This window comes from Brachionichthys hirsutus, chromosome 7, assembly GCF_040956055.1.
Source record: "Brachionichthys hirsutus isolate HB-005 chromosome 7, CSIRO-AGI_Bhir_v1, whole genome shotgun sequence".
NCBI lineage: Eukaryota > Metazoa > Chordata > Actinopteri > Lophiiformes > Brachionichthyidae > Brachionichthys > Brachionichthys hirsutus.
Window position 1 is genome coordinate 13,472,512 of NC_090903.1, and position 118,655 is coordinate 13,591,166.

A 118,655-nucleotide genomic window follows, 5' to 3' on the forward strand; every position below is an offset into this window, starting at 1 on the left:
CCCAGAAGGAGCAACAAGGCCTGCCTTTCCCTGCACCTCCACCGGTTGTCGTGTGAATTACATGCGTGTGTATTTATACAAGCAAACATAATGGGTAATTACTCTAAGGTAACATAATGCCACAAAGTACGCGTGTGTCCACACACACACACACACACACACATACACGCAGGCAGGTGACGCGCTTCCTCACACACCTGCCCGGACACAAGATCATCCAATTACATGTGGCCTTTCTCCCTCAACGCGGTCCTGGGGGGCTGAAGATGGGAGCGATAGAGGAGGAGGAGGATGAGGAGGCTGCCCCGAGCCAGACCCAGCTGGGATTCAAGAAACAGGAGTCATCGCCTGTTCTTCCTGAGAAGTTAATCCCCGTCCCAGCAGATATGATCCTGCTCCGTAGGAAACTATCTGCATGAATGGAAGCCGGTGAACCTTCTGGGGATCCGGAACGCGCGATTGGATTCCATACGGAAAGACGAGCCCTGTTTTTGATGCTCAACCAAAGCAGGGCCGGCGATCTGAAACGCATTTCAGGTTGCACCTCTGTGTAGTGTGTGTGTGTCAGGCTGAAGCGTGCGCACAAACACACCTGTGTGCACGCCTGCTTGCTATACGTTCGCAGATTGCACGCCTATTGAAGCGCAGTCCGGGCCTGTGCTACGGCTGAGCGCTGAAGTATTCATAACGGATGGCATGCTGCTTGTTGTTGTTGTTGTTGTTGCACATGCAGCTCCGTCTGTGGCTTAAGCTGCAATGCTTTGACTCGCAGCATTAATGCCCATCCCAGGGCCGAACCGGACGAGTCATGCACCACATAATAGCGTTTACAACAACTCCTAATTCCGCTGTTTCTTGTTTTACGTTTAGAAATACACACGTTTAACTGTGTGTGAGTGTGTGTGTGTGTGTGTGTGTGTCGCCCCAGCATCTGTGAAGGGGTCCCGGTCTTTGGGTGGTCTCACACACTCATCCATATGATATGACCCCCCCTCTCCTGCTGCTGCTCTTTGTTAAGGTTAAGTTAACACTTTTCTAGAGCGTCGACCTTTTGTTTTAAATCTTAAACAAATCCTGGTTCAGACATGTTTGTTTATCAAATAAAATGTGCAGTCGGTCTAAATTGTATTTTTTTTATTCCTATTTATATAATGCATATTTCACTCTTTCGGCACGATCCAACATTAGCAAATTTAGATCGAATTTAATTCCCTGCACGTCTCAGATTCTGAGTTTGGTATCAGCCACAATGGTAATAAATTCAGATGTGTGTGAGGTCAGGCGCTGGGAGCGGGTTTGTGGAAGAGATCCCAGCAGCCTGCAGCGCCGCCGTGTTGAGCTGCGACGCCGTAGTAATAATTAGCCACTGATTGAAAACTGCTTCACTCGTCCATAAAGCCGAGAGTCTCTGGTCTTGATGTGTGAGGCGGTAACACATGCTGGAATAGAGCACACAGACGAACCACCGCATTTCTTCAAACATCCTTTTATTGTGTATTTTCCTTCATTTAATCATTCCCGTAAGTATAAAAAATTGCCGTTATTATCTTTGACAATTATGTGTAATTGTTGCCATGGCTTACGATCGGAGTTACGCAGTGTGTGCGCGTCCTTCACGTGTTTAACTGAGCGCGCATGTGTGTCTGTGGGGCGACATTTCTGCATGCATTAGCATATGGTCGAGTCTGCGTTGAGAGGAAGAGGAAGACACTTTTTTTAAAGCTCCGCCCCCCCCGGCCCCTGCATTGATGACCCCTCTGTACAGTATTAAAGCCTTCTGTCATCATCAATCGCTGTCAAGGAAAGTCCAGTCGGGTCAAATTCCTGCCAAAGTGCTTTTAGCCAACGTTTCCCAGAGAGCGACGCGATGACGGATAAAAACAAAAACCCAAACGAGTCTCGCCGTCCCCGGCGCACCGCGTGCTAACCCAAGTGAACCCAGACACTTCGTAAAAAAAAAAAACAAAGACTGCCCGAGCGGGCCGCAGCCACCATTTCTCATCGGTTGTTTTGACTCCGTCAGAACCCAAATGGAACCGTGCTCTTGGCGTCGTGGTTAGTGCTGCAGCGCCGCAGGCGATTCCAAACATGGCTCCGCACCAAGTCTGCCGCTGCGCTGCGGAGTATCATCAAATTCCCAGTGACACTTCCCCTTCCCACTTGAAATGCAGAGATTAGAAGAGGCTCGGAAAGCCTGCCGAGTAATACACTTCAGCATACTTTTAATACTCGAGTATTTTCACTACATACTCCGAGAAATACTATTACTCCGCTGTATTTGTCTGGTGGATTTAATTACATTTTTCTATTCATACCATACATAATTGAATCATGCATTTTAAAACTCCATTACAGAATCCTTGGGAGCGATAGCACTGCTGAGAGGCTAATATTTCATGAGCGCCGGCGCTCCGCGCTAATGATGGCGTCCCTTTACAGCGGAAAGGCCTCTGGTCGCGTTAGCGTAGCCACAACGTAGACTCTCCTCTGCTGTGTGGATGAGCCCGTAAGAAGAAAGACTCCAACTCTTAACTTGCTACCGGTGAATCCCAGTAAACATTCCTTCCAGCCCAAACCCAGGGAACAGATGTTGCTCATTCTGGATCACCGAGTCATGCCGCTTTCAGCCCAAATAGCTCACGCACAATTACTCTGCCGGGGATCTGTGTGCGTTGCCACATCGCTGCAGCCCCCCCCCCCCCCCTCTGTTTTCTTAATAATTAGCTTGTGTTTTCACAAGAGGGTCGTGTGTGTGTGTGTGGGGAAGCTTTCAAGGCTACTTAATCTACACTCCCTGCTCTGTCTCCCATCCTCTTTCAGCCTCGGCCTTTGTTTATCTCCTCTCTCTCTCTCTCTCCAGTCCTATACCTTTTCTTTTTCTCCTCCTCTCTCCCATCGCCCACGGTCTGCATGATGAATGGATGAGATTGTAGGTGTTTTGCAGCTGCTCCTATTTGATGTGAGGAGCAAAGTCAAATGATGCAACATGGCACCATTTTTTATTTTTTTTCCTCTCCTCTTCTGGAATGTTGGTGAATTTTAGAGCGCCGGTCGTGGTGAGTGTTGCGTGACTTAACGGCGAGGCACGGGTCCTTTCACGTTGTAAACGTTAATATCGAGTACGCCGGAGGCACGGCTCCAGCAGTGACATCAAACATCTGTTTGACCGAAAACGTCAAAGTGTTTTCAGATTTTATTCTGCGACAGCTTGAAATAACAAACAAAAAAAAGTGAGATTTAAATTCACAAAAATGAAAAATTGTACTGTGCTAGCGGGATCCAAGTCCACCGCTAAACACATTCATCCAATTTTTTTAACGCTTTATCCGTAACCGCGGCGCCCATCCCAGCAGTATACAGGTGAGAGGCCGGGGTTACACCCTGGACAAGCCGCCAGTTCATGGACAAATTTTAGAGGAACCTTCTCGCTGTGAGGCAACAGCGCCACCCACTGCACCACCACGCTGCCCCTGTCGAGCACGCTTCCGCTGTAAACACGTCAGTCAGTACAGGAAGTGTTTGTCCAGCGGTCGATTTGCTCAGTGCCGCTCAATTTTATTGATTTTTCCCACCGGCTCAGCCTCGATCACCTTGACCCTTGACGGTGTCTGTTCACCTGTCCTGTGAGAACCGAGGACATTCGTCTGATAAGGAACACACACACCAGGATAAAGGGACAGTCACTTCAATGCCTGTTCAGAATCACCTTTTTCTGCAGAGCAGCAATCTATTGACTGACACACACACACACACACACACACGCTGAAACCTGGACGTCTTCAAAACATCCATCAGCAATCATCAGACGGCCTTAAAGTCGTCTTCCTGCCGTGTTCTCCTGCTAATCTTCACTGTCACAGTAATTACTCTGAGACAAGAAGCCAAGTGTGATTCATAACGATGCTCAAAATGTCTATGAGTTGTGTTGTTTTTTTTTACCCCACGCTGCCAGGGTGAGGTTTCCTGTTTCTACTTGAGCCATCGGTAATAAAAAGGTTTGGACCCACAGCACTGGGAAGGCAACGCTGTGCAAACTGGGTCACAAGTCTCTCAAAGACTCTCAAAGACTCTCCAAGACTCTCAAAGACTCTCCACAAAGTCTCTCAAAGTCTCTCCAAGTCTCTCCAAGTCTCTCAAAGACTCTCCAAGACATGCCTTCATTGGCGCTGCTGGAGGCAAAGTACTACTACTTGTAGCAGCATTCACACACAAACACACACACACTCACATTGCCGATGATGCTATGGGAAATGGGGTCACACCTGCGGTGGGTGGCAGAGGTGATAAATTATGTTGCTTTAAACTTTGGAGGCCGTCTTTTTTGGGCGCCGCTGTTTACCCTCCATTGAAGTATAACGGGAGCCTTTGAAGGCCGGAGCGCCGAGGAGCCGAGGAGCCGAGGAGCCGGGGCTGTCCTCGTGCCGCCGTTGCCATCGCAGCAACAACTCATTGCGTGTTACTCGTGTGCTGAGTGCACGAGGCGGAAACCTCATGCTGGTCAGTCTTGGCCTGCCTGAGAAGCCTTTTGACAGTGCACGCTGCGTCACGCAGCAGAGCTGCCTTTTGTGCAGGTTTGGAGGAGTGATCAGTGGATCCTCTTGTGGCTCCGCTCTTATCAGATGAGGCTGCATATCTGGCTGCTCCTTCTCATTTGTTTCGCAAGCCCGAAGTGATAAAGCGATGTGAGGATGACGGTCGAGACCGCAGCTGTCTCGCTCCCAAGCCTTGTAATCTCTCTGCCTCACATAATCCTCATGCACACATGAATGGGCGTTCACAAAAAACGAAGTGAAAGCACACCTCCAGCACAGCCAGGTATTCACAGGCAGCGCACCCTGGCACACGTGCACAATTACACGGCTATGCAACATGGCCACGTGCACAGAAAAAGATGCCAATTGATGCTAATCCAAGCATGCAGTGCGTGTTAAAGCGCGATTAGCCCATACTGCATGCAGCAAACCGTGCATTTAATATCCAGATTCTGTCACAGGTAGTCGCCGAACATTTTAAATGTTTAATAGGCGTGAATCCAAGTTAGATTAGATTAGTTCATTTCGGCGTCTCTTTTACAGTCGAGGAAAACGTTTCCCATTCGAAACAAGGTGGCTTCCTCCTATCCCTCCTCTTTGAAATCGAGTCCGTCAGGTAAACAACCCCAGAGAGGACAGAAAAAGGAAAAAGCAGCAACCACAACAAATGGGTTGAGATGAAAACCTTCACAGTGCAAAGCATTGAGGCTGTCATTCATCACGGCGCGGCGGCGTACCGTGGGGCTTCCACAGCAATTACTTCCGCCATTAAACTCCCTGTGTTTTTGTAATTTTCCTGCACGATAAGGGCAATTACTGGCAAAGTGAGGACTAATCTCCGATCTGCTCTGTGGTGAGAGGGAAGGCAAACCTCAGCTCTCCACAAGCCGGCGAGAGAAAGTGTACCGCTGTGTTAGACTGCCTCCTCGTGGCTCTTAAGGGGCGGGGAGGGGAGGGCTGCTGATTGGATCGATGGATGAATGAAGAGCTGTTTAAAATCAGCTTTTGCAGAATTGTTTTCATGCAAAAAGGTAATTTCTACTGTGTGATGGTTGTGGCAATTTGCATGCCTTACACACACACTGCATACAACACAGGCGAGTTAGCTCGTGTCTGCAAATAAGTGGTCCTAAGAAGTAGAACTTAATGCTTCGGTTGTCTGCAAAAAGTCAAACGGCTCCTCGTTATTGGCTCATTTTAATCTTTCTAATCCCTTCTATTAGCCAGCAGCGTTTCCGCTGTGCAGCAGTTTGGGCTGAAAGTATCTGCAACAACGCTTACAGAGGATGCAAGTATTTCTTAGCAGAGTATATAATGTGTTCATGTTCCTGGAGTCCAGTCATGTACAGAATATGGACGCAGCTCTTTCTTTGTTTTTACTGTCGACGGCTACATCATTCACATCATCGGAAAAGCAGAGGCCCTTCATCGCTTTACAGTACCCGGCGCTACCGTTAGCCTCAGGCGCTCACATCGAGGCCCGCAGCCTTCCATCCCACACTAGCTGTAAAGCTCGGCTCTGAGTTTAAGAGAGAGCAGAGATGAGAGGGGTTATTGATGTGCCATAAACCCTCTTATTTTATTTGAGGAAGGGCGAGAACTCGGTGTGCAGAGGCGAGGAGGTGCTGCATGGAGCTGCTGGCTTCCAGCGATCCGCTGCGTCTCTTTTCAGGGGAAACTAAGGTGACGTTGTGTTTTTCTGCTCACTCTGGGAGTCCTGCTGATCTGCAACATGCAAAGGATTTCATATCAGATCAATCTTTAACCTTAGATGCACCGTGAACACACTCCAACAGTCATCATGGCAATTCAACTGTGGCGACGCTTCATGCTCCTCCACCTTCATCTCCCATAGACCCGCCTCTTCCTGCAAAGGTGTGTGTGTGTGTGTGTGTGTGTGTGTGTGTGTGTACGCACAGGTACGTAGAACTAAACATGCATTCAGCAGCCTTGTCCACGCATGCATGAGTAACTCCTTCACACACACAGCAGTTCTTGGGGTGATCATTTATCACCGGGTGCAGAATTTATAGTCATGTTCTCCATGCTGGAAGCTCGGACCCAACGCATTCCTCTGGAGATTTATGTCCAAACAGCTGCGGCCTCGTCCGCCTCTGTTAGGACCTGGAAGACAACGCCGTCCTGCGAGTTATGAGGGGGATCCAATCCATTACACACCTCCAGTCAACGTTTGAATGTGCTTATATGCACGTGTGAGCCATTTTCCCTGTGTGTCTTTTTACGTCCGGTTTTCCTGCTTTCACCGTGTGCCTGTGTGTGTGTGTGTGTGTGTGTGTGTGCGTGTGTGTAAAGGATTCAGGGATGGTTTTGTGTTCAGCTTTTTGATGGCTGGACGGTCATCCTTCAGCTTTATGCATCGGAAGCCCAGAGATTAAAGGGTTAAAGCCCTGATTTCACACCGCAGTCGTGTGAACAGTGAGGTTCACACCAGGGGCGAACGTCAGGCCACAGAAACAGGTGAGGTCTGGGAGCTGGGAGGAAGAAGCCCCCGATAATAGTAATGGTTCATAGTAAGGATGACCATTTCAGCCTGGCTGATCATTGGATCCAATACTCAGCAGTTTATCCAATCAAAGGAATGAAAACAGAATGAGATTAAAATGCATGTTTATAATGGTATAGGTTTAAACTATGAAGAAATAACCAGAGTCTGTACAGCAACTAGTAACAAAAGTAGTTCTCTCCTAAATGCTGATTTTAAGTATTTATACTGGAAATGTAAATAATCAAAGTACAAATACCTCAAAACTGTACTTTAGTGCTGGTTAAAATCGTCTGGTTACCTAACTACTAACTACCAATGTCAGTTTCTGCATTAAAGAACTCATCGTCGATCCTACAACTATCAAAGAGCCATCAAAAGCAGTTTCCTTCCGACACAGTGAATCTGTGAGTCTCTCTCAGGGATTCAAACCTATAACCCCCCCCCCGAAAAACTTTATTCTCTAAAAGGATTATTTCCCGTGCTCCGCTTGAACGGAGAGACGGGAATAATATTTATATCATGTTTAATATAATTCTGAAAGGCAGGAATGATTTATCTGATCGTTTAGCTTGTCGATCAGTTGTCGGTTGATTGAGATTTTTGTTCTACGTTACCCATCCTGGAGGTCGGAGCTTCACTCACCTGCTGACTCCTGAACATTTGTCCTGCTGCCGGGATGAAGTTCCCGCCGAGTCAGGGAGAACAAATAAAGCCGCCGTTTCCATCAGGGAAGCTCGTTTCAACACTTCATCTTTTCCCGCAGCGCAGGCTGGAAATGGTTTAAAAACGTCGAACAATCCGTCCTTCGGGTTTGTAAATCATAAGGCGCCACCCAGACGCAGGATGAGCTGCTATGATTTAGCTGCTGCCTTTTCTTCCCCCCCCCTGACGGACGCCATTATGCTCCACTTTTTCCAGTTTGTTAGGCAAACATCAGATGTCAGAGGGAAAGGTGAAGCTGAAAGCAAAGCACGCTGGATCGTAAAGCTGTGAACACCGGATGAACGTTATCAGCTCTCGCCGTAGCTTCGTGCCGCTTTGTGTCTCGCATCATAAAACAAGAAGGTTGACGCTTAAGATTCTATTGCAGAACTTTTAAGTTGACATGGACAAAAAACAACAACAACTGGAACATCTGCTGCTCACTTGTAATTGTAATCTTATTTTGAAGTTATTTTAAAAGTCACTTTTGTGTTGCTGCCACAAACAAACTTTGTATTTCTAAGATGAAACATCAGCTGGGCTCATTTTACTTTCTTATATTTTGTTGATCGGTGACTACTAATAAACTAAATACTGAGAAACCATGACAACCGATGACGTTCAGATCCGTTCAAACTCCGGGATGTTGCAGGATTTTAATCCCAGGTAAGAAAAAAAGCAATTTTTGAGTTTCTGTGCATTCAGAATTCAAACCCCAGCAGCTATCTGAAAGCGATGTTCATCATCGGTTTAGCTCACTTTGGCAATTTGCATCAGATTTTTTCCAGATGTTTTGTGTTGGTGGGGGTTCAGCGCACCTCATCCATTTTCGGGGGGTCTTTGGGCTGCTGCCTTTCCCTCTGTGTAATCTAAACTTCCTCACCACGAGCTGCTGAAAAACGGCATAAATAAACAACCCCAGGGGCGAACCGGGGTTTGGAGCTTGTTATGTCCGTAAGAGTTTGTTTGTTCAAATCTGCTCAAGCGGTGGCATCTAGAGGCAAACTCGGGAGGAGGATACCGATGATGATGATGATGATGAGGAGGAGGGTTGCGGGGAAGAAATCCATATTTTTCCAATATGCGCACCGGGCCGTTCATCAGGCAGAGTTTGGCGCGCGTCTTTGAAAAGTTAGAATCAGCTCGGTGGAAAAGGGAAAAAAAGGTCGGCTAAACAAATGTCATCTCTGGATGCGACGGCAGGGGAGACGAGAAAAGAAAAGCTGATTATAAAAATGGGAAAAGCCACATTCCCGGGAATATAATTCACCGCCTCAGTGTTTCCAGAGCTTGATTAGAGGGACGCATTAAGATTACGATCATTCAGAGGGGATTGCGAAAGGGAAGCGATACGCGCGCTTTTATCAAATGTGGCATCGACTTTTAGAAGAGGACGTCTCGTTAACTGCGTGCGCTCAAACCGAGGAGCCACGCCGTCTGACCCACGGACAGGCCGCTCCAAACCGCTGCCGCGAATGAAGCGTTCCGGACCGAGCGGCGAATCACTCGCTAGCGGGTTAGCATACCAGAGAAACAGCGGCGCGAAAGCTCCAACCAAGGATTCTCTAGGGTACCTTTGATTCTTTTGACTGTGGGAGGTCAAGGTCACCAGGAAGGGAGATGGACAAATGTTTATTTTTGATTCAGTCAATCCTTAAATACATCACATCAATCCGTTTTTAAAAAGCTGCATGTCTAAAAACATGCGAGATGCAAACTAATAACTCGATTCACAGAATCCTTTACGAAATACAAAGACATGAACGTTCCTCGTGTGTGTAAAACAATGAGGGCGTACGATTATACACGAGCTTCCTCGTTGCCCTGCGAGCGTAACTCGTATCCTCCTCAGCAGCGATCACACCGTTCACGCCCTCCCTTACTTCGGCTTCGGCAGCTTGCGTCGTGGAGCATCGCGCGTTTTCTCCGCTGCTTTCTTGGACGCAACCTTCGTTCTAGACTTTTTCTCATCCGGTTCATAGAGAGCGTTCCTGACGAAGCGTGCAGCCGCCCCCTTATCCAGACGAGCGGCTTTCTTCTTGTCGCCGATCTCTTTGACCTTGTTCATGTACGTCCTGATTCTCTCCTGCAGATCAGAGCGGCTGAAGTGAAGTCACACGAGTAGAAAACGAGCTCAACTCAAAAAGCGAGAGAGAGACACACGCACACACACGTACCAGTTCCTGTTTGATTCCATGTTCTCTGGGATTCACTCCTCGGGTAACCAAGTACACTGGAAACAACAACGGGGTGTCTGGTTTAATACGAGTTAATTATCCTGTTAGCTGTTTGGATCGCTGTGTTGTAACACTAGTACAGAGTGATAGTGGATCAGAATAGGGTGCTTCATGTTTACTGTGTTTTTGGATTGGTAATGAGACGTGAATGAAACAAAAACTTGTGCAAGGATAAAGTCCTTTTGGCCTCTCGGTTCATTTATCACATAAGATGCGTGTGAAACTGTGTTCAGGAGCCGTTACAGAGCGATTAGAGTCAGAACCATCATGTTACAAAACACTCGGACTTCCTGCATCATGTACTACTAATAATAATAATAATACAACACTGATTGTGAATCCATAAAAACTTACTCCAGAATAATGAATTAAGTGTGTAGGCAGACATCAGATCCAGCTTGGCTTGTTCCAAAGGGTCCAGCTGTTTGATAGACCAGGTTAATTAAATTAGTACACACATCTTGTTCCGGGTTATGACGACATTTCCAACACGAAGCTGAACAGAAGTGAAAATGCTCGCTTTGTTGACAAATCCTGAACACGGTTGTGATAAATATCTCCAGCCTACTTTTTGCTCGAGCTCATTCCTGGGCATCGAGATCAACTTTTCCAACATGGCTGTGACAGCAGAGACCGAGAGGTCGAAGCCCCGGAGCTGGTCGTCGATCTCGTCGGGGAAGTCCTCTTTACTCCCGTTCGCGGCCATTCTCCTCTGCAGTTAGCTAGGAGAGTTATCACAAGCTAAATGTACGAGCAAAAACATGCGAACATTGCGGTTGTATAAGCCCAAAATAAAGGAGAACACTTTAAATCCATTAAGCAGCACTTATTACCGGTATGGGGTCAATAATCCTCGGTCGAAATCAATTTTGAATAAACAAAGCAAAGCTTTTCTGTTGCAGAGACAGCTAGCTAATGGGCAAACGTCTCGCGCCAGCCCTCAGGAAGTGACGTCAAATCTTATTCTTCTCCTCTGCCCTCTATTGCCGCCTACCGTTGGGAATAGCAAAGTACACGTGAAATGCTTTAATTCCGTCACACATTTAAGCATTAAAAAGTCACCGCTGGCTTATTTGCTTTGTTTTGATTTGCTTGGATTGTACTCTTTGAAAGTTTGAACCTTTATTTTTGTGTCTTATTAGCCGATAAGAATAAAATTAATACAATCACTAACAAAAGAATCGCAGTGTACCGGGATGCCAGACATCCCGGTTATATGAACTGGCGGCTGGTCCAGGGTGTAACCCCGCCTCTCGCCCGTTGACTGCCGGGATAGGCTCCAGCACGACCTCCGACCCGGTAACGGACAAAGCGCTTCATGAATGAACGAACTATTAAGATCGTTCCTCTCACGCTCATTTGCAGCAACCCAAAGCACATCTTCTCGAGGCCTTACATCGAGATGCTGGTTCGGAGGTCAAAGGTTGACCCACTCAGCGGCTCTCCTCTCAGGGACGATTGGAAGGTTGACGAGCCGGACCTGGATGAGAAGATGTCGGCCGCGCCGGTCAAGTGTTTCTTCGCTTACCGAGGTGAAGCGTCGAGCCTTCGCTCCTCCTCTTGAATCAAGATACTCTAAGAAATACTTCTACTAGCGGAAATACTTCTACTAGCGTTAATCTGCGAGTCATTTACCTCACTGGAGTCTGAGGAGTCGGTGTTTGTGTGTCGCGCTTCAGAGAGACGCTCTTTGTTTCCCCTTTGACTTTTAGAAATCAAGCCTCTCAGACTGGATAGAGAACGCTCCTGTTTTTATTTTCAGAACATAAGACATCGCAGTAAAACAAGCAATACACAAATGTTCACCAGAACCCGGGTGTTTAAGGGAGAATGAGAAGCATTAAACCTGAATGTCCAGTTATTCCACTCATTGAGACTCATTTCTTCACCCAGTTGGAGCCTTATCGCTTAAACAGACACATTTTTAAGGGATGGGATGAAAGACGGCAACGCCATCAAATGACTTCCAAGTCGTTTAAACATCTGAACCGATTCAGCCTCGTAAAGAGGCGGCGATTCGGACCCGAGCCGCGCCGCAGCAGCCGCGTCTCGTTGCGCGGCGGGCTCGCTCGGATCTCCTTAGCCCGCCTACTTTTTCACACCAGGTTAAGTTTGGTGACGATGAGCACGCGGACCGACTGGTCAAACCCCGAGCACACGCACAGGCCCTGCTTTTCGGCGCTCCAGTCCAGGCTGGCGATTGGCTGAGTGGACAGAGTGACGTTCTGTAAGAGGTTGACGGCGCCAGCGACGCCCACGTCCGTGTCGCCCGAGTCCTTCTTGCTCCTCATATCGGGATACTCGCTGCAAGCGACAGGAAATTTGCAGATGTTCAGGAAGTTAGCCTCCGTGATGCTAATTCTGTAGCTTGAGATACTGGCACCGTTAAGAATGACTCACTATTTCCACAGATGGACGTTTCCTCCTCCCCCCGCAGTCATGAAGATGTCCCTGTTCTGAGGCAAATGCCTCACCTGCCAGACTGTCGACTTGTGAGCCTAAAACAAAAATGCAGGAATCATTTTCGTAAAGAAAACAAATCGAGACGTGGAAGAAAATCAAATCTACCGCTGAGGTTCGAATAATCGGACCTTCCTGCTCGGTGGGTTTTGTCGGGTTTGTGTTTTCTTACACACTTACAGGCCCCTCTAACCCTCTGCATGCGTTGTTCCATCCTTTTCCAGTCTGGCATCCAGAAACAATGAGATTTGTGGAAAAGATGATAAAATCCAAACTACATAATACTGGCACCCCCCCCCCCCCCCCCCCCTGTAAAAACAGCTGCTTTTACACCACAGGAGAGTAAAAAGCGTCCCGTCCAGCCCGCTCCACTCCGGCCAGTTACCTTTTCAGAAACGGAGGCGAATCCCTTGGTGGGGTGCTGCGTCCTCACGTCGAACACGTGGAACTTCCCCTCCAGCGATGTGGCCACCAGCTTGTTCATGTTGATGTCTTTCCTGTCAAACTCCACGCAGCACACCTGGACGTGACGCGAGACGGATGAGACAGGACCGGCCGTCACATCCCTCCCGCTATGGCGTTCAGTCGTGTCGATGCCCTCACCCCATTTTTAATGTTGGTTTCCCAGCGCAGAGACATATTCCTCAGGTCGAAAAGTTTCACGTCCCCGTTGTCGTAGCCCGCGCACACACAGCGGTCCTGGTCGTTGAAGGAGTGACCTGTTAGGAGGAGGAGGAGGAGGAGGAGGAGGAGGAGGAGGAACGCTCATTTTATGACCTCGGACACGGTTTTAAGACGCATCCAGTGGCGCACGGCCCTCGTACCAAAGGCGACAGTCCAGCAGTCCCTCTTCATCTCGCCTTCCACGGGCTCCATGTTCGCCACAGGCGAGTCCTTCTGTCTGGGATCCCACACCTTTACCGTCCCTGTAACGCACGCGCTCATTTTGATGCCGCAGCCAACGCGACGCATCAAATCCCTCAATGCCGACTCGAGCTTTTTACCGTCTCTGCTTCCAGTGACGATCTCAGGCGCACCGTCGCCAATCCCCAGGCCGCCCACGCCGTCAATACTGTTCACAATCTCTTTGTGGGCCTTTACGGCGTACACGGGAACTTCAGGCATCTCCAGATTCCTGTAAAAAAAAAAAAGACTCAAACTCAACTCAACAAATTTAAAACATGCATTGGGTTTATTTATGGGGGTGCAGCTCTCACGTACCATATGTTGAGATTTCCATCAAAATCGCCAGTTGCTATGTGTCTCTGTCGAAGAGAGGTGGCTCCAAACGTTCCACACTTTATGGGCTTGGGTTTCTCTACCTGAAACAAACAAACAACAAAAAAAAAAAAACAGCGGTTTAAACGCTTCTTAACATGAGTGAAATAATAATAGAAAACGTTTATGACAAGTAGAAAGACTAATAAAGTCATTGATAACGTCTCTTCACCAATACGTCCATATAAATGGCACAACAACAAAAAAACTCTATGATGACAAGCAGGGTCGCCCTCGTGCTCTCTGTTGCTATGGAAACACGAAAACAGACTGGTCCAGAAATCCCAAGCGGGTTAACTGTTGTCGGAAAAACGTTTCGCAAATGGTTTTAACCCAAGAGGCAGCAGGAATAAACGGATCGACCTCCTTGATGAGCTGAACCTCTCCGTGCTGCATCTCGTAGATCTGCATCACTCCCGTTCCGCGGGCGAAGTTCCCCAGGCAGACAAACTTCGCACTGCAGGGAATCCATTTTGTGTCGAAGACGGTGTAGTTTAAGCTCTTCTGGATGTACGCAATGATCTGGGGCTTCGATAGAGGCGATGACATCATTGCTATTTGGGAGAAAATGTGTAAAAAAAAAAACACAACAACAAAAAAGCCCGTCAAGTCAGGTGGCTGCTTAAACAAATGACGTTGATTCGCTGCACTCCCACCGAAGCGCTCTGTGGCTGTCCAAATAAGCGCCTGATTAAATGTTGACATTTCAAGTAAATAAATCACGTGTTTTCGAGGCACATTAAATATTTGTTGGTATTAATTTACTTTTAGACAATTTTATCCATATAGAAATACACTTTTAGAATTTTTAACACGAGTGTTCATTATTTTATTTATACAGGCGTCGACGACGCGGCTTCTTGGGTCCTTTACGCTGCACGAGGATACCCTCATGCCCGTCGGTCGTCGTCCAGCTGAGTTTTGACGTTTTTAAAGTAGTTTTAAGGATGGATACTGACCAAACTGCAGTCGCTGCTGCCGTCGCTGTCACGGAGAGCACAAATGACGCAGATTCTTTCACGAAGGTGAAGTCTAAGAAGACGCAGAAACGGAAACGTGAGCAACACGGAGCGGACATGGAGACCGAAGAGCCGATGGCGAGTAAGCGGCCTCAGTTTCCACCAATATCTGGAGCAAAATTAAAGGTGAGCGTTTCAGAATCAGTTTGTTATATTTGTCTTCTTTGTGAATTTTCACGTGACGTTGCGCAGTTAAATAGTCTTGTCGTGTGTTATATTTCACGCTGTGAACACACACACACAACACACGTTGTGCACCATTTTTCCTGTGATTTTCTTTACTCCGGCCTTTAGTTTTGTTTTCCATGAAGACATTGTGATAATAACTTGTAAAATAGATTTGATTTTTTGTTTTCCATTCGTTTCAGGGCCCCGATGAGATGCGCAAAATTGCCGTCCCGGCTCACAGGTACACCCCCCTGAAGGAAAACTGGCTGAAAATCTTCACCCCGATTGTAGAAAACCTGCAGCTCCAAGTTAGGTTCAACCTCAAAACAAGAAATGTTGAAATCAAAGTAAGTCGTACCCTTACCACTGTTTGCACTGGTGCTTTTTTTTTTTTGCGACCCAAAGTGAGTCTGACTTTTTCTTTCTTTCTTTCAGACGTGTAAAGAAACACAAGACATCAGTTCCCTCACGAGAGCGTCAGATTTTGTGAGAGCTTTTATTCTAGGATTCCAGGTTGAGGTAAGTAAATATTTGGAAGGTTTTTAGTCTGTTGTAGAATAAGAAATCCCAGTTAATTCTGATGAACATGGTATTTACTTCTGGATAAACTGAGATCGGATTGTTGATCTTCTAATCCTACACGTCTGTTTCTCTCTAGGACGCTCTCGCTCTTATCAGACTAGATGAGCTTTTCTTAGAAAGTTTTGACGTCACTGACGGTAAGACGACCCAGGCGCTTTAATTCTCTTAAATGTTTTTATTATTCAAACGTGACTTTTGTCCTTTTGATGTGAACTCGTGAGTATATTTTAGCTGTGATTCCGTGTTGTCTCTCATGGCAGTGAAGCCTCTGAAGGGAGATCACCTGTCCAGAGCCATCGGGAGGATAGCAGGGAAGGGAGGGAAAACCAAATTCACCATTGAGAATGTCACCAAGACTCGCATTGTGCTTGCAGACACGTGAGTGCTCACTATTCCTACAGCGGCATGAATCGATGGCGAGAGATTTAACCCTTTCTTCTGCTTCTCAATAGGAAGGTTCACATATTGGGCTCCTTCCAGAATATTAAGATGTCCCGGACAGCGATATGCAACTTGATCTTAGGTGAAGCGGATTTGACTCTATTTGATTTGGCACCAGAAATGTCGCTCGAATGCTTGACGTCGTGTTTGGAGCAGCGCTCTTTGAATCCACATTTTTTTAAACAAAGCCCTTTTGCTCCAACAGGAAGTCCCCCTTCAAAGGTCTACGGCAACATCAGGGCGGTGGCCAGCCGGACCGCGGAGAGATTCTGATGTTCGATTGGCTAGCTGCGTTTTCATCTTTGATCCGATCAGGGGAAGGCGAACAAACCGTCGGCGTTGCTCTGCACGCCTGGTTTATGTAAAGTAATCTATTACATGTTAATTCATGAACACTCACAGAAACTGTATGCAGCTGAATAAAGCTTCAGTATAACTTTACGTTCCGTTTGGTTTTCTCCGAATGAGGTTTTGAGAAATTGTCAGATGGTCCCTTTTACTTTGAACATTTCAACATTTATTTCAATCTTATTAATTTTTCATACAGTATCAAGTTTCCAACAGTCCCACAGCATAAGACGCAGCATGCAGAAAAATAAAAAGGTTCTCAAACTCAAATGTTCTCACATCCCACGCAAACGTAAAAAAAGAAATCCCAAAGTCCCTCAGAGGAAAAAGAAGCACTTACAAACTAAAGTGCGGTCTGAGTGCCAGAACCGCATTAAACAAATACCTCTGTACAAAAAAAGAGAAATATTTATTCTTCTTCCCTTTAAGATGAGTATAATGTGTGGCAGTTTGAGACGGGACCAGATATGCAGCTTGAACTGGAATAGAAGCGTCTCCTCTGACCCGAGTCAAATAGAAAGACTTGCATGTAGTTCAGTTCATTTGGATTACCTCTCATAATGTGTACATGTACCAAAGTTTGGCAACATCCATACTGTATACCATTAAATTCTTACATATATTAACGTCACCATCCATGTGTAAACAAGAGGATTATTTCAAAAAAATGTATCTACATGCACAACAGACAAAATAAAAATACTTCCATGTCATGCAAGCGCAGGGAGGCCCAAGCCGTGCCGAGCTTTGGGATCGCCTCTCCGACTGAGAACTCCCCATCAAACCGGCAGTCAAAGCGAATCAAGCTTCCCCAGACAATTCTTTTCCCCTCCCTGTCCGTACTGGTGGGTGGGAGGGGAAAAAATGAGATGATTGTGATTGGACAAGCCAACATCTGAAATGTACACTTTAAAAAAACAACACTACAATATACAGTCTGTCCCGCTGCACACCAATCATGCCAACATGTTGGGATTCCAGGCGCTGGTGGTGTAAAGAAAGAACAAAACCCTGTCCGAGCTGTTCTCAGTTAGAGAAGACGAGCGTCGGTTACTGAATATACACGTCGGTAAAAAAAGCGCTGCCTGCAGATAAGTCTCTTACATCGCTGCGTGGTCACACATACGTCTCTAACTAGTTCTGAGTTCTTCAAGCCTGCCTCACCTTTAAAAAAAAAAATGAAATACGGCTTGAAATGCGAGTGAATTCAGTCCAGTCGTCGGTGCGTGCAGAGCTGGAACAGAGCTGCAGGCAGTTAAACGGTTAATCGAGGGGAAATAATGGATCCGTTTGCAGCCGCAAAATATTTAGGAACGACTTTTCTTGGCATTAATCCGACTTTTGAATGAATGTTTAACCGCTGTGTGAGTTAAAGTAGTGTGATGTTTCAGTTTGCACCTACTGCACTAGAACTCACAAGACAGAGAGGATGATGGGTAATAACTCGGACGGGTTTGTGGATGTTTTCTGGTTGGCACTTCACACCTTACTTTCTAGCTGTACTGTTAGTCAAGTGTTGGGATACAATACAGTTCTGCTGCGTAGATATACTTGTATTTTTCTTATATACCGGTGTATATATATATATATATAAAAGACTAGAACAAAAAAATAAATATCAAAAATAACAATCAACATAAGAAAGGATGAAATATGAGCAAGCCAACCCGCCTCTCGGCCGACTCCCATTCCTCCCTTTTCTTCCCCCCCTCAGCTGAAAATGGGAGATGCTCTCGAGTGACACAGATGTCCTTCAGTCTCTTAAAGCGCTACGGCCGGCGCTATCGAGAGGATTTGCAGCTCAATAACGCTTCAAAGTCGGCTTCGGAAGGCAGGTGGGAGGGGTTTTTTTTCCAAAGAAAAAAAAATAGGCTTAAAAATAGAGAGAATTCTTCCATCAAGTTACACACAGAGCGATTTGCCAGACGACTTGAGCAGATCTTCAGAGATGGTGGAGAAAAGCGGGTGGAGCGCTCACACGTCCACCACCATCTTCTTGTGTATATCGAGACCGCCGACCACCTGGGGACAAAGAGGAGAGGGATTGTGAGGATGACGTCTTTCAACAGGACAACAGGATTTTTTTGACCATAACATGCCGCATCAGCAAAAAGGAAAAAGGAAAAAGCCCCTGAAAGCTGAGACTTACTGCACAGAACTCTTCAAAGGATATCCGGCCGTCCCCGTCCTTGTCTGCGTTGATAATGGTTTTGTCCACGATCTGCTGGAGCTGCGTGTCCTTCAGGTTGCTGCCGACCATCATCTTCAGCACCTGGAAGAGCTCGCCGTTGGAGATGTAGCCGTCCTTGTCCATGTCATAGATCCTGAAAGCGACTGCGGCGCCAGAAGAGGAGCGGAACAGTCGAGTACAAAGAAAGCAATAAGCCCTTTTCAAACAGGCTCTTTGTCTAATTTCACGAATTATCTGTTTAAAGCGGGGGGGGCTCAGGGGATAGGCTGTTTTCCGTATCACGCCCCCCCCCGGAAGGCGACAGCTCAGACACTCAGACAGCATTTAACCAAAATGGATGGAAACACATTGTGTTCGCTCGGTTTCTAAGTATTTCTGTCAAAAACGGTGGAATTAGCGTCACTGCAACGTGACAGGAGTCAGAACACAACTGAATACCAGCACCACTGAACTCTATGGACTCTGTTCTCGTCAAGCACGGTAAGAATTAATTCTTATTATTTTATAGTTTTTGTGTCCATTATGCGTAAATTATTACCATACTTTCATGACTCTTGTAATTATACAGCTTATAAGTGTGATCGGCTGGAACTATTTCTGATTATATGACAATAGTTTACCAAAGAAAATGTTAATAGAACTTACTAAATATATCTTTATAGTTTACACTCTGGTCTATAGCGACGCAGAGTAATACAAACATCCCACCGATAAACTCGAAGTCAGCTGCTAATAATTAGCTAATTAGTCGATTAAACGTAACGTTTTAATCCACACAGTTAATCCACGGAGGTTTGAGTTGATGTTGAAAGTGTCGTTATTCGTGGGTGACAAATTTGTTTCAAACCAAAAGTTAACAAATGCTTTCAGTGACTTGGGAGGCTAACGCTAGCCTCGAGCTAGCTGTAGCCTTTAGCTGTAAACACCGACGCTAGCCTCGAGCTAGCTGCAGCCTTTAACTGTAAACACCGACGCTAGCCTCGAGCTAGCTGCAGCCTTTAGCTGTAAACACCGACGCTAGCCTCGAGCTAGCTGCAGCCTTTAGCTGTAAACACCGACGCTAGCCTCGAGCTAGCTGCAGCCTTTAACTGTAAACACCAACGCTAGCCTCGAGCTAGCTGCAGCCTTTAGCTGTAAACACCGACGCTAGCCTCGAGCTAGCTGCAGCCTTTAGCTGTAAACACCGACGCTAGCCTCGAGCTAGCTGCAGCCTTTAGCTGTAAACACCGATAGATCGTTGACCTACTTACCGTCATCGTAGCGTTAGTGTGTTAGTGATTCTCTGTTACTTTAGTAGTTGTTCATTACTGCATAGATGACGGGCTTGTACGTATTTATGTTCTTCATTTCACCTTTTTAACGGATTCTACTGGTCGTGTGTTCTTCTACACAGCTTGTCGGTTTAGGGAAGTGAATAAACCGGACACCTCCTTCCAGTCGTTCGGGGTTACCAGTCGCCATGGTTACACAAGCCGTGACTACAATGTTTCATCATCTGCGATTAATCTTTTTTTTGCCTTTGTGCCACATCCGAACCAAAGCACAGCGGGTTTGTCTGAGGAAGCGAACGTAAACAGATGCACGTGGAGCCAAGAGATGACGTGTAGCGTCATGATTGGTCCCCTAAGTCATGTGGGCCAAATAGGGCAGCTCTACTTACATCGAAGCTTCTGCTCCTTGTCCCCCTTGACGCTGAACTGTGAGACTCCCTCTATGAATTCTGGGAGATGGGAGAACAACAATCAGTGCTGAGGGTTCTCCAGATCTCTGTGTAGCAACGGACCGAGGCCCGAATGAAGCCGTAAACAACCAGGCGTCGGAGTTTATGACGAACCTTTGAAGTCCACCTCTCCGTTCCCGTCCGTGTCGAATATGTCGATGACCCTCTGCACCAGCGGGTTCTGCTGGAGCTCCGGCAGCGACATGAACTCCTCCACGCTGAGCGAGCCGGAGTTATCGAGGTCGAGTTTCTTAAATCTCTTCCCGAGCCTCTTAATCTCATCCGCGTCGACTGAACAGAGACAAAGGGAGGGAGAAGATCCGGATGAGGCGTTAATGTTTGGCCCGACGTCACTGTGGAGAAAACAAACTGCAACGTGGGAAGATGCTGTCCTGACGGCAAAACTTTAACCCGGCGCAGCCGTGAAGGGGAGAAAAAAAACCCAAGAGAAATCGGGAAAAGAAAGAAAAGAAAGAATCCCATGCAGCACGATAGAACGACAGCTACATGGTCAGCAGTCACAGCACCTCCAGCCTGCAGCTCAAAGCTGAGCACTCCCAGTGACACCAGTACATTCTGTTCTGGTATTCTCCAGAGGGACCTAAAACTAAGGTAAACATTCAAATAAAGCAGACTCTCGCACCCTGACGGCGACGGCTGTCAACCTGTCATAGTAAAAAAAAAAAGCTAAAAGTAACCGATGATATCTGAGGAGAAGGAAAGAGGAGGAAGAGGAGGACAGAGAGAGAAAAACCTTCCTCAAACTCACAGCCTTTGCTGTCAACTGGTGTTTTTTTTAGCGGAGGGAGTCCGGATCCGAAACCAGCCTGACCGGTTTGCTGAACAACAGGTGGGGGGGTAATCCCGAGGCGATAATAGAGACGGTTATTAACTACTATATAAGCTCATTCACACCTGATCCCATTGGCCAACCGCTCACTGCCACCGCACCTGATTACCTCTGCTATCTATTAACCTTAGCTCACAGCTAGCAGCCAGAGGAACGGCGTGCCGGGTTTGAGACAAAAATTCAGTTCAGTCTGGTTCTGATCAGGTTTAGTGGCGTCGGTGAGGGTTAGGGTTAGGGAGACTGACGTGAGCTAGAACCACGCACTGAACCGGATACAGGAAGTGTAGAGTCACAGGATTAGAACGCAACACTTTGGATTTAAGCATTGTGTGTGTTTACTTTCTACAGCAGCCATTAACTGCAGATCTCCTGCACAGATTTATCTCAATTTACACTCAAATATGAATTTCCCGTCTCTATTTCCATCTCTCCGGTTTAAATATAGATTACAATGGGATGAAACCTGAAAACTCTTTGTTTCTGCTGATCAAAGGCTCCTCCTCCCAGCCTCCGCTTGCAGATGAGGAGGAGAGAGAACTCCAACATGTGGACGGTATGTTTGATGCACACACAGCAGCGGCGCAGGTTACGGACGGACGCATCCACCGACGAGATTCGTTCAAATGAAACGGTTCTGATCCGTCTGCGCTGTCAGACGCTCCTCACGCTGCTATGCTAATGAGAGGCTCCGAGGGAGACCCAATGTAACTGTGAGATGATTATGATCATCTCCACAGCAGAACAAAATACACACACACACACAATTTCAGAAGCGCTGCATGCACCCTCAACTGTGTTACTAGGCAACCGGAACCCATTAGCCCCTAAAGTAGCCCACTCACACACACACACACACACACAAACACAAACACACGAGTGTGTCTTTACAGCCTGCCATGCACAGCCTCCTGCAGTTTACAGTAGCTACAGGCTAGCTGAAGCTAACCGCAAGCAGCTAACAGCAGCACAGCTGTGTGAACAGAACACCTGCTAAGTGCACCTGGCTTCCCCCCCCCCCCACGCTGGTGTTGCACTAGCAAACACAATGTTCCCTAAATGGCATTAACGGGTTTGTCCTCTTTAGCATGCTCAGCGCTCAGATGGTACGGCATGAACCCGCGGCGGCGGGGGGGGGGCGGGACGATGAAACGGAGCAAATGTTTGGCGTGTTACTGATAATGACATCCCAGACGCGTCGCTGTTTAAAGCTCCCCAAACACAAGATAAAAGTGAGAGGTGGGGTAAACACGAGAAGGTTACAGCTTGGTTATTACACGAGTCGACACCGTGTAAGGGGGACGCCAGCGCATTCGGAGTACCCCCAGATACGCCCTCTGATAATGAGAGGAAAAACCTCTCGGACTGTGTTCCGGATTTCATGATTAGTCGGAAGGCTTCCTTCTTGGATACAAGCATTGTTTCGTTGTCCTTCCTATTTTGAATGGCTGGAAAAAAGCAGCTTATCGTGAACAAGGATATTCTCGCATCTTATTCCAGGTACAACCGACCCGGGGAACCAACGGGAGAGAAGGGCTCTGTGACCTGGAACCTTTCCTGAGTCTTCGGTACCGATATCCAGCCACAGCCAGAACACAACGCAAACAAACAACAAGTGTACACGCTCCACCACTGTGGAACACAGAGAGAAACACAATGAGATCACGAGGAGCCATCGAACGGCGGCGCAACGTATCACCTCCCCAAGGCTATAGCAACACGGAGGTCATTTTAAAAGAAGCTCACGCTGTCTCGTCGCTTTAAAACTGAGCTCAGCGCATTAGACTGATGGCGCACAGCCCGCCTGAACAGACCGGACCGACGGCGAAGCAACACAGCAGACAGACGGTTTGTGTATTTATAGAAACGGCGTCATTAGAAAACCCCCCACTCGCCCTCAGGGAAACCCCTAGCAACAAGAAACTCCAGAGAGTCACCCACCAGTATTTTTGGGCTGCGTATCTCTGCAAGCATGATGCATGGAGACGTTTATGGATGTGTGATCAGAAGACATGGAAATCCTGAAAAATTACGAGGACTATTCCTTCGCAGCCTATTCCCGTCTGCCTGAGCATTTGATGAGCCGAATAGCTGCTCCGTCAAAGAAAGAAGGAGAAGGAGAAGAAGAAGAAGAAGAAACAGGAAATCGAATAGAAGCAGGACAACAAGAGATGAAGACAGTGTCAGACTGGTGGAAAAGGAGAGAAGAGAGGCTGGAAATAGCATCGGCTGACATGAGGGTCCTTGATGGGTTCATGCATCGTTCACATCCAACCCCCCCCCCCCCCCCCCCTGTGATTCCGTAATCCTGAGGGAGGAATGCCCGGAAGGCCTGGCAAGCCGAGGCCAGGCTGAGCTGCGATATCACCTCAAACATCAAGATCATTCTATACTCGTCTGGACGCTTTATCAGGTAGATTTGGAAACGTTCGTCACGTCCTCGGCTCTGCTCCTCCTGAGAGCTCCGAGCCGTCTACCGGGCGGACATCTTGGAAAAACGTAACCAATAATATGATCACCATTCGATGGTGAGATGAAAATAACTGCGGTTCGTCGTTGGAAAGAAAAACCTCCGTTTATTGGGAAACTTGCCTGGTTCAATTTCATCACCGTTTAAAAAGCCGCACAGAAGGAAACCCTTTCCTGAATAAGTAGAGCAAGCCAAGACTGAAAATACTCACAATGCGAGCACATCTCCAGCGGGTAGCTGGCTTCATTTCCCTGGAGGAAGAGAGAAACAGAGCCCACGGTTAGAAAGGAAAGACATTCACTGTTCTCCATCCAAAAGCAGAGAGCACAACCTCCAGGAAGTTCTCTTTGAATGACGCTTCATCGGAAGATATGGACTCAAAATAAAATGAAATGATAAATAAATAAATGAAAAGACAGTTGATCGTTTAAAGGGAGGTTAAATGAACACAACACCCCGTCTTCCGGGCGAGTTTGTTTTGACAAATAAAATCACGTGATCTAATTCCACGAGTTCATATAAAGCATTTCAATATCCTGATGTGGATCGATATGTTTTTGTGCAAACTACAATCTTTAGAGAGCTAAACAAAAGGTTTTGGTGTGATGCTCTTCAAAGTAAGAAGAACTGTGGGCATGAATTCCTGCGACTTCCAGTAGAAAACACTCCACAAACCAGGACCAAGCAGCCTGCTTTACGTCTTCAGTGTTCACGTCGTTACAGATAATAAAGATAACGATGCTCGCTGTACAGCCCGACCTTGGTAGAAAACGTGAGCAGCAACTTAGCCACCCATTGGTTGATCGCCGCGACTTACCTCAGAGAGGTTGTCGTATTTTAAGGCGTGAGGGAAAGAGGCAACGCCGGATTAGCCAGGAGAGGGACTTAGCATTTCGACACCCTATTAAAAGAGCGGCCGCTGCAGGGCCGATCGGGTTGACGCATACGCGGTTTCCCTTTATAAACGACAGACCGCCTGTGGCTGGGAAGTGACGGCTTGAATTCAGTCGTAGTTCAGCGGTGACTGAACGAATGGATCAGATGCACCGTCAGCAACATCACACGAGTTGCGTAGATTGTTCCTCCCTCCAGGAAACCTCCCCGGGATTTTGGATTCAGGGGTCAAAGTGGTTTCCTCAGCAGGGGTTTTACCCGGCGAAAAACGGGCATGACTGTCAGAGCATACTAACTTATGATCGAAGGTTTGATTTTGGCAAACGCCGGCTGACGTGAAGCAGCAGAAGATTAGAGATTCACGGCTGTGGCTTGAGGTCGAGTTCATTCGCACTGCGGTACTTAAGGTGTCGCTGGGGCGTCCTCCAAATGCAGTCAGTGCATGTTGCCGTAGCGGCGGGGCGGGGCGGGGCGGGGCGGCTCGCCACAGATGAATGGGCGTGTGGGGAAACCCCGCTTGCATCTCCTTCCTGCTTTGCTTGCATGCTTGATTAGCTCAGCCATCACAACACGCCCCTGCTCCGTACAAAAGGCCTGCCACACAGCCGAATGTTCCAACATTCCAAAGTCATGGCGGGGCGGGGCGGGGCGGGGCGCAGCGCGAAGCGGAAGCTTTCAGGTCGGCGGCAAAGATCAAGTTCGCCCCTCCGTTTCTCAACCCGACTTCATCAGGAAGGCAAAATGCAAGCGGATACACGGCTGATGCAGTATTACGTATAATAACTTGGTAATTACAAGGACGCTAGACTGGTGACAGTCATTCATTTCCTTTTCGTGAGCGTTGCAGTTTAGCTCAATCAAATAAATATTGAAAGAGGACATTTCTCTCAGGGTGGTATTTCTTTAGAATACAGGGTCCAGCAGAAAAGGTCCAGGGAAATCAGGACATAACGGAGCCAAGCAAAACTATTCGATCGAACCGATTCACCGCTCTATCAACTTATTCGACAGACAAACCAGCTAGCAAGGAAAATATAATCGTGCTATTTTAGTGAAAAGATACCTTAAAGTTGAGGATTCCCATGTTATTTATTTATGCATTATATTTATTAATAACATACGTACCATTGTAATTACAACTGTGTACAATTCATGACTTGGCACACACACACACACACACACACACACACCTCAATGATGTTTCTGCACGTCTTATGTTATTCCTGAGCCCATTCCTCAGAGTTCGGTCCTCCAGATCTGTAATATTCCTGGGTTTGTTTGCCACAACCAAAATCTGAACAATGATTAAAATATATATATTTTTTAAATCACTAAAAAGTAGAATTTTAAATTAAAGTAAACATCTGCAGTATCTTCCCAACTGCTTTTGTATGATTTTTGTACTGGAAAAAAATATATTTTTAATTAGCATATTTTGCCAATAGCCTCGGATATCGAACAATTCTACTTCCTACTTTGAGTCGGTTGCCCAATTAATGAGGGCAGCGCGAGCCAGTCCCGTGGCCTGTAATGACAAGCCCCTATTAGAAGCCGCAAATAGACGCGCAAACGCCGCCGCGGCCTGTCGGTTGGAGCCCCGGAGCTGAAAGGAGAGAGTGTTGAGACTGTCAACATCTAACGCAGGACCGACGAGCCACGGACGCGTGGGGGGGGGGGGGGGGGCAGAAAACTCATTGACAGGCCCCTGTCGTGAATAAGAGTCCCTACCGGAGGCTACTTAGGGGGGGGCAATGCTATATCTGGGCCACGGGGCTTCAGGCTACTGTCAGCCCCCCCCCCCGGGGCGTTGCACGGGGAGCGAGGCGAGGCGAGGCGGGGCGGGGGGGACGCGCTTCCTCCACGGAGCGCGCATTGACACTCACACACACACAGCCTAGCGAAACGCCACCGTGTTCGATATGTTCAACAGCAGGCCGTCTTACCATCTTGCCGACCGGACGGTGAAATCCAGGCGAGCTGGTCGGAGAAGAGGCGGGAGTCGGGAGGCCGCCGGAGGGATACGAAAAAACGTCTCGGCGGTGCTCGCTGGGGGTTCACTGTGACTTTCTACCGAGATACAGGCACTGTCCTCCCCCCTCTGTCTCTCTCTCTCTCTCTACCGAAGCTTTCACCGCAGTGGCGAAGGGAGGGAGACCCGCTGGGAGGGGGACAGAAAGCGGAGCAGGAGGGAGGTGCGGCTATACTGTACATCCGGGTACTTTCTGTCTAAATCTTTTTATTTATGTATCCACCTCTCCGGTAGGTTTGTGCTTGGCCTCCCCCTATCGGCCGTATGGCTGTACTGCAGGGAATTACCACTGGCCGGAAAACCCCGAAGCTCACTGGCAGATGGACTTCACTTTATAGTCATCTCTGACACGACTCGTAAATCTGTTAATCAATAGCTCACAAGTGTTTTAGGCAGACAAGTAAATACATGCTTACAAATAATTTGCAAATCTCTGAATTTGGTATTTAGTGATATTTAGTGTTTTTTCAGTGTGGTGAATAACTAGTTGTAACAACACTAAATGATTTTCATAAGGGAGATACCATACCACACATATATATATATATATATATGTACATATATATGTACTTGATATGATACGGTTTTCTTTATAAGATTCATTTCCTGAAGTAATTGCTTAAATTGTCACTACATTAGTTAAATGAATACATTTTGCACACAAACAGATTTTCCATTTTACTGTTGAAATTTACTGTTATTACAAACAACACTTTTTACCAAACATATTATTCTTGTTCAATTCAATATGTTGATTCCTACAAAAATACACACAATTATCAGAAAACAACTCGCACAGTTCACTGTAAAAAAAAATACTATTTATTTAATTATTATAATTTACTAAGAAAAATAAAAAAAAATAAAAAATTGACATGTGTAATTTGATAGGTCTGAATAGTCCAAACACATGGTTCATCTTCATTACAAAAAAATATTCATGGCTAAATCCTTTAGAAGAGGTAGATAAAACAAACGTCACAAACTGCACAAACTGTTACTCAAACACACAGAGTTCAACCCAGAACACTACGGGTCCCTTACGATCCGAGTTCAACGAGGTCAGATGTGATTTCAGGATTTATTCATGCTGATGAAGAAGAGGTGGGCGTGTTCTTCCTTTTCTTGTGCTTTCAGTATGAACAAATGATGCCGCTAAACAGGATGAATATTTGGATCTGCTCATCTGCTAGACAAACATCTCCTTGTTGACCCACATGAGCGTGCGCGTGTCGTTGGGCTTGCATTCGTACTCGATGCTGTTGAAGCTGCTTCCCCACTGGCAGCGGTCCCTCTTGTTGTAGTTGTAGTATTTCACCTGCCACACCGTCTCAAACATTCCCAGCTCCGTGAACTGAGGGAGAAGAACATGCCCGGATGATGAGCACAGCATCTCTGAGATGCCCTGCATAGTCGACGATGTGGAAACACAGAAATGGTGTTTTGAATTGAGTCGTTTCCTTCCCAAACCCCTTGTTTGTAATTTTATTTAGAATTTACCTGTATATTTAATTTTTCTTCTTCTTGTGTTTATTTTTGTATTTAAGTATTTTCCTTCTCAGTCTTTCCTTCCTTTTGAACTTATTGGTGATTTTATATTACTCACTGTTAGATTTCCTTCTATTTTGACCTCGGAAAATGTGAATGTTTTGTATAATGTGTGAGTGTGAGATCTATTCAGTGAGTTTGTACTGGTGAGTTTTGTTAATAAAGTATTTAAAAAAATTTAGTTGTTTCCTGTTTTATTTTGAAAAGTCTCATTCTCGTGTGTTTTTGCTTTTGTACGCTTCCTGTCATGTGATCGACCTAATTAGCCCAGCTGTCCCTGTTTACCTGTTTGAATCGATTGGGTCTGTTGCGCTTTTCAAAAATTATCTTCTGTGGTGTGACATCACTGCAAAAATAAACAGGCGTCACTTATATCTCCTGCTTCTGACTGTGGATGGAGGGAACTGTCGTCTGTGGTTTGCAGGTGAACGTGACGTCGTTGTTCACACCTGTATGGCGATTTGCACCGGTTGCCTCTCTCCGCTCTTGGTGGGCGTCACCCCTTCTGTGTCGTACCGGCCGGTGTAAACCACCGACTGCGGGTCTTTAGACTGCTGCTCCAGGGGGAACGTCAGCCCGCCCACACTCATCGAACTGAATCAGGTACACAACGGGCGGGAGAGAGTCAGAACAAATGTCTATGAATGAAACAGAAATATATATAATAAAATAAAAATAAAACCCACATGTAGTTTAAGACTTACTGCATGATTTACCCAATATTTCTATATTTAGAACACGCATCCTGCCATAGATCAGTTTAATTACGTTTGATCATTTTTGTAGTTCTACATTTGCAGTAGAACTACAAATGTGTTTCCAATTCATTTCATCCAGTGAGTCACGTGTGACCTATTTTTACGCTAGAGTGCTTTTTATTTTTTTATTTTTTTTGTTTACATTAATCTAACAACACTGCTAAATTGGATCAACACAATTTGTTACACAATCATGAGCAGATAAAGCACAATACCCAAACCAGAAGTACTGTTAATTATGGTGCTTTCAGGGATTCCTTTATAAAATCCGAACTTCCACCTCTGTGTTTGAAAATGGGATTTGTGGCACAAAGCAGAGTACCGATGCGGGAGAGCTCGTTTTGAATTTAGAAATCACAAACCGTCACATTTTCCTTTCACTTTTGATCAGCAGTCGGCTGGTGATGTCTATATTTCCGACTAGGGTTTAAACGCAATATTAAATTCTACGTTTATGTCCTCGGAACATGAATGGAATTATTATCGATCCTTGCGAGAAATGAGACTCATCCTCAGTTTATGTTTAAAACAAATAATTTGGATATATAGTCACGGTGAGCGGGAAAACGACGCCAAATGAATTACTAACTAATTTAAAAAAAAAAACCCAATATTCCAAAGATGACCGAGATCAGATCGATTGGTCGTTACCTGGAAGGATCCATATATAATTTGTGAATTGTGATCTTTGTAGCCTTTTATTACAGGATGAGGGTATCTGTCGTATAACATTAGATTAGTTTAATTATAGTGCGGATTAATTCACGCCTGTGACAAAAGAGAAAACCTTACATGGCCTCGAACGCTCCTGGTTTAATGACCACATCGATTTTGTACTTGGACCCGGTCAGCAGCTTGATGGTCCGGGTCCGTCCGAACCGGGCTCCGTCGGATTTGAAGCACACCGCGGTGTGGTTGGGGAGAATCTTCAGGGATATCGCAATCTTGACGATTTGAGGCACGTTGGCCATGTTCCATGTATCTGATATCTCACCGAGCAACGGGATTGTCGGGACGAGTTGTCTCGGGTGTCCACCGGCTGCGTTACGCACAGGCACAGCGCAGAGCTGCGCCCTGTAATCCCATATAATCTACAGGGATCTAATCCCAACCTCTCTCTCTCTCGCTTCTTTTTTTCTTTTTTTCGTTTCTTCGTTGTCTTTTCATCAAGATAAATCCAAAATTTAAGAATGGATTACCATGAAATCTGGTTTTGTGCCAGAATACCGCAATAAAATTTGGCGTGTATCTAAAGAAAGTGGATTGTGTTATGATCTTTTGAAATTTCCCAGAGATAAATTCATGGGTCTGTGGGATTGTTAGTCGGTTAATGTTACGCTATTACACAAATGTCGCCTCGTTGTAATATAAGCACAGCACATGATGGCGCTGCTGCCTTATTTTTGTGTATAAAGTTTGATTTCAACAATGACACAAAAAAATAATAAAAATTGTCTTCTGCCAAAATGTGTCCAAAGTCTACAGCCTAACATGCCATGTCATGATTAAAAAAATTGTTAGACACGCTTTACATTATAAATAAATTATATTATATGATGTTTGGAGCAGTATGCACGGAGGACCAGTTGTCCTCTGTAATACCTAACATGACCATCAGAGGTCAGGCTTTGGTCACGCAGAAAAAAAACTGTTCATTTATTGGTCGGGTAATTACGTCATGCTGACCTCATCGGAAGCTTTTAATAATTGAGGTGAAAATTAGAAAAGATTCAAGAGAAGTTTGCAAAACTACTTAATTTCAGGACCGCGGGCCAAAATGGGAGGAAGGGAAAATAAATTTCTTAACAGTTGGGGGTGTTAAGGTGAATATTTCCTTTATTTATTCACACTGGTCATCGGGTTGATATGTAGTCTAATAAAGTTTGATAAGCATAGCCATGCAAAAATGAACATTTTGAGACTGAACAGACCATAATGTAGTAACGAATGCTAAACTGTCATGGTTATTCTTCCACAAATTAAGTGATCGCTTTTAAATCAGGTAAATGATAATTGTTTTGAAGTATTCCCAATATTCTTTTTCTTCATTTTCACATCTTATTCCTTCAAAGTAAAGAGAGTGTTTCGAAGGGCAATCGTATGTGTGGAAGATTAACGCTACACGTTGGCCTTGGTATAATCTGCAGCAGACAGTTACAGTAATTTTAGACGGCAGGAATTTTCCTCGCTTGCGTAAAATCTGCGTCATCGGCTCATTGATATCTTACAACGCTTCTTATCTCAAGGTTTATTTATTGAGAAGCTGACATAGACTGGTCAACCGAGAACACCCATGAATCTGGTGGCGCTGAGAGAGTGAGGGAGGGAGAGAGAGAGATAGAGATACAGTTCATGCTAACTTCACAAACCAAACAATACTTTATATTTTGAACATTTATATCCCCTCCCTGAGCTGCCACCTTATCGTGGTGGAGGGGTTTGCGTGTCCCAATGATCCTAGGAGCTCAGTTTGTCGGGGGCTATATGCCCCTGGTAGGATCACCCACGACAAACAGGTCCTAGGGGAGGGACCAGACAAAGGGTAGCTCACATAACCCCTCATGATGAATAAAATAATTTGGTCTGGGCTTTCCTAATTTATAATAATGACAAGACGAACGGGCGGTGGCGCGTCATCTCAGCACGCCAGAGTGAAAAGGAGATGTGATTCTTTTTAGCTGGAGTGCAAACGGAAGAAGAAACGGTGCAGACATTGCTGCACTGGCAGAGAAGTGTGACGCCATTCTGCAGCACCCACATTCTGGTGAATGTGTTGAATTCAAGTCCATAATGAGGCTAAAGCTTAAATATGGGTCAATCAGCACCTTTTTATTCAGTTTATAGCAAAATATTCAACATAAATACTTGTGATAATAAACTATAAAATACTATCATATATACATAAAAATGTATAATACTCCTCATCATCCACAGTTAACACCTTTCCTCTTCCGTATACTTGTTTAGAAAAAACATTTTGTACTTACCTTGCTTGTTAATTTTATGTTTTATTTGTTGATTTTATCTCTTGTTTTTATGGGGTTTTTTTTATACTATTGTGCGGTTTGTTTGTCCAAGTGACACCAGTGGTGAGGGATGCCGTCAAGCTGGAGGAGTCCTATCAGGCCTTTTTGGCCTGTTGGACTCTGGACCACCATCCGGCGTCTCAGGAGGGGGAAGCAGTGCACGGTCAAAACTGTGTATGGTGGGGATGGTGCACTGCTGACCTCGACTCGAGACGTCGTAGATCGGTGGAGGGACTGCATTGACGACCTCCTCAATCCCACCGACATGCCTTCCAGTGAGGAAGCAGGGCCGGGGGACTCGTGGGTGAGGCTCCTCTATCTCTGGGGCTGAGGTTGCCGAGGTAGTTAAAAAGCTCCTCCGTGGCGAGGCCTCAGGGCGGCTGAAATGAGCTTCCTCTGTAGGGTGGGCTGGGCTCTCCCTCAGAGATAGGGTGAGAAGCTCAGTCATCCGGGAGGAGCTCAGAGTAGAGCCGCTGCTCCTTCGCATTGAGAGGAGCCAGAATAAGAAGAGCATAGCTCCACTGGGTTGGAACTTGGTTCGGAAGTGGAGGGTCACTGGTTCAAGTCGCAGCCCAGACAAGAATGTGTCTTGCCCTGGAGGTATAAAGGTCCTTCTCCAACTGTTGGAGAGGGACCTTTCTACCACCAGGGCACTGCTTGCATGTTCTTAGAAGTCCGGATGACCGACCTTAAATATGCAGAATAGCTTGCACAGAGATCTGTGGAAGCGGACAAACGAGCTGGGCTTTTTTGCTAGACTTTTCATCACGGCCTCGATGATCATTTCGAAGACCATGGTCCTGTTATCCAGCAGGTTGTGCCGGATTCTCTGCTGGTTGCCCATCCTTTGAAGCAACGTCTTGCGGACAGCCTTGCCGATCTTTTTTACCATGCGCCGGTTCATCTTCAGACTGATGTTGGCAGCTTGGATTGTGGTGGCAAGCATCTTGGTCAGCAACTCAACGATGACCAAGATGTTTTCCATTTCAAAAACGGTGCCCTTGTAGAGCTCTGTAAGAACGCTTGTCACGATCCACTGACACTGCCTTTCCAAGTTCTCTGGTAGTGGTAGTTCTGCTGCAGGTTGCTGTCCGTCGCTGGTGGTGTCTTTGAAGACGGCCCTCTCATCGGTGGTGAAAGCTGATTGTAAGCCCACCGGTGCCAAAGTCTCTCCTTCCATGATGGGGCAGGTCTCCGATGGAGCTTGAAGACTAACCGTTGCTTTCTTGATCCTTTTTATTGCACTGCTCACGAGGTCCTTCTTTTCCTGCTCTCTTTGAGCCTGTGTGTTGAGCCAGCCCCCCAGCTTCTTGGTGAACGTCTCCACTTCACCGATGATAACCTGCTTGATGCCCATCTCTGCTACGTCTTGTGACAGATGGTTGCGCACCATACAAGACAGCCGTCTGACGATATCTGACTGAGAATCACTACTGGTGAAGTTCTCTGCTATGTTTGGATAAAAGCAGAAGTGTTTAGTGTCCCCAGTCTTTTTAGCATCCCGGACTATTTCCTTAACCATATATTCCACTCCTTCAATTAAAGAAGTCAGTGGTTGATGAATTTCCGATGACAGTTTGAGGTGAAACTCTTCCTTGATTTTTTCCACAATGTGAAGGGTTGACTCCTTCACATATGTGTGGACAACAAAGGTCTTGAGATTGGCTGCCACCTTCTCCCAAACGTGGCTTTCCTGGATCCGCCCCAACTCGATGATGGCAAGGATCTCTGTGGCTACCATCTCCGTGTTCACGGAGGGGATCCTTTGAATGTATCTCAACTCCTCTGCTGGTATTTCAATCGTACTTCTCTGACAGACGTATTTTGCCAACTTGTCCAGAATATCTTTGATGGATATGATGACTGCAGGCAAGATGGTGTTCGGAGGACAGACACTTCCTGTTTCCTCTTCAGATGAAGTCACAGGTGTTGTAATTGACTCCTGGACTTTTGCTGTTTTCTCAGCGGACACATCAGATGATGAGCTGATCAGGATCGTGTCCTCGATGCTCTGTTGTGTTGAATTCATCCTTCAAGTTTTCTGAGAGAACAGTTGCTTGTTCTTGTTTCTCTATATATTAAATGTATATTATATATATATTTAAATATATATATGTAACACTTCAAGTCAATAGATCAAAGGAAGAACAATAACATTGATCAAAGGCCTGGTCACATGGCAACAATTACAGCAAAGACAGGGTCACATGATCGCCATTAGATCAAAGAGATGGTCACATGACCACATGTCCGCTACACACTGCATTTTCTGTACAATGACATCCACAACGGTTATGGGATCGCCTGTACCTGAAACCATCATATTATGGTGTAAGATCCAAACTGCCAAGTATAATAAATTATTTGTTGATAAAAGTACTTATACCAGGGATAAGATGTGCTCGTGTACTGCTGTGGTTCCTTTGGTAGCACAAAAACAGGATAAAAAAACACAGACCGTGGGAATACGACAGCGAACGTATCGTTCTTCAAATTGTCTGTTAGTGTGAGTGGGCTGGGGTGTGTGCGTGTGCGTGTGCGTGTGCGTGTGTGAGTGAGAGAGAGAGGGGGAGAGAGAGCGCGCTCGCCCCCCCACCAATTGTCTCCATGGATCCACTCCTTCATAACCCAACTCTTCCCCAGGCTTTCGCAGAGTGTCCACGCCGGACTGAAACTCTCCTCCAGCGGCCGCATGATGCCGACGTGCCGGCAGATCCGAGCCTGAACTCTTCTGCCGGTCTCCCGCTCCGCTGCGCTGATGACGCCATGCCGAGAAATCACACCGGCGACGAGAGCGGCGGCACCGGGCTCTGGCTGAAGACTTCGCCGGGACGCCGGGTGCGGGAACACCCGCTGAGAGATGTGGAGTCTGGGCGGAGGAAGATGAACAACGCGCCGCGGGTCGGGGACAGTCTGCTGTCTCCCGCCGCTGCAGGTGCTTCGGGGGCGGAGAGGAAGCAGGGCGCCCGCCTCAGCCTGCTGGGGAAGCCGCTGAGCTACAGCGCGCAGAGCGGCCGCAGGAACGCGCGCTACCGGCGGCTCCAGAACTACCTCTACAACGTGCTGGAGCGACCGCGGGAGTGGGCGTTCGTCTACCACGCCTTTGTGTGAGTAGTTGTGTATTTGGCCGTTGACGCAGCGGACACGGGAAAATATACTTTGGTCTGTTTTAGAAGTTTCTTAGTGTGAGTTAAAAAAAAAAAAAAAGTTACAGCAAACATTCAAAATAGGGAATATTTATTTCAGGGGCATGAAAGAAGTGAAAACAGGATTTTAGCTGAAATCTCTTGTTTGTTGATCAATCAGCCCAGACTGCTCAGTCACTATTTTGGTGTGTTGCAGGCAGATCATTACACACACCTACACACAGCTGTGTGTGTGTGTGTGTGTGTGTGTGTGTGTGTAGACTAGAATGTGATCACCTGTTGCACCAGACACAACCTGCAGAAAACAGGAAGCAGCCTCAGTCAGAATTTAATGACTGCAGGTGTGTGCATGTAGGTGTGTGTGTGTGTGTGTGTGTGTGTGTGAAGGTATTTATAGATGCACAATGAATACACACAGTGACCTGTAGAATCAGTCAGCTGAAGTCTTGTATTAAAGTCTAACACCTGTGATATTTATAAAACACTGCATCTCCAGCAGATGTGAGGTGACAAGCTGTCGAGTCTTATTTAAGTTTTATTTAATTATCTTATCTTGTTTCCACTTCTCCAACTGGAAGCAACCGTCGGCCGATCACAGCTCGGTATTTGTCCTGTGAAGCGGCCCCTTGATGCTTTTCATTCGCCACCCGCACGGCGTTATCTTGTCCGAGGTCACGCCTTCAGAGGTATAAGCTGGTCGGCGGGCGGTTCCTTCCTGCGCCGCACATCCATCGCCTTGCTAGTCGGACCAGTGTGGGCAGCTGCAGGTGTGTTTCAGAGCAAAGCGCAACCCGATCGGTGTCTGAAGCATGTCTGCGCAAGGAATGCTGGTGTCTAAGTGAAGAACAGGATCTGTGTTAACACAGCTGTGGCTACGGGGTGCACGCAACCTGCCTTTCTTTCTCACTCCCGATGAAACGTTACACCCCATCTCGTCTTGTTGGACGAGACGCGCGGTGAGGAAGTGGAGCTGTGAGAGGAGGGACCGCCAAGCCGGATGTTGACGTTTCATTTGCTCAGGCGGAACAGCTGAGGTCGCCGGGGTTAAGTTTTTACATCTGCTCCCGACCACGGTCGAAATGCTGAACCGAGATTAAAAAAAAAAAAAAAAGGAGACCTAAAGTGAGATGTGAGAAATTATCTCACGCCGAGGCCAAATTGGAATGAAGCAAGAATCTGTGTTTTTGTGAGCTTTGGCAAAAAAAAAAAGAACACGCCTCAGACAGGAATAGCAGATGTGCACCACGTCTTCTGTCCACATGGCGGGTTTCATTTATGCTTTCTCTGAAAATGCCTCCACATGGTGCAACAAAGTCTACTCTTTAAGCATTGATGGATTAAAGTTGTAGTTGTGTGTTCTCCCCCCCCCCCCCCCCTTTTTGTTTTCTGCAAGTTATTCAATAAGCAATGACAGACATGATGTAAAGATGGCAGGCGTTTGAGTGGGGGGGGCGGTTTGAGTGGGGCGGGGGGGTGAGTGGGGAGGTTTTCATCTGTCCTGATTGCAAACGAGAGCTAATTGGTGCTTCTACGCTTCTACGAGTGTGACATTTCACTGAATGGATCGCTGTAGTGGTCACCCCCCCATCAGCTCACACAATCATTGGCACATGATTGTGCCGTTTGTTCAGAAACTTGCATGTACTCACAAACACACACACACTGTCTGCAGCAGCAGCAGCGAGCACGCCACCGGAGTCTATCCCAGCTGACTTTGGGCGGGGGCGGTTCATCGCAGGGCCACACAGATGAAGACAAACAACTATTCACACTTTACGGTCAATTTAGAGTCAATTCGCCTCGACTGCATGGTTTTTTTTTTTGGTGGTGGGAGGAAACCGGAGGACTCGGAGAGAACTTCCGCAGACACGGGGGAGAGCGTGCAAACTCCACGCAGATGCGTCCTCGGCTGGGTTTGAACCCCGGATCTCTCAGTGAATGTGGTTGAGTCAAAGTAAAGTTGTTGTCGTCATTTTACTCTTATTTCATTTATTAGATCAGATCAAATTGATCTGCTCATCTAATCAATCCGATCTGATCCAATTTAGTTATTTTCGAAGCAGTTCTGCTGACTGTGCATTTCAGGAAGACATCCGACATGGAATGCATTCTGATCTGCACATTTATTTTCAACCCCCCCCCCCTGGAATCAATCTCTTCCTGAATACAATTGGGGGTGAGCAAAGCTCAATTGGAAGGTTGGTCGCTTCATCAACAGGCGCATCGGCGACTGCAGGCTAGCTAACATTAGCGGTAGCTCCTTCCTTCAGGCTATTGAAGGCATCACTCTTTGCCTTTTGGATCGCCGTGCACGCGTCCAGATAGATGAATCTAAATCGCGTGGCGGCTGACGAGAGCCCGGTGCTGATGAGCTTTAACGCGTGAGGATTGACCGGTTCCCGCGTTAATCTCAACTAGTTCGGGGTCCGGTTGTCATCTGTCGTCCCAGGAGCTTGATAGCCGCGGCCTTATGGATTGCTTCCCGCGGAGGAGAGCGGCGGTTTGCTCCAAATATCAATCGCTGATTTTGGGCTCTGATTTGCATATCATTAATGTCGAGACCGTTCCGCAGATACAGTTGCTGCTCTTCGATTAATCTGGTTTCTGTAATGCTGCTCTCAGAGATTATTCTCTTATTATGCAAAAGGTAGTCAAATGCACTTAGAACTGAAGAACATCAAAGAGATCTGAACAGACTGCACTTTGTCTCCTGAGAATGAGGCGACGTTCGAGACACCTGAGCGCATAAAACAGCCTCCGTGTTTAGTTTCGGCGCGACTTCCAGGTATGGCTGGCAGTGGTGCCCAACGGAAAATGCTAAGGACCCCATCGGTTAGGGATGCGTGTGTGTGTGTGTGTGTGTGTGTGTGTGTGTATAAATACTGTCATGATATGTTCCGGTGTTTCCATGAATCGGGACAGAGTGAGTACCCCAATAAATGCTGTGTGTGTGTGTGTGTGTGTGTGTGTGTGTGTGATGATGATGATGCCGTTACTGCAGATTGTGAGACAGCACAGGCGTCCCGCTGTGGACTTCGGTCTCCGGGACGGTAAGTTGGCACAATGTGATCCCGGGCTAAAAAGAAAGCAGGATGGAGCGGAAGCAACGAGACGGGATTTGCAAACACACCGTGAGAGGCATAAATGTAATGTGCACACGCGTGTGTGTAAGTTTAATTTCTGTGTAAGAACTATTAATACTTGATACACAAAAATCCCACAGCCCTTGAATGCACAGCCCAGCATTTCAGCCTCTAGTCTGTGGCCCCTGAGAACCCCTCATGCATCTAGATATAGCCACGATTACCGGCTGGATAGCGGTGTAGCTCGGCCACGCGGGATTAGAACATGAATGTTTCAGTAAATATTGTCAATAATTGATCTTGTTTACTCCACATTTTCGCCCCGTGGCAGAACAACACCGCCAGGCCTCCCGGAAGGGAGGCCGAACAACGTACGGGCAGGAGTGTGCTCCATTTGACATGTTGTGTTTTGTGGAATATCATTTGTCATCCCAACGGAATAATTGGAATTACAGTGACAGTATTACTGTTTTACGCCCCGGTCTGCCGTTTTAATTGGCTCAGTCGCTCTTCCTTGATGTAAACACACGCGGTGGCACGAGGTCAAAATCACACAGTTGATTGCAATTTTATTCATCTGTCAAAAAATAAAATAGTCCAGATCGTCAGTATTCGGAATTAGCAGCATTTTTTAGTTTTTAATGGCGAAAAAGGTTTGCAATTTGAAGACCTCACCGCTGGCGCTTTGTTGCTGAACCTGTCGTGAATCGATGCTCATCGATTTCCCTCTGAGGATGGATCTGCTGTTGCCATGGCGACAGATCGTGGCTGTAGCCTTTGAACTTCTCTGGCTGAGGAATCCTGCAGACGTTGTCACGAGTTTAATGAAACTGCCCGAGAAGCCGCTTTTAAAATCTCAATGAAATGCTCTTATTATGTGCTTTTTTGTTGCTGTTGTCGTTGACTCAGAGGCTAAGCTTTATTATCCTCTGCTCTGCCCTCTAAATGGGAAAACAACAAAACAAACAAGTTCTGCAGCACATTTCAAAACTGTAGCGTCACACGTGGGCTGCCACATTGTTCATGAACTCATGCATTGTTTCAAAGCACAATCCCTTTTACTCCCTTGACTCCACCAGAAGAGCAAAAAGAGCAAAAAGCAGCACTGTGTCAAAGCCCTTCTTTATTGTGTAATGATGCTTCTGGCTCTTTTTTTATACGCAGCTGTGTATGCGTGGCTGATTTAAATTCATGTTGACAATGCAGCCCACACTTTTGTAAACCTACACTGTTGCATTGTCCTCCTGAAAGATGAGTTCTTCCTCATTGCGTTTTTCACCAACCGATTTATTCATGCAAACACAAGTGGTTATTAAGTACAGGAAGCCAAATCTGTGCAGAGTTTTGGCGTTGAGGCCCCTCCCCTCCCCCCCGCAGCATGGCAGCCATTGGGGTTATTCTTGTTGAGTAGGAGCAATGGGACATTAATTGCCCCCACACCCTGGGTTTAATGATGCTCTGGAGGTGGATGCCCTGTGTGGAGCATTGCGACCTGTAGGGCAGCGGTGGGTGGAGCAGCATCTCCGCGCCGCGTTGGTTTTAAGCTGAACTGTGCGGCGCTGCAGGCGAAGGAGAAGCCAAAGAGCAAGGTGAGCGGCGATTGTTCGGTCACACTTTAAATGGAGTGCATGAGAATAGAAATGAAGATGTGCATTTTTAATGACAGAGCTCAGATGTATTCATAGCCACACTGTCAAAATGACCTGGTGCCTTCAGCAGAATGGAGAGCAGTGATATCAGGAGGAAGCGACGCCGCAAAAAGAACCGGCCGTTGAATCCAGCATCCAAAGCCCGGACCAGAGCGCAAGTGACTCACGTTGCACACGTTTTAAAAATCCCTGTGCATAAAAACAATCTTTGCAGCGCAGACTGTGTGCATGCGTGTGTGTGTGTGTGTGCGTGCGTGCAGGCACTGGGCCCAGTTCATTGACGGGAGTCAGTCTAATGAAGAGTGAGAGTCTATTTTCTCTAAGTAAGCCTTCTCCCAGGCCTGCAGCCAATAGAGTAACCGCACTTTGGATGTGTGTGTGTGTCTGTCTCTGTGTGTGTGTGTGTGTGTGTTGTCGGGGTTTACATAGATAAGGCTATGCGTAGCAGGGCCCTTCTTTGTTTACCCTATGGCGGCTTGACGTTTACTCATCCCATCCCCTGGAGGTCTGTGCGGTTGAATTTCTTCTTCTTTGAATCAGCAGCTAAGCCCCACCTGCTGCTACTTTCAGCTTCCGCTTGTGGGCGGCACTCATAATGCATCGTCCAAACATCGCGCCCAAGTCCCGCCTTCCTGAACGAGGTCGGGGGGGAATAGTGATCAAACTGTACACGATCGCAGTTGCTCACGGTTCGATGAAAAGAATGTCGTTTTTATGAAAACGACTTGGATTGTTTAGCAGGAAACAGCATTAAATGCTCAGATGTTTAAACACAAGTATTAAAATAAGAATCACTGCGTAATTGTAGCTTTATGTACCTGTGTGTGTGTGTGTGTTGCCGTAGGGATGTTGTGAGAGCAGAGATGGGTGGTATCTATGAGTCTACTCTATCCTGTACACTCGCTAAATGTCACCTCTATCCAATTATGCATGAAGCTGTTTGTAACGGGATAAAAGACGTTACCCTAAATGTGTGTGTGTGTGTGTGTGTGTGTGTGCATATGTGCGTGTGCGTGCATTTTTTTGTCGTCTATTAAAATGGGTCATTGTTTATGACATTGTGGGGCCACACAGAGACAAATGACCATTTACGCACACGCTCAAACACTACGGACAATTTGACGTGATCAATTCACCTAAATTGCATGTTTTTGGAGGTGAGAGGAAACCGGAGAAAACCCACGCTGAAACGGGGAGACCATGCAACCTCTGCACAGATAGGATTCGAACCCGGCACCTTCTTGGTGTGAGGCTATCCGCTACGCCCCCGTCAGGTCAGAGCTGCACAGCTCCAGCTAAGGATCGCTGCAGCAAGCAGCACAACGGTGATTAGCGGTTGTCAGCTAATCTGATGACGCTGCCCCGTGTATTTTTAGAGCTCCCTACTAATACAGGCCATATTTTATAAATGGAGCGTCTTCATATTTAATGCATTATGGCTATAATCGGCCACATCCTGCAGAGAGGTGAGAGGAAATGAGCGTCGTGTTTGCGTATGAACTGTGTCAGAGACTGCAGCTCCTCGGCCACGACAGCCAAGCGACAAACGTGTTTTCTCCCTTCTGTTTCCTGACCTTGTTAAGTAAAGAAAGGCGGCGCGGAGGAGGGTACGACTACGTGACAGGAGGCCAGGAGATGACTTACAGCCAAAGTAACAAAGCCACATAAAAGACATCAAGACGTGCGTCTGACAGAATAGCGACTCTGCGTCTGGTCCAGATCGCATCGTTTATCAAAGTATGGTAGAGGGATTCCTAAATATATCTGAAGAAGCGACGTTCAAGAGCCCAACATAATGAACGATGATGAATCGCACCTGCTCCGCAGCCATCTGCTCATGCATGGGAAAGCTTTATTTACATACACAGATGCCCCGAGAATGTCAAGTATGATCAGGAACATCAGTCGTAATGGTTTTAATGCGAGAACTAAAATTGTCAGGATTCTAAAACATTAAAAATGAAAATGAAAAACACTCTGGCAACGTTTCTGAGTAGACACTTAAGTTTTACCGACGGTTTTATATCTCACGTGGTGTTGTATAATTTTTACACTATTTTCATTGATAACGCTGGGGGATGTTTTCGCTATCAAAATAGGAATTCATTCTGATTGACCTTCCTATTGCAAGCGTCACCAAAAAATGTATTCCATAAATTAAATAAAACAAACAAAACTTGTTAAAAAAAAAACCCTGTGGATGTGTTATATATGCTGAATATTCGAGGTAACAAGGTGCCAACAGCACATCCACGGTCCCATCCAAGAGGCCAGATGACTTTTGAAATTAGCGGATGTGATGGGGGGTTAAGTCTGAGCTATGAATGAGGTGAAGTTCAGCAGAGAAGATAAAGTAGAAAGTAGCTCAACTTCTACTTCCTCAACCAAAATGAGGTCAAAACTACAGTCCAGGTTCCAACCTGAGCATCTAGCCAGGAGGTCTGCAAAGATGAACCTCAGTCCGGTTTTCTTCCAGGCTCCCTCATGAAGCAAACTTCACTGTATGTGATGGCAGGAAGGAAATACAAAGACCTTCAGCCTCATATTCTGGATGGTGGAACACAGATTGTGGAACACAGTGTTCACATAATTCACAGTGACAAAATGCAATCGGTATTTGAGAGTTCGTGCTCATTTTTATTTATGAGACTTCATTGGAAAAATATGGTAGAGGATGGACGTCTCACCATAACCGTTACCACAACAGTGACACAGATGTTTCCTAGCGCAGTGACAAGGCTCAGTGCAGCCTTTAGACAAGCCGTGTGTGTGTATGTGTGATGCAGTCGGTGGTTCTTGTGTGTCATTTCATAATGGCTTTTTCAGAGTCCTCATGCCAGAGATGATGAAGAGCAGAACAATCACAAAAGAGTGTTGAGAGGTATTATAAGAAATAAGAAAAGCATTTTTTTCCCATCAATCTTCAACTTGCTGAACAATATTTCCTGTTCCAAGAAATATGCTTTTAACTCGATGGAGCTGGCAGCCTCTGTGCGTATGAAGTAGCTTTTTCCATTGTGAATCACTTTTATTATTCCCAATTAAGAAAAGCATTCAGCCTAATAAGGCTAAGCTAAAAATAAATAAATAAATACACAGTTGTGCAGACATGCAGCTGGTCCGTAATCTCATTGTCCCGATGGTGGATGAGAGAGGAAACGTCAGTCGGGATGGGGGGCATTTTGGATGTTCTCTCCTTGTAAATATACAATTAGTTGGCATTAACAAATACATAATCCTGTGCAGATGATCAGAGGTTATATCACAGAGCAATCTGCCACCGTCCGGCAGAGAAAGCAGGAATAATTGTGTCACGATTCAGATTGTAAAACGGAACTTGATCAAAATGAGAAATGCGGTTTTGATCACAGAAATAAGGAGCAGGATCGGTGATTGATTTCACTTTGCCCCTGCTGTCAGAGGAGAGAAATGAAACTTCCACAGGCGTCTGCTGTGCAGGCGATAAATCGAGTGGCGACGCCGGCAGCGCAGTGTTTATTTCCTTTTTCATAGATCTTTCGTTGCTTCGTTTCTCCGGAAAGACTCACGTAAGGCACATTTTCTGTCTTTGGTTGTTGCATCGCTGGATCTTTTCCCGGTTTTATTGTCGAACTCTGGAATATTGTTTGAACTTTATGAAACCCTCCCAAAAAAAGAACACACCAAAAGTGTCATTATGGGGAATTATATGAAAATGTAACTGACAGGTGTGAGAATATCAAATGAACTCCTCATCGTTACAAAATCCAGACTTGAAAACAGTGCTTAAAAAAAAGATCTGAAAAGTGATCATTCTGAAAATCAAATGAAAATATAAACATAATTTAAACACATGAAATATATTCAAAATGCCACAGTCAATTAAAAATGTTATCCTATTTATTCGATTATAAATATGTCACTTGTTCCCCCCCAAATTCCCCCCGCACTCAAATTTATAATATATTGTACTAAAGTCTACAAGTTGTTATAATTATATGTCTTTCCATTGGACAGAAAAAACGCTGTCCCTCTCTGTCACCCCTATCCATGTCTCGCCCGTTTCCATGGTGATGCCCGGTCCCTTAAAAGCACAGGCGCTCCTCTTGAACTAAGAGCTTCAAATAATTTGATTACCATTTGATTGAGTTAAGAGTTTCGGCTAATTCAGGTTGTTCAATACGTTTTTTCCCATCTTATGTTCAGCCAGTTCGTTTCACGGTTTGGTCTTTCAGCGATGTTTTGTCTCCGCGTTATGTCGTGACATCTGCTTTTCATTTTACAAACCTTTTAATAAACCCGTTTGTTTCCACAACCAGCATGTACCGTAGCTGTTTTTCCATCGCTAGCTCCATAGCAGCAAGTCGTTCATCGACCGCTTCCCTCTTCACATTAGCGTCTGAACGCGCGACAACCACCAGTCCTGAGCCACCGAGTCAATGAATACAGTCGTAACGGAAATCGCTTCAGAGGAAAGAGGATTTCTGGCTGGAATCTATTGATCTCTGCCTCGTTTGAGCTGCAGGCGCCAAATACGGCCGCACTTTTCAACAGCGCGATTGATTGGAGGAAGCAGCCCCTAGACAAAAGCTATTTTTCCGCTGTCTCCAGACGCAGGCTTGTTGGCTGAAGAAATACCAAACATGACAACCATTAAAGTTCATTCAGCTCTGTGCGGCGCGATAAACCGCTCTGTTAGCGCCGCCTAACTCCAAGACTTGAGCTGGTTTTTAACGATGCTAAAGTTGACTTCACACCATTCATTTAATTTGCTATAATGCAGACTAATCAATACTGTGATTATAGGCTCTTGGCATATGCATTCAGTGAATCTAGTATTGACGGTGCTTTCATTCAGATCTTTAGCAGCTGTAATCGCCGCCATTGGTTTGTTTGTTTGACTGTTAGCAAGATAACTCAAAAAGCTACAGATGGATCTTGATGAAATTTTCAGGAAATGTTGGGAATGTTACCGGGAACAGGTGATTACATTTTGGTGGTGATGCAGAAGAGATCCTGGATTCTCGGTCGCTTTGAAATGTTCGTCAACATTGCAGTCAACGGAGCTTCAAAATTATTTCCTTAATTTCTCGGTTGATTTTTGACCGATGTTTATGTTCATATTTATGATTGAGACAATCATGTCGGGTTCGGATCTCTATCTTACTTCCAGATTTCAGTCTAGTTCTAACTGTGCTCACCATGAAGCGTATTGGCATGCTAACATAGGCTAATTAGCATCAAATGCTAGAGGGGGACATTCACCTTTGACCCGTATTTCATGGCAGCAGTTGTAAGACAAATTTCCTGGTGTCACAAGACTGTAAACTGTCGGCTGTCATCATTCACTGGCTCTACAGTGAATAATTCACAAATTAGAAAAGACGGAGAACATGATTAATGTTTGAAAATTGATTTTGGATAACAGTGTGTTGTTTACTGATAAGGAAACAGAACCGCGGTCTCGTTCCCATGGCGCTAGAAAGCTCGCGATCTTATCTGATGTGGAGACGCTGATATTTGAAGATGAGTCGTTGAGATGAGGCTGAGCTTCTTCAGATGACGATTCCCTGTCAGGTGAAAATGATCAGGTCAAATCTCCCCCACATCCATCTGATCGGACTCTCTCGCTCACGTCTCGTGTCCTGAGGCACCGCAAAAGCTTATTGGGGATTCATCCATCATCTGTTCCGCTTTGTGTAAAGCAAATCATGCTGGCCCAGCACCGGAGGGGTTAAAAAAAAACACGCGGACACCGGGAGAACATACAAACGGCCACAAAGATAGGATTCAAACTGCTGTGAGGCAACAGCGCTAACCACTACACCACTATTATTGACGAAAATCCCACCAAATAAACGACACAATTCCACTAGCTCTCGCATCCTATTGGTTGCAGTGAGTCACATGACCTTGCAGGGGGGGTGCGTCTACAGATTCCAGCAACATTGAAGTGACATTTCTACACTATTTCATCGCAAAGAATAGCAAAAACATGCCTTAGCGACGGAGAAGTCAGATGATTCACTTTTGTCATTTGAGGCCAAATGGAGGAATAAATGACAGATAATGATGAGCTAAATGAGGACTTAGTCTGCATGGATGTCAGCTGCTGAAAGGGGTGGAACAGCTCATCTGTGATTCTCGAGGCCTGAGTCATCCTTGCTGCCACTTTCTGAGTTCTGATTCTGCATATGAAATCAGCCGGAGAACGAAATCCTGTCCTCACACCAACCCAGCCTGTCGATGTCTGTTTTTTTATTCTGGAAGCTCACACCACGCCGACCTCGACGCGTCTAAGGCTGCCATTCCTGTTCAGCCCATAAACGTACCACGTATCCACACTGAAGCTGCCATTTGCCATCTCCGAGTCAAACCGTGTGGGTTGGTGCCGGGACGCCGGAAGTGTGTCCTCAGATCGTTCTATCGCGTTCAGATTCGGATGCATTATTTATTATTTCATTTCGATAAGCGGCCGTGGTGTCTCTAGATATTCAACATGCTAGGGTGTGTTTGCACGTCAGTTATTTATTCCAGATAAAATGTCTATCTGTAAATGCCCGGTTGGCTTCTTTTTGGGGATGATTAAGAATTAGTCTATTTAAGGAGCGTGTTCATCCTTGTAGCCGCGACTTTTGGTGCCGAGATTGACGAAAGCAGTTATAGATTTAGAATAGATTTAGATGGTGGTGATCGTCAGATGGACCTTTTTGACCTCCTGCCTGTCATTAAATTAAGTCCGAACTCGTCCTCAGCTGCCGCGAACCTCTCTGGCCTTCATAATCGATTTTCTAAAAGTTAATTACGTGTTTCACATCTGCTCCGTCTTGCAGCCTCCTCATGGCCTGCGCAGCATTAACCGCAGCCATCTCTCTAAGCTAATACCCGCTGAATTCTAGCGTCCTGCTTTTGTAATTATGAGATACCGGCACAAACATGACAGCTGCGGGCGAATCGGGCTCAAACGCGCAGATCGTTTCCGTCCTCCTCATGCTGTAATGGCCTGATCTAAATGAGAACTGCGTGGATCGTGATTCTCATATTTTGACCTGCAGCCCTGCAGTCTTTTAGTATGTTATTCACAAACATGCTCACTTATGATGCTAAGAAACCTCTTCTTGTTTGCAGCTGACACACAGCCACATTCACATAATCACAGAACTCAAATATTATATTTGGACCTAGAGGGTCCAAATGGGACACAGCCTTCATAATATCTGTTGTAATCCACAAGAGCTTTATAAAGACTGTGAGTCAGTCCTGATGTTGAATAATTACACCCTGGTTTAATCACTTGTAGTCCAGTAAACAGCATTGACTCACAATTACAGATTTGCAGTTTATCTGCCTGACATAACAGCCGACCAGTACGGGTTGTGCTTTCACGAATGTCAATGCAGCCTGCGCTCCGTCACTGTGACAGTTTGTGTTCTCCGAAGACGCTGCTGGCTGGTCATCCTGGTGTTTGCAGTAGTAAAGAAATTGTCACGGACCAAGGCAGGAAAAAAACCCAAACGCACGACAGTAGGGTGGGAATCCAAAACCCGAGCTTTATTCTTTGTTACCGGGTAGTCAGTCCAGGACCGGAGTGGCGTCCCGTGTGCCTCGCACCCTTTCGGGGTTAAAGTTGTGTTTCACCAAAACAGAGAGAGAAAATCAAATCAAAGGAAGCATACAGATGATCTGAAGTACACAGAAGTGTCTTTGGGTTTCCATCTTTGGCCCTGAAGGGGAGAAGAGAGTGACGGAAAAGTGGAGAGATGGATGGGAGACGGTGAGAGGAAAGAAACGAGGGATACAGTCTCGCAGAGTGGAGGTTGGTGTCTCTGTCCAGGCTCACTAAACCTCTTCTAATCCCACCAGGATTATGGATGTTTAGAGATGTTTCAGACATGAGCAAGCGATGCCAGACTCCAGCCGTGACCTTTGACTCATTCATTCAGCTGTGTTTGGGCCTGGGAGCCGGGAGCGGTTTGTCTTGGTGTGGGTACATGTGTGCGAGTCCTGCATTTTTAATCCGACTGAATGTCTTTTTAAATTGCTGCTGTGTGTGTGTGTGTGTGTGTGTTGTGTTTTGTACTCTGGAAGTATTAGTGTTCTTCCAGTGTGCGCTCATACACTTCCTTGTCTCTCTCTCTCCCTCTCTCTCTCGCTCTGTGTGTTTAGATGTCCTAATTTAATAGCTTTTGAAATTTTGAATGATATTCCAGGAGGCGAAGGAGCCCTTATTTCACTAAGTAGTGTGTGTATATAAATATACATAGTATATAAAAACCTGTGAGGAGGGCTCCGCATCCTGAGTCCAGGATGAGGAGCAGGGGGCGTAAGGACGGAGCTAGCAGCTCCTTCACGTCGTAAGGAGCTTGCTGGGGAGATTTGAGCCTTCAAGAAGCCTCCTTTCATCCATTTTCGGGCAATGTTCTCGTCGGGGGGGCGTCCAGCGTAGACGCAGAAAATAATACCCAGTCTGGGAATTCCTGGGAATCATCCAGGAGGAGCTGGGACGTGCTGGTGGGGAGGGTGAGATCGCCGCCGCTACCGCTACAGCTACAGCTAGCACCACATATGTGGAAGAAGATGTCCTCTGCAGTCTCGTTCAAAAAGCTGGAATCCAAAGTAGTCTAATCAAAGGCGGTAAAAGTACACACAGTCTTTACTCAAGAAGAGGTAAGAAAATACTGATAAAAGTTTAAAAGTTTGTGTCAATTAGGAAATACCTGCCCCCCCCCCCCCCCACACACACACACACACGGAATCGGTGAGCTTTGAGTTCAGCGCTTATTATCAGTACAATAAATGATAGATTGAAAAATCAGTAATTATGTCGTCTGAGCATCAGGACATTGTCTCTGTGAAAGACGCGTGTTAGCGCCATTATGCTTGCCTCAAAGCGCCATCATACAACCGCTGAAATCTGGAATTGATTGGAGCAAAAAAAGAAAGGAAAGGTCAAAAATTACATTTAAATCCAATTGGCCTTGTTTACGCGTAATTGGACGGAGTGCGGCGGGCCTCTCTGCGCTCTGTAATTTACTGACGTGAATAGCATTTTTTAATAGAAACACGCCGGCTGCTCCACATCACATCAGCGCTAGTCATTCCTGTTGGGTACCGGAGCGCACGCCTTATGAGCACTCGGTATTCCATTTATCAAGAGCTTCCAGCACATAAAGTGCAAGTTTGCAAAGGTCATATCGGCGGGTAACGGAGCACAAGGATGGCACTTCTGTCCGTCCAGTTCCACAAATATCATTCTATCAGTTTGCAGGAATGACCGGGCTTCCTCCCTCTGCTCTCCGTCAGGGAACCGCCCTGATTCCTCTCCTCGGTAGAAATGGATTCAGTGAAGGACTGAAAAGAGAAGTCAGACTGAACCTCAGCGCTGTGGCCTGGAATCCGTTTTCATTCATTCATTCATTCATTCATTCAGGCAGGAGGCAGCCTGAGAAGGTCCAAGTTTCTAAGTTGTCCTTTAATCCCTGTAAGATTTGATTTATTTATTTATTTATTTTGCTGAAGCACAATTTTAAAGACTTGCACTATAATCACTGAACACTATGATGTAATTATTCCTCTTTTCATTGTCAGAATGAACCACAATGGTGTGGCGTCGTACCGGCAGCAATCTGGCGCCAGATGTGAAGTCGTACTTCTCTGTCGAGGGCACAGTGGGCCATTCTTGTCCAGCTGTGAAAAAGTAAAACACTTCCTGAAACCGAGACGTGAAAGGATTTGTAGCTTGTGTGCCATACTCTCCATTTTGTCATGACCCACTTGCATTTATCCCCTCTAATTTGTCCCCATGGCAACCATGACCAAACCTGACACCGAATTACAAGTACCTTAGAAGCGCTACGCATGCTGACAAAAAAAAAAAAAAAAAAAATGCAGTGGAGTTATTATTTAGCACCTCAGTGACAAGTTGAGCGACTCAACCATTCGATCTGAAACCAGCACTGAGAAACCGAGCGCAGATTTGACCGGATTTTAACCTGGCTCCCCCTGAAGCTCCTTCGTGTTTGTATTTCTCCCAGGCATTACCCCCCCCCCCCCCCTGCTTCACCCTTTCTAGCCATTAAGGCTGGTAAATGGGGCCACGACCCCAACCAAGCAAGCCCTTTAACGGCTGCTCCCCCAGGCAGGGGGCCTCTCTTCCTGGGGCTCTGACATTTGCCGAGCTGTGTGCTCCATAGACTTCCACGTCATCCTGCCGGTGATGGCTCCACCATGAACGCTGGTGAAGTGGGAATACGTTCCAGATGCTGCAAGGACAACGATGGACACACACACACACACACGCACGCACACACACACACACACTGAACTAGTGGGCCTCTGGGAAGAGGCGCGTTGAGTCTGCATGGAGAAGAAGGTTCAAGGGTCAAAGGCCACATGAGATTGTCTGGTCGTTACTCAAGTACAGACATCATTGTGTGTGTGTGTGTGTACAAAGGGAATGTAGGGCAGTTAAAAAGGGAAGGTGTATCCTTTACACCACCACACCCTCCCTGTTACATACAGTGAGTGGGAAGAGACCGATACCCTTCTGCACTAATACATCTGAAGCAGCTGTTCAGATGCTCTTTAGTAAGCTTTAGGAGGTCGGGAGGGAACGGGTGGTTATAACATGTTTATTACATAGGAGGTAAAACAGCAATGCAGAAGACTGCTGCTGACATTTCTTTCAGAATAGTTGTTTAAAAAAAAAAATCAGTTTCTGCAACTTTCTTCTGTGGATTTTTCTGCGTAACTTCTGCGGTTTAGCGTTTGTGAGATGGACGAGCTGGTTCTGCATAAAACAGAGAAAACACACCATCACAAGTTCTGGCGTAGAATTAGCATAACGAAAGACTACCAGGCATAGACTGTTGGTAACAACGGACATTTGTCTCGAGGATAAAAGCTAAAGGGCTCTCAGTTTGTGGGAATGTTTGTTGTTTCAATCGTTGCCAGTGAATATATCTTGTGTTTTGAAGTGGCCACTCCGACTTCCTGAATGAAGCCCATTCAGATAAAAACTAGGGAGGTTAGCTGAGGATCCTTGAGGTGGATTTTTGCAAAGAAAATGTGAGAACATAAGAGTGTTTAGACCAAGCTCTTCTTTGGTTCATTCATGTACATTAACCTTGAAATGATCCCGTCTGGAAACGCAATCCTGGAATTTAAATGCAGAAAAAGCAATATTTCAGTGTTGAAATGAGTAAAACCAACCAGAGCTTTGTTTCATTTGTATTTTTATTTTTTATCCTGAGTGTTTCCAACAATGCTCAATGTGAAAAAAGGGTGCCTTTCATTTGAACGCTTGCACGCTAGAAGTTCCTGGAAACAGAGAGTTTGGGGAAAAAAGTCACAAAACATAAAGCAAATAAAACTTTAAACGTTGCCTCTTTGGTGAACATTTCAGGCTGAGTCACGGCAGCGAGATTTTCACTGCCATCGGTGGTTGTTTAACGATAAAGACGAGAGCTCCTATGAAGCCGCGCTGCCCATGCTGCACCTCTATGGAGCCCTGGTCCGCCCGGAATCTGACCTCCGGCGTTCCGGTTTGACGTTAGAAGAAGTTGCTTTTCCGTCTTTTGCATTTTTGGTTCTTATTTATTGCTGATTCTATTTAATTTTGTTCATTTTTGAGTTATTTCTCCCCCCAAAAAAATCTGCTTTTTGTAACCAATTTTGCAGATTGTAAAGCCTTCAAAGGCCCATTTTCAATTTTTGAGTTTGGGCTATAAATGACTCTTTACTCGCCACGGCAAGACTGTAAAACATTTTTACGCTGCTGCACGGCCGCCGTTGGTATCGTTGTGTACTGGATGTGTGTTTGTGTGTGCTTTAGACCAGTGTAAATTGTGTGTAACCCAGACACCGTCGTGTTGACCACAGCCTGTGAGGCTGTCCAGACCACAGACATGCAACTCACAGACATCACTGCAGGACACACACACGTGTGTGTATGTGTGTGTGTGTGTGTGTCTGTTCCATCAAGACATGAAACACAGCTACAGTAGTAAGCCAGACACTTATATTCCATTACGTAGTTCTCTTTTCCGCAACAAGGCTGCAGACGCTGACAATCACATTGTGCTCTGTAGATTAGTCGTCTCCAAGGGGACGGTGGTTAAATTGACTTTACTTTAAGGAATTTGCTGACATTTTATTCCAGAAAAAACTGTGATGACTAACAAAATGTTTTAAAAAAGCAACATTTCATTTATTTGGGATGTGGCTCTGAGGGTCTGATCCAGAACAGACGTTCACGCAGAGTCAAGTTCATTCAGACCCAGGTATAGGGTGGACTCGGTTTGCGTAGTCTGGTAAATTACAACAGCATCCGAACGCACCAAAAAGTCACGGCGAGGCTAAAAAAAAAAAAAAAGGAAAAGAGTCAATGCTTGAAATGATTGGGTGAGTTGAGGCTGTCCCTTTTATTTTGGCGGGGTGTGTTCTGAGACATTTCACTTAATCTTATAGAGACTCTTGAAACCGTATAGCCTACGGATATCAAGGGGTATCAAAATAAAGCCATAAAAGCTGACTTCAGGACGATGTTGACGATGCCCATGGGCAAGGCACTGATCCGGCATGAACCTCTTCAGCTCTAGCTGCAGGAATTAAGAGACACATTTATTTGCTGCTCTCTCTCCCGCTGCTGCTCGACCAATAGGTGAGTGCCTTTCACGGTTTGCACTGTTGATTTGCACGCAAAACACACACACTAACACAACCCAACACACAAATGCAGCAAAATATGATCCTTAATGCTAAAGATGATCCAATTAGTGCTTTTTGTGAAGCTTTGCGAAGTCGCTGGATCTCGGATGCTTCTTTCCTCTCGGCCTCAAGTGTGTGACGTGCGATTAAGCTTGCGTGCGCATTTGCTCTTTGTGCGTGTGTTTGTGTATGCGATGGTTTGATCTTGTGTTGGAGTGCGTAAAGAGATTTTCCATCCATTAAGATGGCCGCACTCCCAGACACACGCAACACAAAACGAAATATCTTTTCTTCTCTGTCTCTTTCTTCTTCTGGCAACCTCAAAGAACACTGTCGTGGTCCAAGTCCTGTTATCAATAAAGTTATTTCAGCCAAAAGTACCGCGCTCAATGATGGTTCTGTTTTTCTCCCAGTCAGAGACTCGTGACACGGAGATTGTGTCCATGGAGACATAAAGACAGATCTTAAATGATGAAGATGAGCCAAAGGGATTCCTGTGTGCTCCGCTGAAAGCCTCCGGTCAAAGGTCACCTTTCAGGTGAACGCTAGCTGAGGTGCTTCTATTCTTTAGCCACCGCCCCTAAGTCCTGCACAGTTTCAGGACCATTTAGGGAAACGAAGCATATCCCGCAGATCTATCGCTCATTTTGTCCGACTCAACCTGAAACAGCTCCGAGCTTTTTGCACTCCTCAGCGCAAACCTCCCGTTCTGGCAAACGCTTGGCAGTGGGCTGCACGTCGGTCAGATTTTGTGAGCGATCAGGAACTGCTAATCGGACCCAGTGGCTGCCGGGACGATGGAAAGTCCATCCGAGAATTGTTAAGACTTCAGTTTCGCTTTCAAAAGCAGCCGTAACTCTCGTGGTCAATAGACGGTGAGAAATGACTGAACTGGATCCCGTGTCTGTTTATAACCCGCATAAAGAGAAGAAGTCAATCGTAAGATAATACCTGTAACGGTCGAGAATGAGGGAATGGAAACAAACCAGTGTTCAATTATGACACAACAGAGACACACACATCCCCGCCGCACACGGTCACGCGGCCACACAGGAGGTAATGTGAAAAGGAGCTGCACAAGCTATCACGACGTCCTGAGGTCCTGCACGCACACGCACACACACACACACACACACACACACACACACGCTCCTGGCTGTAGTCTTGTCAGTGTCCGACAGCTGGGGACAGCTTTAAGTCAAAGACGCCAGATTAAAAGCATGTGGCCACAAGCCTCGTCCCTGCTTCTGTGTGTTTGAGCTGGAGTGTATCTTGAGTGATACACGCACACACACGCACACACACACACACACACACACACACACAGAGGCCGTTTGTCATTTTGCTAATCCTCAAAAGTCCGAATGAGCATGTCGAGGTCGCCGTGTGTCCCGAGTAGCTCTAAAGCTGCACGCTACAGCAACATTTATAGGTTGTTAGTAGCATTTTCATTTACAGCGTTATCAATTCTAACAATCTCTCTTGCCATTCCACAGACCTTGCTCACAAATCACACGCAATTAGGTGGGGGGAGGGTGGGGGGGGGGGGCAGGAAGTGCAGAAAAAGAGTAACGGCAAAAAAAGAAAGCAGCGAAGCGCTGATGGAAATAGATGCAGCGCGGCGGCGGTTGGTGCTAATCAAGACAGACTGGCATGTAATCAGCTGCAATAATGTTTGGGCTGCGACGGGGCCCGGTGGGACGGGCTCGGGAGCTGTGTGTGTGTGTGTGTGTGTGGTAGGATCCAAAGCAAAGCAGCGTTAAACTCCTTCCAGCTGCACTGACCAACAACAAGCAAACAGGAACCAAATGTCAAAGCTACTGTGTCTGAGAAAACATCCGGCTGCGGCAGCAAACGATGAGGATGTGAGGCTCTTCGTCAGATGAGCACGCTGCCGTTCCCTAAATGCCAATATCAATCTCATCAATACCAGAGAGTTATGATTGGGCAACTTCAAGACGCTATTGAAGCTGCGGCGCAAGCGGAAGCTCAACAATGGCAACAAAAGCAAAAACAAAAAAGGAAAAATGAAAATGGAAAAAGTCGTGGCTTTTGTGTAATTGGTGCAAAACATGCCGGCTCCTGCGGCCTTGATATTTTCAAGGTAACTTTCATGCTTCTGAATTAATCTGAATAGATAAAGTGTCTCAGTGAACCCTTTAAAAATGAATAAGGCTCGCATCTCACTGATAATGAGCACGTATCACACACACACACACACACACACACACACACACACTGTACTCAAACACCGGCTCATTGTCTGCAAATCATTTCCAATCAAATATCAAAGACGGTTCTGAAGGTTCCTGTGGATCCGGTTAAATGGGTGACCCCCCCCCCTCCCCCCCCATCAGCAGCCATTTGTCCCTATTGATGGTTATCCATCTTATCTGGAGGCAATCAGCTTGGCTGATTAGAACATTCCCAGAATTCCTTTTCTAGCTGCTGGAATGTTATTAAAAATTTGGCTCTAACTGCACACGTTCTCTTTCTTTTTTTGCCTTCAGTTGTGTTTTCGAGGTCGTTTGAATCTTCGTCGTCACGTGATAATAAGATCAACCGGCCTGTGATCAAAGCAGATGTGCACCGTCCATTCTTCAAACGATAATCCCTCTTTTTTTCCGATATTCAGGACACTAAGGATCAGTGATGCAGTGTTCCTCCACCTCTACTCCTCGTCAGCTCCTATTCCTCACATCACTGTATCCATGATAGATAGATAGTAAGTAAAGGAGGATGCAGGAATTCCTTTGCTGTGTGGAGTTAAATTGAAGACATGTGAAAAAGCACATTTAAAACGCTGATTGATCAGATTTGAGGTTGTGTCGTGAAACGGTGTGTTTCCTGCCACAGGAGATTTTTTTTTTTCCATGGCTTTCTCAAAGACCAACATTTTTGGAATCTTTTCTTTTGATTCATTCAGGAAAAGGAGATAAATTAGAGAGAGAGGAGGAAATAATGAAAAAATAGGAAGAGCTGATTTCCATCGAGCCCACAGAACATTCCCACCAGACTGTAAGTGGGAGAAGGTCTCCCCCTCCCCCTCCCCCTCCCCCTCTCCCTCCCCCTCCCCCTCTCAAGGCTGCTTTAATTCCTGACTGGTCTCTCGGATTTTAACGTTTTTGACTTACAAAATCATTAACTAAACATGTAACAGTAAGCTAATTATATCTAACATATTATTTGTTTTAATTGTGTGGTACTCCTGAGAGTTCCTAATTAAGACGAAATCAAATGACAAAAAAAGAAAAAAAAAACACTGATGCCATTCCTCCGATTAAAATCACAGCGTGTTTAGTGTTGTCGGAAGCGGGGAATTCATCGGAAGCATTCCTCAAACATCATTAGCTGGAAATTAGATTGCGAAGACGCCGCTGTAGCGAGCGCCCTCCAGGCCCGCCCGTTGATTCGTGTGTTCCTCGTCTTACAGAAAAGAGTTTCAAAACGCCTCTTGACGTGTGTCTGGTACCCGGAGCGTCAATAAAGACCAGTCGAACTCCCGGATCCTTCCTAGTGAACCTCCTTTTCTGTACCTCCGTAAAAAAGAAACCCGCCCATAAACAGTGCTGAGTTAGCATCCGTAGCCGCCGGCGAGCAGCTTTCCCTTTAGAAAGTTAATTACCCTTGATAATTCTGGAAAACGATGCGTTCAAGAAAATATTTGTCTTGTGAAACACGTAAAAATAGCAAATCAAAGTCAGCGTAAACATGTTTTTTTCCCCCCAGAATTCGGGTAAGAAGCGAGAATAGACTCGAGTCTTGATCGAACTTTAATTAGCTGCGCAGGCGTTGCACTCGTTCAATCACGGCGCCCTTTGGATTGTTCTTCCGGGGAAGCACTAATGAGGTTTTGCAGCTGAGTGGATTTAATCAAGGCTAAGCCCAGCGGAGGCCGGAAACGCAAACGTTTAGTGCTCTCTCTGTCAAAATGCACCCCATCCTGCTGGCTCGGCTAAACGGAAGGAGGAGAGCGTGCCGCCACGCGGTCTGCTGTCAGCTAGAGCAGTTCAAGTCTTTCATCTGCAGCGACTCTAATTCACTCGGCCGGAGCGAGTTGGACTTGGACGAGATTGCGTTTACACTCGCTTTGAATTCTCCGAAATCAAATGGTAAATGCATTTAATAAGGAGTTCAAGGAAAAAAAGAGTCAATCCCTTCCTCGCTCCCGCGCTCTCCTTGCATCAAATATTCATTTTTAATTTCGAGTCATTTTTACTCTTGTGTGTTCGCCCTCTGCCTCGCTGCACTCGTCAAGAGAAGCGCTGAGACGGGTGCCGATGCACAGTGTGTGTGTGTGTGTGTGCGTGTGCGTGTGCGTGTGCGTGTGTGTGTGTGTGTGTGTGGGCGGCTTGCACGAACTGTGTTAGCTGTTGGCTTTTAACAGTATGTCAGTCTGTGTCTAGTTAGTGAGAAAACACACACACACACACACACACACACACACTAAAAGCTTTCCGACTCTTCTCACACCCGTCATCCATCCTCTGTGCATCCCACATCATGGAAAATTGGCGTCTGTCCGGCTCTTTCTTTCTCGTCGTACCCTTCTTCCAAACTTTACTATCTCTCTCCCTCTCTCTCTCTCTCTCTCTCTCTCTCTCCCTCTCTGGGATCACATGACTCAGATGTGGGATAAGAAAACAAACAGCTGCTTCTGAAGCCGGTATAGGAGTCATCCTCAGAGATGTCCTCTCCTCTCTCTCTCTCTCTCTCTCTCACTCTCGCTTTCTCTCGCTCTCTCTCTCTCTCTCTCTGCTGCTCTATAAAGTTGTTTTTTGTGTGATACTTCTCATCCACAAACTATTCCATTTTTAAAAAATATTTAAATGTTATTCTAGATTGCAGCCACGCTCCTCTCCTTGTAATGTTCTGATCCTGATCCTGATCCTGATCCATAGCTTATTTTACAGCTGACTGGAGGGTGAGCGCGGCTAGCTTGTTAGCCTTGTTTCACCTCAGATGCCATAACCTTTGACATTTCACTTCCGTCCCGCGGCTGTGTCCATACAGACGTGTGGACGCATGCGCCCGTTGATGGACAGACACCGTCCATCCACGTCCGTATCGGGAACGTAAACGGGCCTTCAGGCCGAGTCGACGCCCCAAATGACAACCCAGTAAAGTAAATCCTTAATGGAAACATCATTAATAAAGCCCGGACCCTTCATGCTGCACATCTCTGCTCTTCTGAAGCCCCCTCTGAGAAGCTAATTGAATCCCCCCCCCCCACCCGACCTCCTGCATGCCAACCGGTCTCGGTGAACCCGCTGATTTCGCCTCTTCTTTCGACGCGTAGAAACCTTTCAGACGTGAGCGGGGAGCGCTAACCCGAGCAGAGCTGTGTCCCTGGCCCGGCTCTGTTTGGTCAAGTAGTTGCTTAGAAATAAAAGCATGTGTTTTATCGCTGCCATCATCGACTGAGATACTGCACTCCAGCGGATAAACACGAGGATGAACTAATAGCCCGCTGGCAAGGAGCGGACACGGCTCTGTGCGTCTTTCTCACTCCCTCGCTCCCTCTCGTCTTGCCTTTTTCTCCTCTCTCCCCATCATCTCTTTATCTGCCAGCGATTGCTTTTTTTTTTTTCTTTTTTTTTTTTAACCCTCCTTGTCGCATCGCTGAACAAGTCAGCGCTAACATGCGCACGCAAATGCAACGGGTAATCCGCACATTGGCGCTAAAGTCCTTAGAGATCAATCTCCATTCCTCATCCCTTTCTTTATCTCTTTTTCTTTATTTCCTGATGAACAGATTTGCCGCTTTCATCTCTCCTCCGACTACGTTCAGTCACTTCCGATGGAAAGTAACTGAGTACATCTCCAAAGTATTTTTTTTATTTTACTTTCGTCCAGTAGGAGGAGAAATAAATCAATCAATCAATCAATCAATAGTTTAGATTTAATTCATTTTAGGACATTTATCTTGCATCTACAGACTAATGTTTAATTTTTCTGTATGGGGTTCTGTAGATTGTATTACACTACAGCATATAAAGTAATAATAACATTCCAATAATTTATTGATATATAAATATGGAACTTTGAAAGGGATTTTGCTCAAACTGTAATATCCTAAAGCATATTTTGCTCTTAACTGGTTTGACTTTTTACTGGTATTTTTACAGCTTTGTTTACGAAAGCGAAACGACGTGACCGCCGCTCATTTTGGTTTGTGCCGCTGCCGCTCCGCTCCTCTTTTCCATGACCCTCCTTTTTGTGTGTCTCCCGCTGTTTCTTTTATTCTTGGCCTGCTGGCATTACGAGCCGCGTATTCATCCTCTTGTTCAAAGCCACTTCCCAAAACTGTCTGTCTTCGCTTTCTCTTTTTCTCTTTCAGTCTTTCGCTCCGTGTTTCCGTTCCCTCCCCTCGTCGTGATTGAAAGGGTATGCATGGTTGGCACACCAAGAAAGAAGGAAATAGATAATGATACCAGACTGCATTGTGTGGAAAACCCTGACCTCTCGCATACCCGATCTGTCTGTCTCTCGCTGACTCACACACACACACACACACACACACACAGAGGAGAACATGTGCACCCTTTTATAGTTTTCCTACTTTTTTTTATTTTATCATAAGCATACTTGTTCATCTTTACATGTGCATGCTAAACGCTTTCGCAATAGACAAACCTCCGTTTTTGGGAACTTTGTGATTGCACAAGCAAAACTTTTGCTTTCTTTCTTCCAGTTATTCCAGTTCGTGCAAAATCGCGAAACTTTATACAAAGCCCACTATGACAAACTCAATTTTCTCTGATGCGGTAGCTTCAGATCAACAGTTGGTGATGCTAGTTGGGTACCACAGCCCTAACCTCAGACGGTGGAAACCAAAATATGTCCGTTTGGTTGACGTGTTCATCAGAGGACGGGAGCGGTCTAATCATCCTCACGCAGATTCTCTTCAGTTGAGAGGAGGCATCACATTTCATCTTTGGAACTCGCGTGGTTTTCTTTGAAAAGATCAAGGTTCGCCAGGAAATATCTGAATATGGTTTGCAAACGCTAAAATCCACAAATAAAGAAGCACGGGCAGCCTTCTCTTAGGCGTTCGTTTCCGCCTTCAGAATTGATCATATGATGAACAAATGAATGGTTGCAGCACATAGTGTAAGGATAAAACTCATTTCCACGGCAGAAACTCCTTCAGACATCGTCTTCATTGTTACGGGCAAACTCCGGCCCGGGGGCCATATGCGGCCCCTTGGGTTTTATAATCCAGCCCACCAAATTATATCATTAAATGAAATGTCATTATAATGAAGCCTCATTCATTTGACCTTTTCCCTGTAGTGCTACCTGTAAAAGGCCAAATCCTTTCATGTAATGGCTTTTACATGTCATTTATATTAGTTCACACAAACACTCCATCCATCTGTTCCTGGCCCGGCCCCTCTGACAAATTTTAGAACCCATCGTGGCTCGCGAATCGAAACCTTTGTCCCCTGCTCCCACAGATTTGCTTTGTCAGCTTTAAAGTGTGAGCGCATTGAGAGGTTATTTAAGGAGGATCGGCGGTTGTGTACACAAAACCCAAAAACCAAACTTTTCTACAACTGTGCTATTTATCAACCGGCTTTCTGTGATGTGTGTGTGTGTGTGTGTAAAGAACTCTTAGCGAAGGAGGCAGCATGCAGTACAGATGCGGGCTGCATGTTAAGAGCCTATCAGGCCTTCTCTGTTGTAACTCAACCGCAGGTAGACACGCTATTCCTGCAAGCACGCAGACACAACTCCCTTTTTTACATTCCTCGTGGGTCCCAAGCAAAATAATCAAACGCCATCATTCATACAGGAAAGTGGAAAGAAAGACAAAGTGATGGTTGAAAGATTCCAGAAAGAGAAGGAAAGGCCGAGGAGAGACGGAAGAAAGAAAGGTAGAGGGAAAGAATCAAATGATTAAAGGCAAAGTGGGATAGAGGGCAAGGCTTTTTCTTGGACCAGAAAGGGAAGGGTACTTTTGGTCAGTCAATACACCATTAAAATTGTCAACCGGTTTGATCCAAAACATCACAAAACCATTTTTAACGCCATAAAGTAAAGTAAATATAATAAATATTTTAATTTGGGGGGGGGGGTTAGGGCGCCCCCTACATGCCCGGAGGTTATTAGCACGGGATATCTCTACTACTATTAAAATAATCTCCATCAACGATAGCAGAAAATGACGACTGTGCATGTTTGCGAATGCTAAGATGCAATGAGTATATCCTGTTACTGTTCTATTCTTACTGTCTGAACTTGAATTCTGCTTAATGTAGCCTGGCACGAGAAAATGATCGCATCACCCCGTAGCTTCACTATTAACATGTCTGTGTGTGAGAGCTAATGAGCCAGAAGCTTTTATTCAGTGATAAAGTGTAATTTATGCCTGATCTGAGTCTGTGTGGGCGTGGTGTTCTGTCTCCACAGATTCGTCCTGGTGTTTGGATGTCTGGTTCTCTCTGTGTTTTCCACCATCCCCGCTCACCAGGAAATTTCCACGCACTGCCTCCTCATCCTGGTTAGCGCGCACACACACACACACACACACACAGATAAGGACGATGTTGCATGGTTAAATTAGCAGTACGCCGTTGGTTAAGCAGTCAGCATGTTTTGAAGTAATGCTAGTAAAAGTACGTGCTTATTTCAGTTTAGCTGGTTTATATATCATCCTGTATTGCAGTAGTTCAAGGTAATATAAATACCTTGACTCTCTTGTACGAGTTATTTGTAGCATTTAAAGTTTTAAGAGTGTTGGGGTTTTTTTGCACGTGTGCGTCCTGCAGGAGTTTGTGATGATTGTCGTCTTTGGTCTGGAGTACATCATCAGGATATGGAGTGCTGGCTGCTGCTGCCGCTACCGAGGCTGGCAGGGTCGCCTGCGGTTCGCCAGGAAGCCCTTCTGTGTCATAGGTAGGTCTGTGTGCGTCTCTTTAATGAGAACGCCGCTTAATCCCCTCATTCCTCGCTCTGCCGCGATGACGCAACCTCGTCCCGGTCATGTACAGTTACTGGTCTCTGAAAACACTCCCGTTTATTCAGGTTACTCCACCGCAGGGAAAGTCATCCAATGGGAAACAAAATGAAAACCGAGGCACGCAGCCTTCGTTAATGTTGACGGGCAGTCCCTGTTGTTAGCACTGTTGAGCCTGTGACCTTTAATTTCGACTCTTCTACTCCCCAGACATCATCGTACTCATCGCCTCGGTTGCTGTGGTTTCAGCCGGTAGCCAGGGCAACATATTCGCCACCTCTGCCCTGCGTAGCCTTCGCTTCCTTCAGATCCTGCGCATGGTGCGCATGGACCGCAGGGGCGGGACCTGGAAGCTGCTGGGATCTGTAGTTTATGCACATAGTAAGGTGGGACTTCTTCTGAGCGTTCGTCTCTCTTTGTCTTTTTTCTCAGGTATTTAAAAGCAGGCAATTCTGTTTGCTTTCTGCCCTCCAGCCGGTTGCTATAGCGACGGCTATAAGAAGGACGCAGCACAAATGATTTACATCTGCGTGTGTGTGTGTGTGTTGCAGGAGCTGGTGACCGCCTGGTACATCGGGTTCTTAGTGCTGATCTTCTCCTCCTTCTTGGTCTACCAGGTGGAAAAAGAAATTAACAAGGATTTCGCCACCTACGCCGACGCCCTGTGGTGGGGCACGGTGAGCGCGAAAGTGTTTGATGCTGCTCTGGCACTGACCAGGAACGATTTCTGTCCACGTGAATGCCTTCGAGGTCACGCATGGAAAGGTCACAAAGAAAAAGCGGCGAGCAGCTCGGTTGGTATTTGTAGTTGTAACCCCAACCCTCTGGCCGCGCAGATCACCCTTACGACCATCGGTTATGGTGACAAGACCCCGGAGACGTGGACAGGACGGTTACTCTCAGCTGGTTTCGCTCTGCTGGGGATCTCCTTCTTCGCCCTGCCAGCGGTGAGTCAAACGCACGCCAGCGCTCGTCTGTCTGTCTGTTTGTCCTTTAGCAACATAACTCAAACCGTTACGGACGGATCTTGGTGAAATTTACAGGAAACGTCGGGAATGTTACCAGGAACAGATTTTGAATGGATTTTGGTGATGATCCAGAAGAGATCCTGGATTCTGGAACACTTTGAGGTTTTCGTTAACATTGCAGTCAATGGAACTTCAAAATGTGTTCCTAAATATCTCGGTTGATTATATTGACTATTGTTTATAGAATTGGGCACAAACATGTAGGATGGGGACCTCTATCTTACAGCCGAATTTAATCCGGATTGGATCCGGATTACAAATATTATCGCGATTCTTCAAATAATGGGGGTAAACTTGTGTGTCGGCCTATTGTGCGTTTAATATTAAAGATAGAGATTTCCAACAACCGAGGGCTTTTCTAATTCTGTCTTCTTTCTATATTCTACCCGCTTAGACCTCCGTCATCATGCGTGTGTGTGCGTGTCCGCTTTGCAGGGCATCCTCGGCTCGGGTTTCGCCTTGAAAGTGCAGGAGCAGCATCGCCAGAAGCACTTTGAAAAGAGGAGGAACCCCGCCGCCAGCCTCATTCAGGTAGACGCACACCTTCGTACGCATCAACCCACAGACCGGGCGCCAACGCACGTTTCTGCATTGAAAATAGTTCTTCCTCTCATTTCCTGTGCCCATTTTTCACACACACATGCTCATCGTGTCTGAATGAAAGCAGCTGTTTCTATTTTGTCCCTTTGGGTGCTTTCATCATCTCTCCGTCCTTCCACCGCTGTGAAGGGGTTTCATTCGCTATTGTGAGCGTATGAGACAGAGATTGTGTGTCAGTGTGTATCTGTGTGTGTGTGTGTGTGTGCGCGCTTTGTCCCCTTATCAGGGAGTGTAGCTGCTGGTGATGAGCATTGTGTGACGCTGTCGCCGCTCAGGTCCAACGGTGACTCACACAGCTGCAGGGCTTTTAAGTCATTTCCAGCGCGGTCATCCTCCAAAATGTCGTTTATTGGAATAGAGACGTTTTTAGACGGCCGTCTAAAAACACCAAATCAACGCTAATAACAATGGAAAAGGTTTTTAATTGCTATATACACACACACACACAATGATAACTGCTATACAGTATTACTGTAATGTAAAATGTGGTTTATTATGAGTTTTAACGAGGAGGGAGGGAGACGAAGTAGGACGGTACGTACCGGTAGGTACTTTGTACTGTAATTGTACCTTACATAAACTTAGACAAAAAATCTGGAAGCGTGCGCTCAGATTTGTACTCGCAACTCAAAGCAAAGTATCTCAAAAGAAGGGTTGAAACTCGGGGGGGACACACCTGCAACAACAATGCTAATAAAGTTGGGACATTTTGTAAAGTGCAGGACAAAGGCGAGCTGTTTGACGGTGTTGACATGCAAGGACAGGATCATCTTTACGGTTGTCTGTCTGCCTGTCTGTCTGTCTGCCTGTCTGTCTGTCTGTCTGTCTGTCCGAACATTATCCTCAACAGGTGGAAGGAAAGTTGGAAGCAGTTTCCATTTTCTTTTTTTTTTTTAACACCTTGCTGTTGCTATTCCGACTCTCTTCACTCCCCGACTCACGCTGCTCTCCCTGCTCACACACCACTGCGTGTTGTGTGTTTGTGTGTGTGTGTGTGTGTGTGTGTGTTTGTGCATGAAGGGCGGGGCCTTACCACTGACATCAAGCCTCGCCAGCCGACCCGAAAGCGCTTTAGAGTAGCACAGCAACCGGCCGGCGTTGAAGTCGGGTGTTAACGTCCTCCCGTGCCTCTGTGAGGAATCGAGCCAATCAACGCCCTCTCAGGTGTCGGGTGTCGTTGTTGTTGTTTGTCGTTGGTAGCCGACATCCCTTCGAGGAGCGTTAGGGGAAACGTCTTTGTGCTAATTGATCACTTGATCAGCCGCTTCCTCCACGCTGACGACCTCCTGCACCCCCTCAATCGTCCTGTGTGCTTCCTCACGTGTTCACCCTTTTCCTCACCACATTTGTGTCACTACCCTTCTGTGTTGTGGTGTGTGTGTGTGTGCGTGCGTGCGTGCGTGTATCCTGTCCTCCTCTGCCCCCCTCCCCCCACTCAGGCGGCTTGGCGTCTGTACTCCACCGACGGCGCTCATCCCTACCTCCGATCCACCTGGCACCACTACCAAAGCGCACTCCCCTCCTTCAGGCATGTATCCTGACCACCATCACCCCCCCCCCCCACACACCCTTAGTCTGCCCCCCCCCCCCCCCCTCCCCCCCACAAACTCATTGCTTCAACATCACCCCGAAAACTAATCCGCTTCGACTCTTTTCCCCTCCTCACCTTCCTTCTCTCACCCCCCTCCCTACTCAAATGCCCCCCCCCCCCCTAACCGAAGCCTCTTAATTGTTCATTTATTTTATTTATCCTGTCGACTCTGCACGTAGTGTGTCTGGCGTAGTTATGCTGCTGATGAGAACTCGGTTTCCATTGCTACCTGGAAGCCTCATTTGAAGGCGTTGCATACCTGCAGTCCCGCCAAGTAGGTAACAACTTACAGACTCACAAACATGGCCGCTGCTGCGCAGCCCCTCCCATCATCTCCCCCTCATCCTCGCCTGGCGCCTGCTCGTTTCCATCTCCGCAAGCTTCAACGCTGTTTAGATTGACTCACTGTTTGCTGTTCTTCCATAATCGCACCTGCTTTAACTTGTTCTCCTTTCCCAGTCTGGGACGGCTAGCTTAGCATGCATGACGTTTAAACGCCTTGCTGAATGGCTCATGTGCGATCAAACCAACATACGAGTTCCTTGTTAACGAGCGAGCGCAGACCTCCGCCAAGCAGCTCAGTCCCGCTATGTTGTGAGTTACAACAAAAACGTATTGTCCTGCATTTATGGCAGATTCTTCTGGATCTATATATCCACAAAATTCCATAAACATCGGTCAATAATCAACTGAGTTATTGTTGAACAAATTTTGAAGCTGCATTTTACCGTTCTGAGTGCGTAACACACACATCATTCTGAGTGCGTAACACACACATCGTTCTGAGTGCGTAACACACACATTATTCTGAGTGCGTAACACACACATTATTCTGAGTGCGTAACACACACATTATTCTGAGTACGTAACACACACATTGTTCTGAGTGCGTAACACACACATTGTTCTGAGTGCGTAACACACACATTATTCTGAGTGCGTAACACACACATTATTCTGAGTGCGTAACACACACATTATTCTGAGTGCGTAACACACACATTATTCTGAGTGCGTAACACACACATTATTCTGAAACACACACATTATTCTGAGTACGTAACACACACATTGTTCTGAGTGCGTAACACACACATTGTTCTGAGTGCGTAACACACACATTATTCTGAGTGCGTAACACACACATTATTCTGAGTGCGTAACACACACATTATTCTGAGTGCGTAACACACACATTATTCTGAAACACACACATTATTCTGAGTGCGTAACACACACATCGTTCTGAGTGCGTAACACACACATCGTTCTGAGTGCGTAACACACACATTATTCTGAGTACGTAACACACACATTATTCTGAGTGCGTAACACACACATTATTCTGAGTGCGTAACACACACATTATTCTGAGTACGTAACACACACATTATTCTGAGTGCGTAACACACACATTATTCTGAGTGCGTAACACACACATTATTCTGAAACACACACATTATTCTGAGTGCGTAACACACACATCGTTCTGAGTGCGTAACACACACATTATTCTGAGTGCGTAACACACACATTATTCTGAGTGCGTAACACACACATTATTCTGAAACACACACATTATTCTGAGTGCGTAACACACACATCGTTCTGAGTGCGTAACACACACATCGTTCTGAGTGCGTAACACACACATTATTCTGAGTACGTAACACACACATTATTCTGAGTGCGTAACACACACATTATTCTGAAACACACATCGTTCTGAGTGCGTAACACACCCATCGTTCTGAGTGCGTAACACACACATTATTCTGAGTGCGTAACACACACATTATTCTGAGTACGTAACACACCCATCGTTCTGAGTGCGTAACACACACATTATTCTGAGTGCGTAACACACACATTATTCTGAGTACGTAACACACACATTATTCTGAGTGCGTAACACACACATTATTCTGAAACACACATCGTTCTGAGTGCGTAACACACCCATCGTTCTGAGTGCGTAACACACACATTATTCTGAGTACGTAACACACCCATCGTTCTGAGTGCGTAACCCTCGCTGTGCATGGCTCTACTGCATGTGCTTTGAAATAACTGACCCCAGAGTCTCGTTGGCCCGATTCCTCCCGTATCCAGAAGTTTTAAACGTCTGTCCAGGATTCTCTTTGATCTGCAGGAGAACTGACGTCTCTCCCTTTGTGTCCTCCTCTTCATCCCCACTCGCCACTGAAGAAAAGAGCAAGGAGAGACGGCCTACAGGTTCGTACGGCGCTCACGCCTTCACTCATCGTCCCGTGTGATCTCCATAAAAGGACCTCTGTGAATGGATTTGCTCCTTCATGAATTGATCGGGGGGGGGGGGGGGGGGGGTTTACACCTTAAACACATTCAATAAAAGGAGGATTAGTGTGTGCTGTAACAAGCTCTGATAAAAGGAACCCGGCGGCGGAAAGTAGCCATTCTACGTAAAGCGCTACGTAAAGATGCTAAGCGCTACGTAAAGATGCACTTCATAGCCCCCGTCTCATTTTTCTAGCCTTTCTCTCTCCGTCTTTTATTCTCTCTTCTTCTCCCTTCGCTACCGTCGTCCTCTTTACACTTGATGACGGCTTCTCTGCCTTTGTTCAGCGTGTGTCCATGCGTGTGTGTGTGTGTGTGCGCACACACGCACACACACACGCCTTCAAGACAGGAGTCTGTACCATGTCTGTACCATGACGCAGTTTTTCCATTGGGATGGTATTTATATAACTCATCAAACACAAGTCTAGGAGAGACAGAGCGATGTTGAAACGGGGGGGGGGAGATTCTGAGAGAGGAGAAGTGAGTTTAATTGTGCTAGTATATTTTTTACAGTGCAGCGCTGCTTTTGAAACATTTGGGTGCCTCATGTTGAGCCAGCAGTTTCTAAGGCCTTTAAACTTAAGACAGCCACACACACGCACACACACACAGACACACACACCGAGACACACAATAAAGAATACGTTTATTCTCTAAGTCAAAGCAAACATGCTTATTCTACTGAAACAAAACAACATTTAATTAGGTTGGGTTCCTCCTCCTTACGGCCCGTGCGTAATTAGGCTTTCCTTTCTTAGAAACATTTCTCGCCGCCAGTCCAACCTTTACTTGTGAAATCATAATTGTTAAAGTGTTTTTACGGCAGCGCTTCTCCTCTGTCGGTTCCTCTCCGCCGAGGGAACGCGCGGCCCTCCGTCTTACTGCCGGTTTTACACGCCGTCGGCTGCTTGGCGGCGGTAGGTGTCGCGGTAAATTGGCTGTGGCTTTCGTTTAAGCAGTCTTGTAAACACCAGGAGCTGTAAACGCACCACTACAGGACACCATGCTGCGCTTAAGTGTGTTGGCACCGAGAGGAGCGTGTGTGTGTGTGTGTGTGTGTATGTGTGCAGTTTAATTCAAGCCCTGAGATGTGGTGTAAAGTTTTAGTAATATTTAGTGTTCTTTCTAAATATTTCCAATCATTCAAGGCTTTTTTTTTTTTACCTTGGGTTGCTTTGTTTGCCTGTTAGCACGATAACTCTAAAGGTTCTGGACGGATCTCGATGAAATATTCAGGAAATGTTGGCAATCTTTTCAAGATTAAATTTTGGTGATGATTCGCAAAAGAAAAAATATTAAATTCTACCCTTGAAAACTCAATTTACGGATTTAAAAATCAGCTAAAAATACACATCTACTCTGATTCACTTTTACTTTTCATGGTTGGTGTTTAAAGATAGCAAGAACAGTTTAGAACCTTTCGATGATGATCCGGATCACCATGTGGACGGTGTAAATACAGTTAGGAGCAGAACGAGCTGCTTGGCGGAGGTCTGTGCTCTGTGCTTTAGTAGCTCGAACCTAAAAATCACACACGTTTAGTTTTATGTCAGCCAGAGTCATTTCCTGTTCATTTATACGTTAGAATCAGAACGTTGGCTCACCTCACGTCTCAGATAAAGGTGGACGTCCCTTCCGCTGCGTCCCTGGTGACTACGTTCCAACACTGCGCTGAAACCCGTCCTCTGTTCCTCCTCCGTTATTCATTTGCATCAGAGATGACGGCAGATCATTTCTCCTCTCCATCATTTCTTTTTTCATTTCCTTCCTCCTTTATCTCTTTCCCCTACATCCTCTCCTCCGTCCTTCTGTTTCAGTGAGAGTCAAAGCAAAGGGCGGCTCTTCAGGAGGTACAAATATAGGCGGTACCTGCGGCACTACCCAGCATGCTCTCTGCTCTGCCCTTCGCCCGGTGGCCTTTTGGGAATGAGCGACTAATAGCATGGAGCAAAGCAGTGGAATTTTTTTTACCTCCTTCTTGCCATCGTCATCCTTCAGCAACTTCGTCGGACGCCTGTCGAATGCAAGCAAGACTTTGTTACCGTGATTTAAAAAATAAAAACAGGAAGCCCTTAAGATCAAATTTAAAAAGCACGATGTAGCATTTTCTTGTACTCGGCAAATTGCATTTAATTTGGACTTTCTAATTGAAAAGTCCGAAGAAAAGTCCTGTTCTGTGTTCTCTGTAAGTCCCAAGGATCCCAGCAGCCCCTTAATCGATCATTTAGAATCAATGTGTACCTTCCGGCCAAACCTAAAGTGTTCCTGTAGAAAAGTCCGGCCACATGAGTCGTTTCTTCATTCATGTTCTACCATAAATATTGATTAGTTCCACAATCCTGGCCCTGGAAGCTATTTATTTCTATTGATTTCCTGCTTAAGCATATTTCATTGTTATTCTTTTTAGCCTCTTGAAGTTTGCCTCATCAGCGAAACGTAAAAATTGACCCGTGAAGGAAAGAAATTCAACTTAAAAAGAGCTTTTTCATGAGGCTGGACTCAGTTTTATTGTAAATTAGCTCGACAACAAAACCCACTTTGTTACTGTAAGAATTTGATTCTCGAGCTGTTTCTCGTTTGACTGCACGCCTCATGCATTGCTGCTTCATTCCCTTATCTGACCACGGCATCATAAGACCTGTCCGACCCACCGGACGAAGAAAGAATCCGGTTGTTGAAGTGTTGGTGGAATCTGCACATGACGCCTCACACAGAAAGCCAGTGTGCTGCTTACCAGTGGCGTTCAGACGAATGTGTGGTCATGCGCCGTCCTGATAATTAGTCTCGAACACGTTCAGGAAGTCAGAGCGATCAATAGAAGATGAATCAGGGGGCGTTTGAGGTCCATTATGGAACACCTAACGCAGCCTAAAAAGTCTCCAATCAATATGAAGGATTTCTATTCTGTCCGTCCCAACGCTCGATCGCTGCAGCAAGTTCCAATCGATCCCTCCACCTTTAAATAACGCCGTAGAGCAATCCATGCCCTCGTGTTTGTTTATTGGAGCTAAAGTCATGTGGGAGCATCTTCATTTATGCTGAGGGTTGACTCTGGACCTGCGAAGAAACATCTGCCGACATCATCTCTCTTTTTGGTGTTACCTTTCCTTCCTTCCTTCCTTCCTTTCCATCGCCCACGCAGTCAGAAGTTGAGTTTCAAGGAGCGGGTCAGGATGGCGAGCCCTCGCGGTCAGAGCATGAAGAATCGGCAGATGTCCATCAACGACCGCCAACGCTCCTCGCCCGGCAACGAGGTGGTGGGCGCCCCCGAGATGATGGGCGGGAGCCCGGCAAAGGTGCAGAAGAGCTGGAGCTTCAACGACAGGACCCGGTTCAGGCCCTCGCTGAGGTTAAAGAGTCAGACTCGCACCGCCGTCCCAGATGGTGAGCTGAGAAATGAATCCATCCCTCCCAAAGTCAAGAATCCTCTTCCTGTTTTTTGTTCTGTTTCTCCTCTTTCACCCCTAAAAGCTCAGACAGAGTCCGCTTGAGTCCCGGTGGTCATGCTAAGAGTCACCGAGGAGGCTTTTTAGCGTGAAGCGATTTTGAACGGAGCTACGTTCATTAACACGAACACTGTCGGGTCTCTTTCAGTGGACTCAGGCGTGACCACGGAGGAGCCGCTTGATGACAGAGGCTGCCATTGTGACATCACGGTGGAGGATCTGTCGGCCCCTCTCAAGGCCGTCATCAGAGCCGTCAGGTGAGCCCTCGCTTCGCATTCAAACAAAAAACGTCTTTGAGTGGCCGAAATCCTGGAAATGTTCGAGGACTTTCGGAGCGGAGTGTTAAAACACGGCGATCCGTGTACTAATATCGATAATATTGCTTTAGTGTTTCCTCCCTTTGATGTTATATCCCGTTTTCAAGTTTTCCAAGTTGCCCTGCTGTTTGTGCCACCGGGGTTCCCGTGCGTCCTGCTGGCCCCCCTGCTGAGTGCAGCGCGCCCGCTCGAATCGATAATGGGAATTGTTTGCAAAAAATGATTCCGAGGAATTTCATCACTGCATGGGAAGCGGTTCTCAACAAGAACCCGCTTTCGATTCCCATCCAATGATCGAGGGAGACACTTTGTGTCGAGAATATGAAATAGAACTGACTTATGTCCACGGACTCTGCCAAGGCCGAGCTGGCTGCACTCATTATTGGCTGATTGCTGATGGGCGGGTGAGATCTGAGCTCTGGCCGTTCGTTCTGTTTTCCAGGAGCTGTTTCTGATCTCTGCTTATTGATCGGAGCGTGTGTGTGAAAATACACCCCGGGCTGTCAGAAGAGAGATGTCTCTCAGGTGTACCGTAGGTTAAAGCGGCTCCTCATCGATCCCACCGCAGCCGTATCCGTCTCCTGGGAGAGGGCGGGATTCATAATACAACACGGCCGCACGGCGCCGGCATTCCTTCGCTCGTTTCTAAATGTAACTCTGGAAGTGGAAAACATACATTCCCACAAGGCTTCGCAGCATGTTTGTTTTATTTTTAATCTCGTTTTTCTTTGGAGGGTTTATCTTTATCGATGAGCGCTGCACCCTGTGTGTGTGTGTGTGTGTGTGTGTGTGTTTCAGCTGACCATTCTCTCCCTTACAATGGCACCGGCACCCTGGGAGTGAATGTTTATCCAACAGGCGCCAACTGATTCTCTCACTCTGCTGCTTCTTATCATATTTTTAATTGTAAAAAAAAAAAAGAGGACGACATTTTTAACATTCAGCAAGCGTCAAAATCTCTGCAGGTCAGTCAGAGTTCAGTCGTGATTTTACTCTTTCATGTTTGGAATAAAGAGATAGGCATTAATGGAATACTTTTATTCGCCTGCATAGTCATTGATAAAATAATTAACGCGGGTACAGAGACAAAAGAAAACATACATTTATAAATCGCCTTTTCTATTTGTTCCTATGCTATAAATGTTTCACTCATGAATAATTTACCTGTGCTGCTATCTTCAGGATGAGTTTAGATCAAAGTGAAGCCACTGAATTCTGCCCACTTTGAATTCTTTGCAGCTTTTAATCATCGATCTTTACGGAGTTGATGCAAATCAAATCATATGAGGATGTTTCTTGCCCCCACAATGTCTCCCCTCGCTGGATCCCCACCTCCACCACCCGATCCCCAGCCGGCCTGCCTCTCCTGCCCACCCAGCAGGGATCCCTCCGTGGGCGGCCAGAGCTCGGGGCTTTCCCAGGGTGTCGGGTTGAGGGTTTGACAGCCCTTCCCCTGTCTGGGCTGTTGGTACAGAGGGTCCTGTGTCCGTGTTGTTTCCGTTTAGAAAGGGAGACGAATGGACGCCTGGTGCTCAGATCCATTTACCTGTATCAATATTATTCACTCAGCGGCCATTCAGCTCGCCAAATACAAGGAGATCGAAAGTTACACTCGAGTTTCACCGCTAATCCTTTTTGGTTGTTGTGGATTTGGCGCGGAAACAAAAGGAGCTCCGGATTCCCATTCCCATCCCACTCCCGGAGGAATTTGATTGATTGATTTATTTATTTTATCTCACTCCAAAAGAAGGTGAACAAATCAATGGATTGTAATTTGGTTTTAAAGTTGCTGCTTCCATCTAGTGGCGATTTGTGGTAATTACAGTATTATTATCATTTTGATCACCTTTTCTTTTCTTGTCTCACCTGTCTGCTCTAAGTCTTTTCACATCCACTAATTGCTGTGCTGGCAGCACGGTGGCACAGTGGTAAGTGCAGTTGCCTCACAGCAAGGCGGTCACGGGTTTGAATCCGACTTGGGGCTCATCAATGAGCAGTTTCTACATTCTTCCCGGGTTCTCTCCGGGTTCTCCGGTTTCCTTCCACCACCAAAAGCATGCAGCATAGGTGAAATTGTGAGTGTGTGAATTATTGTCTGTCTGTGTCGTGGCCCTGCGATGAACTGGTAGCTGCTCCAGGGTGCACTGGTTGTTCATTGCTCATGCAAAAAATGATCTTATTCTTCTTATCTTGTCTTATTAAAACCAGCCACTGTCTTTGCTCCAGATTGAATCACCACCTGAACGTCATGTGAAAACAAAAGGTTCATGTCGTGTGTGTGTGTGTGTATGTGTGTTCGTAGGATCATGAAGTTCCACGTGGCAAAAAAGAAGTTTAAGGAGACGCTGCGCCCGTACGATGTGAAGGATGTCATCGAGCAATACTCTGCAGGACACCTGGACATGCTCTGCCGCATCAAAAGCCTCCAGACGAGGTCAGTGCACACACAACTTGCCCGAATGTGAAAGGTGATCGTTGATATCTGTGATTTATTTAGGAGCTCGTATTCTTTACCAAGGACTTGCATTGTTGGACCAAGACAAGAGATCCAGTTTACCGCCACCTCACCTCCGACGTGTGTCCATGTCTCTCTCTCCCAGACTAGACACTGTAGTGGGGCCCCCTCCGAGGACATTCAACAAGACCTTGTCCTCTCCCTCCCTGCATTTCTGTTACAGCCAGGCACGGAGGAAACGGTCCACGCCGGGGTTAGACTGATCCGCTTCCCAAATGACAGCCGACTCGTGGATGGGATGGTCAAACCCGCATTCACATTTGTGTTGTTTGATCTGGTCTTTATTCTTGAGAAGGTTATTGTGAAGCATAAAGCCTGTGAAGGATAAAATAATAATAATAATACAGTGGAACCTAATCAAGCGATTCTTAGGGAGACGCGGCGTCTCCACGTCGAGGAGGGAAGCAGCCATTCCCTCTCTGCCGGGTGTTTTACTAACCTCGACCCTAACACCCCCTGCTGCTTTAGATTCGCTGCCTGGCTTTTAAATGGAGACCGGGAGTTCTGCTTAAATAACAACATCAGTGTTTTTTAGCGTGTTAACACTGGTGTGTGTGTGTGTGTTTGTGTGTGTCTGTGTGTAACAGAGTGGATCAAATTCTGGGGAAAGGCCAGATTCCTGTGGATAAGAGAATCCGAGACAAACTGAACCCAGATGGAGAAGCTCTGGAGGGCGTGAGCATGCTGGGACGAGTGTGTAAGGTGGAGAGACAGGTGAGTGTCTTCAGTACAAAAGCTGCATCACCGTTACTCTTTGGAAATGTGTTTGCGTTAACTGTGAAGTCAAAGATGGATTCGGCCTGTCGCTTACTACCATCACTCTTTTTCTTCTCTCTCGGTCTCCAGGTGACTTCCATTGAATCGAAGTTGGACTCCTTGTTGGACGTTTACCGCCAAGTGCTGCAGAAAGGCTCCTCGGCACTCACCCTCTCCTCCCTGCCCCTGTTCGAGCTGGACAACCACCAGCATCGCAACCTGGACTACCAGAGCTCCATCATGAGCAGGGAACTCCCCTCTCCCCATGAGGAGGGGGATCCAATCGGAGGTGGGGGAAATAACAGCGGCGCCAACCCAAGAGGCCTGCGCCTCATCCTGGCACCGGCAGATGATGATGGCCCCCCAGACTCGGCACCTCCATCCTACCCGCCGTCCACAGCCTCGCTCTCCCCGTCCCCCCTGCTGCCTCCCGATAGCCCCTACCCAACCAAAAGAGCAGACTTCCCCGACTTGCCGCCTCCAACCACCGCAACTGGAGGTTTTACCCTCCAGCTGCCCCCCATGTTGCACCCCTCCCACCACCGTTACCCTGCCGACCAAGTTAGCGATGACATGACAGACGGCGTGCCGGTAAATGACGGAGGCCTGGGCACATATGTCGTTGATGGCGAGCAGGAAGCGGGCAGTCGGGCAGGCGCTGCCCGAGAAAGGGCGCAGCTGCGACAGACGGCGAGCTTGAAACCCGAAGGGGTCTGGAGGAGGCACATGAGCCTGGAAGTCGACCCCCTGCTGCTCCTCTCGTCCAGCCACGACGAGATGTCTTCAGACTGGGGAGGAAATATTGGGAAATCCTTCTCAGCGCACAATCTCAGCCAGCCTTTGATCGACCGAAGCCCTGATCTGAGCAGCAGCAGTGAACGTGGCAACGCCCACGGTGTCCTTAGCAACTGGGACAGAGCAGAACTGTTCATCAGTGGCTGCGAAGTAGAGCCGGGGGAAGAACATTTCAATTTCCTATCCCAGGAAACAGCCGATGAGCTTTTACAGAATGTGGAGGGCACTCAATCTCACCCCAGGGGCGCCTCGGCGTTTCTTAATCGGTCCCCACACATACAGCTGACATAACTCCACACACACACACACACACACACACACACACACACACGCTTGCGTACTATATTTACACACCATTGTTGAAGAAGCCACTTTACATTCTTTTTACAGGACTCTGTACAGATTATTTTGCAAATGTCCGATGCCTTAAATATTGACAATGTTAAAATTCCGTGTAGCATAATTATGTCCACTTTTATGCAGACTTTATTATGTTATTGTCTCATTTTTACAAGGTGGTATGAAATTGTTACCAGTGATGGTGAAATCAGCGGTATAAATATTTATGAAAGTGGACATAATTACGTCAGACGAAACAAACGGTACACAAATACACAGACGTGTCCTTTTAAGAGGAATCACTTAAATCTTTATCCAAAGAACTCATGAATGTTACATTTCAGTAACTTTACACAAAAATCCGTATCCAAGAGGGTAAAATGTTTGTTGTTGGCATTGAATACTGAGAAAAATGAAGGAATATTAACTGTGAGAAGACGCCATGCCGACTTGACGTTAGGGCATAAAGGCAAATCCAATCATTTGGTTGAGGACAAAAAAGAGTTATTCACCCCACATCAAAGACCCTCCTTTGGGTTCATCGCAGGAATCGAACTTTTCAGGATACAAATAAAATATATTCCGTCGACAAATGAGTAAAAACAAAAACATGTATGAAGAAAACCTGAGCCGATAAAAGTTGCTACAAAAGTACAAAATACCACAAACAAGCCGCTGGCAGCTGCTTCTCTTTACCAGCATGTAAATATACATGCGAACTGAAAAACATACTGCAGTACAACCTCCAACTGCAACGCCTGAGTGCTCCGAGAAGGTTTGAGACGGAGACGTCGTTGCTTCTGTTTAAAGAGGGAAGACAATCGTGTAAAATAGGCTTTCAGACGTACGCCTGCATGAACCGCCTCTGAAAATGTATGAATGAATGAATGAAGGATAATGGGTGAGGTCTGACGTGATGGGAATAGCTTGAAATAAACAGCACTTAGTGCAGGGCTGCAAAATCCACCCATTCAATGCACCCAGGAGGTCAAGCCCTCAGCGAGAGTTCTGACCACAAGCATCTCATCCTCTTGGTTTGGAGAAAACCCTGCACTGCTTGAAGCTCATCAATCACGAGACGCTGCATGTCTAAGACGCATAAAAACCAGAGTTCTTGCGCATTTGCTTGTGGCATGGATGTCCTTTTTGCATGTTCGAATAATCTTGACTCCGGATCTTTAACAAAAAGGTAAAAACTGAGTCTGCTTTTATCAACATTATTATATTCTCATGTCATCTAATTTGAAAGTAGTTCAAATCTGTTGCATATAGATGACCCACAAAATACATTTTATGACTAATATAATTCAGGCCGTTCAGTGCTCTTTGACAAACCCTGTTTTATTTACTGGGCGATGGTTGCACCATGTATATCAGTAATGACTGAAGGCTGCTGGACTGACCTTAATCCCTCCTCCTAGTCCAGAGCAACACTGTGTAGCGTTAGCGTTACTGGGCGAAATGTGCAATGCACAGGTACCACTTATAACATAGCTGGCTAGTTTGGATTTACTTGAGGAAACCGTGATGACAAGATACTGTACTCTGTTTGTTTGTATGTCCTTACTTTATACATTTGTCCATTCCACTGCTCGCCATGGCAAAGACATATATGTGTTCACAAAATAAAATAAGACATAGAAATGAAGAAAATACGCCCTTCAGTACAAAATGTTCAGCGTCCAGATAATACAGCAAAGCAGAATGAAATAAAATCTCATTGAAGGTTGAAATTTAGTTAATTTATTTTATTTTTTATCAGGATAATGAATTAGCATACACTTCCTCCTTTCTGCATGCATTTACAAGTACAATTTTAAACTATTCAGAGTGGTTATAATCTTCTAAAATGAACACAGTTATGTTTTGGATGCATTTAGTCCATAATATGATTGAAAAGGTTCACCGGCCAGCTTTTGAAAAATGCTCTAGTTTTAAGAGCGCTGTGTAGCGCTCTTAAAAGTACACTTGGATTACGCACAAACAATGTCAACCAGCATCATTTTTGTTAGCGATTTTTATTTGTTTTTGTATGTTTATGTCTTAAGAGAATGCAGTCTTAAAAACAATGCATTTTAACGTGTACAGTAATGGATCGTTGCTTTCCAGTTCTATTCCCTTTGTTTTGAATAGTGGGTGCTTTTTTTTTCTTAGCAGATTAACATTCTGTTTCATAATATAACAAGTATTACTCTAACAAATGGCAATTGTAAATGATTGTGAAATATTCTACAGAAGGTGGAATATGATTGAAAAATGCAATTGTGACAGTTAATTGTGGAGAGTTTGAGGTGTCTAAAAATGTGACATGACAGTTTAATGCAAAATATATATATATATATATATTATGCAAAATGGTGTCAGTTGGAATGCTAAATGGATTGTTCTCTTGATAAATGTCAATTTTTTCATTCTGTAAATTGCTTTAGGGTGCCTTTCCTGCATATGACACATTATTAATATGTTTTAATTTACAGTGCCTACAAACTACAGCACATCCTGGTAAACGTTTCTGGTTCCCCAAAGTCATGCAGCCTGAGCGCAGACTTTGTACGGGCTGGGTGGCTAATATTAGTCCTACCATTTCTCTGCTTCTTGAACGCAACTGGCCTTAAAGCTTGATAATATTAACATTGTTCCTTTTTAAATTAATTTATTAAAATGCACATTAAGTTCTCTGGATGAGAAATGCAAAGAATGATTTTATTCTTCATTAATAAAGTACAAGTTAACTAAACGGTTTTGTTTTTGCGTCTTTTTTGAATGAAATGTGATGAAAGTCAGTCACGAAAAGGTCACAGAATGTGGTACATTTATGTACCTGGGATTTTAGAAAGTCAAGTTCGTAGATAATGTATTTAAACATTTAGTGTCTAATAATTTATTATTTGAGCGAGTTGTCTGAATTATTATGCTAAGGTTAGTTACATATATTTATATCTAATTTGAATATATATTTATGAATACGTTAACATCTGTCAAAATATATCGAATTATTTAAAATTACGTTTCCCGATGGGAACTGAAGGTGACATACTCTTGATTGGTTCGGATAAACTACAACTCGCCGAAAGGACGGTTGGGAGGGAGCCGAATTTAAAATGTCGGACTGGGAAGAGGAGTCCGTCGTTGCTGTCCAGAAACCAGTTGCGAAATCAGCTGAAGGGACATTTCTTCGTAATTCCCGTCAGAGAGAATGGGTGTCTTTTGGGGTAAGAAACGGAACCAGGTTTGGGGGCTTGAGCGAGGGCAGCGGACCTGAACGACAGGTACCGCCAAGGAGAGAAGGATGTCCGCGTCTCCGGCGCACGGGAAGACATTTTGGAGATGATAAGTCAGACTCTTCTACAATCACCATAGAAGGTTCCGCCATCGGAAGAGTGATAGGTGGGTTTTTCACGCTATAATTCTGAACTAAACGGATATCCTGTTGCGTATTTTTCTTTTTTTTTTGCCGACTAATGCTAGCTAAATCCCACAAAAGTTGGTTGTTAGCTAACTGAATCGATGCTAATAACGCAGCTAACTCGTTAGCTTGGTTTGTTACATGTGGTCATCTCTTATAATCTATTTGTGAGGGTATTTCATGTGACGTCACGGGACTCTGGCTAGTTTCTTATGTGTAACTGGCAATGCGCAGAGTTTCTTCAGACTCTGAAAAACGTGTTTTTATATATTATTATTATTATTACTCAAAGGTCGCGGAGGAGCCAAAATTCGTGAACTTGAAGAGAGCACCAGCACAAGAATCAAGGCGAGTCGATGCAAATTAATGAAGACACTTCCGGTTCCGACCATTACTTTAAGCACTGGGTAAATGTAAAAAAAAAAATATATATATATATATAATGTCCAGAAAAACAGATTATGCTGTAAATCTAGGTATATTTGACCATTTACAGTGTCTGCCCCTGTGGACAGATTAGGGCTGTGGGATGCTAACTGTCTTCCCTGTGTGTGATGCCTTTTGTTTTTTTTTTTAGATAACTAAAGGGTACTCTAAGAATGAGGTTGTCATTTTTGGCTCCTCTGCTGCCCAGCAGAAAGCCAAGGAGATGATTGAAGAGCTGCTGGCTGGTGGCGACTCCGGATTTCATGGTGGTATGACGTTGTTTTTTGTGGGGACATGAACAAACGGCATGACTGAAAGGAGAATTCAGCCATTTTTAATCCAGAGTTTCCGTTAGGGGCAGCTTCAGTGATTAACGTTGTGCTCACTGTAAATGTGTTTGCTGATTGATTATGCGTTATTATTATTCATCGTCTGACGATAGACCATAAACAGAAAGGATGGCTGGAGTGAAATCTGCTCCTGAATGAAAACGAGTCTGTCGTTGATCTGCTCCTCAGGCCCTCGTAGGTGGAACGACCACGGCGGAGGGGATGGCTCGGTCTGGTCTGCATCACAGTTACGGGCGGCGACTGTGCCCTCGCCTAGTTCCTCCATAGACTGGAAAGAAATCCGGGAGAACAAGGACAAGTACCAGGAGCTCAAGTGGAAGGGTGAGGGCGTAGTTGGTCACTCCACAAGTACGAAAATGTAAATGCTTTTAATTTGAAGGCCTGTCTTTAACTCCATGGTTCATCAAAGGCCTAGCCCAGCTTATTAGCCTTCATTGATTAGTCCCGCTGTGACGTATTGTTCCAGAGTTCCATTTTGTGAAAACATTTGATCTCTTTGTTCTACACTCGTGGCTTTAAATAGTTTCTCCATCAGACCTCCCGCCCGTGATGAAGCAGTTTTACACGGAGGCAGAGAGCGTAGCAGCGCTGACGGCAGAGGAAGTGATTGAATGGAGGTAAATCAAACACGGCTCAAGTATGTTACGCAATGATTTGTGTCTGTCTGACCTTTTAGGAGCTTCCAGTGGAGCCGTCGAAAGCTCCCCGAAGGGAGGCATCGCTTGCTTTCGTGTTCTCGCCCATTTGGCTTTATTGCCTGCGTTCTATCCTTTCCCAGGAAGGAGAACAACAACGTCTTTGTGGACGACCTGAAGGAGGAGGGCGGCAAGCGGCTCGTTCCCAACCCCTGCCGTTCTTTTTTGGAGGCTTTTGAGCTTTATCCAGAGATCATGGATAACATTGAGCGGGTCGGCTTTGTCAAACCAACCCCCATCCAGGTATGACCCGGAACCAGTGCTCAGTCAGTTCGGCTCTTTTACGGCGCTTTTTACCGTCGTCCTTCAAGTCGCTGTGACTGTAACGGATTCACGGCCGTCGGTTGTGATGTCGGGTGTCGTCGTATCTTTATCCAGCGGACGAGGCATGAAAACGGCCCGTTGCGTCAACAGTAGTGCGGTTCATTAGTCCTCCACGTTCTGTGCTCATAGCCCCCTCTAGTGGATGTCAGTCGGCTGCCCCCTCCCAAGAGGAAGGGGGTGTTCCTCCTCCTCTCGGTGCTTTCTGTTCGTAGCGCTGGAGAGTTCTGTCTCTATTCTCTCCATCAGTCTCAGGCCTGGCCCGTGTTGCTGGGCGGGGAGGATCTGATCGCTATCGCCCAGACGGGAACGGGGAAGACGTTGGCCTACCTGCTGCCGGGGTTCATCCACATGGACGGGCAGCCTGTGTGAGTCCGGGACGTCTGTCGATGCGGGTTGTCTTTGCCCGGTGGCCCGTTTGCCTCTTCGCAGCTCTGATAATTGTTCCTCTATTTCTCTGTTTTTTGTTGTTGTTGTTTTTTTTTCTCGGCAGACCCCGAGCTGAGCGGGACGGTCCGGGCATGTTGGTGCTGACGCCCACCAGAGAGCTGGCCCTGCAGATTGAAACTGAATGCAAGAAGTACAGCTATAAGAGCTACACAAGGTCCGGCAGTCTCTTATTATCACGGCTCATTCTGGGGGGGGGCAGGCAATCGACCAGCACGTTCACAACTGGCTCTCTATCCCTTTGTCAGCATCTGTATCTACGGCGGAGGGGACAGGAAGGGCCAGATTAACCTGGTGAGGGGCGGCGTGGACATCGTGATCGCCACGCCCGGCAGATTAAACGACCTCCAGATGAACGAGCTCATCAATCTTCGCTCCGTCACCTACTTGGTCGGCCATTTGTCTGTTCGTGTTTGTTTGTGCGGGTCCACATGGTGGCGTTGCACGCTGTGTGTATTGTTTGTTTGTTTTTTTAATAACATTTCTCTTTTAAACTCAAAGCCTTGCAACCGCTAGTTTATGTCGGTCGTCTGCGTTCGGTCTCTAACTGCGTCTCACCTGAGATGATTTACTGAAATCACACTTTAGCGACTCCCACGTGCACCATGAACTTTATTTACGTCGCTTTGGTAAATTCCTTTAAAAGCGCACGTTGTTGCTCACCACGAACGGCCAGCTGACTGTTGTGTGTGGGATTGACCCGAACCCTCTGGTCGCCGCAACAAGGTCCTGGATGAGGCTGACCGGATGCTGGATATGGGCTTCGAACCCCAGATTCTGAAGATTCTCATCGACATCCGCCCGGACCGACAGACCGTCATGACCAGGTAGGAGCCGAGTCGCACGATGCACCAGAAACCGCTGCTATTGATGAGGAGAAACATTATCCAGCGTTTTGTCCAGCGTTTCCAGGGTGTTGAGTTTAATTTCCCATTCGCATATTTCTAACTATAAATTAAGAAAGGAAAGGACCAAGAGGAAATGATGACTCTCTTCAAAGTAAATCAAAAGCATCTCAGTTTTTATTAAGGTTCCTTAATATTTAAATGCTGTGGAGATTCTTTTAGGTAAATATATATATATATATATATAAATATTTGTTTCAGTGCCACCTGGCCCCCCGGTGTGAGGCGGCTGTCCAAGTCCTACCTGAAGAATCCAATGATGATTTATGTCGGCACTCTGGACTTGGCGGTAAGTAGAAGTGAAGAGATCATTGATGAGATGTACCCTGGGTAACTGTCTCTTCCTGTCATGTCACTGTTCATAACAAGCGGTCGATCGTCGGTGCGTATTAAAGTGCTGCGCAAACTTGTGTCTGTGTCTCTGCGTCCCAGGCGGTCAACACGGTGCACCAAACCGTGCTGCTTGTGCACGAGGAGGAGAAAAAGTCCTACGTATTTGACTTCGTCAGGAGCATGGCGCCCCTGGATAAAGTCCTGATCTTCGTCGGCAAGAAGCTTCTGTGAGTCCGAAGTCAGTCGCTAAAATATATCGCTCGTAAATAAGGGAGCTGAAATGAGTCGCGTTGCTAACAAACCGAGATTGACGATGGCGCTGCTTTGCCGTCGTGTGAGAACGCAGGGCGGACGACCTGTCCAGTGACATGTGTCTGCAAGGTCTGGCTGTGCAGTCTCTCCATGGCGACCGTGAGCAGTGTGACCGCGAAGAAGCCCTCAAGGACTTTAAAAACAGTACGCGCCAGAAAGGGAATGTACGGATTTAGAAAGACCGAGGAAGCAGGAACGTCATCCCGGTTATCTGTCCTCTTCCAGGCCGAGTCCGCATCCTCATCGCCACCGACTTGGCGTCTCGCGGGTTGGACGTCCACGACATAACGCACGTCTTTAACTATGACTTCCCACGCAACATCGAGGAGTACGTCCATCGCATAGGCCGCACTGGCCGAGCAGGGTAAGGGCGTCCCGCGTTCTCCAGGAGTGGCGTGGCTTTAAAATCGCTGCTTTCCCCTGTGACATCGATGCGTTTGTGTTCCAGGCGTTCGGGCGCTTCGGTTACCCTAGTAACGAGGGAGAACTGGAAGATGGCCCCCGAGTTGATTCACATTCTGGAGCGTGCAGGACAGGTCAGTCGGGCAGGAAGTGGATAACGGGAAGCGTTCAGTGTTCCGTGGCAGGCTGACCAATAGGGTTTGAAATTGTTCGTGGATCGGCCAGAATTAAGAATTATTTGTTCCGAGGTTGGATTTTTAGCCTGAAGATAAAGAAAGTTGGAAGCAGGAGTTGTGAGTCTTTGGATTTTCACATTTTGAATCTGAATCCTGTTGCAGGATGTTCCTGAGGAGCTGGTACTTATGGCAGAGCGATATGAGAAGCACCAGAAAGAGAGCGAGAGAAACGAGCCAAGGGGAAGACCGAGAGGTGGAGGAGGAGGAGGAGGAAGGGGAGGGGGAGACTTTGGAGGAAGAGGAGGAAGGAGGAGTCAAGACCAACAATGGGTGTTCTAGCTCACGATTGTCCCGGTCAGTTGCTTTACAGAAAGGTTCCTTGCACACGTCTGGAAGTCTGAAAACATTTATGTTCATGTGTTAATCTGTTGTTGTCGTAATTGACTTGATTAATATTCTGATTTTGTTACAAGTGAAAATAGTTATCGATTTCCCTTTCCAGTTTTCTAGCTCCATGTTTGAGCAGGAGCCGACGTGACATTTCTTTTCATTATCTCCTTCGTTGTTTGATGTTTTTAGCATTTTCCTTTGTTGTTGACAGAGTTGTAACTGCGTTTGTTGTCATCCTGTTTCTCTTGCCGCTCCTCACCACCCGGCAGTCGTTTGATCTGATTTGCAATATTCCAACCTGTCAACTACTAATAAAAAGAAAATTGTTCTTTCAGTCATTGTTGTTGAACTATATTTTGCACATTGAACGATGCGCGGCTTTATGCTTGAATGCTCGTCTGCAGGCGTCCTTCGCTGCTTGTTCAGTGAAATGTTCCTTTTGAATCCTCTAAATGTGGTTTCTTTTTGTCCTCCTTCGGTTGCGGTTCCTTTCATCGGCTCTGAAGTTCGAGTCGTATCCTCGTCTCGTTTCCCTTTGCCTGATGGTGCTGTTAGAGGAGCTACTCTGCTAGTCTTGCAAACAAGGTAGCACCAGGAAGTGTGAGAACACGCCCCTTCAAGACTTTTGTGTTTTAGGCTTTAGGCCGACTGATATTTGGGTATTTCGTGATCTGTGGTAGATTAAATGTGACATTGTTATGGTAATACATTCATATGGTTGGCTTACAATTTGTCTGGATCTGACAATTCCTTCATTCCTGTGCCAATAGCGACATCTTGTGGTTAAAAAGTGAAAAGTAGACCAAAGACCACCATTGGTTGAAACATGTTTAATGTCACAAAGATGCTCATGCCATCTTACGGTAAGGTGCAGCGGCATTTGCCAATTTAAGTGCAAAGTTCGCAAATTGCCAATCAAAGTGCCTTAAGAATTAACAGGTAGCCCCCCCCCCCCCCCCCCCCAGTCCCTCTGCAAGGACACATTTGGAACGTTTGCTTTTAAGTGCTTTGTAAAGCTTGAACACGACAAATTCTACATTAGCTACTACGCAGAGGAGCTGTAACTTGTTGCCATGGGCACCGACTGAGCGCCATGTCACTGCAAACGAACATTGAAAGCCAGACAACATGTACAATGTGACGTTGATATAGTTTAGCACTTCTTCTAATGGTCTAACATCTTCATGATCGTAGAAATGTTTCCGTGAACCAAGTCGACAGTGAACACTTATTACTTTGTACGCAATGGGACTCTAACGGGAGACCGGAACGTCTCCTCAGAGACTTGAAATGTTCTTTCCTTCGAATGCTTTTCCGATGCATTGTGATGATTAACCAGTCTTTGATTATTACGGTGAAGTAACCGACCGTAGGATGACGTTGGATGACTGACGTCCTGCCCTGGGAGACCTTTGGCTCGGCAGAATAGCACAACATTCATTTGTTCCTCTGGGCCTTCTGGGCGGATTTGGTGACTTTACCGGTGGTGGAGACCTTCTTCTCCACGCCCTTGATGACGCCGACGGCCACGGTCTGCCGCATGTCTCGCACTGCAAAGCGGCCTGCAAGGCAAGGAGAGAGATGTCAGAAGGTGCTTTTATCGGGGGGGGGGAGTCTATCCATCCTGCTCTTGGACTCACCGAGTGGAGGGTACTCGGAGAAGCTCTCGACGCACATCGGCTTGCCGGGGATCATGTCAACAATGGCGGCGTCTCCAGACTTTAGGGATTTGGGGTTGTCTTCCAGTTTCTTCCCGGACCGGCGGTCGATCTTTTCCTTGAGCTCTGCGAACTTGCAGGCGATGTGAGCCGTGTGACAGTCCAGAACGGGAGCATAGCCGGCACTGATCTGCCCAGGGTGGTTCAGGATGATGACCTAAAAAAAGAAATGGTTTCCTGTGAAGATCCATTGGCTTTTTAAGCGATTATTGGACGTGATTATCGCTTTGACGGTCGAAACTAGAGCTCGTGGTTGAGACGTTGCGTGTTGGGAATGTTTATGCTCGGGTTCAGTGTCTAGGAGCGGGTCACCCGCGACGTCTACCTGCGCGGTGAAGTTGGCGGCTTCTTGGGGCGGGTCGTTCTTGCTGTCGCCGGCCACGTTGCCGCGGCGGATGTCCTTGACTGACACGTTCTTGACATTAAACCCCACGTTGTCGCCGGGGAGCGCCTCGGTCAGCGCTTCGTGGTGCATCTCCACGGACTTCACCTCGGTGGTCACGTTGACGGGGGCGAAGGTCACCACCATGCCGGGCTTTAGCACGCCCGTTTCCACGCGGCCCACGGGCACTGTTCCAATTCCTGAGATGAGGCCCAACACATGATTGATGAGCAGAACTAGTTCAGACCCGTACTGGGGGACCAAACGGCCCGGGTGCGCATCGGTTTCTGAATCGGTTCACTACGTGCCTCCGATCTTGTAGACGTCCTGCAGGGGGAGACGTAGAGGTTTGTCCGTGGGACGGGTCGGGGGCTGGATGGCATCCAGAGCTTCCAGCAGTGTGGTCCCTGATGCATTCCCATCTTTCCTATTGACCTTCCACCCCTTAAACCACGTCATCTAGAGAGGAAAAAGGAAGGTAAGACACTGTAAAAATATCGACTCGTGAAGAGGCTCCGGCGCACAATCCTTTTGGGTCACGCTCACGTTGGGGCTCGGCTCGAGCATGTTGTCTCCGTTCCAGCCTGAAATGGGCACGAAGGCGACCGTGTCCGGATTGTAGCCGATCTTCTTGATGTAGGTGCTCACTTCCTTCACGATCTCCTCGTAGCGCTTCTGGCTGTAGTTGGGCTCGGTGGAGTCCATCTTGTTGATGCCCACTATGAGCTGCTTCACCCCCAGAGTGTAGGCCAGGAGGGCGTGCTCGCGGGTCTGTCCGTTCTTAGAAATGCCCGCCTCGAACTCGCCCACGCCGGCTGCCACGATCAGCACAGCGCAATCTGCCTGGAGGAGAGAGAATCAACCGTTAGCGCTGCTGTGGTAAGAGAAGCCTTTCTCAGGTGCGGGACCCGACTCCGCTAACCCACAACCCACAGCGGGAGGTGAGCAGACAGACCTGGGAGGTCCCAGTGATCATGTTCTTGATGAAGTCCCTGTGACCCGGGGCATCGATGATGGTCACGTAGTATCTGCTGGTTTCAAATTTCCACAGCGAGATGTCGATGGTAATGCCGCGCTCCCGCTCCGCCTTTAGCTTGTCCAGCACCCAGGCGTACTTGAAAGACCCCTTCCCCATCTGAGGAACAGTCGGTAGAGGTTTTTACCTTTCTGGCGAGAGGGGGTGGGCAGACGGTTTGGTTCTGGATGGTGTCATGTGTCCCCCCCCCCCCCCCCCCATATCGTCTTACCTCAGCGGCTTCCTTCTCAAACTTCTCGATGGTTCTCTTGTCGATGCCCCCGCACTTGTAGATGAGGTGGCCCGTGGTGGTGGACTTGCCGGAGTCTACGTGACCGATCACGACAATGTTGATGTGGAGCTTCTCCTTCGCCATGGCAACTGGGTAGCGAACGGTATAAAATGGCCATTAGTCGAGACTCGACGGAAGTGGGTCTGCGCGTCTACCATCCCCGTGTCCAACCGTGGACATGCGGTTGGACACAAACACAGACAGGGGGGGGCGGTTCCTGGCTGTAGCTGCTGTGGACAGGAACGGTGGAACTCGCGTTGGGTATTGGATCAATGGCCGCTGAACTGCACCGATCACACGAACCTTCTGCTCCTGTCCCCCCTCCTGTCCCCCCCCCTGTCCCCGTCCTGTGATGCTCCTCAGCACCAGCCTGTCTTCACAGCCACAGATGTATTACATCTTGTTGCAGAGCCAGAATCCACCATTTTGTCTGGCTCGGTCCACTGCTACACCGCAGTGCACTGCACGCACACACACACACACGCACGCACACACTCTACAGAATGTGCACGATAAGAATTTACTAGTCTCCTTTTTAACGAGCAATATGAAAGGGGGGGGGGTTGATCTGATCCGGATCAGCTTCGCCCCGGACGGTGGCTTTAGTTCGGCTGTAACACGAAACCCACTCGAGCCTCAGGTGAACTCCGCCGCTGCACGCGCACCCACCGACGTGCGCATCATCATCATCTCATCCCGCTGCGGAGGAGACACGATGACGGCACCGGAGCGCCATGTTGCTTCATCTGCGCGCTCACCGACGCCGGGATGCGAACTGACAACCGACCGTTCGCGCTCATCCTCCCCGCATCACTAAAATATTCCCCAGCGCCGCCAGGGGGGAATCAGAACCCCCCCGCCCCCGCATCCTTTGTGAACGATTTCATGCGGGACGGTCGTACCTGAGAGCTGGCCGGTCGCAGCGAAGGTGCAAGACCGGGGAGGAGAGACGCTGGTCTGGGTAACGCGCACAGGACGGGGGGGGGGGGGGGGGGTGTTGCGTAATAGCGCGCGCGCGCCCGCTCGGCGTCACAAACAGGGAGCGGGAGAAGACGCTGTTTTATCACAGCTCCGGGCACGTCCCCGCGGGACGCGGGATTATATGCATTGACGCCATAAACGCTTGTTTTTTGTTGTTGTTTTTTGCAACAAGTTTCAATTCCGTCTGAGACGATGATGATGATGATTAGTTTTGTTTTTGATGAAGATGAGGTCAGAGGGAGAACGAGGTGAAGCGGGCGGGGCCGCACGCACGCGCAGCAGGTGAAGCGCGCCCCTTCGTTGGACTAAAGTAAACCCCCGACGCGCATCCGTCTGCAAAGGAGAACACAGGTGGGAGTAGAAGAAGCCATACCTGTGTGACGTCATAACTCACTAACTTTTATCACAGTGAAATAAAATATGGAATATTTTTTTTATATCGTCCCAGTCTCTGGGTTTGCCTGATGTATTCCAGTTTGAAGAGGTTACAAGAAACATTTAAAAATAAATTCGTTTTTTATCTAAAAGAAGCAAAAAATAAATGAACCAACACAATATCTGATTTCAGCATATTTGTTTATAATTACTCGTAAAAAAAATTAAACAATTCTGGAAAGTTTACAATTATGTAATGTGTTTAAAAGGTAATAAAATGAGGCACAATATCTCGATCAAAAGCATTCGCCCGGATAAAAAACAAAACGCTATCCAATCAGCTGCTGACATTAAGACATGCGAGACAAAGGTTTAGAATTAGCAGTGGCGAATACTCGATACTGGGGTTTTTGTGCTCCTCTATTTTAAATAATTTTAGCCCTTGTGTTGCCCCCGGACATTTGTGAGTGAAAATACACCCGACAAGTTCAGAAATATTTTTGGTATTGCAATAAAAACATGAAGTTTCTGAACTGAAAAAGTAAATCTTAGCTTTAAAGTGGTCTGAAGGCAGAAACGCCAACGAGACCCGAGCGAAGTAACGCGTGAACCCGAGCATTAGCTTTAGCATACCTTACCTTTTAGGTTTAAATCAACCACATTAGCCTGAAGCTAAGCAGCTTTGCAGCTTGAACATCAGTCATCGACAGTCTTAACAATCTGATTCTGGTTTTTCTTGTGGCTGGAGGGTGGATTCTTCCTCCGTCTTCGTGGTGACGGGCAGCGTCGGGACGGCCCAGGCCTGCACCTGTCCTTGGCCAAAGAAGGCGTAGATCGCTGCTCCAATCACGTTAATGGCAGCAGCAATGTAGAAAACGGACTGCCATTCTTTTACAGTGTTCTAGTCGAGCACAGGCGATGATGAGAATTGGAAAGGGAAACAGAAGATAACATTTACAGAAAGAAATAGAGCGACACAATTGTTTTTGTTAACTTGGGTTGCGTTTCCTGCTTCTGCAAACGAAACTCTGAAAACGTACCGAAGGTTGTTTGCATACCTGAAATAACTTGATAATAATAACCGCTCAAATATTATCACAGTATTTCAGATAAAGCAAGTGCTTTTTACAGGTAGTTCTACTGAACTGTCCTCTACAGAGAATGTCTTTTTGCTCTTCCTCGAGGAGTCCGCCCCCTGGTGGCAAACTGCAAATGGAGCATCTGCTGCAGTCAGCGCACGTTTAAGCGGGAACACCGGAGTTTGCCTGCTGGCGCATCGACATGTCTGACATGAAACCAGGCAGGATAGCGAGCAGTAAATGTTAATACGACGTTCAGGCTTAAATCTGTGGCTTTGGATCAAACCCATCGTATCGAAATGCTAATAGAAAGGACTTAATCGTCAATGGACACGAGTTTCTTACATGTTTGGTTAGTGATCTTGCAATAACTGGTCCCACCATGCCGGGGATGGTGCCGAAGGTGTTGGTGATCGCCAGGAGGATACCAGCATACCTGCAAACCCAGGATCATTACGATCGAGCTCACAAGTACATCGTTTTCCTTCAGAATCCTTCTCATAGACAGTAACGCTGTTAACTCTACATTAAGAGGGTTATTTTGGGGGGGTTCTTGGTCATTCTTACGAGGGAGCGATGTCAAGGTGGTTGATGTTGAAGCCAGCACATGCTACTCCGCCCAAAGAGGAGCAGATGGTGAGGAACGCCACCGCTAAGATGTAGTTGCAACCCGTGTGACCCGCTGCTACCAAGAACACCGCCGGCCCGATGGTGCCTACAGACACAACATTAACTGTATCACCCTCTGAGGTCTGAGACATGGTGTGTTAAATGTCCCAGATCAGAGCCTGTGGTCGGTTGGTATTCTTTACCAACACTGTTGAAGATTTTCCTGACAGCGGCGGTCGAGTAGAGGCAGGTTTCCCGCAGGTAATCGGCCAACTGGCCGCTGACCAAAGCTGCTAAACTACTGCCCAGGTAAGGAAGAGCTGAGAGCATCCCGTTCTATTGTAGACAGGAGATAACGGCATCAGTAGCTAGAAACCGATGAGTGACGTTCAGGCCATGAAAAAAAACTCGCGTTAAGAGTTCACAACAAAAAACTAGTCCGATAAGCTGGCCTCTCTTTGATTGTGATGGTTCCTTTTTTTAATGAATAGATTTTCAAGATCAAATGACGATGAACAAGGGCACGTTTTTGGTTGACTCAACTTGTAACCAATAAATATGTTAATTGAACGGAAATGTCAAGAAACGCCCTAATTTATTCTACCCAGGAAAAAAATGTAACACCTCTCCTAAAATTCTAGATATTTAAAAATAGAGCATGAATAGATGCAGCGCTCTCTCACCTGCTGTATGCTAAATCCCAGCATGTCCTTCATGTAGGTCGGCAGGAGGGTGAGGAGGGTGTAGAAGGTCCAGTTAAAGGAAAAGTGAGCCACGACAATGGCCCACAGCGGTCTGGATGTCGCTATGGCCCGCCAGGGGATATCGTGCACCGCGCTTGAGTGCTTTTACACCCAGGAAAGTAGGAAAAGGCATGATTAGAACTTTAGTTATTAAGAACTGATAAATCTGAAACAAATACCTAAATGCAATATTTCACAAAGACGGAATAATAATAGAAGATGAACTCGAACACACACTTAAGTTAAGATATGCGCTCCGGTGTTTGGTTTCTCACCTCATGCTTTAGTGTTTCATTTATATAGTCTCTCTCCTTCTCCGATATCCGTGGGTGAGTGTTCGGACTATCAGAGACCAGAAACGCCCACAAGACGAACCACACTAGACCCAAAATGCCTGGACACATAGACAAGCTTTCATTTGATCACAGGCCAACGGTGACGGCCAACGATTGACCCTGATTTCCATAGAAATCATCATTTCCAAGGGAACAAATAGGAACTCAGGGACAGACACTGGAAGCAACTAGCTGTGACTCATCAATGGAGATGGGCCGGCCTAAGCTTTCAATAGAATATTGACTCGCTGTCTTTCTCAAGGCAGCCAGTCCAGAGGGTCTGTCCAAGGTTTCTGCCTAATAAAAGGAAGTTTCTCCTTGCCTCTGTCTCCAAACTTGCTCTTGTGGGTCAAGTTGGGTTCTGTCGTTCCCTGCAGGTCTTTCCTTGCTACACCTGCAAAGTGCCTTGAGAACCCCCCCCCCCCCTCCATTATTACCAGAGATATAGAACACGTAGGTCCAGCCCAGGTAGAAGCAGATTTCGCCAGAGAGAGGAAGAGCAACTACCGTCCCCAGCTGGGCTCCTGAGACGGACAAGAAGTGACAAGAACTTATGACTCAGAGATATCAGATCGCACCAAGCGAGAGCTGGCCAAGTCCGGCCCCTTTTGTGGCGACTGCTTGAAATTGATCTGTTGAACTGGTCAGACCAGGATGTGCCACGACTCAGACCAGAATCCACTCATAACCCCGTCGTGTTGACTTTGTGTCATTGTGCGTTTGTGTTTCTTACCAATGTACGTAATCGAGAACAGTCGGCTCCTCTCCAGAGGGGGGGCCCACGATGCCCACATGGTGTACATTGCAGGGTAGGTGACTCCCTGACAACAGAACACAACGAGAACCTCAGCAGCCACGCAGAACAGTGTCTGTTTCTGGCTGCCTAGAGCTTCGGAGACGGCACAGAAACGGACGCTAATGTTTTAATGTTCTTACCTCTCCTATCCCTTCCACCACCCTGACCGCAATCAGGAAACCTGCCCCCAAGTCAGCAGCCACAGGGGTGAGCAGGGTAAAAATGACAGCGACCAGGATCCCAGAGCCCAGCACCCATTTGGGTCCGAAGCGGTTGGCCAGGTAGCCCCCGAGCACCTGCGTTGTTATATAGCCATAGAAGAAGGAGCCCAGGATCCAGCCCTGCGTCTCAGAGTCCCAGTCGTACACATTGGCCTGAGAGAGGACGTGTTGAGAGTGGGGATGAGAATTGATAAGATTTATACAATTCCATTTTCAATTCCGTTAATTTATTTACCAATTCTTTAGCCAATTCTCATTTTGAAAAAAATTAGAACAAACAGGTAGATTAAGATCAATTTGCACAATCAGTCCTCCCAACAATCGCCAAGGCAACACGGGTGAAGTGTCCCGCCTAAGGACACAACAGTGAATGCCGGAGCCAGGAATCGAACCCCCAACTTCTCAATCATTGGATGACCCGCTCAACCACCGTCGCCAACGATGGTCGTCGTCAGCTGAATATTTAGTTTGTGTAGGTTTATTACTAGCCTGCATTAGGTAAAGGCAACAATTACTGTGACTTGTTGGCTAAATACCAAAAAGGAAAAGTAGCTTTCTGCCTTGTAGCTTGTCTAAATTATTTGCCGTTACGCCCCCCACTGCATCTATAAATATAATTTGTCTATAAAACTGTAACGTATACCTCTGCATAACATTGTATCTTTATTAACAATAAAGAAAACAAAAAATAAAGAAATGTAGAGCAACTTACAACAAATAATAATTTTATTAACATTGTTTTTAATTTACCTGAAATTTTAATTAATTAATTAATTTGGACCCACTAAACCATTTGATACTGAAAAATAAAATAAAACACAAAAATAATAAATTAAAAATGATCAGCAACATTAACTCAATGGCGCAATATATGAAACATTTTAACTTACTCGTCTCCCACCGTGAAGCTAAGCGCTACATCCGCTTCGTCATATTTCCTCGTCTTAGCTTCCGGTTGTCTCGCTCCCTCCGTCTCTCGTTTCATCACTGTTAAATATGTTTCCATGTTGCGCGGTGAAAAAACAACAACTTCACCATAGCGCCACTGCCACCTACTGTAGGGGATGTGCAATTACACTTTAATCTAATACACCGGGCAAAATAAAAGCATGCTCCTCGGAGGGTTATACACGCCCCCCCCCCTCGCTCCCTCGCCCAGGGGGATTCCTCACTCACCGCGTGGGTGTGCGCGGGCCGTGGAGGCGTGTCGTGGGCAGGACACGCGGAGCTGCTGCGGTTGGTGCTGGGATGCTGGGTGCTGTTCACCATGTCCACCAGCGCCACGCTCAGGTTCACCCGCAGGGTGTAGACCACGAAGAAGCCGCAGCAGCTGAGCAGAGCCAGGCCGTAGCGGGACGAGCAGAACGCCGGGGCTGCGGGGGGGGGGCGATGACACATCAAACTGAATGGGTCCCCCCCCCCCCCCCCGTTATATACGTTGATTTAAATATAATAAACGCTGTCGGGCCGCAGCTCTAATTCAGACACCTTCGATCTTGTCAATCACTGATTTACCTTTGTGTAGATTCTCGTTCATGGTAATCCCCGGAGGTTAGATTCAAAAAAGCGCCGCTTTTACAAAAGGCTCCTTTTGACTTCTTCACGTCCTCATCGATTGGACAAAGTACTTCGCGGGGAGCCGCGTCACGTGGCTGACAAAGTCGAATGGGAAAAGCGACTGATGTGGAGTCTCAGGTAAGAACCCACCTTTGAGATTGCGGAACACTAAGTTGTTAATGTTTATTGTGTGATCGCGGGTCGAGAAGGGCATTGGTTTCAACCAAGCTGTTATCTTCACGGGGGGTGGGGGGGGGGGGGGGGGGGTGACATTGGGATAAGTGACCGCTTCATTTCATTAAATAAAAGTTAAATAGATTACGTCATGGTCTTATTTTACTCCCATTTAAAAGCTGACTTCGGTCTCTAGTCTAAGGGATGTGAATCTTTTCTTTACATTTTGAATAATTAAAAAGGAGCTCTTAAAACTTGTTAAAAGGACTTTGTCCTCAGAGCAGGTTGTCCTACTTATAGCCAGTAATAAACTTTAACGAGGACTTTTTGCATTCACCTGTAAAGACATTGTGTTTAAAACGTTTTAGACCAAATACAGCAACACCTCGACATGCCAGCGTTTCCGAGACGCAGCAGAACGTTGCTTTGAGATAAGAGCAGCTTCCAGACGGTGGCGCCATTAAGAACACAAAGCCTTCCAAAGGCCTAACTGTTAGGTCTAAGTTTATACAAGTATAGGTGTAAGGTACAAAAATACAGTAAAGTGTCACGTACCGTCCGTATCGCCTGTTTCGAAGTTAATCTCACAATAAAAACACATTTTATATTACAATACAGTACTGTACATCAGTTTTATAATTTTGACGTGTGTATCTATATTGCAATATAGATTGTTGTTATTAGCGTTGATTTGAGCATTTTTACACGGCCAGGAACGGATTTAATTGTTTTCAGCTATTTTATATGGGGAAAAATTGATTTGAAATGTGCGTGATTTGAGTTACGAGCTCGGTCCAGGAACGAATTACACTCGTATGTCAAAGTGTTACTGGAATAAACACTTTCCTAGAATTTTAGAAGCAATATTTTCTTCAAACTCAATTTGAAGTATAAGACAGTCTTCTAAAATGTGAAACAAAGATCGTCTATAAACACAGGAGGTGAGCCTCTGGCTGGACAGAGGGCGTCGACGTCGAGAGTTTTAACCTTTCTTAGCTTTACTGTCGCGTCCTCGAAGCAGAGGCGTCACCAGGTCCTCCCCGTCCGGGTCCTCCCCGTCCGGGCCCCCCCCCCGACCAGCTCCATTCATGAGGCGACGCTCCGCTGCAGCAAACGGAACCGCCTGCAGCTGCATCAGCAGCACGAAACACACCTGGAGGCTCCGGGCAGCTGGATTCAAGCCAACATGTTAAACCGCCGCCGTCACGAGAGAAGCGCGAGACAGGAAGTGGTTCTCCTGCCGCGCAAAACAAAAACACGCAGCGTGATAATACACGGTAACCATCAAACCGGAGAGGCAACCGAGAGAAGAATTAATAACCCAACGCAGTATCTGACTTCAGCATAGTGTTGTGTAATAACACTAGTAGTAACTGTATAATGAGGACACGGGACACGGTGGACTCTCGTTGGTAACGACTTTATCAGATAACCCGGAAGTCCCCTGCGACCCGTAGATGCAAAGCATTATGGGACACGTAGTCCGCTATAGCTACTACTACACCTCCTCCTTTTAGCTAAAGACATTCTTCTTCATTTAACTAGGACGAGTCTGACAACTTATAAACATTAAAGTGCTGAACATTTTAACATTGCTTTTGCTTTGATGTTTACAACATAAACATTTGATCAAACAGCATATTAAACAATGTTATTTAACATTTTAAATGGACACATAACATCCTTCACAAATCCATTCTCTCTGGAGGTCTGACAACACGACCGGATTTAGTAACAGTCCCAGTCGGTCTGAGGTGACTCCTGTTTCTCCTTAGAAAACCCCGATCAGTCTCTACCACATAAGATCTGGGAGTGTTGGCAGGCCTAACTACTTCTCCAGTAGTTCCTTCTGTTGTAATCCAAACCTTCTGTCCAGGTGTTAGTTTTGGAAGTGATCTTGCCTTGTGTCTCCGGTTGTAATGTTTTGCCTGATTACACCTCCCCCCCTCCTCCTTCCTTCGAAAGGTCTGCAGATCCGGCCACTTAGGATCCAGTTTAGCCGTGAGTTGGGGTAGGGTGGTGCGGAGGTTCCTTCCCATAAGCAACTGTGCTGGCGAGAACCCGTGTTCCAATGGGGTGGCTCTGTACGCCAGTAGCGCTCTGGTGAAGTCATTGTCCTTCTTCCACAGGTCCTTGATGGTGCGAACAGCACGTTCTGCCTCCCCGTTAGCCTGGGGGTATCTGGGGCTGCTCGTGACATGCGTGAACTGGTACTCCGTTGCAAACTGTTTGAAAAGTTCTGATGCAAACTGGGGCCCATTATCGGATACCACAGTCTCTGGAGTTCCATGTCTAGCAAAGGCTTCTTTGACAGCCTCGATGGTGACCTCTGCTGACGTGTGTTTGAGCTGCGCCACTTCAATATATCTAGAGAAAAAGTCAATCACCAAAATATATTGTTTCTTTGACCACTCGAACAGATCCATTCCAACTTTCTGCCACGGGCGGTCTGGAAGTGGAGTAGATAGCAATGGTTCGCGACTTTGTAGTCTGTATTTCTGACATATTTCACAATCGGCTACCATTTGGCCTATCTGCGCAGAGATGCCAGGCCACCAGACTGAGTCCTTAGCTCTGGCCCTACATTTGGAAATCCCTTGATGGCCTTCATGCAAACGTTGCAAAATTTCTGCTCTCAGAGGTGGGGGGATCACCAGTCTTTCTCCTCTCATGAGAAATCCGTGACCCACATTGAAGTCCATTCTGTGTTGCCAGCATGCTTTGACGTCCGTCTCTAGCTTGCATTTCTCTGGCCAACCAGTAAGACAGTAGTTCTTCACTTCTCTACACATCTTATCTCTTTCTTGTGCTGATTTGATCTGCTCCAGCCTTTTTTCTGTGGCAGGAAGACAAGCAACAACAGTGTCCACAAAAACCTCTACCTCTTTCTCCAGCTGAAGATCACCTGCAGAGGGCGGCCCCCCAACCGGAGCGCGTGACAGGGCATCGGCTGTGACGAGGTTTTTTCCTGGAACATGGATAATGTTAAATGAGAACCGTAGCAGCCTAAGTCTGAACCTTAGGATGCGTGGAGGAAGGTCATCCAAGCCTCTCGTGCTCAGAAGAGGGACCAGTGGTTTGTGGTCTGTGATCAGAATGAACTGTAGGCCCATGAGATATGATGAGAGCCTTTCACACGCCCACGTCACCGCGAGTGCCTCCTTTTCTATTTGAGCATAGCGCCTCTCAGTGTCAGTTAATCCTCTGGAAATGTAGGTTACTGGCCGCCACACGCCGTCCGACTGCTTCTGTGTGAGTACGGCTCCGATACCATATGGCGATGCATCTGCAGCAACTCTCGTGTCTGCAGAGTTAGAGTACTGAGAGAGCACTTCAGAAGAGCTTAGTATTTCTTTTAGTTTCTGGAACGCTGTTTCCTGTGGCTCCGCCCATATCCACTCGTTTCTCTCCTTTTGCAGCTCCTTAAGCGGTGTGGTTATTGTGGCTAGCTGTGGCGTGAACTTGGCAAGATAGTTAGCCATGCCCATGAGACGCCGCACATCTTCCACACACTTGGGCTGTGGCATCTGCTGAATGGCCTTTACCTTGTTTGGGTCAGCTTCAATGCCTTTTGCTGAAACTTTGTGTCCAACAAAAATGAGCTCCTTCCTAGCAAACTCACACTTTTCATTAAGAGTGAGGCCCTCTTTTTGGAACTTTTGAAGCACACGATGCAGTCTCTGATCGTGCTCCTGTCTGTCTCTGCCGTACACAAGCACATCATCAGCATGACAGATTACTCCATCAAAATCCTCCAGCATCTGCGACATTCTCCTTTGGAAGTGCTCTGGCGCTGATGCTATGCCAAAAGGAAGGCGATTGAATTGATACCTTCCAAAAGGCGTGATGAAGGTTGTGAGGGGCCGCGACTCTGGTGTGATGGGGATTTGCCAAAATCCAGAACGAGCGTCCAATTTTGTGAACACTTTAGCATCTTTCATCATAGCGAGTGTTTGATCCACTGCTGGGAGAATATGTCGTTCTCTTTTCACTGCTGTGTTCAGAGGTGTGAGGTCGACACATATCCTGGGAGGCTTCTTGGCTGGTCTGGGAATAACAACAATGCCTGAACACCACTCTGTAGGCTCAGTAACTTTTGAAATAACTCCCATGTCTTCCATTCTTTTCAACTCTACCTTCACTGCATCTCTGAGAGGGAGTGGGAGGCGCCGTGGGGCAGAAAGAGCTACAGGTATGGCTCCCTGTTCTAACTCTATGTGATATGGTTCTTTCAGCTTGCCTAAGCCTCGAAACACGTCTGGATACACTGCTCTGTAATCTGTAACAGATTCTCTAACTGTGTCCACTCTATACACTAACCCCAGTGCCTCACAAGCTGGTCTGCTTAACAGTGGCTGAACCAAATCTGACACCACGTAGACATTTTGTGATGTACAGCGTCCTTTCACTGCCAACTGTGCCTCAAAACAGCCTTTCACCTTGAGAGGGTAACTGCCTGGCCCTAAAAGTCTCTTCTTCGGTGCCTGCAGCCTACCGTCTCTGACAGATTTGTACAATCCCTCTGGAATAGATGTAACATCCGCCCCTGTGTCAAGTTTAAACTGGACATTTTCCCCATTTAGCTTGACCTTTTCAACCCAGGGCTCTGACCTCTCTGTGCCGATTTCTCCCAAGAACACACAACCCTCACTTCCTGTGTCAATATGGTTTTCTGTGACTTCTCTTACACCTGCTGCGTCACTACTGCGACAAACTACAGCAAAATGCCCTTTTTTCTGACATTTTCTGCACTGTACGTCTCTGGCTGGACAATCTTTCCATGCGTGTTTATTCTTTCGACCACAGCGGCCACACTCCATTTCGACCTGCTTAACAAGCTTTTGTCCCTTCTTTGACTGTTGCCATGTCTGAAATTTTCCTTTCTTCATACTTTCTTTGATTGAGTCCATGTTCAGTGTCTTTTCTTCTGCAGAGCTGCTATGTAGTATAGTTTGTTGCTTCTTCACAGTTTCACTCTGTCTGACTTTCTGTATGGCTCTAGAAAGGGTTAACTCTGAGTCCATTTGTAGCTGTTCTGACAGTCTTTTGTCCCTAATTCCAACTACAATTCTGTCCCGAATCAGTTCCTCTTTAAGCACTCCAAATCCACAGTGTTCTGCAAGTTTATGCACAGCTGTGATGAATGATTCTGCATTCTCACCGTCCTGTTGACGTCTTGAATTAAATTGTGCTCTTTCAAAAATGACGTTATGTTTTCCCACATAATGCTGTTCAAATGCTGCTTTGACTGCTTCATATTTCTTCTTGTCTTCAGCAGTTAATGGCAAAACTGATAAAACATCATCAGCAGCATCTCCCATTGCATACAAGAGTGAATTCACCTGATATTCCTCTGCTTTACTGTCCAAAGCTGTCGCCATTCGAAACCGTTCAAACCTTCTGATCCACTTTGGCCAGTCTGCTGGGCATGAAAAGTCAAATGTCTCTGGGGGAGTTAGCTGTACTGTGGTCGCCATCCTTTCGCCAAATTCCTGGTTTCTCTTTCACCTTCGGACTCTGCTGCTGGATGCGCCGTCTAGCATGCTAGCTAGTTAGCCGCTAACACCGGAACGATCTGACTTCGTCTTTTTCACCGGACATTTCCGTTCTAAACTACACGAAAACTTCTTCCGCTAGTTAACTACACTGTATTGCATCGTATAATGCCGTGGAGACTTACAGTTCGCAACTTCTGACACCATGTATAATGAGGACACGGGACACGGTGGACTCTCGTTGGTAACGACTTTATCAGATAACCCGGAAGTCCCCTGCGACCCGTAGATGCAAAGCATTATGGGACACGTAGTCCGCTATAGCTACTACTACAGTAACTACATATTAAAAAAAAAAAAAAAATGCTTTGACAATTCTGACATGTTTAAAATAGACACGTTTGCGTTCCCATCCCATTTACGGTCGTGTAACAAAACATTAGAACCTGGGATGAGGCTAGCTGACGACAACTTACAAAGATAAATGTTTTATTTCTTGCTAAATGCTGATAATGAATAAAAAGGACAGGCAAGAGACAGCATCGTAAAAATGTTCTACAAGATGGGAATATAATTACAGTTTAAAAAACGTAAAAACCTTTGGGTTCTCCATTCAATGCACATTTCAAAACATCCCTTTAATATCCTTGTAAGACATGAAACACCTGAGAAGACACAAAGTACAAATTCTCTGGATGACACATATTCTTTCAAACGGGAATGTCTTTTAAAAAAAACACATTTAAAAGCAGCTTCATTTCTCCTTAACAATAATTACTAAAATCATTATGGCCTCTGCATCATCATGAGTTCAATACCGCTACATAAAAAAAGAGAAATCATGCAGTAACGTCACTATAAGAAATTTTAAATTTCTCTCCTGTCCTTACTGAGGACAAAGAAATGCTAGAATATTAAAAAAAATCTTGTCCTTAGAATCCAGACAGGAAATATGCACAGGATACAAGTACAATTTTTGCATGGCCTCATTAAATCTATTTTTTTTTTTTATAAAAACATGAAATAAAATAAAATAAAATAAAATAAAAAGTTGGTCACAAAGGGAGGCACTGATGGATTTTTCACGAGATGCCCTTTCTGTATGTAGTGTGCAAAACGCCAACATTTTTTTTCCCAACCAGACCTTTACAATAAAAATAAAATGATATCAACCAGCTAAAAAAAACGAATCTTAACGATTAAGAAAATGTGAACACTAAAGTGCACTTAAGGCAGAAACACCGTGTCGTAGCGAGTTAATGATCGACCCCAGGTTGTCTTTCAAAGCTTATTTACCTGCCGCGCTTGTTTATCTGCACAGAACAAACGACCATTCGACAACCTTCGGCGCAGCGAGATTACCTCGGAGAAAAAAAAAAAAGATGATTCCTATTTAACCGGTTTTTAGAGATCGTTTTCAATCTTGCTGAGAGGCCGCCGACTTGACGGCCCAGGGCTGCACGTCTCCTCGGCTAAACGCGGTGTAGATCGCCGCTCCGAAGACGTTGATGGCAGCAGCGATGTAGAAAACGGACCGCCATTCTTCCAAGGTGTTCTGAAGAAGCACAGATGACAACGAGGATTGAAAACACAAACAAGGACTGGGCCCTTATTGGACGAGCGAGTCATCCTCTCTTTTAAAGCTATTTCATAGAAAACCTCCGTCAAAGCTTTCATCTTCCGACAAAAACAAATGTTCCACACAGGCAGTTCTACTGAACCATCCTCTCCAGGCAAAATCAAACAACCTCTGGGTCTGTCTGTGCCGCTCTTTATAGAGGAGTTCGCCCCCTAGTGGCAAACAGGAAATGGAGCGTCCTGCTCCAAGAGGAACTCGCACACGAGTTTCTTACATGTTTGGTTAGTGATCTCGCAATGACTGGTCCCACCATGCCGGGGATGGTGCCGAAGGTGTTGGTGATCGCCAGGAGGATACCAGCATACCTGCAAACCCAGGATCATTACGATCAATCTCACAAGTACATCGTTTTCCTTCAGAATCCTTCTCATAGACAGTAACGCTGTTAACTCTACATTAAGAGGGTTATTTTGGGTGGTTCTTGGTCATTCTTACGAGGGAGCGATGTCAAGGTGGTTGATGTTGAAGCCAGCACATGCTACTCCGCCCAGAGAGGAGCAGATGGTGAGGAACGCCACCGCTAAGATGTAGTTGCAACCCGTGTGACCCGCTGCTACCAAGAACACCGCCGGCCCGATGGTGCCTACAGACACAACACAATAGCTGCGAAAACATCCTCGGGAGGTGCGAGCAATTGTGTTTTAGATCTCCCATGTCGGAGCGTGTCGTTGTGAGACATTGGTATTCCTTACCAACAATAGTGAAGAACTTTCTGACAATGGCGGTCGGGTAGAGGCAGGTTTCCCGCAGATAATCGGCCAACTGACCTGCCGCCAAAGCCATGAAACCGGCGCCCAGGTAAGGAAGCGCTGAGAGCATCCCGTTCTATTGTGGAGACAGACAGGAAAGTGAGCCACAAAACACCGGCGCCAGAGGACGAAAGGGTAACGGCTATGAAAAAGGTGTTAGGAAACATGGCCGTGAAAATTGAGCCTTTCAATTTGCGCGCCTTGCAAATCCTTAAACGGGGGTCGGGAACACGCGGCTCTTTGGCGCCACCTAGTGGCTCCCCGGCGCTTAAAAAAAAAAAAAAATGGTTTCTGTAGGAGGACAAACATGACACAAATATTCTTTACGTTTTCCAATGCTGTAAAAATGTGTAAAATAAATATTAAATTTCAACACTTCTGTCAACGAAGATTTGCTTCAAAGCCTGCGACACATCAGCAGGGCGGGGTGCCAGGCAGGTTCGCATCAGGGGTGTAATTTATTTTATAAATAATAATTTTATATAATAATTGTTAGTTTGCATCGGCAGTGTAAAATCATTTTATTTTTGTTTTTCTAATGTTACGTTGCATCAATTGAGTTATTGAATATTGGTTTTATTTTTATTTGTATTGTTAAATTTGTATTGTTAATTGTGGATGATTTATGTACGAAGGACTTTCAACGGAAACAAGACCGCAAGGGCTTTTTTGAAATGCTCCTCTTAGGCAGGATGTTTGACTTTATTTGTACTGTAATACATGCTACTGTGTGACTGTACTTGTACTCTAACATTCTATCAAATAAATATATTCATTCATTCATTCAGGTGGCTGTTGTAAACAAACCGGCGGGTGTGTGACGGGCCATGGACCCCAAAGGCAAAAAGAGAAACATAACTGAGGAGAACAGAGGATTCAACGTTTCTTGGACCGAATCATTTGCATTCATTGCCAACGCGGAAGGATTGCCTGAATGTTTGCTCTGTAGCGAGAAGTTGCCAAATAACAAAAAGAGTCATGTGGAAAGACATTTCCAGGGAAAGGCTACATTTGCAGCCGAGTAGCCAGTTGGAAGTGAGAGAAAAAGTGCGATTGCATCACTGCATGGATCATGCTGATTCTCCTGCAGCGTGTACTGTACCTTTAAAATCTCAAATTGAGGCTGATAGATTTAAATAGATTTAAAAAGTGGATTGCATCTCCAAACTCCACTACTGCTGCAAGTTTTGTTGCAACCCGGGAGATAATAATATTGTACTGAAGTTAAACTTCAGGCGGCGTCCTACAACAGAGTAGTCACTTGATGCGTCATTCTCCACAGGATGCGCCGCAGGGAAAATAAACATTTCATCATGAAGGCTCATTATGTATTCGGAACCAACTTAGTCATTTTGATAGATACAGCATGTGTTGCCTTGATTATAAGGCTTATATAAGGCTTTTAATTATTTGCGGCTCCAGACATATTTGTTTTTTGGGTCCAATATGGCTCTTTCAACATTTTGGGTTGCCGACCCCTGCCCTTAAAGGACTCGTGATTGTCAGCGATCTCTCACCTGCTGTATGCTAAATCCCAGCACGTCCTTCATGTAGGTCGGCAGGAGGGTGAGGAGGGTGTAGAAGGTCCAGTTAAAGGAAAAGTGAGTCACGACAATGGCCCACAGCGGTCTGGATGTCGCTATGGCCCGCCAGGGGATATCGCGCGGTGAGCTGGAGAGCTGTTAAACGCAGGAAGTAGAAAATAGATTGATGAGAACGTTATTTATTAAGAACCGATGAATCTGAAACGACTGTCGAAATTTTCCTCGTGTACGGAAATGATAAAAGCGGACACAAAAACAGACCATCATGTAGCCTGGCTGTCGCCTCCTCACCTCGTTCTTTAGCGACGCGGTTATGTAGAGTCTTTCTTTCTCCGATATCCGTGGGTGAGTGAGTGGACTGTTGGAGACCAGAAATGCCCACAGGACGAACCACACTAGACCAAAAACACCTGAAGCCAAAAGACATGACCAACAACTTATCTGGTGAAAATCCAAAAGACAGACTTTTATTATCAGAAGATGGCGAGTGTCTCGTTTTACCAAAGATATAGAACACGTAGGTCCAGCCCAGGTAGAAGCAGATTTCGCCAGAGAGAGGAAGAGCGACTACCGTCCCCAGCTGGGCTCCTGAGACGGACAAGAAGTGACAAGAACTTATGACTCAGAGATATCAGATCGCACCAAGCGAGAGCTGGCCAAGTCCGGCCCCTTTTGTGGCGACTGCTTGAAATTGATCTGTTGAACTGGTCAGACCGGGATGTGCCACGACTCGCACCAGAATCCACTCATAACCCCGTCGTGTTGACTTTGTGTCATCGGCTGCGTTTACGTAGACAAAATGTCTTTAATCCGATCAGAGTTCGGAATAGAAGTATGATCAGATGCACTGTGTTCACGGACCCTAAATGGATTGACCCGATTAGGACTCGTGTGTTCATGCATCACACTTTCGATCGGAATCAATTATTTTGACATACGCAATTTATAGCTAATATACCGGAAATAGTAGTAGAAGAAGAAGTCATTCCGTTGTAAACAAAACATGGCTCCGCCCTTTTGTGCTTGAAACGTCAGCGGTATTTCGCGCGTTTTCCCCGTTTACTTTAATGTCTCCGGCAACGCGTTTGTGTCTCTGCTTCAACGCGCTTCCGGGAACAACAGAAGCGCGTTTAGCCGACGTCACAGTTTGTACCGAAATATCGGAATAAGCGTTTTCATGCGCGCTGATCGGATTATCGATCGGTATAAACCACCCCTCTCGATCGGAATAAAATCTTCAGTATTTTTAGTCTGATCAGGCTTTTAATCCAATTAAATGTGTCCATGTAAACGTAGCCGGTGTGCGTTTGTGTTTCTTACCAAGGTAAGTAATCGTGAGCAGTCGGCTCCTCTCCAGAGGGGGCGCCCATGATGCCCACATGGTGTACATTGCAGGGAACGTGACTCCCTGACAACAGAACACAACGAGAACCTCAGCAGCCACGCAGAACAGTGTCTGTTTCTGGCTGCCTAGAGCTTCAGAGACGGCACAGAAACGGACGCTAATGTTTTAATGTTCTTACCTCTCCTATCCCTTCCACCACCCTGACCGCGATCAGGAAACCTGCCCCCAAGTCAGCAGCCACAGGGGTGAGCAGGGTAAAAATGACAGTGACCAGGATCCCGAATCCCAGCAGCCATTTGGGTCCGAAGCGGTTGGCCAGGTAGCCCCCGAGCACCTGCGTTGTTATATAGCCATAGAAGAAGGAGCCCAGGATCCAGCCCTGCGTCTCAGAGTCCCAGTCGTACACATTGGCCTGAGAGAGGACGGGTTGAGAGCAAGGATTCATCACCATTATTGCATCAGCACCGCCCACATAATAACATCGCTATTACTATTGCGTTAAAAGCGCTTTCTCAGTGTTGTTGTTTTCTAGAAGTAAAACGTTTTTGAGATGTTTGACGTGTCACTAAAACAAAAAGTATTAGAAGTCAAAGTCAGCGATCTGCTTGAAAACGCTCGTGAATTCTTCCTCGGCTCAACGGCCAATAACACCAGAACAGAAGAACGCGAGGAACACAGTGTGTCCCCCCCCTGATGAAAGAAGAGACGTTACGCACTCATTTGATAGGGTCGCTGTTTATATAGTCATAGTACAAAATATTCTGTGGGCCTTGAAAAAGAGGTCAAAATGAGCAAAAAACGTCTGGCACAGAGTGAGTTAATATCTGGACTGGCATCATTCAGTGTGTGTGTGTGGGGGGGGGGGGGGGGGGGGTCGTCTCGGGCTCCGTTCACTTCCTGTTAAACTGACAAACTCCTGCGGATTTCTGCGTCACAAAATCCTGACGGGGTTCATTTTTTTCCCCACAAACAGAAAAAAGGAAGGGAAGAGGAAGTCGACGCTTGTTTGTCCGTGATCGACAGAAATCGCTTTAAGAGAACAGACACGGAAGAGATCAACTGCAGCCGATTGATTGTTTGAGCAGATTAAGTTCCAGCCTTAAGAGATAAAGACTTTCCAGTCGATCAGGAACTTGTCACCTCCTGCTCAGGCTGTTCCTCTCTCACCGTGTGGTTGTGGACGTGCGGCGACGGCGCGTCGTGGGCGGGGCACACGGAGCTGCTGTGGTTGGTGCTGGAATGCTGGGTGCTGTTCAGCATGTCCACCAGCGCCACGCTCAGGTTCACCCGCAGGCTGTAGACCACGAAGAATCCGTAGCAGCTGAGCAGAGCCAGACCGCAGCGGGACGAGCAGAACGCCGGGGCTGCGGGGGGGACGATTCAATTCAATTCAATTCAACTTTATTTATATAGCGCCAGATCACAACAGAAAGTCATCTCAAGGCACTTTACAGGATTAGCAGGGAAAGACGGGAACCCAACTTGACCCACAAGAGCAAGAACTTTGGCAACAGAGGCAAGGAAAAACTTCCCTTTAACAGACAGAAACCTTGGACAGAACCTCAGGCTCATGGTGGACGGCCATCTGTCTGACGGCTGGGTTGATAGAGAGAGAGAGAGAGAGAGAGAGAGGATGGCAGATCGGAGGATAGTGAAAAACGAGGCCAGGTGAAAGCAAACAGATCTCACATGATTCTTTTGTTAGTCTTACTTTGCATAAAATAAAGTTGTTCGCCCGTGAAGCGCAACGTGCGCTCCAGGCGGAAGTCTCCCTGCAAGACTAGATTTAGGTGAGCCGTGTGAACTTCAACCGGCAACCCCCTCCTCGTTTATCACCAATCAGTGGATTTTATCACGTCACGTGGTGTCACTTTAAGTTAATCAACTTTTAAGGCGTTTAAGCTTTGTTGTATAAAATTGCGCAATAATGTGTGTCAGAGAAGACAAAATTACCTTTTCTCCCGAATAACAACAGGCCTACAAAAATAATTTTAATAGCGAAGTTCGAAGGTCGCCGCTTTCCTCCTATCAGAAGAAGAAAAACAACAACAACATGGTAGCGGCTAGCTTCACTGCTAATCTGAACCTTTTTTGACGTCGTCTTCACTTCCTCGCTCAAGCAGCGGTGTCTCCTGCTCGTCCCGCTCCGGTTCCGATCCGCGTCGCTCCATTTATCGATCGGCGTTGGAAAACGTTTAGTTTCGCTGCGTCGGAGACTCGGGCAGCATCTGTGCTAGCAGCGCTAGCCGTCAGGAGGCATATTTACGACTCAAACCATGGCGACGCCCTGGTCCGCCCCCTTTAACGTTTTGATTGGTTTACTTTGACCCTCGTGCTCAAAGCTTAACCAATGGCTCGACCGCGCCACAAAAAAAAAGGGAACAACCAGGGAGGGGCGTGGCGCGCCTTCGCAATAGTAGGAGTCTGAGGTCAGCTGAGCTCTCCTGTATGCGAAACTCCGTCACGAGACAGGCTTTTATTCTGACTAAATATCGATCGAAAACAATGTTTACGCACCGAACTGAGGACGTAACGTTATAAGAAGTAAAATATAATATAATAAGATGTAATATAATATAAAGCAAGCGTGGGAAGATGGAAATTATTTGTAAATCAATTAATCGCCACATTACATTTGACAATAAATATTGTCAAATACAATACAAACACCAGTAAAAGTAGATGCTATTATAAATATAAATAATTATATGTACAAAACGCGCAATGTAAAATATATTATTTGCTCTCCAAACAACTTATAACACTTTAAATGTGTCAAACTGCTTTTCTTAGGCTTGAAATTCATGATTTTCCAGGTAGGTTAATGAAAATGGTTCCATGACACACTCGAGCTGGTACTTAAGGCCTCCCCTAACCCCTGTCCCTTCCTGCATGGCTGTCTGTTTGCTTTCTCCTGAAAGTCCTGTCATTTCTTTAGATGTCACTTTCTTAAAATTAAGGTAGGCATGTTTAAAAATGAGCTTTGAATTAAAAACAAACAATTATGGGAGTGTGCTGGAACCATGTAAGATGATCAGAAATGGTTTCACTATGAAGCGCAATCAACCAAAATACTGAGAAAAGCACTGGAGCCTCGTTCGTATGCTGATGTCCCACTTAAAGTGCATATATATAAAGGTAATTTCTTATGCCGTTGTATCATGTTGGTTCCTCGGACGAGACGCTTCTCAAACTTCAAGTTTGCTCTACGTGCAACCCAATCGCGTGTGACGAATTCCAAAAGTTGGCTTTTCTGTTTGTGTGACATGTTTAATCACTCTGCTCAAGGGCAGAACAGAAATAGAGAAATGGGCGGGGCAACCTTGTCACAAAGAGAAAGAAAAAACATCCAATCAACTGGACTTGTTTAAGTTTGGTTGAAGATGTTTCCCCTCTCATCCAATGACTGGCAGGGAGTCCAGATACTTAAACTCCTTTTGGGGCAGAAACCTAAGAAAGGGCCGAAACCACCAAGGCAATAAGACCCCACAGGTGTCATTAGCATTCGTAAGGCGAAGGGTGCATCGTATGTTGTCTCATTCCCTCAGTGAGTCACCATCATCATCATCATCATCATCATCATCGATCTACACCTCCCGCCAGTGAGCGGCTGCTTGATGAACTTCCTCTCTTCCCCTCCTGATCCTCTTCTCTCATCGGACAAGGGCCTCATTGTGTGAAGGAGGAATCACAGGACTCACATGCTTTGGAGCAAAGAGCCCGAGTGATCACAGCGAAGGATTGTTCACAGGAAGAGAACGAGGCAGAGGAGCGGACCGCAGACGTCTTGAGCTGGATAAGGTCCTCAGAACCGGACAGCCGCAAACCGGACCAGAGGTCACGGACGCCTGAACATGGAGAATGGAATAACAGAGAGAGAAGAGAAGCTGGAAGGTAAAACAGATGCCGAGAACCGAGCTGGAACTTTCGCACGGTCTGACTACAAGCAGTCAAAACATGCAGGACAAAATATTTACTGCTGATACGGACTTTTGATCCAAACGGCCGGAACGGAGTTAAAAAATATCAATACTTCTCCCGATATTATTCTTCACTCATCAGCTGATCGGAACAATCTGCATTCTGCTGGGAGCGACCAATAATAACATCCCACCGTGCCGATTCCTCAGTCTGGATCACGGTGAAAGTAATTCTGCACGTCATGAAAAGTGGAATCTTCGTCGTTTCAGAGGAAATCTATTGCATTTATTGGCCGATCAGAGGATTCGACCAATCCTCTGATCGGCCACGAGAGCTGAGGATGAGCTTCTATCGGAGCTTCCCTTCACATTAACTGGTTTGACCCTTTTATTTTTGAAGATGTACGTGAGTCCGGACGAAACCCCAACAGGAAAGTTTTTCCTCTTGCGGGAGGACCTCATCCGTTTGTTTTCCACTGCGTCTTTGAGCTTGCTGTCATTCCTGCTCGACAGTTGCAGCTTGTCACACAAGCGCAGACGGGGCAATCGATTACGTATATGGTAATATATGATGAGCTCATACTTCGGATGACCCGCCTGTTGACCCGTAACATTTCCACAACAGAGTCATTATGCTTTAACACAGGAATCTCAAACTCGCGGCCCGCGGGCCATTTGTGGCACGCAGGATGATCATTTGTGGCCCCCCCAAGGACTATATGAAAGTTTAAGGTTAATGTGGCCTGCGAGTTTTACATGAATTTGTACTTTTTTTATTCAGTTCATGAATATCCCAAGAATGTCTTTTGAGTTTTCGATTGTTAAAAATGTTGAAAAGAGAGTAATATTAAAATGTTTCTCAAAGCCACTTTTATATAGATATGCTTGTTATGGGCGAGAGGTTAAGCCGATTTCATCTTTCTTTTTCTGTGGAATACCTGACCTCACCCAGACTTTGCCTCCTGCGCCCCCCCCCCCAGGTGTGATTTGAGTTTGAGAAACGGCTATTTGTCTCAAATCGCTTTGCAGTTCAAATCACAACTGGAAATTTCCTCGACCGGCACTTTTCTCCCAGGCGAAGCAGCTCGGACCTCAGACGAAGCCTCCGTCTGGTTCCTTCTGCTGCTTCCCGGAGACGGTCGTCACAACGAGAGCGACATAATGTCTGTGGAGCTGAAGGACGCCGGATATCACTTGTTCTTGCCGTTGGATGAATGTTAGTCAGGTCCACTGCTGACGGCCTGAAACACTCCTCTACTCTCCTTTAATTCTTCACCGCATCACATGCAGACATCTGAGCCATCCGTAAATACTTTAAGATCATAAACAGAATATATACAATAGTGAAGGTGGGTCCTCCTGTCAAAGCGCTGGAAAGACGGGATAATCTTCCGACTTGTGCCGTTTGTTTTATAGTCTGACACAATGTCCTTCACCTTCTCTAGTTTTACGTTTAAATCCATTTCTTTTCAAGGCGTGACCAGACCGTCCTTTTTATCGTTGATCGCGTGACAGAATGGAACGACTTCATTGCTTTTGTGTTTGTTTTCCCCTCTTAGATCGAGTAGAAAACATGGAGGAGGCTCACCTGGAGGTCGCTCAGGTAATCGAGAACTCCTAGAAGCGGCCTTTTGGCGCGTGTGGAACTGTCTCGCTTGGATTTGTGTCAGTCTCATGACGGCCACGAAGAGGAGCAGCTCTGATCACGTGGCTTCATGGCAAGAGATGCCAAATCTGGATCAAACCAAAAACTGTATTCTCCCTGAGGCCATCCAATAAATAAATAAATACATAAATAACCGACAAGTCATCACCGCTTTTGAGGTGACCGGTTAACAGGAAACAACCATCCGACTCAACAAACAGCACGAATAATTAAACCTGTGAGGAGCTGACAGTATGTTGAGGTCTACGTGTCTTATCGTCTCCGACGGAGACAGGACAGACGCTCCATTCAGTCCACGGGCCTGATTTCTTTCACATGACTGAGAGAGAGAGAGAGAGAGACAGATGGGAAAAGCACGTGAATCAAAAGGATGTCTGAGAAAAATAATTACTAAAACACAAAAAAGAAAACAGGCCGAAATGCCGTGACCAATCAAATTAAGAAAATAAGAAAGAAGAATACAGTAAACACAAGTAAACTCGAAAAGCAGTCGGAGAGCGCATAATTGACTCAGCTGTAAGACGACGCTTGTTCGAAACCTCTCTCTAATATTAAATGTACAGTACGTGTCAAAATCCATAAACATCAATCAATAATCAATTGAGATATTGAGGAATAGATTTTGAAGCTCCTTTTACAACTGCAATGGTAACAAAACCATTTCAAAGTGATCCAGAATCCAGGATCTCTTCTGGATCATCACCAAACTTTTATCATCTGTTCCGGGTAGTATTCCCAATCCTTCCTGGAAATCTCATTAAGGTCCGTAAATAACATTTCGAGTTATGATGCTAAAAGTCAGACAAACGCTGGGAAAAAAAACACAACCTCCTTTGCGGAGGTAATAATCAGTCTCGTTTTGAAACACTTTTCTTTTGGCTGCGTCTTGCTGTGCAGCTGCAGAGCCTGGTGGCGGAGCTGCAGGAGGGGCTCCACGGCGCCCTGACGGAGCTGCGCCAGCTGCAGCGCAGGAACCACGGCGTGGAAGAGAAGCTGCAGGCCCATCAGACGGACGTGGACGACAAAGTAATGGGCCTCAAGAACTCCCTCAACACATTCAAGGTGCGGGAAGCACAGCGAACACACTCCGGCACGCGAGCTCGAGTCGTCGCTGGGAAACCCTGCTGTGTTTACAGGAGGAGCTGAACGCGGCATTGCTCCGCATCAAGGATGTCTCCAGCAGACAGCAGGAGGTGCAGCGGAGGATCGAACTGCTGCGTGCAGGAGAAGACAGCGACGCCGTATTCTCGGTGGCGCAAAGGCGAGTCTGAAAGACCTTTCCCTTTGTCCCCGCTGACACTCTCCTATCACAGAGCACACCTGACACGCTCCTCCACCTGCACACGACTCTTCACCTCCTTTCCACATTCTCCATCACAACAAACCGTTCCTCCCTGCTCACACGACTCCTCTAGCGGAACGTGCTAAAGTGCGAACAGCTTTGTGTAACCTGGCAAATAGCGTCCAGTCCGCTTCAACACCCGACTCGTCTGGCGCAGGAGCTCAGACGCAGAAGTCCTCCCGGTGACCGAGGACGAGAGCGTCTGCGCGTCCGACCAGCCGGACCTCAGCCTCCCCCAAACCGGTTCATCTCAGACGACCCCCGCAGTGACACAGAGTGAGTCTGCTTTCTGGAAACACACTCAGGAACTGGGAACAGCTGGTCCAATCAGTGACAACCCCGTGTGTGTGTGCGCGTGTGTGTGTGTGTGTGTGTGTGTGTGTGTGTGTGTGTGCAGCCTCTACCCCGGAGCAGCCCAGAGGTCGTCCTTCCAAACCTCCGGCGTGGATCGGGAAGAAGAACGGCGGCAGGGATGAAATAGAGACGCGCGACAGCCCGACTGAGCTCAGTGAGGAAGATGTGTTGATGATGATGATGATGATGATGATGTACTTCTGCTACAATAGTGGACAGGCTGCTTGACTTCCACTGTGTCTGCATGTTGCCAGGCAACAGACAGAAGGTGGCGCTAGATCTGCTGGAGTCGGAGAGAGTTTATGTGTCCAACCTGTCTTTGCTGCTGAAGGCCAACATCTCATTTAATGGATCAGAAGCCCTCACCTGCCAAGACAAACGGTAAGGACGGCTGCGTTACAAAGGGACATTTTCAATTCATCGGATTCAGATCTGTCATCAACCCCCCCCCCCCCCCCCCCCCCCCCCTGGTCTCCTCAGTCCGTTTCCCAGTTCTCTGAGATTCCTGATCCAGCAGCACCTGGAGCTCCTGCACACTCTCCAGGAACGTGTGCTGAAGAGCCAGTGGCAAAGCATCGTGGGAGATGTATTCATGAGGCTCACCAGCGCAGAGGTGCACAAAGTGATATTTATAAATAGCATCTATCAAACAAATCCAATACAGATGTTGGGTTTATGAGTGTTTGATTGTAAATCGGGGTTTCAGGCGGTTGTGTAAGCCTGTGTGTGTTTTATTAGTGAATCAGAGTGCATGTTTAAAACATGTAATGTCTGTTCGGTGATCTCGTCAAACCTTATTTTCTCTCTTTGCAAACTTTGGCAGGAACTAAACCCTGCTGGGTACAAATGGGTATAAAGGTACGGGTATATAAATCCTTTGTTTTACTGCATCTCAAGTTATATTGTAGTTTTTTATGGGACGGCAGCCAACAAAGCTGTTAAGTCTCTGAACGTCAAAACTGTCACCAACGCCACACAAAGTGGAAAAAATACACCAGATTATAATTTCATAGCCGTTTTGTTGTAAAAAATCAATTTACTGGCAAATAAAAAAAAAAGCCAAAAGTCTTAAGGTCAAGTCCGTCCTAAGGTCTGAGCTCGGCCATTAAAATGGATCTGGATCGCTTTCAGGCAGCCATGATGGAAATGAAATGAAATGTCAAATTCCAGCAGAGTCAAGTTTGGACTTTGAATACGGAAGTAGCACAAAGACAACAGAGACGCTTGTTAACAGTGTAGAGAATAGCAGACAGGAAAAAAGATGCTAGTCTTTAGCTCAATAATGTCAGAAGCGTAGCTTGAAGCTATCAAAGCCAGCACGTGGCTAATTCTGAGCTAACAAGGAAGGAATAAGGTTGGTGAGGAAGAGTTAAACAAGAGCAGTTATTTAATTGGTCCTCTGGCGACTCACTGAGAGCAAGGGGTCGGAAAAAACAGGAAATTAAAATGACTGAATGAAACCAGGAAATGCAGGAATCCAATCTATCCGCAGGCCTGCTAGCTTACAGGCTAATTACCGCCGCCAAGAACAATTTAGACCCTTTTGATGATGATCCAGAAAGATCATGCGGATGGCACAAATCCAATTAGGTGATAAAATGAGCTGCTTGGCGGAGGTCTGCGCTCTCCGACTGCTTTTCTGGTTGGTTGTTTTTCTCTGCAAACACGGCAACAAGAGACCGACTGTAAAGAATGTGCATAAAGACTCGTGTGAGCTCTGACCTGGCGTCTCCATGTCCTTCCAGAGTGAGTTCCTGGACTTCTACGTGTCGTACCTGAAGGAACTTCCGGAGTGTCTGTCGGTCATATCCATGCTCGCCACCGCCAACTCCGTGGCCTCCTCTGGCTTTGTGGAGGTGACAGAACACGGAAGAGACGTAAGCGGAGAAGGTTTAAGCATGACATAAATACAGTAAAATATTCATTGTATACCGTATGTACTCGATTGGTTGATCTGTGCTGTTCTGTTTGGTCAAATGATGCTTCTAGAGTGACGTAATAGGCGATGAATCCAAACCCTCCCTGCGCAATCTGCTCCTGCAGCCGGTCCAAAGGATCCCCGAGTACCTCCTGAGGCTGCAGGTCAGCTTCCGACACGCTCCGAGGATTATGGACAATGATTAAGTCCCGATGACTGCCCCCGAACATTACGCCTATCTATCTGTGCTTGAAGGGGCTGCTGAAGCAGACGGAGGCGGACCACCCAGACTACTACCTGCTGGTGGTGTGCATGCAGCAGTTTAGGGTCTTCACCACCCAGTACCACCGCCTGCTCCAGCACAACCAGGAGCTGCTTCTGCTCAACCGCGAAAGGTCAGGATGAGGTGTGAAGGGGAAGTTCGCTTGACTCCTTCAGGAAACGGTAAAACCGCACTCGACAGGCGTGACGTTACAAAAAGGTGCGTTCTGTGTCTCCTGCAGGTACACCATGAAGCAGCTGTTAAGGTCCGTGGAAAGCGGGATCCAGGCAAACAACATTGGACTGTCATACCCTCGCAGCGGTGCCGTGCTGTGAGTGCATTGGTCTGTCTCTTGTCAGTTGCTATGCTGGTGTCCTACATGTGGTGAATCCCCCCCCCATCGCTCACAGAGAGCATGCAAATCAGGTGAAGAGAAGCAAGCAGCATCTCCTGGAGCAGATCCAGTCTCATCGCTTCCAAAATTGGGAGCAAGACCAGGATTCCGAAAGTCAGTGCTACGACATAGAGCAACCCTCCCAGCTCTCCTACTTCAGCCCCGACCTGGACTCACGGAATCACAAGTTGACAGGTCTGTGGCTAGGACAGCGGGGGGGGGGGGGGGTCTGGGAAAGCCTGTTACAATCCAGTTATCATTCATGTCATGGCATTGTTGCTTGCTTGGTGACCGTGTGGTTAGAAGTTGGAGCTTGTTTTGTTGGACTACACTGCGTCTAGTCTGAGATGTTCCGTTGGCGTTTCCTGTTTGTGATTCTCCAGATGCTAATGACTTCATTGGTTTTCAGGTCTCGGCAGTATCCCTGAGAACGAGGGATCCGACAGGTCCGTGTCCTGCCAGCATCATCAGCCCTCCAGACCTGCAGATGGTCGTCAGGTGCAGCCGGGCTCCGCTCTGGCGGACGCCCTCGGAGAGTTCCTTCTCCCTCCGGATCCCTCAGGGTTAGAGAGCTTCGACGAAGAGGACAGAGGCTCCTTTCATGACGTTGCCGGATTCGACCACCCGTCCTCCGCCTCATCAGATTCCTCCATTGATATCGCCTTTGTGAAGTTCCCCAAAGGTCCCCCGGCAGCGCATCATGCAACGGCAGTGAACGTGACGACAGCCCGTGATGTGGGCAGGAACCATCGCAAAAAAATACCCAAGAGTGGGTACATGTCTCCGGATGAATTGATAATCATGCACCACAATCACCATCGCCCCCTTCAGGCCAGCCAGCGTAAGAGCAAGGTGAAGTGGCTTGTACTTGACATGCAGAGAAAGAAATCGTCTTTACACGCTTGCGATCATAACGCGCGTCTTCCTCACTGTCTAGTCCCTGAATGGCCTTCCGATGGACAGCATGGTAAGTAGTCTGGATGTGGGGCTTCTGCCAGAGCACTTCCAAAAGGTAGGAGTGGACAGCCATGCCAAACTGGAGCGCCAGGGCAGTAAGGGCAGCAAAGGGTGCGCCACCCCATCCCGCAGGGTCCAAAGTCCCACGGGGAGCAGGACGGATAGCGACAAGCAGAGCGATGAGCTCCACGGCCTGCTCAGCATTGTGAGTGTCGGAAAATTAACGTCTCTGCAGCAATAAGTATTTATTTTTATCAACTACTACTGTACTTTCGGCTTGTCCCATCAGGGGTCCCCACAGCAAATCAACTTTCTCCACTCCACCCTGTCCTTTGCATCGTCCTCCCTCACTACGTCCATGTATCTTCTCCTGGGTCGACCTCTAGCCCTGTTCTCTGGCAGTTCCATCCTCAGCATCCTTCTACCGATATAGTCCCTGTCTCTCCTCTGGACATGTCCAAACCATCAAAGTGTGTCCTCTCTGACCTTCTCTGTCCCTCTTATTGCCTCATTTCTAATCCTGTCCAGCCTGGTCACTCCCAAGGAGAACCTCAGCATCTTCATCTCCGCCACCTGTATCTTCCTCAGACCACTTCTAGCCCCGCCTCTTGTCTTTTTCTCAGATTTGTTATAAATTTTTTTATTTCAGAGACAGAAACACTGCTAATGTCAAAGCTGTAAGTGAGGTCAACACACTGTGTTCCATCCAACCAGGACCCTGGGTTCCAGTCGTGGGGGGAGGAGTCTAATTGGAGGGGTGGGACAGAGGAGTTTAACCACACCCCTCTCAGCGAGAGGAGTCGGAAGCAGGACAAAGGAGGCTTCAGGAGCTCCTTCAAGAAGCTCTTCAAGAAAAAGTGAGTTATAATAATTTAATGCATCTTATTGTATTGTTTATTTTATTATTATATAATATTGTTTTTACTCTGATAAAACAACAACATAGGAGCAGTGAGAAGAAAGAGAAGGGAGGCGGGACAACATCGGAAAACCAAAATGACGAGGAACCCGAAGCCCCAGTGGTTCATGTGGAGATAAACCGTGGCACAGCTGTATGAAAACGCACACACACACACACACACACACACACACACACCTTTATAAATAATGCATTTACTCTAATCATTTGGAAGTGTACACTCCGATGCTTTTACTCCATCAGTCTGTTAAATGTTTCCAACACCAGCCTAGTATTATAATGAATGTAAAACGTGCATGTACTCGGGAGAACAAACAAAGTGTTGATTTTGTTGCATGTTTAAAATGCCTTCATGTTTTTCTTCGTGTAACGACCGCTGCCGAGGAGGTTATGTTTTCGCCGGTCTGCCCGGCCGTTGGCAAGATAACTCAACGTGCTATTGACGGACCTGGATCAAATCTCCGGGAAATGTTGGGAATGTTACCAGGAACATTTGATAAAAGTTTGGTGACGATCCAGAAGAGATCCCGGATTATGGATCACTTTGTTAACATTGCAGTAAATGGAGTTTCAAAATTTGTTCAACATCTCGGGTGATTATTGACTGATGTTTATGGAATCTGACAAAGGGTGGGGGGGGGGGGATCTCCATCTCACCAGCAAGTTTCATATTTAATTTTAACATTGAAAACCACATTCACAGATTCAAAAATCAGTTAGAAATGCACAAGCTCCGATGAACTTTTACTTTTCATGGTTGGTGTATAAAGACCAAGAACAATTTAGAACCTTTTGATGACGATCCAGATCACCATGTGGACGGTGTGAACCTAATCATGCTTGCCAGAGGGCTGCTTTCTGAGTGCTTTTCTCGTTATTTCTGCGATCTAAATGGAAGTATTTTGTTCAGACAAATGTGACGGTCATGAGACTTCAGAAATGTTGAATAAAAGGCCGACACTTAAACCGCATTACGCTGCTGGCTATTAAAACAAGATGTATTCCTTCACATCTAATATTTGTTGTTTGAGGGTTTTTTTTTAGTAAATGGTAATACTTATGTTTATTAAACATTTTGTGACAAACATCTCACAGTTGACTTCATAGAACCGATCGGTTCTTTACAAACACACATTGTTATAAAATCTGCACTAAAATGAGTGACATACAAAAACAAACACACCATGAATGTTTCAGTTTCTTCTTTTTTAATGTGTTAACCTCATCTCATAAATCTGGTACACTTCTGAACCAAAATATAGGCAATTGTACAGTATGTAAAACAAACCCATTTTTATTTTACACTATATACATTTCATAACATGTGCATTACACAATAGAAACTAAAGGTGATGTAATAACAGAACAGAGGAGGCGACCTGGGATCACAATAATGATCATCAGTTCTGACATTAATCTGATCGGAGGACCCGTTCGATGGAAACTGGGTCTGCCTGAATGCTGATGAGGCATTCTTTTCCAAAATGAAATTCCACATATCTGATGCCCGAATCATTTAAAAAATAATCCCTATGAATTATCACAAGTCATTCGCCCCAGGCGTATGCGACATTATAAAACAGACTTGACGTTTCAGCAAAAAAAACAAACAAGAGCATCATAGATTAAGCTTGCAGCTACGACGGCAGAGACGATCGTCGGTTTCGTCGACTGAATCCGTACATAGAACAGTTCTAGATGTGCAGCTACGATACAGGATGGGCTACTTCTTAAACTTAAGTTCTCAGATGTGAAAATATAGAAGCCATTTTCAGGGGGCCTCTCCGTTGCTCGTTTACGCAGTTCAGAGGAAATTCTCGGAACTTTTTTCTAAATTGGACTTTGAGATGCCGACGGCGAGCTTTTAAATCAGATACAGATCTTCTTAAATAGGATTTTTGTTTTCACGTATAAAAATAAAATACCACGAGGTAGACTACATTCTAAACTTGGCTGAAGAATTTTAAACACCTTTTCGCATGACATCCAGAATGTAAAATATACGTCGCTGACAATAAACCAAACCAATTTATCGAGGAATGCGTAGCACATTTTTTCCAAATATACCATCGTGTGTGTTAAGAAACATCATTCTACGAATAAAACTTGGTTTGCAGCCCTGAAATTATGACACGTTTGCATTCACGGTTGGCTGGGAGCTCACATGGGAGCATGGCTGCGGCTCAAGAGCTCATCGAAGGAGTGATCCATGGCAAGTGAAACCATGGCAATGCATTTTAACTTTAAGGAGTGCAGCATCCACCCCAAACGCACACAGAAATTAAGTGTAGTGTCTCAGTGTTTCACGCAATCAATTTTCATGACATCCGTCTTCCAGGTGCGACATTTTATACAAGAAAGAAAAACTGAAGGGGCAGGATAAAAAAAAGGAGGAGCTAGTGTTCAAAGGGAAATGCTGCTCATTCACAAATACCCACAGAAAACGCGGTGAAATGGTGTTAAAGGAAACGGCTGTGATTCCTGGAATTTTCTTTTCCCATTTCTATTTTATGAAAGGGAATTCTTTACTCGTTTGTCGCTGGAATCGGTCAGCTTCAAATCTATTGGTGGAATAACAGCTCGGTTCAGAGTCGGGTCACTTTGGGTGACTTCCATCTCCGTGTCTGGATGGAAAGTAGTCTATTTAATCATAAAAAACAAAAAAAAGCGTCGCAGTTAGCTTCAACTCCGCTAACGACTCTCACATGTAGAGGTCAGGTGG

The 118,655-nt window shown here is 46.4% G+C and overlaps 11 protein-coding genes across 13 annotated transcripts; 4 read left to right on the top strand and 7 right to left on the bottom strand.

The window, feature by feature from the left end:
• Positions 1 to 9,362: 9,362 nt before the first annotated feature.
• Positions 9,363 to 10,919, bottom strand: c1d (C1D nuclear receptor corepressor). Its single transcript, XM_068741424.1, has 5 exons — positions 10,811 to 10,919; positions 10,546 to 10,699; positions 10,332 to 10,398; positions 9,918 to 9,973; positions 9,363 to 9,826 (listed from the first exon to the last, which is right to left on the bottom strand). Exons 2-5 carry the CDS (start codon positions 10,681 to 10,683, stop codon positions 9,620 to 9,622), a joined length of 468 nt encoding a protein of 155 aa, XP_068597525.1. The 5' UTR covers positions 10,684 to 10,699; positions 10,811 to 10,919; the 3' UTR covers positions 9,363 to 9,619.
• Positions 10,920 to 11,754: 835 nt separating this feature from the next.
• On the bottom strand, positions 11,755 to 14,264 carry dnaaf10 (dynein axonemal assembly factor 10). The gene is made up of 8 exons (XM_068741450.1): positions 14,079 to 14,264; positions 13,659 to 13,759; positions 13,442 to 13,572; positions 13,262 to 13,363; positions 13,041 to 13,156; positions 12,823 to 12,957; positions 12,378 to 12,475; positions 11,755 to 12,281 (listed from the first exon to the last, which is right to left on the bottom strand). Exons 1-8 carry the CDS (start codon positions 14,262 to 14,264, stop codon positions 12,074 to 12,076), a joined length of 1,077 nt encoding a protein of 358 aa, XP_068597551.1. The 3' UTR covers positions 11,755 to 12,073.
• A 332-nt stretch (positions 14,265 to 14,596) lies between these two features.
• pno1 (partner of NOB1 homolog) lies at positions 14,597 to 16,366 on the top strand. Of its 2 annotated transcripts, none has more exons than XM_068741285.1 (7): positions 14,597 to 14,866; positions 15,103 to 15,249; positions 15,338 to 15,421; positions 15,561 to 15,621; positions 15,745 to 15,862; positions 15,937 to 16,007; positions 16,131 to 16,366. In XM_068741285.1, exons 1-7 carry the CDS (start codon positions 14,663 to 14,665, stop codon positions 16,196 to 16,198), a joined length of 753 nt encoding a protein of 250 aa, XP_068597386.1. In that variant the 5' UTR covers positions 14,597 to 14,662; the 3' UTR covers positions 16,199 to 16,366. The 2 variants fall into 2 exon arrangements, with proteins under 2 accessions (XP_068597386.1, XP_068597385.1); XM_068741284.1 differs by having other exon boundaries at positions 14,597 to 14,860.
• A 60-nt stretch (positions 16,367 to 16,426) lies between these two features.
• Positions 16,427 to 26,478, bottom strand: ppp3r1a (protein phosphatase 3, regulatory subunit B, alpha a). 2 transcript variants are annotated; one of them, XM_068741164.1, is made up of 6 exons: positions 26,339 to 26,478; positions 23,713 to 23,752; positions 20,299 to 20,475; positions 20,125 to 20,184; positions 18,423 to 18,607; positions 16,427 to 18,295 (listed from the first exon to the last, which is right to left on the bottom strand). In XM_068741164.1, exons 1-6 carry the CDS (start codon positions 26,339 to 26,341, stop codon positions 18,248 to 18,250), a joined length of 513 nt encoding a protein of 170 aa, XP_068597265.1. In that variant the 5' UTR covers positions 26,342 to 26,478; the 3' UTR covers positions 16,427 to 18,247. The 2 variants fall into 2 exon arrangements, with proteins under 2 accessions (XP_068597265.1, XP_068597264.1); XM_068741163.1 differs by lacking the exon at positions 26,339 to 26,478 and having other exon boundaries at positions 23,713 to 24,102.
• Positions 26,479 to 27,613: 1,135 nt separating this feature from the next.
• On the bottom strand, positions 27,614 to 29,701 carry cnrip1b (cannabinoid receptor interacting protein 1b). The gene is made up of 3 exons (XM_068741477.1): positions 29,523 to 29,701; positions 28,422 to 28,566; positions 27,614 to 27,778 (listed from the first exon to the last, which is right to left on the bottom strand). The coding sequence occupies exons 1-3, from the start codon at positions 29,699 to 29,701 to the stop codon at positions 27,614 to 27,616; spliced, it is 489 nt and encodes a 162-aa protein (XP_068597578.1).
• Positions 29,702 to 34,522: 4,821 nt separating this feature from the next.
• On the top strand, positions 34,523 to 74,941 carry LOC137895456 (potassium voltage-gated channel subfamily KQT member 5-like). Its single transcript, XM_068740923.1, has 14 exons — positions 34,523 to 34,863; positions 60,737 to 60,827; positions 61,096 to 61,222; positions 61,494 to 61,669; positions 61,835 to 61,960; positions 62,120 to 62,230; positions 62,747 to 62,842; positions 64,682 to 64,776; positions 66,711 to 66,737; positions 69,964 to 70,205; positions 70,416 to 70,524; positions 72,887 to 73,018; positions 73,687 to 73,813; positions 73,946 to 74,941. Exons 1-14 carry the CDS (start codon positions 34,523 to 34,525, stop codon positions 74,939 to 74,941), a joined length of 2,796 nt encoding a protein of 931 aa, XP_068597024.1.
• A 3,149-nt stretch (positions 74,942 to 78,090) lies between these two features.
• ddx43 (DEAD (Asp-Glu-Ala-Asp) box polypeptide 43) lies at positions 78,091 to 83,101 on the top strand. Its single transcript, XM_068741650.1, has 16 exons — positions 78,091 to 78,376; positions 78,688 to 78,743; positions 78,973 to 79,090; positions 79,340 to 79,492; positions 79,707 to 79,788; positions 79,950 to 80,109; positions 80,437 to 80,555; positions 80,681 to 80,791; positions 80,883 to 81,024; positions 81,361 to 81,461; positions 81,741 to 81,828; positions 81,972 to 82,099; positions 82,219 to 82,328; positions 82,410 to 82,548; positions 82,633 to 82,720; positions 82,925 to 83,101. Exons 1-16 carry the CDS (start codon positions 78,091 to 78,093, stop codon positions 83,099 to 83,101), a joined length of 2,058 nt encoding a protein of 685 aa, XP_068597751.1.
• A 1,488-nt stretch (positions 83,102 to 84,589) lies between these two features.
• Positions 84,590 to 86,643, bottom strand: LOC137895687 (elongation factor 1-alpha 1). Its single transcript, XM_068741182.1, has 7 exons — positions 86,500 to 86,643; positions 86,208 to 86,387; positions 85,799 to 86,095; positions 85,561 to 85,711; positions 85,196 to 85,452; positions 84,793 to 85,027; positions 84,590 to 84,714 (listed from the first exon to the last, which is right to left on the bottom strand). The coding sequence occupies exons 1-7, from the start codon at positions 86,641 to 86,643 to the stop codon at positions 84,590 to 84,592; spliced, it is 1,389 nt and encodes a 462-aa protein (XP_068597283.1).
• Positions 86,644 to 88,627: 1,984 nt separating this feature from the next.
• LOC137896124 (sialin-like) lies at positions 88,628 to 95,855 on the bottom strand. The gene is made up of 12 exons (XM_068741652.1): positions 95,366 to 95,855; positions 94,417 to 94,599; positions 92,875 to 93,071; positions 91,618 to 91,851; positions 91,415 to 91,502; positions 91,119 to 91,205; positions 90,622 to 90,740; positions 90,287 to 90,448; positions 89,807 to 89,939; positions 89,562 to 89,709; positions 89,340 to 89,430; positions 88,628 to 88,816 (listed from the first exon to the last, which is right to left on the bottom strand). The coding sequence occupies exons 1-12, from the start codon at positions 95,853 to 95,855 to the stop codon at positions 88,628 to 88,630; spliced, it is 2,121 nt and encodes a 706-aa protein (XP_068597753.1).
• Positions 95,856 to 99,194: 3,339 nt separating this feature from the next.
• On the bottom strand, positions 99,195 to 106,372 carry LOC137896195 (sialin-like). Its single transcript, XM_068741725.1, has 11 exons — positions 106,288 to 106,372; positions 105,369 to 105,565; positions 104,380 to 104,613; positions 104,177 to 104,264; positions 103,358 to 103,444; positions 103,148 to 103,266; positions 102,830 to 102,991; positions 101,256 to 101,388; positions 100,999 to 101,146; positions 100,778 to 100,868; positions 99,195 to 100,479 (listed from the first exon to the last, which is right to left on the bottom strand). Exons 1-11 carry the CDS (start codon positions 106,370 to 106,372, stop codon positions 100,342 to 100,344), a joined length of 1,482 nt encoding a protein of 493 aa, XP_068597826.1. The 3' UTR covers positions 99,195 to 100,341.
• A 1,683-nt stretch (positions 106,373 to 108,055) lies between these two features.
• Positions 108,056 to 116,072, top strand: arhgef33 (Rho guanine nucleotide exchange factor (GEF) 33). The gene is made up of 18 exons (XM_068741653.1): positions 108,056 to 108,095; positions 109,197 to 109,337; positions 109,681 to 109,724; positions 110,685 to 110,849; positions 110,924 to 111,044; positions 111,280 to 111,405; positions 111,527 to 111,637; positions 111,738 to 111,864; positions 111,964 to 112,096; positions 113,229 to 113,339; positions 113,473 to 113,565; positions 113,657 to 113,796; positions 113,905 to 113,994; positions 114,074 to 114,252; positions 114,467 to 114,909; positions 114,995 to 115,223; positions 115,697 to 115,871; positions 115,961 to 116,072. The coding sequence occupies exons 1-18, from the start codon at positions 108,056 to 108,058 to the stop codon at positions 116,070 to 116,072; spliced, it is 2,580 nt and encodes an 859-aa protein (XP_068597754.1).
• The last annotated feature ends 2,583 nt before the right edge of the window (positions 116,073 to 118,655 follow it).

What these genes read in the sequence shown, in the direction of transcription:
- dnaaf10 (XM_068741450.1), bottom strand. Translation starts at nt 14,264, where the DNA reads ATGTCATCGCCTCTATCGAAGCCCCAGATCATTGCGTACATCCAGAAG. An exon ending in AGGTTCAGCTCATCAAGGAG is followed by an intron (nt 13,760 to 14,078) that starts GTCGATCCGTTT and finishes TGTTTGTTTCAG; the next exon opens with GTAGAGAAACCCAAGCCCAT. An exon ending in AAACCAACATTAAAAATGGG is followed by an intron (nt 12,958 to 13,040) that starts GTGAGGGCATCG and finishes CGTCACGTCCAG; the next exon opens with GTGTGCTGCGTGGAGTTTGA.
- c1d (XM_068741424.1), bottom strand. Translation starts at nt 10,683, where the DNA reads ATGGCCGCGAACGGGAGTAAAGAGGACTTCCCCGACGAGATCGACGAC. An exon ending in ACTTAATTCATTATTCTGGA is followed by an intron (nt 9,974 to 10,331) that starts GTAAGTTTTTAT and finishes TGTTGTTTCCAG; the next exon opens with TGTACTTGGTTACCCGAGGA. An exon ending in ATGGAATCAAACAGGAACTG is followed by an intron (nt 9,827 to 9,917) that starts GTACGTGTGTGT and finishes TCTGATCTGCAG; the next exon opens with GAGAGAATCAGGACGTACAT.
- LOC137895687 (XM_068741182.1), bottom strand. Translation starts at nt 86,643, where the DNA reads ATGGCGAAGGAGAAGCTCCACATCAACATTGTCGTGATCGGTCACGTA. An exon ending in TTGAGAAGGAAGCCGCTGAG is followed by an intron (nt 86,388 to 86,499) that starts GTAAGACGATAT and finishes ACTGTTCCTCAG; the next exon opens with ATGGGGAAGGGGTCTTTCAA. An exon ending in GGACGTCTACAAGATCGGAG is followed by an intron (nt 85,453 to 85,560) that starts GCACGTAGTGAA and finishes GCCTCATCTCAG; the next exon opens with GAATTGGAACAGTGCCCGTG.
- LOC137896124 (XM_068741652.1), bottom strand. Translation starts at nt 95,855, where the DNA reads ATGGATCTGTTCGAGTGGTCAAAGAAACAATATATTTTGGTGATTGAC. An exon ending in GTTCTCGATTACGTACATTG is followed by an intron (nt 91,206 to 91,414) that starts GTAAGAAACACA and finishes TGTCCGTCTCAG; the next exon opens with GAGCCCAGCTGGGGACGGTA. An exon ending in TGGGATTTAGCATACAGCAG is followed by an intron (nt 89,940 to 90,286) that starts GTGAGAGAGCGC and finishes TGTCTACAATAG; the next exon opens with AACGGGATGCTCTCAGCTCT.
- LOC137896195 (XM_068741725.1), bottom strand. Translation starts at nt 106,372, where the DNA reads ATGGAGCGACGCGGATCGGAACCGGAGCGGGACGAGCAGGAGACACCG. An exon ending in TGAAGACGACGTCAAAAAAG is followed by an intron (nt 105,566 to 106,287) that starts GTTCAGATTAGC and finishes TCCCCCCCGCAG; the next exon opens with CCCCGGCGTTCTGCTCGTCC. An exon ending in CACCTTGACATCGCTCCCTC is followed by an intron (nt 100,869 to 100,998) that starts GTAAGAATGACC and finishes CTGGGTTTGCAG; the next exon opens with GTATGCTGGTATCCTCCTGG.
- ppp3r1a (XM_068741163.1), bottom strand. Translation starts at nt 23,812, where the DNA reads ATGGAGAACAGTGAATGTCTTTCCTTTCTAACCGTGGGCTCTGTTTCT. An exon ending in GCTGGAGATGTGCTCGCATT is followed by an intron (nt 20,476 to 23,712) that starts GTGAGTATTTTC and finishes GTCTCTGTTCAG; the next exon opens with TCGACGCGGATGAGATTAAG. An exon ending in CGGAGAGGTGGACTTCAAAG is followed by an intron (nt 20,185 to 20,298) that starts GTTCGTCATAAA and finishes CCCATCTCCCAG; the next exon opens with AATTCATAGAGGGAGTCTCA.
- cnrip1b (XM_068741477.1), bottom strand. Translation starts at nt 29,701, where the DNA reads ATGGCCAACGTGCCTCAAATCGTCAAGATTGCGATATCCCTGAAGATT. An exon ending in CCAGGAGCGTTCGAGGCCAT is followed by an intron (nt 28,567 to 29,522) that starts GTAAGGTTTTCT and finishes TACCTGATTCAG; the next exon opens with TTCGATGAGTGTGGGCGGGC. An exon ending in CGGTGCAAATCGCCATACAG is followed by an intron (nt 27,779 to 28,421) that starts GTGTGAACAACG and finishes CTTCTCCCTCAG; the next exon opens with TTCACGGAGCTGGGAATGTT.
- pno1 (XM_068741285.1), top strand. Translation starts at nt 14,663, where the DNA reads ATGGATACTGACCAAACTGCAGTCGCTGCTGCCGTCGCTGTCACGGAG. An exon ending in GAGCAAAATTAAAGGTGAGC is followed by an intron (nt 14,867 to 15,102) that starts GTTTCAGAATCA and finishes CATTCGTTTCAG; the next exon opens with GGCCCCGATGAGATGCGCAA. An exon ending in CGCATTGTGCTTGCAGACAC is followed by an intron (nt 15,863 to 15,936) that starts GTGAGTGCTCAC and finishes GCTTCTCAATAG; the next exon opens with GAAGGTTCACATATTGGGCT.
- LOC137895456 (XM_068740923.1), top strand. Translation starts at nt 34,523, where the DNA reads ATGCCGAGAAATCACACCGGCGACGAGAGCGGCGGCACCGGGCTCTGG. An exon ending in CCGCCGCCAGCCTCATTCAG is followed by an intron (nt 62,843 to 64,681) that starts GTAGACGCACAC and finishes CTCTGCACGTAG; the next exon opens with TGTGTCTGGCGTAGTTATGC. An exon ending in GCCGTCATCAGAGCCGTCAG is followed by an intron (nt 70,525 to 72,886) that starts GTGAGCCCTCGC and finishes GTGTGTTCGTAG; the next exon opens with GATCATGAAGTTCCACGTGG.
- ddx43 (XM_068741650.1), top strand. Translation starts at nt 78,091, where the DNA reads ATGTCGGACTGGGAAGAGGAGTCCGTCGTTGCTGTCCAGAAACCAGTT. An exon ending in CACATGGACGGGCAGCCTGT is followed by an intron (nt 80,556 to 80,680) that starts GTGAGTCCGGGA and finishes TTTTCTCGGCAG; the next exon opens with ACCCCGAGCTGAGCGGGACG. An exon ending in CCTCAAGGACTTTAAAAACA is followed by an intron (nt 82,329 to 82,409) that starts GTACGCGCCAGA and finishes GTCCTCTTCCAG; the next exon opens with GCCGAGTCCGCATCCTCATC.
- arhgef33 (XM_068741653.1), top strand. Translation starts at nt 108,056, where the DNA reads ATGGAGAATGGAATAACAGAGAGAGAAGAGAAGCTGGAAG. An exon ending in GTTCTTGCCGTTGGATGAAT is followed by an intron (nt 109,338 to 109,680) that starts GTTAGTCAGGTC and finishes TTCCCCTCTTAG; the next exon opens with ATCGAGTAGAAAACATGGAG. An exon ending in CTCACCTGCCAAGACAAACG is followed by an intron (nt 111,865 to 111,963) that starts GTAAGGACGGCT and finishes TGGTCTCCTCAG; the next exon opens with TCCGTTTCCCAGTTCTCTGA.